General features: G+C 46.0%; 1 protein-coding gene and 1 long non-coding RNA gene across 3 annotated transcripts; one reads left to right on the top strand and one right to left on the bottom strand.

Annotated features, from left to right (window-relative positions):
* Positions 1 to 39,205: 39,205 nt before the first annotated feature.
* On the top strand, positions 39,206 to 40,790 carry LOC309329020. Its single transcript, XR_014151023.1, has 2 exons — positions 39,206 to 40,292; positions 40,453 to 40,790. It is a non-coding gene; the product is annotated as an uncharacterized lncRNA (long non-coding RNA).
* PTPN9 (protein tyrosine phosphatase non-receptor type 9) lies at positions 40,737 to 127,854 on the bottom strand. 2 transcript variants are annotated; one of them, XM_081838987.1, is made up of 13 exons: positions 127,716 to 127,854; positions 107,310 to 107,453; positions 97,347 to 97,436; positions 94,774 to 94,898; positions 93,413 to 93,518; positions 84,333 to 84,443; positions 82,847 to 83,175; positions 81,949 to 82,042; positions 77,836 to 77,905; positions 74,987 to 75,065; positions 73,790 to 73,940; positions 71,928 to 72,135; positions 40,737 to 42,564 (listed from the first exon to the last, which is right to left on the bottom strand). In XM_081838987.1, the coding sequence occupies exons 1-13, from the start codon at positions 127,746 to 127,748 to the stop codon at positions 42,350 to 42,352; spliced, it is 1,755 nt and encodes a 584-aa protein (XP_081695113.1). In that variant the 5' UTR covers positions 127,749 to 127,854; the 3' UTR covers positions 40,737 to 42,349. The 2 variants fall into 2 exon arrangements, with proteins under 2 accessions (XP_081695113.1, XP_081695114.1); XM_081838988.1 differs by lacking the exon at positions 127,716 to 127,854 and adding an exon at positions 127,520 to 127,662.
* Between the last annotated feature and the right edge of the window lie 2,519 nt (positions 127,855 to 130,373).

Raw genomic sequence — 130,373 nt, 5'->3', positions numbered from 1 at the left:
GGGCTCCCCGAGAACAGGAGCGGAGCGGCTGCCGGATCCTCTTCCCACCGCGGCCAAGCAGATGCCCCCGGGGGAAACCCGCCGGCAGGATGCCGCCCAAGAGCCCCCTTCCGCCCCGCCAACAGCCTCTCCCGCCAGTTCGTCGGTGGGGAAAGTGCTGCACTTTCTCTGTCCTGAATCTTTCACCGTTCAGCCACGTTGGGTGTCCCTGAGTCTGAGTATTGTGAGAGACGGAGAGCAACGTCGATCCACTTTCTCTGTACCATGCATAACTTTATAAACTCTAGGACTGCAATATCTGATTTTCAACATGATGATATATCACCAATCAAACACCATGATATACTGATATATCATGATGTCTGAAATAAGAATGCAGCTATGTAGAGGCATTGGCTGGTTTCACGGTTTCCCCCACATCATGATTTTTGCATAGCACACCATGATTCACAATATTGCCAACTCAAAAATTATAAAACTAATATCACAATATAGACTTTGAACCAGTTCTGGACAATAGATTGCCCAGTCCTAACACACATTAGGAGGGACGCGGGTGGTGCTGTGGGTAAAACCTCAGCGCCTAGGACCTGCCAATCGCATGGTCGGCGGTTCAAATTCCCGCGGCGGGGTGAGCTCCCGTCGTTCGGTCCCAGGTCCTGCCCACCTAGCAGTTCGAAAGCACCCTTAAAGTGCAAGTAGATAAATAGGTACTGCTTTATAGCGGGAAGGTAAACGGCGTTCCGTGTGCTGCTCTGGTGCCGGTTCGCCGGAGCAGCTTCGTCACGCTGGCCACGTGACCCGGAAGTGTCTGCGAACAGCGCTGGCTCCTGGCCTCTAGAGTAAGATGAGCGCACAACCCTAGAGTCTGTCAAGACTGGCCCATACGGGCAGGGGTACCTTTACCTTTAACACACATTATTATTTTATCACTATTAAATTTGTATGTTGCCCTATACCTACAGGACTCAAGGTGGATCACACTCATTTGTTGTTGTTTAATCGTGTCCGACTCTTCGTGACCCCATGGACCAGAGCACGCCAGGCTCCTGTTTTCCACTGCCTCCCACAGTTAGGTCAAACTCATGCTGCTGGCTTCGAGAACACTATCCAACCATCTCGTCCTCTGTCGTCCCCTTCTCCTTGTGCCCTCCATCTGTCCCAACATCAGGGTCTTTTCCAGGGAGTCTTCTCTTCTCATGAGGTGGCCAAAGTATTGGAGCCTCAGCTTCAGGATCTGTCCTTCCAGTGAGCACTCAGGGCTGATTTCCTTCAGAATGGAGAGGTTTGATCTTCTTGCATTCCATGGGACTCTCAAGAGTCTCCTCCAGCACCAGAATTCAAAAGCATCAATTCTTTGGATATCAGCCGCCTTTATGGTCCAGCTCTCACTTCCATACAGGGAAAACCATAGCTTTAACTATACAGACCTTTGTCGGCAAGGCAATATCTCTACTTTTTAAGATGCTGTCTAGGTTTGTCATTGCTTTCCTCCCAAGAAGCAGGTGTCTTTTAATATCGTGGCTGCTGTCACCATCTGCAGTGATCATGGAGCCCAAGAAAGTAAAATCTCTCACTGCCTCCAATTCTTCCCCTTCTATTTGCCAGGAGGTGATGGGACCAATGGCCATGATCTTCATTTTTTTTTATGTTGAGCTTCAAACCATATTTTGCGCTCTCCTCTTTCACCCTCATTAAAAGGTTCTTTAATTCCTCCTCACTTTCTGCCATCAAGGTTGTGTCATCTGCATATCTGAGGTTGTTGATATTTCTTCTGGCAATCTTAATTCCGGCTAGGGATTCATCCAGCCCAGCCTTTCGCATGATGACTTCTGCATATAAGTTAAATAAGCAGGGAGACAATATACAGCCATGTCGTACTCCTTTCCCAATTTTGAACCAATCCGTTGTTCCATATCCAGTTCTAACTGTAGCTTCTTGTCCCACATAGAGATTTCTCAGGAGACAGATTAGGTGATCAGGCACTCCCATTTCTTTAAGAACTTGCCACAGTTTGCTGTGGTTGACACAGTCAAAGGCTTTTGCATAGTCAATGAAGCAGAAGTACCGTAGATGGACTTCTAGAACTCTCTAGCTTTCTCCGTAATCCAGTGCATGTTTGCAATTTGGTCTCTGGTTCCTCTGCCTCTTCTAAATCCAGCTTGCACTTCTGGGAGTTCTTGGTCCACATACAGCTTGAGCCTACCTTATAGAATTTTAAGCATAACCTTGCTGGTGTGTGAAATGAGTGCAATTGTGTGGTAGCTGGAGCATTCTTTGGCACTGCCCTTCTTTGGGATTGGGATGTAGACTGATCTCCAATCCTCTGGCCACTGCTGAGTTTTCCAAACTTGCTGGCATATTGATATATAGCACCTTAACAGCATCATCTTTTAAAATTTTAAATAGTTCAGCTGGAATATCATCACTTCCACTGGCCTTGTTATTTGCAGTGATTTCTAAGGCCCATTTGACTTCACTCTCCAGGATGTCTGGCTCAAGGTCAGCAACCACACTACCTGGGGTGTACGAGACATCCATATCTTTATGGTATAATTCCTCTGTATATTCTTGCCACCTCTTCTTGATGTCTTCTGCTTCTGTTAGGTCCTTACCACTTTTGTCCTTTATTATGGTAATCTTTGTACGAAATGTTCCTTTCATATCTCCAATTTTCTTGAACAGATCTCTGGTTCTTCCCATTCTGTTGTTTTCCTCTATTTCTTTGCATTGCTCGTTTAAGAAGGCCTTCTTGTCTCTCCTTGCTGTTTTTTTGGAAATCTGCTTTCAATTTCCTGTATCTTTCACTATCTCCCTCGCATTTTGCTTGCCTTCTCTCCCCCGCTATTTGTAAGGCCTCGTTGGACAGCCACTTTGCTTTCTTGCATTTCCTTTTCATTGGGATGGTTTTCGTTGCTGCCTCCTGTATAGTGTTGCGAGCCTCCATCCATAGTTCTTCAGGCACTCTGTCCACCAAATCTAAATCCTTAAACCTGTTCCTCACTTCCACTGTGTATTAATAAGGGATTTGATTTAGATTGTATCTTACCGGCCCAGTGATTTTTCCTACTTTCTTCAGTTTAAGCTTGAATTTTGCTATAAGAAGCTGATGATATGAGCCACAGACAGCTCCAGGTCTTGTTTTTGCTGACTGTATAGAGCTTCTCCATCTTTGGCTGCAGAGAATATAATCAATCTGATTTTGATGCTGCCCATCTGGTGATGTCCATGTGTAGAGTCGTCTGAAGGAATATTTGTTTCTGCACATGTTTTTGCACAAACCGCTCCAAGCTAAATATTCCTAGGATGTTCAGTTCACAGTTAGTTCACATAAACATGGCATTCTGACCTGTTCTTAATGCATAGTTGATCACATCTATGGAACGTGATAGATATGTCCTTTTAAGTCTTACATTATCAATCATTAAGTAATTGTTTTAGGTCTTGTTCTATTAATCACTAATTATAATTTAATTAGGAGGTTTTCATGCCTGTCTAGTTCTGTGCTCCTTTTCTCAGCCTTTAATCTATCAGTGATTAATACCTACCGTATTTTTCGCTCTATAACACGCACCTGACCATAACACACACATCGTTTTTAGAGGAGGAAAACAAGGGAAAAAACATTCTGAATGAAACAGTGGATGTATCATTTTTGTGCTTCATGCTGTGGCCACAGACATGTGATCTGATGGTGAATTTGGGGTGACCCAATGCAAAAATCCTGAGAATCCCTGTGGATCCATGCTTTGTAACCACGTTTTTGCACCATTGCAGCCCCAGGCAACAGTGGGTGTGTGATTTTTGGGGGGCAGGCTGTAGCCATGGGCATGCTATGTGCTCTAATGGTGAATTTGGGCTGACCCAATGCAAAGATCCTGAGGATCCATGTGGATCCATGCTTTGTAACCACATTTTTGCACCATTGCAGCCCCAGGCAACAGTGGGTGCGTGATTTTGGGGGGGCAGGCTGTAGCCATGGACATGCTATGTGATCTGATGGTGAATTTGAGGTGACCCAATGCAAAGATCCTGAGGATCCATGTGGATCTGTGCTTTGTAACCACGTTTTAAGTGGGGAGGGAAGGAAAAATATAGAAGGGACAAGGAGCACGAGAGGGGTGTGCGGAGAAGCAGCTGGCTAAGAATGCAGGAGAGGGGTTTAAAGGGGGGGGGAAGGAAGGCAAAAGTCCACCCACCCACTCAAGCCAGCCCTCTCTCTCTCTCTCTCTCTCTCTCTCTCATCTGCATGTTTTCCGCTGCCTGCCAAGTCCCCAGACGCAGCAGCAGCAGCAGCACCGGAGCGGACGCTCTGCTTTCCTCTCTACTTGCCTGGAGGGGAGGGGTTGCCTGGAGGGGAGGGGATTTCACTGCTCTTTGTTCCGTCTGAGCAAACAGCAACTGAAACAGAACAGGGTGGGCAGTAAGACCCTGAGGCAAAATGCAGGAAAGCAGCAGCCTTCTCTCCTCCGTGACGGCACAATATGATTTTTGCCTGATTTTTGCCATGCACTTGGGACAAACGGCTCCAGGGACCACACATTCGCTCTATAACACGCACAGACATTTCCCCTTACTTTTTAGGAGAAAAAATCTGCGTGTTATAGAGGGAAAAATACGGTATATGTGGTGGGTGCTCATATCTCTAAGCTGTTCAGCTTGAAATGAGAGTGATTTTATTTGGCCCCACGTCACTGGTCCATTATTCCACCCATACAGGGGTGGTGGATTTCCAGTTGAGGGGGAGTGCAAGCTTACTCATTAAATTGAATGGTAGCTTGTAATTATTGTAGTAGGTCTCTGCCCCACAGATTGAGGTGGATTTTCAACACACAGGGCTGGATGTATGCAATGGTTTCAGAGCTATCAGGTAAGGAAACAGGCAGCCACTGTACGCTTTTGGAAGAGCTTTGAGGTCCACCTACACCCCAAACTGCAGAGGCAGACTCAAGGGGCCACGTGGGGTCCCAGCAATTACTGGATATTACAGAAACATCTGCGCCCGTGTCAATAAGCCTTCCAAAACTTTACCATTGATTTTATACTTACGAAGAAGTTTCTGTTCACCGATCCTCTGGATTACAGCTAAAAGCTGTGGAGAAAGCGGAGAGAACTGGTGCAAATTACTATCCATAATAGAAGCAGTAGGATGAGAAGGGAACACTACCAAATGCGCCCAAGACTCACCCTTTTTTAACTGCATGGGCAAATGGCTCCAAAATTGAACCATGATTGTGCCTACATAGTCAGAATCCAGGACTCCCGGAATAACCAGGATTCCTTCTTTGGCCGCAGAAAATTTAGGTAAAATTAAACCTGCGACCTTAGGTGGTAGTGGGCCTGCCAATTGGGTGGGCATGAGCACAATTTCACCAGGTAAAACAGCGTCTTTGGTTTCCTGATTAATTAAATCAATGGTGAAATCAGAGGGTGTATCCTTTGAAGAATTAGCGATGGTGGAGACTGGCAGCGGAGGACTCTCTATTTGTCCTGGCCCGAGAGTTTCCCGAACTCCTGCACTGATTTGCCCAATGATAGCCTTTCCCACATTTTGGGCATTTTTTGGAAGGTTTAGCCTTATTGGTATCACCATTCCTGTTTGCTCCCCCGCCAGGGGCTCTGCATTCTTTAGCAAAATGACCTGGGCGCTTGCAGTTAAAGCAGTTGCCAGTTGGCTTATTGCCAGCCTGGATGCCGCCGGCAAGCAAGGACATCGCATGGCTCTGGCTTCCAATTTCAGCACAGGTTTGAATCATATCGGCCAGGTTGTATTTAGGGCGGTTTATGATTGACTGCAAAGCCTTCTTACAATCGGTGTTTGCATTTTCAAAAGCTAATTTTTTTATCAATTCATTCTGGGCTGTAGTGTTATCAACCTGCCTAGTGACTGATTCTTTCAATCTATCTATAAATTGATGGTAGGGCTCTGAATGCTGTTGCTTAATATTAACAAAGGAGCTCAGCGGTTGCCCTGAGACAGGGACTTTCCGAAAGGCGCGCTGTACACAGGTCGCGGTGCGACTGAAATGTAAAGGTGTCAACGTCGCCTGGGCTGGTATATTATCATACGGACCAGCGCCAAAGAGTTGGTTGGCTGAATGCTGTGGATCAGCCAGGGCTACTGCACTGTGCTTAAATTCACTTTCAAAAACTACATATTGTGCCGGGGATAAAAGCATGCGCATCAAATCTTTCCAATCTTGGGGTAGCATCGTATAACCGCTTGCTATCCCCTGCAGCATCCCTATCACATAGGAGGATTTTAGGCCAGAATCAGTAATGGCTTTCCTTAGTTCCCTCATAACAGAATAAGGAAGTGTCTCGTACAACACCTGTTGTTGAGCAGTTCCTGGGTTTGCATAGGTGATAGGGAAAGCAGATGGCATTTCACCAGCCCATTCAGACTCTTCCTCTAAGGACAGGAGCCCTTTCTGCCTAGAAAGTGCGGTGCGCACAGCTCCTGTAGGAGAGCACGCAGGGGCTGGGACAGACGAAAGAGAAATGGGAGGGGTGGATTTGGGCTGAGGTAGATGAGACATAGGGAGGGATTGGCAGGGTTGTGAAGGAGGCAAAAGCTTTGGGTATGGAGGGGGGAGGTGGGGGATCGTCTGCAACGGCTAGAAGAGCAGGGGCCGTCGGGGATGCCTGAGGTCCTAATTTAGCAACGGCGTCTGCACATTTCTGCCAAGTGAGCAGACAATGAATCGGTGCCCTCGGTTCTGCAAAGAGGGTCTTTCCGATCTTTTGCCAAGCCTCTATCCCCAAGGAACCAGCCTCAGGATACCAGGGGCAACTGCAAGCAATCTCACATAACAATCATTCAATTTCTTTCAAAGAGATATGAGCACCCACCACCCGCTGTCTAACGAGATGGAGCAATTCCCTAGCATGCTCCTTCTGAAACTTAGTCAGTTCTCCCCCCATACTCACTGTGATGGCCTGGGATTCCGAGTCTGAGAGTGATCCGGAGGAATCCCAGCCGGCGCAGGAGTCCCCGCCTCCAGGGCCGGCTGAACTGGGGCAAGGCCTAGTTGCTGAGGAAACTCAAGAGCAGGCACCAGGTGAAATCATTCAGGCCCCAGAGGTGCTGGAAGACTCAGTGGCTACAGGTGAGCCTCCCCCGGGGCCCAGTAACCCTTCGGCCTCTCCTGATCTGCAGAGGCTTAGGGCAGAGAGGCGAAGGGAACTGGTGTCTCCCAGGAGGAGTGCTCGCCTTAAGGCCAAGAGAGGCGGGGCTTCTGGGGGCCGGGACCGCCCCCGGCCTTAGAAGAGGATAAAAGCCCAGTCAGCCCGGTCCCAGGTTGCGGGAGCAACGTCGTTGTTGGCTTTGGACCTTCCTGTGTTCCTGATCCCTGCTTGGCCTCCTGTTCCTGACCATCCGGTGCTCCTGTTCCCTGCTCGGCCTCCTGTTCCTGACCATCCGGTGTTCCTGTTCCCTGCTCGGCCTCTTGTTCCAGCGTTCCTGTTCCCCGCCCGGCTCTCCGCCTCGGACCTCGCCCCTCTTCGTGTGGACTCAGACTACGCTCACGGTACCTTTCCCCCGGGTCCAGCACAGTTTGCTCCCGCCTCACCCGCACTCCCCCTTAGTAGGGGTGCGTTCGGGAAGAGCCAGAGGCCATGGCTGACCAGGCGGCTGCACTGGTGGATTTGGCCCAGAGGAACCAGACCTTGACTCACACCGTGCAGCAGCTCAGTGACGCGGTTGTGGCACTTCAGCAACGCTTGGAAGCCCTACCGGCTCCTGGGGCCGACGCCCCGGCTCCTGGCAAGTACCCAGTGGCTTTGCCTGAGAAATTTGATGGAGCCCCGGCCAGCTTTCCCATGTTCCTGGCCCAGGCCAAGCTGTATATTCAGGGGCGGGCCCGGAACTTTCCTGACGACCGCACCAAGGTGCACTTTTTGATTAGTTTGTTAAAGGACCAGGCGGCCAAGTGGGCGTTGCCGCTACTCAGGCAAGACTCCCCCTTGCTGGCAGACTATACGGGGTTTTGCAATCTTTTGGAGGCCGCGTTCGGCAATCCCCAGAAAGGGAGTCAAGCCAACCGGGCGATTAGGCGTTTGAAACAGGGCAAGTCCACGGTGGCCGCATATACCACGGAGTTTCGGCTGCTGGCACAGGACTTGACCTGGAATGATTCGGCACTGCGGGACCAGTATCTCGAGGGGCTTTCAGACGAGGTACTGGACCAGTTGGCCACAATGGAACGCCCCACCACGCTAGACACTCTCATTCAACGGTGTCTACAAATAGACAATAGGTTGGAGGATCGTCGTCAGGCCCGGGGTCGCCGACACTTCCAGTTCACGGCACCAGCTTTTTCCAGCAGCCCCACGGGCACAACTGATTTAACGGAGGAGCCTATGCAGCTCGGGGCAGTGCGGCCACGCCTTTCCCCTGCAGAGAAGGCGCGGCGTCGGGAGGGAAATCTCTGTCTTTACTGTGGCGGAAGTGGACACTTCGCTCGGTCTTGTCCAGAGAAACGCCAGCCGCAGGGAAACCGCCAACCCCAGTAGCTGATGGCCCTAGCTACCGGGGGTCCCAAACAGCACAGAATGGGGCCGCACCAATTGAATTACAACACCTTATGGTTCCGGTACATCTATACCCTCCAGGAGGGCCATGGATTCTTACCCATGCTCTGGTGGATTCAGGGGCAACCCGCTCTTATATGGACGCTGCTTTTGCTGCCCAGCATCGGGTGCCACTTCGGAACAAGCCAGAACCGGTACAGGTGGAGGCAATCGACGGACGGCCACTACGTTCGGGCGCCGTCACTCAAGAGACCCAGCCCCTGGTCCTGTGCCTCCAGCAGCACCGTGAGATGCGAACTCTGGATATTGCCTCCATGCCCCGGTTCCCCCTGGTGCTTGGGATGGACTGGCTAGAGGCTCACAATGTGCAGATTGACTGGGTCAAACGGACTGTACACTTCCCAGTCCCCAATTCTCCTGCTGAGACTGAGATGCTAGCAGCTGCGCCCACTGAGGAGGCGGCTGCGACGCTCCCCGCTGAGTACCGGGACTATCACGACGTGTTCGAGGAACGGGGGGCAGACCAGCTGCCGCCGCATCGGTCCTTTGACTGCGGCATAGACCTCCAGCCCGGAGCGCCTCTACCGGTGAGTCGCTTATACTCGTTAACAGAGCCAGAGCGCGAGGCTTTGCAGGACTTCTTGCGCAAGAACCTGGAGCGTGGGTTCATTAGGCCCTCTACCTCGCCCACTGCTGCGCCAGTGCTCTTTGTTAAAAAGAAATGTGGGGAGCTCCGCCTTTGCCATGATTACCGGGCCCTGAACAAAATTACCATCCCGGACCGGTACCCCTTGCCCCTTATTTCGGAGTTACTGGAGCGGGTGCAAGGGGCGCAGGTGTTCACCAAGCTAGACCTCCGGGGAGCCTACAATTTGATTCGGATCCGCGCCGGGGATGAGTGGAAGACAGCATTCGGGACCCGGTACGGACAGTTTGAATACCTGGTTATGCCCTTTGGTTTGTGCAACGCGCCTGCTGTGTTCCAACGGTACATCAACCACGTGTTCCAGGACTTGCTAGACAAGTACGTGGTGGTGTACTTGGATGACATTCTGGTTTACTCCCGTGACCCGGCGTGCCACGAGGGCCATGTCCGGACCGTGCTGCAGCACTTGCGCGAGCATCGTCTGTATGCAAAGCTCAGCAAGTGCGAGTTCCATCAGCAGTCAGTGGACTTCCTGGGTCATCGACTCTCACCAGGTGGGGTGCAAATGGATCCTGGGAAGGTGGCAGCGGTTCGAGAATGGGCGGCACCTCGGAACCGCAAGGACCTACAGCGTTTTCTAGGGTTCGCCAACTATTACCGGACCTTCATTGCGGATTATGCTCACCGCACCATCCCGTTGACCCGGCTTCTGCACCCCAAGACGCCGTTTTCCTGGGACAAGGAGGCGGAGGAGGCATTTCAAGGGTTGAAGGCCTGTTTCCAGAGAGCGCCAATCTTGCAACATCCGGATCCTTCTCAACCCTTTGTGGTAGAGACTGACGCCTCCAGTACGGCTCTCGGTGCCGTCTTGTCTCAGCAGCACGGACCGGAAGCGCCACTCTTACCCTGCGCCTTCTATTCCCGCCAGCTCCTTCCAGCGGAGCGTAACTATACCGTGTGGGAGCGGGAACTGCTGGCCATCAAGGTGGCCTTTGAGGTTTGGCGCCACCATCTTGAAGGAGCAAGACACCCGGTGGAGGTGAGAACCGACCACCGGAACCTAGAATACCTCCAGACCACCCGCAAGCTGAACCAAAGGCAGATCCGGTGGGCGTTGTTCTTTTCCCGGTTCCAGTTCCGGATCCGCTACATCCCTAGCTCCCAAAACCAGAAGGCGGATGCCCTGTCCCGGAAACCTGAAGACAACGCAGACACGGTTCAGCAAGCAGCACCCACCACGATCCTACCACCAGCTGCGTTCCTGGCCACCCAGGAGGTCGAGCCACTGCAGGCTCGGGTGCGGGAACAGCAGCGGGTCGACGCTTGGGCCCAGGAACAACTCCGGGAACTGGCCGAAGGACCATGCCCTCAGTATCCAGGGCTGGTCTCGCATCAGGGTCTTCTGCTGCACTACGGGCGCCTGTACATCCCACCAGGGCCGCTGCGGGCTGAGGTTCTCCGGATGACCCATGACGCTCCAGCGGCGGGGCACTTTGGGCGGTATCGGACCACCCATCTGGTAAGCCGTGAGTTTTGGTGGCCCCGTTTGAAGGCTGACGTGGCTCGCTACGTCGCTGGTTGTGACGTCTGCAGGCGGGCCAAGGGGCCTACCGGGCGACCCCCCGGCCTCCTTCAGCCGTTGCCGGTTCCACCACGTCCTTGGCACACAGTTTCTCTAGACTTTGTAGTGGAGTTACCCCCGTCTCGTGGCTGCACCTGCCTTCTAGTTTTCTCCGACCACTTCACGAAGATGGTGCACTGTGCCCCCTGCCCATCCATACCCTCAGCTAAGGAAACCGCGCAGCTGTACCTTCAGCATGTCTTCCGCCTGCATGGCCTACCTGAGCGTGTAGTATCCGACCGCGGCGTTCAGTTCACGTCCCGGTTTTGGCGTGCTTTGCACCAGGCCCTCGGAACAGAGGTCTGTCTCTCATCTGCTTACCACCCACAGACTGATGGCCAGACGGAACGGGCGAACGCGGTACTGGAACAGTACCTCCGGTGTTACTGCAGCTACCAGCAGGACGACTGGGTCGACCACCTAGCATTGGCGGAGTTCGCTTATAACAACGCGGTGAATGCGTCCACCCAGCAGACCCCGTTCCAAGCCAGTTATGGCCTTCATCCACGGTTGTTTCCGGATGTGCTGCCGGCATCTACGGTCCCTGCGGTGACAGAGTGGCTTCAGGAGCTCCAGTCCCAGCAACAGCTGTTGATGGAGCAGCTGCACCAGGCCAAGGAGGCGTACAAGGTCCAGGCCGACCGCCACCGCCAGGTGGGGCCGGAACTTCACGTCGGTGACTTGGTATGGCTTTCCACTCGCCACCTCCACCCTTCTCGACCTTCGCGGAAGCTGGACGCCTGGTTCACCGGCCCGTTCCCTATCGTGGACCAGGTCTCGCCTGTGGCATTCCGTCTCCGGTTGCCAGCAAACCTGAAGGTTCACCCGGTATTCCACAGGTCCCTTCTGAGTCCGGTGGCCCCACCCGACGAGTTCCACCCGGACCGTCCCCGACCGCAGCCAGTCTTGGTGCAGGGAGAGCCTGAGTACGAGGTGGAACGCATTCTGGACTCCCGATACCGCAGGGGAAGGCTGCAGTATCTCATTGACTGGAAGGGGTATGGGCCAGAGGACCGTTCCTGGGAACCAGCGGTCAACGTCCACGCACCTGCCTGCATCCGGGAGTTTCATGCAGCGTACCCCAGCAAGCCGGGTCCGGGCCCTCAAGTGAGGGGGGGGCCTGGGAGGTGGGATGGTGTGATGGCCTGGGATTCCGAGTCTGAGAGTGATCCGGAGGAATCCCAGCCGGCGCAGGAGTCCCCGCCTCCAGGGCCGGCTGAACTGGGGCAAGGCCTAGTTGCTGAGGAAACTCAAGAGCAGGCACCAGGTGAAATCATTCAGGCCCCAGAGGTGCTGGAAGACTCAGTGGCTACAGGTGAGCCTCCCCCGGGGCCCAGTAACCCTTCGGCCTCTCCTGATCTGCAGAGGCTTAGGGCAGAGAGGCGAAGGGAACTGGTGTCTCCCAGGAGGAGTGCTCGCCTTAAGGCCAAGAGAGGCGGGGCTTCTGGGGGCCGGGACCGCCCCCGGCCTTAGAAGAGGATAAAAGCCCAGTCAGCCCGGTCCCAGGTTGTGGGAGCAACGTCGTTGTTGGCTTTGGACCTTCCTGTGTTCCTGATCCCTGCTTGGCCTCCTGTTCCTGACCATCCGGTGCTCCTGTTCCCTGCTCGGCCTCCTGTTCCTGACCATCCGGTGTTCCTGTTCCCTGCTCGGCCTCTTGTTCCAGCGTTCCTGTTCCCCGCCCGGCTCTCCGCCTCGGACCTCGCCCCTCTTCGTGTGGACTCAGACTACGCTCACGGTACCTTTCCCCCGGGTCCAGCACACTCACGAAGTAGCGCGCTGAGACTTTTCCAGTCGAGTGAAGTATGAGGACGGCTGCGAAGGGATCTGGCTATCATGTCGGGGTCACCAGATGTTGGGTTGGAATAAACGACAGACGAGTAGCAGGTGTCATCTGGGAGGCATCCTCTCGAGCATGTCTCGGGGAGTCCCTTTTATTGAATAATACAGCATTGCCACATATGTGCTTGTTGCTGATTGGTTAACACAAGTACAAAGCAAAGGTTACATATAGGTATTAATCACTGATAGATTAAAGGCTGAGAAAGGGAGCACAGAATTAGACAGGCATGAAAACCTCCTAATTAAATTATAATTAGTGATTAATAGAACAAGACCTAAAACAATTAATTATTGATTGATAATGTAAGACTTAAAAGGACATATCAATCACGTTCCATAGATGTGATCAACTATGCATTAAGAACAGGTCAGAATGCCATGTTTATGTGAACTAACTGTGAACTGAACATCCTAGGAATATTTCAGCTTGGAGCAGTTTGTGCAAAAACATGTGCAGAAACAAATACTTTCCTTCAGTCGTTTCTTGTGTTGTTGGAAAAGCGTGTTTGTGATGACCATCTTGTTCTCTTGACAGAACTCTATTAGCCTTTGCCCTGCTTCGTTTTGATCTCCAAGGCCAAACTTGCCAATTGTTCCTTTTATCTCTTTATTCCCTACTTTAGCATTCCAATCCCCTATGAGAAGAACATCCTTCTTTGGTGTCACTTCTATAAGATGTTGTAAGTCTTCATAGAATTGGTCAATTTCAGTTTCTTCAGCACCAGTAGTTGGTGCATAAACTTGGATTACTGTGATGTTAAAAGGTCTGCCTTGGATTCGTATCGAGATCATTCTATCTAACTTGGATTACTGTGATGTTAAAAGGTCTGCCTTGGATTCGTATCGAGATCATTCTATCATTTTTGAGATTGCATCCCAGCACAGCTTTCGCCACTCTTTTGTTGACTATGAGGGCCACTCCATTTCTTTTACGGGTTTCTTGCCCACAGTAGTAGATATGATGGTCATCGGAACTGAATTCGCCCATTCCTGTCCATTTTAGTTCACTGATGCCCAGGATGTCAATATTTATTCTTGCCATCTCATTTTTGACCACATCCAACTTACTCAGGTTCATGGTTCTAACATTCCATGTTCCTATGCAATATTTTTCTTTACAGAATTGGACTTTCCTTTCGCTTCCAGGCATATCCGCAACTGAGCGTCCTTTTGGCTTTGGCCCAGCCGCTTCATCAGTTCTGAATCTACTTGTGCTTGTCCTCCGCTCTTCCTCAGTAGCATGTTGGACGCCTTCTGACCTGAGGGGCTCATCTTCCAGCGTCATAATTTTTATATGTATGCCTGTTGTCTTTGTCCATTGAATTTTCTTGGCAGGGATACTGGAGTGGCTTGCCGGTTCCTGCTCCAGGTGGATCACATTTGGTCAAAACTCTCCACTATGACCTGTCCATCTTGGGTGGCCCTGCACGGCATAGCTCATAGCTTCTCTGAGTTATTCAAGCCCCTTCGCCACGGCAAGGCAGTGATCCATGAAGGGGCTCACACTCATAACAAATAGCAAAGGTCCCCAAAATACTGACAGACTCTAGAAATGTTTCAGCACAGATATTAGCATCTTTCCCAAAACCCATATCTGAAAATGAACAATAAAATTAGTTCAAACAATTGTTTTACTAACTAAGCAAATAAAGGCATATATTTTCATTGAAAAAACGGATCAATGCAGCTCAAAGCATTGCAGGGTTGGGGAGGAGCACAGCTAGAAGTGTGCACAGTTTTAATTTAACGTTTGTGTCTATGTCCAAAAACAATTCTTCCAAATTAACCTGCTGGGTTGGTTTTTATGCAAGCATCTATACCTGAACACTACAATCTAAAACCTCTTTAATTACTTATTAATTGTTGTGCCTAAAAGACTTCAATATAGAGCAACCATACTCAAATTGTCAAAATATAACAGTGAAAACTCTAATCAATGTTTTAGATATTAGGCAACTTCCAGAGGGAAAAGCCATTGCAGTTGCAACATGAAATAAGAGTCTTGTGACATCTTAAAGACTAACAGATTTATTGTGGCACAGGTTTGCAGATAAATGAAGTGTTATCCTCAGCTGGCAAACAGATTAGAGTAGATAAGAGAGAGAAAGTATAAAGAATAATGTCAGAGTCACCCGTGGTCCCAGCTCACAAGAGACCAAAGTCCAGTTGGGCTTATGTACAAAAGCTTTTATTGAAGAACATTCTTAGCTCCACAGCCGAGCTCCGTGACTCTACGTCTGTTACGCTTAGACCGCTGAAGTCCCCTCTGAGTCAGTCCCGCCTCTACACCAGTTTAAGAGGCTTGTACTGGTCCACCTCTTCCTCTCTTTCCTTTTCCGCAGGGTCTTTCTGCCCCCCTGTGTTCTCTCCCTTCGGGACTCCCCAGAGGCTGAATCCTCTGGCGCCTTCTCCCCCCTCCTTCGGGCTTTGGGACCAGGCTCCTCCCCAGGACTCTCTTCACTTCCGCGCGCCTCCCATTTTGAACTTGGCGCGCGTACGTTGCTCCTGACCTTCCCTTCAACAGTTACACTGCCCTCGATACTACTTTCCTCCCCTTCCGGCAGGACGTCTTGCCCTGATCTCCTTCCCCTCTCTGCTTCCTGTTCTGCTCCTTCTGACACACTGGTCACTCCACCCCCTTCACTCCGTTCCGGCGGAGCAGCCGGTCCCGATCTCCAACTTCCACTGGGGGTTCCCCCTTCGTTTCCCTGCTCCTGACTGCTTCCCCCTCTAGCTCCCCTTGGCTTGACCAGAGGGGCTCCCTTTTGGGAGTCCTCCGATTCACTGGACGGACTCATGGACAATCTTGGGTCATTGTCGTCCTCTTCCTCGTCACCCTGGAATCCTTCCCCCTCGCTCTCTGTCTCCTCCCTCATCTGCGCCTCTCTCCCTGAACCCCTGACATCCATCCCCCCCTCGAAGCCCCCCCTTCCCCCCTCCCGGCCATCGGAGGCAGGTCGTGGGAGCCGCAGCTCCTCAGAGGTAGATGCAGGATACACTTCGTTTGCTTCAATGTCCTCTGCTAGCAGCTCGGTGTATGTGTGTTCGAATGCGGGTTCTTCACCCAAGGTATTCTCGGCTCCCTCTTCCATTGCTACTTCGTCTGGTGCTGCCTGCCAAGGCCCCGTCAGCCATTTCTTGCGCCAGTCGTCCTCTGGTTGCTCGTCCCACCAGTAAGAGGGTTCTGTGTCTACCCCCGAACACGATCCCCTGGGCGGGCTTGAGTCTGGCGTTCTCTCCTCGGCGGAAGAAAAGCCCCTGAAAGTACTGTCTGAAAGTGTGGGCGTAAAGAGCCAGTCATCAAAGTACTCGGCTGGCATGGGTCTATGCGGGAAAAGTGCATGGAACTCGTCTTTCAGAAGAGGTTCGTCTAAAGCGTAGTCCGGCACCCAAATATTGGCACTGGCCGGGGTACCCTCTCTGGCTAGAAAGTATTCTACTCCCTCTACCCCCCATCTCGAGTCCAGGATCTCAGTGACCTCGTTGAGTGGTTCGGTCCTGGGCGCCCCCTCCCTCTCGGGTGACTGTGTGCGTGGGTGCGGTACTGTTTCAGACTCCTGAAACCTGTGCGGGGTCTTGTAGGGAGTGAGCACCGACCTATGAAAGACCGGGTGCACTCTGGAACCTTCGGGGAGGGCTAGTCGAAAAGCTACAGGGTTGATCCTAGCCTCCACCTGGTATGGCCCTAGCTGCCTGTGTCCCAGCTTCTTCTTAGCCAACGACCTGGCTGGCATCGCTTGGGCCGCTAACCATACCCAGTCCCCCACCTGGATGTCCTCTCCCACTCTCCTGTTTTTGTCTGCCTGCACCTTATATGCTTGTTTGGCTAGCTCCAAATGTCTCCGCAGCTCCTCGTGCACCTCTTGCAGTTCTGCTGCGAACTGGTCGGCCTCTTGCGTCACCCCCTCTCCCGGTGTTACGAACCCCGGGAAGGTTCTGGGATGACGACCATTGTTCGCGAAGAACGGCGTCACCCCCGTCGACGCGTGCTTCGTGTTGTTGTAGGCAAACTCCGCTATCGGCAGGTAGTCCACCCACGCCGCCGGGCGCTGATTGGCGTAACACCTCAGGTACTGCTGCATGATCGCGTTGACCCTCTCTGCTTGGCCGTTGGTCTGTGGATGCCTTGCCGACGTTAGGTTGATCTTGACGTGCAGGATACCCAGCAGCTTCCGCCAAAAAGTAGAAACAAATTGGCGCCCCCTGTCGGACAGGATGGATTGCGGCAGCCCGTGGTCGACGAAGAGTTTGGTGGTCTGTTCCGCCGTTGCCACCTTCGCGCAAGGAATGAAGTGCGCCATCTTGGTGAATAGGTCCACCACCACCAGCACCGCTGTCTTGCCTCTGGAGCTGGGCAGGTCAGTGACGAAGTCCAGCGCCACCCTCTCCCACGGTTGCTGTGGTGTCTCCAGCGGTTCCAGTAACCCCGCTGGCTTCTGGTGCACTGGCTTGGACCTCTGACAAGTGTCACACCTGGCGACGTAATCCGCTATCTCTCCCCGCATCTGGGGCCACCAAAAGTCCCTGGCCACCAGTTCTATTGTCTTCTCCTTGCCGAAGTGGCCCGCACTGGGGGCGTCGTGCAACTGCTGCAGAACCCTTGCGCGGAGCTCTTCGCCCGGTACGTAGAGGGCACCTTTGTGAGTTAACAGCCCGTCGCGTAATTGGAACTCATCGGCTCTCTGCGAACCCCTGCGCAGCGCCTCCATCTTGGATTGTGCAAATTGATCCACTTGCAACGCACGTCGCACCGCGTCCAGGTCGACTGCGATGGTAGCGCACGTCCACGCCTGCGGTGCAAAAATGTGCTTGGCTGCCACTGGCGCTGCTTCCTCGAGATATTGCGGTTTCCTGGAGAGCGCGTTGGCTATAACGTTGGAATCTCCCGGGATGTATTCTATCCTGAAGTCGAAATCCGCGAAGAATTCCGCCCAGCGCATGTGTCTTTGGCTCTGGAGCTTCGCCGTGCGCCAATACTCTAAGTTCTTGTGATCCGTACGGACCTGCACCGTGTGCTTGGCTCCTATGAGGAAGTGTCGCCACGCTTTGAAGGCAGCGTGAATGGCCAACAGCTCCCTGTCCCATATGGTGTAGTTTTGCTCCGCCTTGCTGAGCTTTCGGGAGTAAAAGGCACCGGGTCTCCAATTTCCTTGCGAATCTTCTTGCAGGAGCACGGCTCCCACCGCTCTGTCTGAGGCGTCGGTCTCTACTCGCATGGGTCTGCCCGGATTCACGTGCAGCAGCTGCTCCTCGGAAGCGAAGAGGCTTTTAAGCTTCCTAAAAGAGCGCTCCGCCTGTTCCGTCCAAGCGAACTTCTTCTTCTTGGAACTGAGAGTGTCCGTGATTGCTGCCGTCTCCTTTGCAAAACCCCTGATGAATTTGCGGTAGAAATTGGCGAACCCGACAAATCTCTGGACCTCCTTCCGATTGTGTGGGCTCTTCCAGTCCAACACCGCGCGGACCTTGACGCTGTCCATGGGCAGCCCCTTGTCAGACAGCCTGTAGCCGAGGAAATCCACCTCCGTCACATCAAACTGGCATTTCTCTAACTTGGCGTAGAGCCTGTGTTCTCGTAGTCTCTGCAAGACCTCCTTCACGTCTCTTTCATGAGCTTCCTGCGATTCCGAAAAGATCAGGATGTCGTCGAGGAAACACACACATTTCTTGTAGAGGAGCCCCGCCAGCACGTGATACATAAAGGCTTGGAAGACGTGAGATCCATTTTGGAGACCAAACGGCATAACTCTGTATTCATACGTGCCCAGAGGCGTGAACATGGCCGTCTTCCACTCATCGCCCTCCCGGATACGGATGAGGTTATACGCTCCACGCAGATCCAACTTGGTGAATATCTTCCCCTTCCGCACGGTCGCTAGGAGGTCATCAATCTTGGGCATGGGGAAGGCCTTGGGCTTGGTCATGGAATTGACGGCCCTGTAATCCACAATGAGTCTCTTCTGGGGCGTGTCCTTCTTCTTTACAAAAAACACAGGACTGCCCCCCACTGCTTTGGACTCCCGGATGAATCCACGCTTCAAATTATGCTCTATGAACTCCCTGAGTTCTTGCATCTCGTCTTCATACATGGAATACAGCTTCGCAGTCGGCAGCTGCGCCCCCGGCAACAGGTCGATCGCGCAATCGTAAGGTCTGTGGGGCGGCAACTGGTCAGCTTCCTTCTCGCAGAAAACCTCCAGGAAACTCTCGTACTTGCGAGGAACTGCCTGCACCATGCCAAGTTGCAGCTGCTGCTCCGCCCCCTCCTCCTGGCTGGACTGGATGCAATGTTGAGCACAGTACGATGAGCAAAAGGTGATCTGCCGTTGGTACCACGCTATCGCAGGACTGTGCCTCTCCAGCCAACTCATGCCTAGTACTATAGGCGTGTCCGACAGGCGGGTGACATTGAAGCTAATGACTTCTCTATGATGTCCAATCCGCATCTCCATGGGAGGCGTCTGTTGCACAACTTGTCCTCCCAGCAATTTCCTGCCATCAACCGTGACTACGTTTAGAGGCGTTGTCGCGGGCAGAAGTGCTATGTGATGCTGCTTGACGAAATGCACCCCCACAAAGTCCGCGTTGCTCCCAGAATCGATCGTGATGGGGACTTCCAGGGTGGTTCCGTTCGGCAACTGGAGTGTTGCAGTGAGCTGCACCGTTGGCTTGGGTGGTAAAGGGTCTGTACGTTGCAAAGGCACTGGGTACTGCTCTACAGATTCGCCTGGCTGAGCCCCAGCAGCTCTGCTTCCAGCCAGGCACTGTCGTTTCCCTGAGGTTGCTCTTCTTGCATCACTTCTGCTGCCACTGTTGCTAAGGCTGCAGTGTGCTTCTGGGGCCTCTGGGGGCACTCTTTTGCCATGTGCTGTGCACTGTCACAGATGTAACATTTCCTGTTCCCTCTAGGAGGCTTCGCCTTTACTGCCCCGGATGCTGGGACTCTGGCTGTTGCTTGAGCCTTAGCACCACCAATTTCCATCGGTTCCTCCCCCTGCCGCGCCAGAGGCGAGGGATGTGCCTGGCTGAAGTCTCTGGGGAGAAAAGGAGGCGTCCTTGCCGGTGCACGCGCCTGGTGTCCCTCCTCATTGTGCCAAGGACGTTCTTCGTGCCGTACCCCTATCGCAAGAGCCCTCTGCACGACGTCCTCCAGGGTCTGAGGTCTGTCTCCTCTGGCAAGTTCATCTTTTATGGGGCCGCTGAGACCCTCCCAGAACAAATCTCTCACTGGTTTGCAGTCCTTCTCCCAGCCTAATACAGTCAGTAATGCGAAAAATCGTGAATGATACTGACGCACAGTGGCTCTGCCTTGCCGCAGCCCGTGCATTTCCCTGCGCGCAAGATCAAGATCCACGGTTGACTGGAAACAAGCATCCATCGCTTTAATAAATTCATCAGAATCGCGGCGGGCAGGGCCGTCTTCGCACCACAAATTGCGCAACCAAGCTCTTGCCTCCCCATGCAAATGAGACACAATAAACCCCACTTTCTCCTCTTCATCTTTAAAGTCATTACGAAGCAAATGCAGTGCATACAAGACGTCTGCTCTGAAACTTGGGTAGTGCTTCAGGTTCCCATCGAAGTGGGTGACTAGACTGCCCCCCCCCGCCTTCCAAGTCCAATTCCCTCCGATCTGGACCCTGGGAACCCTTCCTTGCTTGCACGCTCCCACCTTGTTTGCAGGTCCTGGCAGCGCTTCTCCGCTTCATCACTCTTCTTCTGAGATGCAATGACTGCAGCGGTGAGGTCTGTAACTGCGTTTCGCAGCGTCGTCAGCTGCTCCTCCGCACTCATGGCCGCTACCGTTCGTGAGCTTTGCAAAAAAAAATTTTGCGTTCTTTGAGAGGGGACTTACTGTCAGAGTCACCCGTGGTCCCAGCTCACAAGAGACCAAAGTCCAGTTGGGCTTATGTACAAAAGCTTTTATTGAAGAACATTCTTAGCTCCACAGCCGAGCTCCGTGACTCTACGTCTGTTACGCTTAGACCGCTGAAGTCCCCTCTGAGTCAGTCCCGCCTCTACACCAGTTTAAGAGGCTTGTACTGGTCCACCTCTTCCTCTCTTTCCTTTTCCGCAGGGTCTTTCTGCCCCCCTGTGTTCTCTCCCTTCGGGACTCCCCAGAGGCTGAATCCTCTGGCGCCTCCTCCCCCCTCCTTCGGGCTTTGGGACCAGGCTCCTCCCCAGGACTCTCTTCACTTCCGCGCGCCTCCCATTTTGAACTTGGCGCGCGTACGTTGCTCCTGACCTTCCCTTCGACAGTTACACTGCCCTCGATACTACTTTCCTCCCCTTCCGGCAGGACGTCTTGCCCTGATCTCCTTCCCCTCTCTGCTTCCTGTTCTGCTCCTTCTGACACACTGGTCACTCCACCCCCTTCACTCCGTTCCGGCGGAGCAGCCGGTCCCGATCTCCAACTCCCACTGGGGGTTCCCCCTTCGTTTCCCTGCTCCTGACTGCTTCCCCCTCTAGCTCCCCTTGGCTTGACCAGAGGGGCTCCCTTTTGGGAGTCCTCCGATTCACTGGACGGACTCATGGACAATCTTGGGTCATTGTCGTCCTCTTCCTCGTCACCCTGGAATCCTTCCCCCTCGCTCTCTGTCTCCTCCCTCATCTGCGCCTCTCTCCCTGAACCCCTGACAAATAATATCATGATTTGCGATATATTGCCAGGTCAAAAATTATGAAATTATTTTTTAAAAAAATTATTTAATCATTTTTTCGATACAAGCAACAACCGCAAAAGACACTTCTACAAAAACCATAATATCAATAATAACACAATTTGACAATTCAGATTTAAATATTTTTTAAAAAATATTTATTAAGAGTTTAAAGATTACAAAAAGAAAGAAAAAGAATTAAACAAATCAACATAATAAAATACAAAAACAGAAACAGAAACACTACATAAAACATTAAATTAACAAAACGAAACAAAAACAATTAAAAACACTTCCAATATTTTCAATCTTAACTTTCATTCACTTGTTTCATTGACTTCCTCACGCCTCCCTTTTTGTATTCCACTTCAATTAACTGTTTCAGCAATTCCTTTTCATCTTCATCTATTTTCTGTCCTATAATTAATCTTAACATATTCTAACCTTGTTTTTTCCCTTTAATACATTAACAATCTATCTGTACCTAATTCCTTATAACATTTCTGCCAAAGCCATATAACTTAATTCCACCATTTTTCTATAACTCATTAATTTTACAATATTTCTGTAAATAATCTTTAAATTTTTTCCAATCTTCTTCCACCGACTCTTCTCCCTGGTCTCGGATTCTGCCAGTCATTTCTGCCAAGACAATTCAGATTTAAATACACTGATATATCTATGACTGTACCTTTTAAACAATATTTCCCCACCTCTCTCTCCTCCCCCACTTTCCCCACTATCCGCTTTATCGCTTAAATATTCATTCCAGATTTCTTCATATTTATCCATTCTTAATTTGCATCGACATGCAATTCGTTCATATGTAGCTAATCTGTCCATATTATCAATCCATGTGCTCAATGGAATCGTTTTGCAGCTCTTCCAATTCATCAAAAAAGTTTTTTGTTTTTTTTTTTGCTTCTAATATAGCACGGTACACCCATTTTTTTTGACCCCTTGAAATCTCCCACGTTTCCAGAATATAATTTAAAATTAAATTCAATTCCCCTAAATAACAATTTCTTTTTATTACTCTTACTATAAGTATCCTCACGTCGCACCAAAATGATCTTATCATCGAGCGGTTAATCATCTTATGTACTAAGTTCGCATTTTTACTCCCACATCTCCAGCAGTTGTCTGCACTTGTTATTTTCTTCTGCTATAGTTTTGCTGGAGTCTAGTGGACTCTGAATATTATTTTCTGCTGAATAAGTCTTAGTCTTAGATCCATAGAGTCTAGTTCTGTTGATTTTATACTTGACTCCAATATATCATTTGTTATATGTACCCCTAACTCTTCACTCCATTTTTGTCTATCATATTCTAAATCATATTTCTTCCTATTGAGTAGGGTTTTATTTAGTGCAAGTGTAGAGTTTTTTGTTTTTGTTGCAGGGATTAAATCTTGTAGCAGCATGGGTGTTTCTGATGCTGCTGTAGCCAAACTGCCTTTCCAACATATGTTTCAATTGGATGTATTGCCATTGTGTTTCACTGGTTAATCCATACTTTACTTGCAAAGTCTTATATTCCACAAATTTGTAATTTTCATCAATTAATTGATTCAATGTCAAAATACGTTTTTTCATCCAATTTTGCCAAATTATTACTTTATTTCCAATTTTTAATTTTGGGCTGGCCCATATTGTTAATTTCTCATGCTGATAGGGGTCATCTTTATTATTTTTATTTATATTCATCCAAATTTTTATAGGTGCTTTAATAGTCTCTAGGATAATAGGATATTTCATAAAATTGGAGCCAAGTTTAGTCCACCCTATAAGAGCTTCAAAGAAACTATATTCAAGAGTAGCCCAAATGGGATTCCTGCTAGCTCTCCAGTCATTAGTCTTACTCAGCAGGTAGGCCTGGTGATATAGTTCCCGATTTGGGAGACCAAAGCCACCTTCCTTAGTTGGCAGTTGCATTTTATGTAGTGATATTTTTGGTGGCTTTGTACCCCACAGGCACAATCTAAATAGTTGATTTATTTTTTGGAAATAAAATTTGGGAATATGTATTGGTAATCCTCTAAGAATGTATAAAAGCTTTGGAACAACATTCATTCTGAGGACATTACCCTTTCCCCAAAGGGAGAGGTTTAGAGGTCCCCACCTTTCTATATCAAAAGAAATCTCATTTATAATTTGATTCAAATTTAATTTTACAATTTGGTCTATATCTGATGAAATAATTATACCCAAGTATTTGATAAAGTCTTTGCACATCAGAAATTGATGGTTTCTATACAATGTAGCCCTTGGCCCAATTGGTAAAATCTCTGATTTTGTCCAGTTTATAGAATATCCCAATATTCTGCCAAAGGTTTTTATTTTCTCCATAATTTTTGGAATTGTATCTTCTGGTTTTGTAATAAATAAAAGGTTATCATCCGCAAATAATACAATTTTGTAATTATGTTTGTTGTGTTTTACACCCTTGATATGCTCATCCTGAATTATTGCTCTTGTTAATGGTTCCAGGCAGAGATTAAATAGTAATGGGGAAAGAGGACATCCTTGTCTCATTCCTCGATTTAAACTAATTAAATTTGAAATTCTTCCATTTGTCCAGAACATTGGGTTTTTATAAATCATTTTAATCCAATTACAGTATTCTATAGGGAAACCAAATTTATGTAACACAAACCCTATGAATTTATATGAATTTTTGTGAATCAAAAGAAGTGCCATGGTCAGATCACTTCCTCGTGCAACTGGACTTCTCCGCGACCCTTCCCCTCTGCAGGGAGGTGGGACTAATTCGGATGGTCCGCCCCCGCCACTTAATGGATCCAAATGGCTTCCAGAGAGTGGCAGGGGATTCTTTATCCCATGTTGATGGCCTTTCAGCTGATTCCCTGGTGGCCCGCTGGAATGCGGAGTTAACCAGGGCTATTGACTGTCTGGCTCTGAAGTGCCCTCTCCAATTGCATGGAGCCTGGACAGCCCCATGGTTTTCTTCAGAGCTGAGGGTGATGAAACAATCGCTGAGACGGCTAGAGCGTCGGTGGCAGAAAACTCATTCTGAATCAGACCGGACACAGGTTAGAGCTCAACGTCGAGCCTACCAAGTGGCACTAGCGACGGCGAAGAAGACTTTCTTCACCACCTCTTCACTTGCATCTGCAGAAAATAGTAGCAGGAGACTCTTTCAGGTGGTCCACAATTTAACTGAACCACCTTTACCACCGAGGCCTTGTAAAGACCCCAAGATCTCCTGCAATGATTTTGCAAAGTTTTTTGCAGATAAAATCACTCATATTCGGAAGGAGCTAGACACCACCGTGGGAGCAGGGCCGGGGCGGGAGAGTGCTAGAGCCCTGTCTGGTCAAGTTGCATGGAATCAATTTCAATCCGTTACCCCTGAGGATGTGGACAGGCTGCTTGGACGCGTGAAACCAACCACCTGTCTCCTTGATCCTTGCCCATCCTGGCTAATAAAAGCAAGCCGGGAAGGGCTGGGTGATGGGCTCTGCGGGGTGGTGAATGCCTCCCTCTGTGAGGGAACATTCCCAGATCTGCTGAAAGAGGCGGTCATTAAACTGCTTCTTAAAAAAAATCTTTAGACCCGGCCAGTATGGCCAACTATCACCCAGTCTCAAATCTTCCATTCTAGGGCAAGGTGATTGAGTGGGTGGTTGCTGAACAACTCCAGGCACGCCTGGAGGATGCGGACCATTTGGATCCCTTCCAATCGGGATTCAGGCCTCATCGTGGGACTGAAACTGCCTTGGTCGCGCTGGTTGATGATCTCCAGCGAGCTAGGGACAAAGGTGAGAGCTGTTTCCTAGTTCTGCTGGATCTCTCAGCAGCCTTTGATACAATCGACCATAACATCCTTCTGGACCGTCTAGAGGGGCTGGGAGCTGGGGGCACTGTTATACAGTGGTTCCGCTCCTTCCTCCTGGGCCGCATTCAGAAAGTGGTGTTGGGGGGATGAGTGTTCAGACCCCTGGGCCCTCACTTGTGGGGTGCCTCAGGGTTCTGTCTTCTCCCCCATGTTTTTTAACATCTATATGAAGCCGCTGGGAGATATCATCAGGGGATTTGGACTGGGTGTCCATCAATATGCAGATGATACCCAGCTCTACCTCTCTTTCAAATCAGAACCAGTGAAGGCAGTGAAGGTCCTGTGTGAGTGCCTGGAGGTGGTTGGAAGATGGATGGCGGCTAATGGATTGAGGTTGAATCCTGACAAGACAGAAGTACTGTTTTGGGGGGACAGGGGGCGGGCAGGTGTGGAGGACTCCCTGGTCCTGAATGGGGTAACTGTGCCCCTGAAGGACCAGGTGCGCAGTCTGGGAGTCATTTTGGACTCACAGCTGTCCATGGAGGCGCAGGTCAATTCTGTGTCCAGGGCAGCTGTTTACCAACTCCACCTGGTACGCAGACTGAGACCCTACCTGCCCGCGGACTGTCTCGACAGAGTGGTGCATGCTCTAGTTATCTCCCGCTTGGACTACTGCAATGCGCTCTACGTGGGGCTACATTTGAAGGTGACCCAGAAACTGCAATTAATCCAGAATGCGGCAGCTAGACTGGTGACTGGGGGTGGCCACCAAGACCACATAACACCGGTTTTGAAAGACCTACATTGGCTCCCAGTACGTTTCCAAGCACAATTCACAGTGTTGGTGTTGACCTTTAAAGCCCTAAACGGCCTCGGCCCAGTATACCTGAAGGAGCGTCTCCACCCCCATCGTTCTGCCTGGACGCTGAGGTCCAGCGCCAAGGGCCTTCTGGTGGTTCCCTCATTGCGAGAAGTGAGGTTACAGGGAACCAGACAGAGGGCCTTCTCGGTAGTGGCACCCGCCCTGTGGAATGTCCTCCCATCAGATGTCAAAGCGATAAACAACTACCTGACATTCAGGGAAGTTTTTAATGTGTGACATTTTAGTGTATTTTTGGTCTCTGTGGAAGCCGCCCAGAGCTCATATCATAAACTCCTCTTCATCAAATCTTTGTTAATCTGATATTATCTGTAGCTTGTCTTGTTTTTATAAAACCTGATTGATTATTAGGTATCAAGTCTTGAATAACGTTTTGTAATTTTGCTGCCAATATTGCATTCAAAATCTTTGCATCAACATTCATTAGTGATATTGGTCTATAATTTGCACATTTAGTAGGGTCTTTGTTAGGTTTTGGAATAATTATTATTAAAGCTTCATGGAATGTTGTAGCAGATATACCTTTCTGAGCTATTTCCTCATAGAAGTCTGGGAACTAGTAGATTTTTGAATATTTTATACCATTCTATAGGAAAACCATCTGGTCCAGGTGATTTCCCATTCCCCATTGTTTCTATTACATTCTCAATATCTGATATATTTAGGGGTGCTGATAGCATATCTTTTTGATATTCTTCAATAGTTGGTATTTTAATATCTTGAAAGAAGTTCTCCACCTCATCCTCTGATATATTTTCTGGCCCTAAATATAATTTTTTTGTAGAATTAAAAAAATTCATTATTGATATCTATTGATGAGGTCGCTGCGATATTATTTCATTTCTTATTAAGGGTATTATTTGGTTCGCTTTCTTTTATTTTAGACAATTAGCTAGAATTTTTGTCAGTCTTTCTCCCTGTTCCCAATATATTTGTCTTAGACTTAGTAGGCTGAACTCAATCTTTTGAGCTAGTATATTATTCAATTCTAATGTTAGTTGTTGTATTATTTCATATGTACCCGTAGATGGGTCATTTGCCATGGGGTGCCATAGTGTTTTTAAAGAAATTTTAATATTATTTTCTTTTAATCTTTGCAGCTTGGCATTGTTGGCAGAGAAGGATATTATCTTCCCTCTGATGTAAGCTTCTGATGTACCTCAGGTTACATACACTTCAGGTTATATACGCTTCAGGTTACACACTCCGCTAACCGAGAAATAGTGTTTCAGGTTAAGAACTTTGCTTCAGGATGAGAACAGAAATTGGGCTCTGGCGGTGTGGCAGCAGCGGGAGGCCCCATTAGCTAAAGTGGTGCTTCAGGTTAAGAACAGTTTCAGGTTAAGAACGGACCTCCGGAACAAATTAAGTTCTTAACCTGAGGTACCACTGTATATCCTTCCCATTCCATCAGTCTTGACGTTGAAGATTTGGAGTTATTTTTAAAATATATTTGTGTTTCTTGGGTTATATTTTGAATGAAGTTCTTTTTCATTTAGTAATGATATATTATATATTTTATAGATCCCAAAGGCAATCTAAGATATACGCTGCTTTTGTAGATTTTCGTGGTGCATTCGACTCAATTGACCGCCCAAAGTTGTGGAGGAAACTCGCAGAATTAAAAATTGATCAGCGCTTATTGATTCTAATGCAAAATCTACACTCTTCTAATACCTGTCAAGTCAAACTTAACACCAAAGGTCACCTTTCATCAGATATCCCAAACTCGAAAGGGGTAAAACAAGGGTGTATTCTTGTCCCCTTTCTATTTAATTTATTCCTATCAGACTTGCCAGATTACCTTCAAAAAATAGAATCACATGCCCCTAAACTTAACCAGAAGCCAGTTCCTCTCTTATTATACGCAGACGATGCTGTCCTACTATCATTAACGAGCCTGGGTCTGAAACGTCTTATATCCTCACTGATCTCTTACTGCGAATGTAACAAACTCTCTATAAATTATGAGAAGACAAAAATTTTGGTCTTCTCGAATGGTTGGAAATTAGAGAAATGGAAAATAAGAGGGCAAGAAATCCAACAAGTGAAAATCCATAGGTATCTGGGAATCTTATTCCAGAGCAATTTAGGGTGGGTAACCCATCGCACAAATGCCATAAAACAGGCAAAGTGCACCTCATCAGCAGTTGCCCGTTTTTATTATCAGATAGGTAATCAATTTATTCCTGCGGCCATTCAGATATTTCAAACAAAAGTGCAATCCCAGTTACTTTATGGAATCCCGCTATGGGTCCAAGCATATAACAGTGATTTAAAAAAAATTCATTCCAGCTTTTTGAGACGTATTCTTGGACTCCCAGCTGTGATCAAATATGAAACAATGTGTGCAGAAATAGGCATACACACACTGGAATATTGGGCATGGTCCACCTCAATAAAGTACTGGTTACGCTGCCACTTTCGCTGCCCTCCATCAAGTCTGCTCGCTGATTTGCTCAAAGACTCCTATAAATCAAGATGGTATCAGCACCTCGAAAAAAAGATTGAATCTTTAGGCATCGAGCTGGAGCCCCTGTACAACTCTAATGAGCAGTACATTTTTCATAATATCCTAACTAGACTAAAGGATGTCGAGAGACAAAATATTATGGCAGCTGTAAACAAAATTTGCTCCCCCACATTCTATGATTTAAATATCTTAGATAGTAGAGCCAATTACGTCACTAAATTAATAATCCCAGCCCAACGTAGGGCTTTTATGCTGGCCCGTTTAAATGTTTTTCCCTCAGCATTTGTCAGGGGAAGATATCAAAACGTTCCTAGAAACAAGAGATTCTGCAGATGCTCTATGAATGTCCCGGACACTGTAGAGCATATTCTCTTTCATTGCCCATTGCACAGTACGCTCCGTCAACGCGTGCTGTCCCCTCTTTCGGGTGGTCTGGAACCCCAGCAAGGTAAATGTGTGGGACTTTACCTATCCGACGCTGACCAAAGGGTAACGGCGGGGGTAGCTGAGTTTTTGGCAGCAGTCCTCCAAGGAGCAGGTTAACAAGGAAAACCACTGATTTTATATGTATATATATATATATATGTATGTAACCATCTGCTGCCTTTTTATATACATTTCAAGGTTTTTATATGTTATTTTCTCTTTTATGGTTTTATTTGCATAATGCCTAATAAAGGTTTGATAATAATAATAAAAAAATGATATATTAAGATACCATATCCTCATACCTTCCTGGGTTTTAGATAAATTATATTCCAGTATTACCGCTGAGTGATCAGCTATCATGGGAATATCAGTGGCACATTGGCTACTAAAGGGATGTAATGATGCTGATGTTAGAAAAAAAAAATCAATTCTATGCTGGGTATTATGAATTCTTGCAAAATATGTATGGTATATGATTTTTCCTTAGGATGATGCAGTCTCCATGAATCCACTAAATTCCACTGTATCATATATTTATTAATTGTCACTCTAACCTTTGTCCTTTTTTTCCTGGCTACTGAGGTGATATCCATCTGTGGATCTAAAATTTCATTAAAGTCTCCACCCATTATCAAGTGCTGATAGGATAGAAGGCTTAATCTCTTAAAGCAGTTGTGAATAAACTTATGGTCATCAGTGTTAAAAATTATGAAATTATTATTACCACAATATGGACTTCAAACTGGTTTTGGACATTAGATTGATATATTGCCCAGCCCTAGTTGTGTCTCCTCTTCCTTGCCTTTTCTCCAAACTAAAAAGGCCTCAAACTTCAAACTTTCTTCACTGGGGGGGGGGTTCATCATCCCCTTGGTCATTTTGGTGGCCCTTTTCTTAACCTTTTCCAACTCTATAGTATCCTTTTTGAGGTGAGGTGACCAGAACTGTGTACAGTACTCCAAATGCAGTCATACCATAATTGATATAATGACATTATGATATTATTGGCAGTTGTATTTTCAATTCATTTTCTAATGATTCCTAGCAGGCAATGTGCCTTTTTCACAGCTGCTGCACACTGGATCAGCATCTTCATTGTGATATCCACTGCAACCTCAAGGTCTTGTTCCGGGTCTGTCTCCTCCAGTATAGACCCCATGAGCCCCTCAAAATTAAGATTTTTTTGCTCCAACATGCATCACTTTACACTTGTTTACATTGATTTGCATTTGCCATTTTGCAGCCTCTTCACTCAGTTTGGAGAGGTCCTTTTGGAGCTCTTTGCAATCTCTGTTTTAATGACTCTAAACAATTCAGTGTCGTCAGCAAGCCTGGCCACTTTACTGCTCCCTCCTAATGCGAGATCATTTATGAACAAGTTAAAAAGCACAGGTGCCAATACTGATCCTTGGGTAACTCCACTTTCTACTTCTCTCCATTCAGAGAACTATTGATTTCTTCCTCATCTTTGCAATTTAACCGGTTCCTGTTCCATAATAAGACCTCTCCTCTTAAGGCGCTGCTGAGAGGGGGAACGCTCTGTGAGGAGAACCTGAGCTTACAGGGTTAAACAGCTCAGAGTGCACGCACTGCCTCCTGTTGGGAGGGGGGAGATTTCGTCATTTCCCAGTGTCTCCAGCCTTTGTTCTTTCTCTCTACTTTCGCTTTTTAGGAGAGAGGACGTGTTTTCACGATGCTGTTCGCTGTGATAGATAATGGATAGTCTGCTGTAAATAAAACTGCTTTTAGCTGCTAAGATCCTGTCTGGACAATTGTTTGGGCACACTGAAGAAAGCATTTGAGCTTGCAGCTTTCTCTACCCGCTGCTGCTGAAACTCTGCTGTTGCTCAGAGCCTTTGGAATGTGGCCTTTGGCTGCGCAGCCGAAGCGGGCTGGACGCCAGGATTTATCTGAGTAATAAATCTAATCTATTTGACAGGTTATGGACGGTTACTGCAATTAGAGGAAGCTGCTTTAAAGCCTGTTTGAAATGCTGTGTGCTTAAAAGGCTGAAAAAGCTGAGAAGCTGCTGTGTTTTTTGCTGCCGGAAGAAAAAAGACCCACTTTGAGGCTTTGCCTGGGAGAAAAGCAGAGAGACTGGCTGCAATGCTGTGTGCTGCAAAGAGTCACTGGAGGCCTCTCCTCTGAAGCTGGCTGGTACGCGTGAGTACTCCAAAAATCCCCATGGGAGCACTGGGGGAGGAGATGGCTGAGCTCCAGAACTTTTATGATGTCCCGTTTGAAAAGCTCACAACCCAGTCCTGGGATATCTGGGTTAGAAGAGTAAGGGGGTGGTTTTTGGCCACAGGGCTCTGGAGTATAGCCCAGAAGGAGCCGGCCCCACCCATGCCAGTTGCTGCTGAAGATCGCGCAGCAGACTTGGAGGCTGCTTTGCTGGAAGATAGAGAGCAGAGAATGCAAAGGGAGCTCTGCATGTTGAAAGCAAGCGTGGACGCTTTGCTGTTGCCCCACCTGGAGGGCGTTGAGTCGGCTCAGGCCCCCTGGCAGGTGCTGAGGAGTCTGTGTGAAAGCTCAGCAGGAGCCCAGGGCCAGGAGAAAGCCGAGAGCAGGGAGGAAGCCGAGAGCCCAGAGGGGGCTGCTGGCCATGTTCCTGAGGTTACAGCTGGGAGTAGCTGCTTTGTCTCCGAGGGGCCATGTGATGTTGAGGCCCACAACCAGAGTGCTGGGGAGCGTGCAGGCCCAGGCTGTGTACCCAAAGGTGGGGGTGCTGGGAACAAAGGAATGGCTGAAGAGGGAGCTGTGAGAGCTGTTGCTATGCGTCGCCGCTGTTATCGCTGTGGCTCCCCCTCCCATCTGGTGAGAGACTGTCCAGTCGAGGCACAGGAACAGCCGAAGGCCGTCTCCCGTAGCAACCAGATAAAGAGCTCTTCTTCAAAGCGTGGGAAAGGCAAGCCAAGGCAGCTGGCAGAGACACTGAACATAAACATTTGGCAGCCTCTATGGCTGCAGTCAAGAGTTGTCAACAGGATGCTGTGCTGGCTTTTATCATCAACAGTGGAGCCTCGCATAACTTGATTCCTTCAGCAGAATTCCTGGAGAACTGCACCTCTGTAACTTCTGGAAAGACTGTGTTTAGCAGATGGGACTAAACATGCTCTCACGCAGACTGGCTCACTGTTTTGTTCTTTCTTACAGGATTCAATCCAGGCTTTTGTTGTTCCAGGACTGTCCTGCGCGTTGCTGTCTGTCAGCGCCCTTCTTGCTGAGAACTACAGAGTGTGTTTTGAAAACAATAAGTGTTCTATTTCTAAGAATGGACAGCAACTAGTCAGTATTGAATGTAAAGACAGGTTGTTTGTGATAAATGCTTCTTTTGCAGGTACAGGTGACACGGAGGTGGCTCAAGCACAGTGTGCCAACGTTCCAGTTCACGATGCGTGTGCTCACTTATGGCACTGACGCATGGCTCACGTGTCCTGGGGGTCAGTGAAGAAGATCCCAGAGTGTACACAAGGGTGCAAAATGAAACCTTGTGCTAAGTTTCTAGATTGCAGAGCGTGCAAGTCTGCAAAGGTAAAAACGTGCACATACCCAAGGTCTGAGAGGGTGACCACTAGGGCTTTTCAATTAATTCATACAGATTTGTCAGGTCCGATGTCTGTGACCAGTATGGGCGGAGCCAAATATGCGCTGGTTCTGATTGATGACCATACACGGAACTCTTGGACCTTCACGATCCGACACAAAAGTGAGGCTGCACCGCTAATCAAAGACTGGATTGCGGCTGTGGAACTGCAGTTTTCCACACGGGTGCAAAGCTTTCAGAGCGATCGCAGTGGGGAGTTCACCGGGTGAACTGCACTGCAAAGTTTCTTCCGCAAAAAGGGGATTCAACACAGATTGTCCTCTCCACACAGTCCCCAGCAGAACAGGATTGCGGAAAGACGGAACAGGACTCTAGGGGAGATGTCCGCAGCTCTTTTGTTTGATGCCGGACTCCCACAGTGTTTTTTGGGGGAGGCTTGGTGAACGGCCAACTTTATTCTGAACAGGTCGTTAAATTCAGTGGTAGGTGACACACCGTACTTCTTGTTGCACGGAAAGAAACTGAAAGTGCACTACTTCCGCGTTTTTGGCTGTGAGGCTTGGGTCCTCATACCAAAGGCCAAATGCAAGAAAGGTGAACCCAAGTCCCAAAAGATGATTTTCTGTGGGTATGAGCCAGGGACCAAGGGGTGGAGGTTTGCTTATCCATCAGGGAATCAGTCCAGGATTCTGCTCAGCAACAGTGCTGAATTCTGTGAGCAGAGTGGTTGGGCTAGGATACATGGGAACCCTGACATCCTGTCAGAGAGTCTGTTTGACTCTGCCGATGAAGGAGAGGAAGAGGTTGAAACTGCTACTGAGGCTCAGAGTTCAGACCCAGTGCAGGCAGAGGGGAGAACTTCTCCCAAGGCTGTGAAGATTGAGCAACACAGTGCTCCATCTTCCCCCACAGGTTCAGCTGAGAAGTCCAGAAGGCGCAATAAGTCAGAGGGGGAGCTCTCTGATGCCAAGGACGTTCTGGCTGGCCCCAGTGGGTCAGAGGGGGTTCCAGAAGTGGTCCTGCGCCGTTCAGCTCGGACGACCAAGGGGAAACCTCCTGAAAGGTTTGCTGTCACTAGTGTGTGGGTCGGAATGGCATAGTGTGAACCCGAGAGTTTTGAAGATGTTCAGAAACTGCCTCAGGAAGAAGCCAGGAAATGGCATGAGGCGATGCAGAAGGAGATGAACTCAATGGAGTCTCTAGGTGTGTTCTCTCTCACGAAGTTGCCGGTGGGCGAACAATAATAATAATAATAAATTTTATTTATATCCTGCCCTCCCCAGCCGAAGCTGGGCTCAGGGCGGCTAACAACAAACAAACCATGGGTAGCCGCTGGGTTTACCGTCTGAAGCCCACAGCGACAGGAGAACCGCAGTATAAGGCCAGATTAGTGGCGAGAGGATTCACGCAGCGCAGGGGGTTGCATTATATGGAAACTTATGCTCCCACCTGTAGGAGTGAATCTCTACATTTGCTTTTGGCCATAGCTGCACAAAGAGGGTTGCTGGTGCATCATTTTGATGTGGATGTTGCTTACTTGAACTCAGACCTCCAGGAGGATTTGTACATGCTTCCTCCTCCAGGGTTTGAGGACAATGAGCAAGGTACTGTGTGGAAACTTCACAAGTCAATTTACGGCCTGAAGCAGTCGGCCAGGAATTGGAACTTGTGCCTGAATGAAGCTTTGGAGAAGCTAGGTTTCAGGAAGAGTCTTGCTGACAGTTGCCTGTTCCTTAGAGGATCAGGAGACTCACAGGAACTGGTGTTATTTTTTGTTGATGACATCATCCATATTGGAAAGGCAGACAAACAGGTGCAGAAGTTTGCCAAAGAGCTTGGGAAGCGGTTTCTGCTCAAGAACCTGGGTGCAGTAAAGATCTACCTAGGCGTGCAGATAGCAAGAACTGAGGATGGTAGCTTCTTGCTCAGTCAGAAAGGCAAGATTGAACAGTTGCTTGAGAAGTTCAGAATGTCTGATTGTACAGGAGTTCGGACACCCATGGAGACGAACTTCGTGAAAGATAGCCAGCAAGCAGAAAGTGCCGAGTTTGAGAATGCTGATGTGCTGGACCCGGGGGAGAGGTACCGTGAGCGTAGTCTGAGTCCACACGAAGAGGGGCGAGGTCCGAGGCGGAGAGCCGGGCGGGGAACAGGAACGCTGGAACAGGAGGCCGAGCAGGGTACAGGAACACCGGATGGTCAGGAACAGGAGGCCGAGCAGGGAACAGGAGCACCGGATGGTCAGGAACAGGAGGCCGAGCAGGGATCTGGAACACAGGAAGGTCCAAAGCCAACAACGACGTTGCTCCCCGCAACCTGGGGCCGGGCTGACTGGGCTTTTATCCTCTTCTAAGGCCAGGGGCGGTCCCGGCCCCCAGGAGCCCCGCCTCCTCTGGCCTTAAGGCGAGCACTCCTCCTGGGAGCAACCAGTTCCCTTCGCCTCTCTGCCCTAAGCCTCTGCAGATCAGGAGAGGCCGAAGGGTTACTGGGCCCTGGAGGAGGCTCACCTGTAGCCACTGAGTCCTCAAGCCCCTCTGGGGCCAGAAGGGTTTCACCTGGGGCCAGCTCCCGGTGCTCTGCCACAGGTGCAGGCTCTTCAGCATCTAGGCCTTGCCCCAGTTCAGCCGGCCCTGGAGGCGGGGACTCCTGTGCAGGCTGGGATTCCTCTGGTTCATCCTCTGAATCGGAATCCCAGGCCATCACAGCTGAGCTCTTTCAGTCAGCTCTAGGTAGTCTGTTGTATCTGTCCCAATGGAGCAGACCAGACATTGCCTTTGCTACCAATCTGCTAAGTAGGGAAGCGTCAAAGCCCAGTGAGAGTGCTTGGCACGGTATCAAGCGGGTACTGCGCTACCTGCAGCATACCAAAGACTTCTGTCTTAAGCTGCCAGCTGAAGGTGAGGCGAAGCTCACATGCTATGCGGACGGTGACTGGGCGAATTCGCAGGACCACAAGTCTGTGTCTGGGTTGGTGGTAAAGTTTGGGAAGTCACTAGTTGGGTGGAAGTCCCGGAAGCAAAGTCTCATTGCGCTGTCTTCTACTGAAGCTGAATTCAGTGCACTGTCAGATTTGTGTCGGGAACTAGAATTCTATAGATGCTTGGTGCAAGAGATCTATGGGGATTGTAGCTTGCCCATCACGGTTTGGGAAGACAATCAACCTTGTTTGAAATTGGCTGAATCTGCGCAATTTAAGGCCAGAACCAAGCATCTGGACATATGTTTCCAAAATGTGTGTCAGTGTTCAGTCAGGTTTGATTCGGCTGAAGTATTGTGCCAGTCACAGTAACCTGGCCGATGGATTTACCAAACCTTTAAGCTTCCAGTGTCATGGGGAGTTTTGTGGTGGTTTGGAGTTGGGGGTAAGTTCTGTACATGCTTTCCCCACAGTAGTGCAGCGCGAGAGGGGGTGTGAGGAGAACCTGAGCTTACAGGGTTAAACAGCTCAGAGTGCACGCACTGCCTACTGTTGGGAGGGGGGAGATTTCGTCATTTCCCAGTGTCTCCAACCTTTGTTCTTTCTCTCTACTTTCGCTTTTGAGGAGAGAGGACGTGTTTTCACGATGCTGTTCGCTGTGATAGATAATGGATAGTCTGCTGTAAATAAAACTGCTTTTAGCTGCTAAGATCCTGTCTGGACAATTGTTTGGGCACACTGAAGAAAGCATTTGAGCTTGCAGCTTTCTCTACCCGCTGCTGCTGAAACTCTGCTGTTGCTCAGAGCCTTTGGAATGTGGCCTTTGGCTGAGCAGCCGAAGTGGGCTGGACGCCAGGATTTATCTGAGCAATAAATCTAATCTATTTGACACGCTCATCCTCAAATCAAGAAGCTCCCCCCCCCCCGCATTTCTGAACTGCTGTCAGTACATGCTCTTACTTTTTTATTTCTTGCTCACCCAAAAATATATCCCCACCATTTTTTCCCTCTCTGGTGCAAATGCTTCACCTATTTGTTCCTAAACCTGCTTTGCTAGGGATTAAAACCCATTGAGTTTAAAGAGTCCTGCTTCTGAGTAAACACATTAACGATTACACATTTTTTTAACATAAACTTATATATGTAAGGGGTGTGTGCAGTGATTATAGTGTTGAACCGTGACCTGGGAGACCAGGGTTCAAATTCCCACTCAGCAGTGAAGTTCACTGGGTGCCCTTGGGCCAGTCACTGTATCTCAGCCAACCTATGTGGAAAGCAACCTTATGATAAAACATGACATTGGTCCATTTCCCACTGGGGTGGAGAGCATCCTTCCCATAGGCCAGAGCTGGCCAGCCAGGGGTCCAATTTGGCAAAGGAGGCCATTTCCCCAAACCATGGCCACCTGCCTCTCACCTGAGTACATGGGTCAGGTTGAGCCATGACTGGATCAGCTGTGCAAAGCGAGTTCCCTGTGGGGAGGGTGCAGCCAATCCTTGCAGAAAGTGAAGCCACCTGCCATCAATGGCGAGGCTGAGGTGGGCCACCCTGGCCACCTGCCACAAGGGGTAGGGAAGATGGGTGTCTGGCCTGATGCTTAGATGAGTTCTCTTAACCTTAGTTTACAATTAATGGCAGCAGTTCTCTAGGATTTAATAGACTCATAGACCTGTAGAGTTGGGAGAGACCCAGTAGGTCCCCTAGTCCCTCCCCCACCTGGAGGTGCAGGCTGTACTTCTGCCTGCACCCAGATGCGTGTGTTGCAGCTCTTTGCAGAGACGGAGACAAACCAACAAAAGACATTGGGATTGCACATGGCACCCCAAGGGCACGTGGAGGTGCGGAGGGGGGCAGAGATGAGCCAGCACAACCAGAAATGGTGCTCCTCGATTGCTTCCCTGCCTTACTTCAGGAGGTTGCGGGTCTGGAGAAGGGCTTTGGGCAAACATCTCCATGCAAGCAGGAGGAAATGATTGGACAAAGAGGAACACAAAAAAGGGAGGTGTGAGGAAGTCAAGAAAGAAAGCTATGTAAACATGAACTTAAAAATTGGAGTTTTTATTCTTAATTTTCTTTCTTTCTTTTGATTCATGTCTGTGATTGTTTTTGCTGTTTTGTATTTTTCTGATGTTTTTTCCTTTTTTCTTTCTGTTAAAATAAATAAATATTTTTTTAAAAAAGAGAAAAAAGAAAAAGAAAAAAAAATGTATGCAGAAGGTCCCAGGCTCATCCCCCTGCATCTCCATGGAAGGCAGAGACCGTCCATGCCTGAAGCCCTGGAGAGCTTCTGCCAGTCCATGTAAACAGTAGTTAAGCTCAATGGAGCAATAGCTTGATTCTGTGTGTGGCACCTTCCAATCATTATATTTAAACCATCCCTCTATTTAGAACCACAAGAACCAGGATCTTGATTTATTTTTATGGCAGGAGTCAAAGTTCCCAACGCAGAGGAGGATCCCAGGTTCAGGCCCCTGCCAACTGCAGGTCCAGGGGGGACAACGGCTCCCACTGGAAACCTTGGAGAGTTGCTGTTGGTCATTGTAAGCCAGGAGGGGGAACCTTCGTTGATCTCCATAACAGTTGCTGGAACCTTCAGGAGGGGAGGGTGGTCTTGTGCTTGAATCCTGCTTGCAGGTTTCCCACTGAATGCTGGACCAGAAGGGCCATTGACCTGATCCAGCAGGCGCTTTTATATCCATCTCCTCTGACCTTGACTACGCTGTCTGGGGCTGATGTGGAAGGATGTCCAGCAACATCTGGGAGGGCCATAGGTTCCCTATCCCTGGTTCACATTGACTAACAGGTGGAGCAGAGGTCTGATTTAGTAAATTATTATTACATTCATACAGCACCTTTATCTTCCAAGGATCTCAAGGTGGTGTACATAGTTCCCCTCCTTCCCATTTCATCCTCACAACAACCCAGTGAGAAGGTTAGGCTTCTAGCCTAAGGTCACCCAGTGAGCTCCATGGCTGAGTGGGGATTTCCCTCCCAGGTCCTTGTCCAACACTCTAGCCATTATGCCACATAGTTTCTCACGTCCATCCATATTCCTGGGTTCTAAGGCATATAGGATTGTAAAGCTAAACACTTGAATTGTGGTTGGAAACGGAAGTGTTTAATTCATTTTTTAGGAAGGTGGAGGGGGAAATCACAGGTACTGAGACCTGGGATTCCATGCCGAGTTATTGATTTCACTTCACAGGCTGGTAAGATGTGGAGGCAACTGGGAAACCCTCTGTGCTGTCAAGAGACAGACGTATTTCATCTTTTGCCATTGCTATTTCACTGCCCCCGACTTGTAGTCATGGGCCAAAGAACTCGGTGGGTGTTTTGGTTTCAGTAATTATGACTGTGATGTAGAGAAAAAAAGGGGCTGCCTCTTTCCTTGCAACAAAGGCAGCAACTAAATATTGGACAAATATAACAATCCTTAATGGAGTTCAGTCAAAGGTGCTGCCAAAGACAGGTAGGTCACAGGATTTGCACGAAGCAGAAGAGTGAGTCATTTTATTGCCAACAAAATGCCTGCAATTTTGAGCTGAGCTTTAACCACCCAATTACCTTGATTTCTTTCTTTTTCTTAAAAGAAAGAAAATATAATCAAGTAAAGAATAGGAGAAACCAGAATCAATGGTTTCCACTCTTTCCACTCCAGGTGGAGGCCAACACAGCAGCAAAGGTGGTGTCTAGTAGGTCTCAATAAATGAGATAAATTGCTTATGTTTAAAGGGCTTTTTGTTGTGATGCGACGGGTGGGGTGAAATGCCAGTTTGTGAAGGACTTAAAGAAAAGAAACTGGACTGATACTAGCTACTGCCAAGTAACTCTTGCATGAGAGGAATTTATCTGTTATAAATTTTGGAAAGTTGTTTCTGTATTTGCTATGCATTTGGACTCCTCTTAGCTTTTGTAACCCAATTTTACCTGCTCCCAAGGAGCAGGTTTTTGTATTTTGCTTGGGTACAATTGGATGCCATTTTTAATCAATATGGCAGACTGAACTTTCCAAAAGCACGGATTTCAAAAGTGCAATGATTTTGTTTGGCTTCTTAGAAAGCCCAAGCACTGCTGGCAGAGCATTTCCTTTGCATGTAACAGGTTCCAGGTTCAGTCTCCAGCAACCGCAGAAAGGGCTGGGAGAGATCCCTTCGGACATCCTAGAGAACTTCTGCAATGGTTTGACTCCTATAAACAGCTTCCCACTTTCCCATCTTCTGTGAGCTGCTTGGAGCACAGTGGGTTTGTAGGAAATGAGGTATGTAAATGATCTGACTGCTTCTTGGCCTTTCAGCTAGGATCATGCAAAAACATTATCTATGCTAATTCATCGGTTCTTACCAGATCCAATACAAATCCAATACAGCCTGGATTTGAGGACTATATATTAACTGGATTTTTGGAACTCGGAGATGGAATAGGGGCTTCCTCCATCTGCTCCACGCATCAATCCAGTACAGTAGTACCTTGGGTTAAGAACTTAATTCGTTCTGGAGATCCGTTCTTAACCTGAAACTGTTCTCAACCTGAAGCATCACTTTAGCTAATGTGGCCTCCCGCTGCCGCTGCACCGCCGGAGCACGATTTCTGTTCTCATCCTGAAGCAAAGTTCTTAACCCGAGGTACTATTTCTGGGTTACTGGAGTCTGTAACCTGAAGCGTCTGTAACCTGAAGTGTCTGTAACCCGAGGTACCACTGTATTGCAGTACACCTCCAAGAATGGCTCACCAAAAATAAACAAATCAACTATTTTTGAGAGATGTTCAGTGCAAAACTGAAATTGGGAAAGAAACCACAACAGTTTAAGCTGGTACCAGAAACTGACCCACACCAGGAATCTCCCAGTCATTCACATGCTTTAACTGAGGGCCAAGTAATGTTTTTCCAGCTTGAGGAGCACACACTCTCATCAGTTTTTGGAAAGCTGTATGCCAGGCTGGGTGGGGCCAGAGGCAGTGGCGTAGCGTGGGTTGTCAGCACCCGGGGCAAGGCACGTAATTTGCGCCCCCTAACCCTGGATTTGCGCCCCCTAACCCTAACCCTAACCCCCAGATGTTGCGCCCGGTGCGGCCGGCACCCCCTGCACTCCCCACGCTACGCCACTGGCCAGAGGCAAAGGGGGTGGAGCAAACAGATGCAACTCGGAACTTCCTGTGGGAGCCAGGCCAAAGCACTAGAGGCGTCTCCAACTCTCCGCACCCTGCTTCATACAGGAAAGCAGGAAGCATTATCACAGCTCAAGGGCCTGTTCCTGTCAGGCAAAACCAGCGCCGGAAGTATGAGAATGGAGGGGGCCTGGGGAAGAATCCTAACAGGCAGGCTGACTGGCCCCTGGGGCTTGACTTTCATCACCTCTGCTTTAAACCAATGCAACAAATGAGACGGCAGTGAAGGTGTGGGTTGTAGGTATATTTATTTGCAAATACAAGAGAGAGAGAGAGAGAGGGAGAGAAAGAAATCGCCATACAATAGCAAATAGGAACATTTACAATTATCTCCAATTCAGACTTGATCAAGTTAATGTTAAATACAAAACTGAGAAAGAGAGGGAGAGAAAGAAAGAAAAAGGGATTGTAAAAAATAAAAAATATGCGCATTCAAAAGAGCTTATTCCAGTATAAAGTTACTGAGGGCAGCTCAGATGCCACCCTCCTCCTCTCTAAGCAGAAATTGGGGTGGAGGGTGGCTGTCAGCCTGCTTTAAGAAAACAGGAGCTCCCAGTCTTGTCTCTGGCAGGCTGCACAAGGAGAAAGAACTGGATGTAGAGAACAAGAATTGCCCCACTTAAATAAAACTGGCTTTCAAGGTTTTGTCGGAGAGGAGGGGCTGTGGAAGAGAACAGATCTGAGGCCCGATATCAAGTCTCCTTCCTCTACCTCCCTTCTCCCAGATGTTTGGGGGTTAAGCCCCATTTATTTGGCCACTCACATCCACACTGTCCCCTGCTGAGTCCTTCATACCAACAACTGCCTAGCATTCCTGGCTAGCAGCAAAACTGCAAGTGGGTTCCACATGCCCCGCCCCACATCGCAGGAAAAGAGACCCACAGATCTGCACCCCAGCTAATAATCTTTTCTGCAGGCTTAAGATACAATCACAGGCAAGAAAGGTGAAGGCAGGGGAGAAGAATCCCACTGGGATGTGGCACGGAGGATCCTTGCAGGTTAAGGGTGCATCCTGCTGTGGCAACATCACATGGACACACACACACCAGGCACTGCGGCATTTGTGTGATACGACATCACAACTTGAACGCAACCTGTACGCCTCTGCACAACAGGTGTGCCCTTGCAAGTGTGTGTATGTTGAAGCTACATCAGTGGGTGAACTGGGATGGCACAGTGGGCAAGACCAACCTTGGGCAGGCTGGGCAGACAAGAACCATTAAAATAATTCATAACACTGACGCTGCCACTCAATACAAAAGGTCCCTGTAAGATATTAGGACTCTGCATCGTATTTATGCAAAGAGAATACTGGCTACATCTTTGAACGAGGAGTGTATATTAAGTACATACAGACAAGGAAACACCTAGATTCAGTGGTGGGCAAGACGGAAATCTTCTTCTATCCTGGCCTTGGATATAACTGGAAAGGGTCCCCTTCTGCATCAGAACCAGGAAAGCAGCACCCCCTCTGTTTCCAGAAGGTGGAGGACACTGACATGGCAAGGAGTTCCATCTTCTCCCTGTTTGCCTCCAGTGGCAAGTCAGGGCCGGAAGTTTGGTTTGTTCTTTTTTTAATAAGGCACAGTTCAATCAAGGGTGCTAGTCTTGGAGAATGCAAGCCTTCATAGCCCATGGCTACTAGTTGCGACTTGAGCTAGCCAGCTAGTCAAACAGAAAGTTTCTGATAACCTCAGCAGCAGAAAAATTGGCTCAAATCAGTGTTCTGGGCAAAGTTGCATCTGAAGATGCTGACGAATCTGGTTTGGTCAAGAGGGAGGAAGGGAGGAAACAGGGTTTGGCCTGGTCCCTGCTGCTCTGTGGCCACTGGGCCAGGATTCCTATTAGCTCTTCTCCTTCCCTGCCCAGGTGTAGGAGGAAGGGAGCAGGTTCTCTCTCTGCGCATGCTCAATGATGGCCAAGTAGCAGAAGTAGTACTGCTCGGGGGTCTGGATGCTGAAAGCTCGCTGCGTCCTCATCCGCACCACTGTCTGCTGCACATTCAGTGTGCCCACGTCCTGCAGTTGAGACAGGCAGATGTCCAGAGCACAGAAGGTACCTGGGGGAAGAAGATCACCGTAAGCCATACCCAAGCCAGGACCCCTTGGACACTCCACATCCACCTTCCCCCACATCCTGGGGCCCTTGAGGTGTTGTTGGACTCCAGCTTCCCCCAGCCTCAGTCAGCATGGACCAAGAGTCAGGGAGGGTGGTCCTGCAACACATAATGGCCTTGCTCTGCATCCACAGCTGGTGGCTCTGAATACCAGTTGCTGGAAACTGCAGGAGGAGAAAGGGCTCCTTTGCTTGGGTCCTGCTTGCCAGTTTCCCTCGGGCATCTCATTACAGTCGACCAGGTATATGAAGACAAGCAGCAAAGTCAGTCCTCAGGGAATGTGCAGGCCACCTTGGAACGGACAGCTCACGGAAGAACCCTGACCAAACCTAAGAGGAGGCGTGTAGTGGTGATAGGGGATTCCCTACTGAGGGGAACAGAAGCAGTGATCTGTGGGCCTGACAAGATGTCTCGGGAAGTGTGCTGTCTCCCCGGGGCTAAGATCCAAGATGTAACTGAACGACTGCAAGGAATCATAGAACCCACTGACAAATACCCCTTCCTCTTGGTTCATGTGGGAACCAATGACACTGCAAGCAATAGCCTCCAGAAGATCAAAAGAGACTATGAGGCTCTGGGCAGGAAACTGAAGCAATTAAATGCACAAATTGTCATCTCATCTGTCCTCCCAGTTGAACGACTTGGCCCAGGGAGAGAGGGAAAAATAGTGGAAGTGAACAGCTGGCTTCGCAAATGGTGTAAACAGGAACGGTTTGGATTCTTAGATCATGGACTGCAGTTTCTTGAAGATGGACTTCTGGCAAGCGATGGGCTGCACCTCACAACGGTTGGGAGGAATGTTTTTGCCAAAAATCTCAGAAACCTCATCAGGAGGGCTTTAAACTGACTAATGTGGGGGAGGGAGACAGTGCTCCTGAAGGTAGGAGTCTATCAATTGATGAAGATGATCATCCAAATGTCATAGACCAAATGGAGCAAACAGCACGCAGACCTAGTGGAGGGAGGAAAAAATCCTTAAATAAGAGACATGGGGGAATGATTAATGGACTTCAATGTCTGTACACTAATGCGCAAAGCATGGGAAATAAACAAGATGAGCTTGAGCTCTTGGTACAGCAAACTAAATATGACATAATAGGCATCACTGAAACCTGGTGGGATAAGTCCCACGACTGGAATGTAATAATGGAGGGATACAATCTATTTCAGAGAAACAGACCAGACAAGAAAGGAGGAGGAGTGGCGTTATATGTCAGGGATGTGTATACCTGTGAAGAGATCCAAGATTTAGAACCTCAAAGCCAAAGTGAGAGCATTTGGATCAAAATTAAGGGAGAGAAGAATAACAGTGACCTCATTGTGGGAGTTTACTATAGATCCCCAAGCCAAACGGAGGACATAGATGATGCCTTCCTGGAACAGATGGCCAAGCATGCAAAAGGAAGGGAGATAGTAGTAATGGGGGACTTCAATTACCCGGATATTTGCTGGATGTCAAACTCAGCCAAGAGCATAAGGTCAAACAGATTCCTCACTGGCCTTGCAGACAACTTCGTTGTCCAGAAAGTGGGAGAAGCAACAAGAGGAACAGCCATTTTAGATCTGGTCCTAACCAATGTGGATGACCTGGTTGGTGGGGTAGAAGTGGAAGGATCATTAGGCGCGAGTGATCATGCTCTTCTGAAGTTTACTATACAGCGGAAAGGAGCAGCCAAGCATACTAGGACTCAATTTCTTGACTTTAAGAAAGCCGACTTCATAAAACTTAGGGAAGTGCTGGGTGAGATCCCATGGACAGTAATACTAAAAGGAAAGGGAGTTCATGATGGCTGGGAGTTTGTTAAGAGGGAGATAGTAAAAGCACAACTTCAGGCAATACCAATGAGATGGAAACATGGAAGGTGCCTAAAGAAGCCAGGGTGGCTATCTAAAGAACTTTTAACTGAGTTAAGATTCAAAAAGGATGTGTACAAAAAATGGAAAAGGGGGGAAACCACCAAAGAGGAATTCAAACAAATAGCCAGCACGTGTAGACACAAAGTCAGAAAAGCTAAAGCACAGAATGAACTCAGGCTTGCTAGAGAGGTTAAAAGCAACAAAAAAGGCTTTTATGGGTATGTTCGTAGCAAAAGGAAGAACAAAGAAACAGTGGGGTCACTCAGAGGAGAAGATGGTGAAATGCAAACAGGGGACACAGAAAGGGCTGAACTCCTCAATGCCTTCTTTGCCTCAGTCTTCTCCGATAAAGAAAACAATGCCCGACCTGAAGAATTTGGAGCAAATGATTCAGCAGAGGAAACACAGCCCAGAATAACTAAGGAGATAGTACAAGAATACTTGGCTAGTTTAGATGTATTCAAGTCTCCAGGGCCAGATGAACTGCATCCAAGAGTATTAAAAGAACTGGCAGATGTGATCTCAGAACCACTGGCAGTCATCTTTGAGAATTCCTGGAGAACAGGCGAAGTCCCGGCAGACTGGAGGAGGGCAAATGTTGTCCCTATTTTCAAGAAGGGGAAAAGAGAGGACCCAAATAATTACCGCCCAGTCAGTCTGACATCAATACCAGGGAAGATTCTGGAGCAGATCATTAAGCCAACAGTCTGTGAGCACCTAGAAAGGAATACTGTGATCACCAATAGTCAGCATGGATTTCTGAAAAGTAAGTCATGTCAGACTAACCTGATCTCGTTTTTTGACAGAATTACAAGCCTGGTAGATGAAGGGAACGCAGTGGATGTAGCCTACCTTGATTTCAGCAAGGCATTTGACAAGGTGCCCCATGATATTCTTGTAAAGAAGCTGGTAAAATGTGGACTTGGCTATGCTACCACTCAGTGGATTTGTAACTGGCTGACTGACCGAACCCAAAGGGTGCTCATCAATGGTTCCTCTTCATCCTGGAGAAGAGTGACTAGTGGGGTGCCACAGGGTTCTGTCTTGGGCCCGGTCTTATTCAACATCTTTATCAACGACTTGGATGATGGACTCAAGGGCATCCTGATCAAATTTGCAGATGACACCAAACTGGGAGGGGTGGCTAACACCCCAGAGGACAGGATCACACTTCAAAACGACCTTGACAGATTAGAGAACTTGACAGATTAGAAAACAAACAAGATGAATTTTATCAGGGAGAAATGTAAAGTATTGCACTTGGGTAAAAAAAATGAGAGGCACAAATACAAGATGGGTGACACCTGGCTTGAGAGCAGTACATGTGAAAAGGATCTAGGAGTCTTGGTTGACCACAAACTTGACATGAGCCAACAGTGTGATGCGGCAGCTAAAAAAGCCAATGCAATTCTGGGCTGCATCAATAGGAGTATAGCATCTAGATCAAGGGAAGTAATAGTGCCACTGTATTCTGCTCTGGTCAGACCTCACCTGGAGTACTGTGTCCAGTTCTGGGCACCACAGTTCAAGAAGGACACTGACAAACTGGAACGTGTCCAGAGGAGGGCAACCAAAATGGTCAAAGGCCTGGAAACGATGCCTTATGAGGAATGGCTAAGGGAGCTGGGCATGTTTAGCCTGGAGAAGAGGAGGTTAAGGGGTGATATGATAGCCATGTTCAAATACATAAATGGATGTCACATAGAGGAGGGAGAAAGGTTGTTTTCTGCTGCTCCAGAGAAGCGGACACGGAGCAATGGCTCCAAACTACAAGAAAGAAGATTCCACCTAAACATTAGGAAGAACTTCCTGACAGTAAGAGCTGTTCGACAGTGCTGCCAAGGAGTGTGGTGGAGTCTCCTTCTTTGGAGGTCTTTAAGCAGAGGCTTGACAACCATATGTCAGGAGTGCTCTAATGGTGTTTCCTGCTTGGCAGGGGGTTGGACTCGATGGCCCTTGTGGTCTCTTCCAACTCTATGATTCTATGATCTGGTTGGCCACTGTGAGACCAGGATGCTGGACTGGACGGGCCAGTAGCCAGGGACCACATCCAGCAAGCTCTTCTTTTTATGTTCTTAACACCGGGAGGGCCACAGGTTCCCCACGTTTTGGTTCCCCACCCATGTTCTTCAAACCCTATGACTGATTCCAGCCAAATGTTCATTCATTCATTGTGGGTTTTATCCAATGAAGTGCTAATTTAAAGTAACAAAGGTATACTTGTTTTGCACCAGCAGAACACTGTGATGCAAGAGAAAGATCAAGCAGTTTGCTGCCACGTTTGCCCTGCAACAGAAGGAACAGTCTACTGTCCAATGAGCTTCTGCGAATGCAGCTGCTGAACTGGATTCCTCCACTGCGCTAAACTGAAACTCGCCCATCCACTAGTGCAAGAGCCCTTGCACTCATGGACAGAAAACTCTGGATATAGTCCACTGTCCTGAAAAGTATCACACATATACACAAATAGGAATAAGGAAGCCCTGGCTGCCTCACAAATTTCTTTTTGTCTGATTATTATTATTATTATTATTATTATTATTATTATTATTATTATTATTTATTGAATTTCTATACCCAGAGGTCTCAGGGCGGTTCACATCTTTTTTAGGTGGGAATTTCCAGAGGGGCTTTCTTTCAAATTTGAAGGAAGACAGCAGAAGATAAAGACTCTTGAGGAGGACAGATTTATGCAAAAGCACTTGGTGGAACTTGGATTACAAACCTCACAGCCGCTGGGAGCAGAGGCAGCATCCACATAAGTAGACAATATGGCATTGAGAATCTATTCATGGAACGTAAATGGCTTGAACTTACCCCAAAAAAGGGAGAAAAATTACCATATTTTGGAAAAACAAAATTTGGATATAATTTGCTTACAGGAAACCCATATTACAAGACTACATAGAAAAACTCTAATAAATAAAAGATTGGGCCAAGAATTTATTTCTTCTGACAAAGTTAACAAAAGAGGAGTGGTTTTCTACATTAAGGAAAAATGGAATCCAAAATTTGCTTTTAAAGATGAGGAAGGAAGACACATAGCAGTTGAAATTACAGCACAAGGTGAGAAATATTTGTTATTAGGAATCTATGCACCCAGTGATGGCAAAGTGGAATTTTTTAAGAACTTGGAAACAAGTCTGTTGGAATACATAGATTATAAAATTATATTGATGGGGGACTTGAATGGAGTTGCATCTACTTTGATGGATAGAACTCAGAGATCAAAGGCTACGAATTCTGGCAGACTACCTAGGACTTTTTTTGACCTAACTGAAAAAATTGATTTGTCAGATATATGGAGAATAAAATCCAATGGAAAGAGACTTTACTTTTTTCTCAGATGCAAACCAAGTATTTTTGAGAATGGACTATTTATGGATATCCAGAGACTTGGCTCCTAAAGTAATAAAAACAGAAATTTGCCCTAAAACTTGCTCGGATCATAATGCAGTTTTTATGGATTTGAAAATGTTTGTTCAGGGTTCCTTCAGATGGCGAATGAATGATGATTTGTTGAGAAGTACATCAATTGTTAATAAGGCCAAAAACCCCTAAAGGATTATTTTGAGCTTAGTATGAATCAAGGAATGGAAACAAGGGTTATTTGAGGGGCCAGCAAAGCTGTAATGAAAGGGTTTCTGATACAACAAAACTCAATTGGGGGGCCACTAGGGGGCGCATCAGAAGATGGCTGACAATAACATCTCTCCAACCCACACGAGGTAATTTGGAGGCTGTGATGGGAGTAAATAGCCTCCCTCCCCCTCCCCCAGGATTGTGGGGTGGGACTGCCCTTGCCTGCTGTGCCCTATACCACCCCCAAATTTGTGGGGATGGGGGCACTGGCACAATGCCCTCCTGTGGGATTTCGGCACTCCTGGACGCCGTCTCTGATCCGCGCCACTAGCTGCAAGAACTTCAAAAGAAGTTTGGATGAACAAACTTCAAAACAATTTGGATGAAGCGAATGCACATATTTCAAGGAAGAAGGGGGAGTAAAGACTGCTAACAGAAGAGATCTCTGATAAAACAAGAAGAGTCGAAGGAGCAAGTATAAATCACGAGAAGATACGCCAAGACTCGGTATGGCAAAGGGACTGATGGGGGAGGGGGAAAAAACCTTTCTTTCTTTCTTATATGTGATTAAACAAGAACTCCCCCTCAAGTCAGAAATGTCATTTTAAGGACTTAAGCTGTGGATTTAAGGCTGTGTGGAGATAAACTTTCGAACCAAAGCATGTTTTGAGAAGAGCGTGGAATGTATAAGGGCTTTGGAATGACGCAGTTAAAAGTGCTGTCGCCATATTGGGAAGTTCTGTCGGAGGACTTAAGTCTGAGAGGAGAAATAGAGCTGTTTTTATATTGTGGGTGAAACTCCTCAGTGGGACTTAAGAACGACAGTTCTGTAATTAATGATGGAAAGAGCGCTGTTATCTATGAAGGCGATGATATATGGAAACCATCTCGATTTGAGGATTGGAAGAATGGAAAAATTCACACAGGATTATTATTGGTGTTTATCGGCTTAAGGAGACTATCAGAAGAGATCATAAAGAAAAAAGAGGCAATATATGAACAAGAGGTGATGTGGAAACAGCAAGATAAGGCTGGATAGAATTATGAACTTTGTTTGGACTGATTTGGACATTAACGCAGTAGCAAGAAGATGATCAGAATCCCCCTTCGGATCTTGAAATATGGGTCCCCTCAACAAAATTTAAAATTCGGCTTTGTAATTCGGAATTTATGTGATGTGATGTGATGTGATGTGATGTGATGTGATGTGATGTGATGTGATGTGATGTGATGTGATGGGCCGGTTAATAAAAATTATTTTTTTTAAAAAAAACCTCAATTAGGAAAAAGTCACAGAATGAGAGAAAAGATAAAATTATGGAACAACTAAAAGACAAAGAGAAGAAGCTTAGAGGAAACCCAAAGAATTTGCAGATCCAAAAAGAAATTAAAGCTTTACAGGTTCAATATTCACAGTAAATCAAGAAACTGAATGGAAGATAAGGATGAGACAAAGAAATTTTGAATCTGCAAATAAATGTGGGAAATTATTAGCCTGGCAATTAAAGAAGAGACAAAAGCAAAGTACTATTACAAACATTGTAACAGAAGGAAAATCTATAGAGAACCCTGCAGACATTAGAAAATGCTTTTATAAATATTATAAACAACTGTATAAAAAGGATAAAGAGGAGGACTTCTGGAGGCGGCGCCACCGACAATGGCGGATTCCCTCTAACTTAGAGGGAGAAAGCCCCGCAGAAATCGGGTCCTACCACTGCAGCGAAGCGGGGACCCTTACGAAAACCGCAGGCGGGTGAAGCCTGTGACCGTGGGACTCGGCGGGCACCTTTTGCGCCCCCCCCAATCAGCAAAGGAACCCTGTAAAGGGCTCCGGAGCGAGACGGGGTGCTGTGAGTCAATCGCTACTTCTGCGGAGCAAAGCTGCACAGCTGATGTCAGAGAGCGCTGTCCTCTTTCCTGGGACAATTCGGCTTTTAAACAACCCGTGAGTAGGACATCTGAAAAGATCGGGAGATCAAAGGAATCGCTCCTTTGATCTAAGAAACAACCCTGAATTTGGCACCTAAGCGGGAAGGTGTAAACAGGAAGTCCGCCTTCCGCTTTTTGTAAATAACCTGAAGCAAAGATTTTACAAGCTAAAAAGCCTGGAAAATTGTTTTTAAGATTGAAATTTCCTGCATTTACAACTAGCAAAAAAACCCTCGACGGCAGGAGAAAAGGGGGGAAGAAATTTTGATTTATTAACCCTGCAGAGAGAGTGAAAGAACACAAGCTTCCATCGTCCCAAACCTGGGGACGGAATGTCAGGACAGAAATTGTCGGGGATGCCTACTAACTGTAATGGAAAAACTATTGACAGTTAGAACAAAAAGAGAAATAAAATAACTCTAATGCTGCTTTCTGCTTGCTTGTATCATATTGAAAGGAAACAAAGTATTTGAAAATCGAAAGTAAATTTTCCTTTGTTGGATACACTTTTAAAGATGGACGTTAAATTGTAATTGTATCCCCCAGAGGGAGCTAGCCAGCGTGTCTGTTCCAACTAGGGAAGATATAACAGCTGTGAACTAGATCGCGGGACCAGCTATTTGACCTTGACAGAAATGATTAGGGAGGAAGATTTACTCACTGCCCTTGGCAAAATAAATGCTGTTTTGCAGCAGCTGGATGAGAAAGTGACTTTGATGAACCAAAAGTTGGATTGTATTTCTGCTGCAATTAGTAAAGATGAACCAACAAGAAACGAAGCTAAAGAAACCTTACAACAGTTAACTCAGGAAATTGGTGTAACCAGGCAAGTTCAAGGGCAGAGGAAAATGGAAGAGGTTGCGATTGCACCTCAAAAGACACAAAAACTCAAAATCCCGCATGACCAAAAGCTGCAACATTGGAAGACTGAACTTGGAGAACACCTGCAAAACTCTGGAGTTAAGGAAGCCTTTAGCTCTGGTGGGATTGTTAAACAAGTGGATGATTATTTCTGGAATAACTACCTTTTGGATTATAAATCAAATACTGGGGAGTGGATCACTGGGGAATGGGACAACCTGATAAAAGAAAATGGAGAATATTACTATATGGAACTCCCCGGAGATTCACTCCCCAAGGAGAAAAGGAAGAAAATATACAAGAATCCAACAAGGGACAAGGATGTGTGCAAGTATAAACAGGAGCAAGAAAACTTGCAGAGGGGGCATAGAAGGGACCTGAGAGCCTCAGATATTAGAACACCCGACTGATCGACAGGATATAATGGTGTAAGGACTGTCATTATCCGAAACCAGGAAGAAGGGATGTTGGATAAAATCAGAATGAGAATTTTTCTTTTACAAACTATTTTATTTCTGGAATTAGTGTAATACTAATGAAACACTAAAATGTGCTGGAAAGAAATTAATTGGCTTTAGCAGAAAGGTTTCAAAGAGTTAAGTTTAAATATGGTCAAAATTTTGAAATTTTAATGTTTTGAAGGTAAGATAAGGTCAAAGAAATTAAGGGTAAAATGAACTGTAAAATTTTTAAATGTTAATGATGTTGAATTGAAATGAAATGAAGCGGTTTTAATAATAAGGTAAAATAAGAATTTGCAAGAATGGATTGCTATTAGATGAAAATCTGAAGTTATAATATATGAGGATAAATAACCAAGGGTAAATTAAGAGGCTAAGAATTTGCTGAACTAAATTTTTAAATGGAATACAAAAAAGGAAGGTGAGAGGAAGTCAGGAAAATAAGTAAATGAATGGCAAGAAATGGAAAAAAGGGATTTTTATTTTTTATTTTTACTTTTTATTTTTTATGTTAAACTTTGGTTTTTGTATTTTTCTGGTGTCTTTTTTTTCCTTTCTGTTTTTTCTTGATTGTTCTGTAATTTTTTTCTTGTTAAAATCTAATAAAATATCATATAAAAAAAAATATAAAAAGGATAAAGAGGATATGGGAAAAATCGAGCAATTTATAAAGATTAATGGTTTGCAGCAGATTCCGGAGGATAAAAAGAACCTACTAAAAGGTTTAATTACAAATCAGGAAATGGAACAGGCAATAAATTCAATGCAACTTGGCAAGACACCAGGACCTGATGGTCTATCAGCGAAATATTATAAGACACTGAAAGGCTGGCTCATCCAAACTCTGGTAGAAGTATCTAATTCGATTCTGCAAGGGGGCAAACCTGGAAGGAAGCTTATATTACTCTGATTCCTAAACAGGGTCAAGATAGATCCAATGTTAAAAACTACAGACCAATCTCCTTACTCAATGTGGATTACAATTTTTTTTGCAAATATATTGGCCAACAGGCTAAAGAACGTTTTATCTAAGTACATTCACAAAGACCAGGCAAGATTTCTGCCTGGAAGACATATGAAAGATAACATTAGAAATTATGTGGATATTTTGGAAAAGTTAGAAGCAAGAAAGAGTTGTAAAGCAATGTTAATGTTTATTGATGCAGAGAAAGCCTTTGACAATGTATCTTGGAGTTTTATGTTACATTATTTAGAGAGTATGGGGATAGGCCATGATTTTTTAAAATGGTATTAAAGCGATCTATCTAGAACAAAGAGCCAAAATTGGACTTCCGGGTTAGCGCCTCCGGCAATGGCGGAGCTCCTCCGAATGGGAGGAACTTGCTCCGTGAAAAGTAGGGTCTGAACCACCACAGCGAAGGCGGAGACCCACTGAAATCACAGGCGGAAGAAGCCTGTGAACTTGGGATTCGGCTGGCACCCTTTGCGCCTCCCCTACTCGCGGGGAAACCCTGTTCTGGGGATCCGGAGCGACGTGGGGTGAGCGGCGCGGTGCTTTGAATCAACTGCTTCTTTCACGGAGTGAAGCTGCATTGCTGCTGCTGAAGAGCGCTGACTTTTTCCTGTGGACAATTGGACTTTAAACAACAACCCGTGAGTAGTACAGAAAATTGGATTTTTAAATACCTTAATTTGACACCGAACAGGGAAGGTTCAAAACAGGAAGTCTGCCTTCCCCTTTTGTAAATAGACTGAAGCAAAGAGCTTACAAGTTAAGGTCTTGGAAAACGTTATGTAAAGGATTAAACTTCCATCGATTGAAATTATTAGACCCCCCTTGGAAGCAGGAGAAGAGGGGGGAAATTTTGGACCGTGTATCATGCAGGAGAGAGTGATTAGAATTAAATTCCCACTGCTCTGAACCTGGGAACGGACTGACAGTGATTGACGTTTTGGGAGAGTTCATTGACAGCGAAGAGAACGGATGTTGACAGTCGGTTGAATAAGAGAAATATATTGTTTCCATTGTCCGCTTCTGCATTTAAAAGGGAGGAAAAGTAACTGAAAATTGAAACCAACTTTACTTTTTGAACTTTCTTTGAAAGGATTGATACAAGTGGAGACTGTTTCCCTCTAGAGGGAGCTTTTGAAACTGTTACAAGAGTGGAGCTGGGAAATCTCCAGCTGCTTGATAAGAAGTGTGGGAACTAAAGACTGACCTTGGACATTCGAGAATGTCGACAGGAGAAGCCTTAGTAACTGCATTTTGCAAGACAAATTATCTGCTGGAACAGCTTCATAAAAAATTGGATGTTATGATTACTAAAACTGACATTTTGGGACCAAAAGTGAGCACCAATACAGAAATTACTCAGGATTTGACACAAGAATCTATTTTAGCAGGACAAATTGCTGAAAAGGAGAAGGAGAAAGTTGCTGTTGTCGAACCTAAAGCAATACAAGGGGGAGCTTTAGTCTTACAGAGGCAAATCGAAGACTATAAGTTGAGGCCCTTTATGATTGAAACTAGAAAAAGTCAGACTTTGAAGATCGGAGCCTGGCCTGGACTGGAAAAGGAAAGTTGGAAAGATCCCTCTATGCAGGGATTAACTGACTTTTGGAATACGGACTTGGGTCAGGAGGAGATTGGAGCTCGGGGGGCCTTTGGAGTTGGAGGAATTTTGAAATATGCCCTGAAATACTTTATGGATCCTAGCTTAAATTGTGGAAATTTGGCTGACCTGTCAAGAGGGAGTGGAGGTGTTGTTGGATTGGAGTTTCCTCGAGATCTGCTCTTTAGCATCAAAGAATATGAAGAACTGCAGAAGGGATGTGGAAAAGAGTTAAGAGCCTCGGACATAAGATCTCCAGGTTGATGGACTATATGGAGTGGACGGAAGTGTCTGTCAGAGCCCGAGACCAGGGGGAGGAGATGGTGGAAGAAGATTGGAAGATTTAAAGTCTGTATATAGAAATATTGTAAAATTAATGAGTGACAGGAAAATGTTGGAATGAATTTTTATGGCCTTAGTAGAAATGCTATGAGTTAAGTTTAAATAAGTATACCAATTTTAATGGAAATAAGATTAAAAATATGTTAAGACATTTATATGATAGAAAATCGAGAAAGATGGAAAGGAATTGCTAAAAGAATTAATGGAAGTGGAATACAAAGAGGGAGGTGAGAGGAGGTTGATGATATAAGGGAATGAAAGTTAGAATATGGAAAAGGAATGATGTATGTTTTAAAATTGTTTTTGTTTTGTTTTGTTTAGTTTATTATGTTGGGTGAGGTGTTGAGGTTGTGTTTTGTATATTGTATTGTATTGTATTATTTTTTCTTGTTCTTGTTCTTTTTTTTGTTTCTCTCTTTTCTTCCTTTTTCCTTTTTAAAAAGCAATAAATATTATTATTTTTTTAAAAAAAGAACAAAGAGCCAAAATTACTGTAAATAATGTGGTTTCAGAGGAAATTAGAATTGAGAAGGGAACCAGGCAAGGGTGCCCACTTTCCCCTCTGCTGTTTATTTCAGTCCTGGAGGTCTTGCTAAGTATGATTAGAAAGGATGAACAAGTCAAAGGTATCACAGTAGGTTCGAAACAATACAAATTAAAAGCCTTTGTTGATGATCTAGTATTGACATTATAAGATCCAGACTCCAGTGCAGTTAAAGCACTGGAGCTGATACAAGAGTTTGATCTCGTAGCAGGATTTAAATTAAACAAGAGCAAAACCAAAGTAAGAGAGAAAAATCTGGATAATGAGGAAAGAAAATTATTACAAGAAAAAACGGGCCTAGATTTTGTGAAAAAAGTTAAATATTTGGGGGTGAACCTGTCCGGGGGAAATCTGAATTTATACAAAGATAATTATGAGAAATTATGGTATGAAATTAAAAGAGATTTGGCGATATGATCAAATTTAAAACTGTCATTAATGGGCCGGATTTCTGTGATTAAGATGAATGTGCTGCCAAAGATGCTTTTTTAGTTTCAAGCCCTCCCAATTATAGATAATGTGAAATGTTTTAAAGAATGGCAGAAAGCATTATCTAGATTTATCTGGCAGGGGAAGAAACCCAGAATTAAATATAAATTACTTATGGGCTCTAAAGAAAGAGTGGGATTTTCCCTGCCAGATTTAAAAATTTATTTTGAAGCTGCTGGACTTTGCTGGACTAAAAAATGGATGCAATTAGAAGATACAGATCTATTAGATTTGGAGGGATTCGACAATGTGTTTGGTAGGTATGCATATTTATGGAATGACAAGGTAAAGGCCCATAATGCATTTAAAAACCATGTAATTAGGTGCAAATTGTGTTTCAAGGTGAAAAGTTGATACTTGTTGGGATTTACGCGCCAAATGAAAAGAAAGCAGAATTTTATGGCAAACTAAATGAAATAATCAAAACAAAACAAATTCCTTCCAGTAGCACCTTAAAGACCAACTAAGTCAGTTCTTGGTATGAGCTTTCGTGTGCATGCACACTTCTTCAGATACACTGAAACAGAAGTTTCCAGACCCTTCTATATAGTGAGAAGGTGGGGAGGGGTATTACTCAGAAGGGTGGTGGGAATGGGTGATTGGCAGATAGCTGTGATGAGCCTGTTGACGACTCTTAACGACTGCAATAGGTCTTACAGGAAAAAGCAAGGGGTGAAAAGGTGAAAAATGGCTTTGTCATGTATAATGAGATAAGAATCCAAGGTCTTTGTTCAGACCAGGTTTCTCCATGGTTTTAAGTTTGGTGATAAGTTGTAATTCAGCAGCTTCTCTTTCCAGTCTATTTCTGAAATTCCTTTGTAGTAAAACAGCTACTTTGAGATCTTGTATAGAATGTCCTGGGAGATTGAAGTGTTCTCCTACTGGTTTCTCTGTCTTGTGATTCCTGATGTCCGATTTATGTCCGTTTATTCTTTGGCGTAAGGTCTGGCCTGTTTGCAGTCGTTAAGAGTCGTCAACAGGCTCATCACAGCTATCTGCCAATCACCCATTCCCACCACCCTTCTGAGTAATACCCCTCCCCACCTTCTCACTATATAGAAGGGTCTGGAAACTTCTGTTTCAGTGTATCTGAAGAAGTGTGCATGCACACGAAAGCTCATACCAAGAACTGACTTAGTTGGTCTTTAAGGTGCTACTGGAAGGAATTTGTTTTGTTTTGACTATGGCAGACCAACACGGCTACCTATCTGTAAATGAAATAATGTTAGAATACTTAGATCAGAAAGTGTTATTAATAGGAGATTAACACAATACACTTGAATCAAAAAGTAAAACTCATTATTAACAACAACTTATCAGATAATTTTGAGATATCCAAAGGTACCAGACAGGGGTGCCCTCTGTCTCCATTATTATTTATTACTGTCCTGGAGGTATTAAATAAGGATCTGAGAGAATCCCCAGAAATCAAAGGGGTGAAAGTGGGGGTAAAGGGGTTTAAAATAAGAGCCTTTGCAGACAACTTAGCTTTAAGCCTGGAAAACCCAAAACATAGTGTAAAAGAAGCCCTCAAAAAAATAGAGGATTTTGGAAAGATGTCCAGACTTATGTTAAATAAAGATAAAACAAAAATGTTAGTAAAAAATATGAGTAAAGAAGATATAGAAGAATTACAAGCCACACCAGGAATTATGGTAGCTAAAAAGGTGAAATACCTGGGAATTTGGCTGACATCGAAGAATATAAACCTGTTTAAAGACAATTATGAGAATGTATGGAAAGAAATCAAGAAGGACTTAGACACATGGTCTAGCCTGAAATTGTCATTTCTGGGTAGAATATCTGTGATAAAAATGAATATTTTACCAAGAATGTTATTTTTATTTCAAACTATACCGGTAATCAAAGGGACAGCACAATTGAGAGAATGGCAGAAAATCTTATCAAAATTGTCTGGCAGGGGAAGAAACCAAGAATAAAGATGAAGATATTAGTAGACAAAAAAGAAAGAGGGGGTTTTGCCCTGCCTGACTTGAATTTATATTATGAGGCTGCTTGCTTAGTCTGGTTGAAGGAATGGTTAACATTGGAAAACATGGATCTGGGCATGATAATAGGGCATGATAATAGGTATGGGTGGCACTCATACCTATGGTACGATAAAGGGAACGTACACAAGGGATTCACAAATCATGTGTTTAGGAGATCATTATATGAAGTGTGGGAGAGAAATAAAAATCTCTTAGAGAGAAAGACACCTTGGTGGATATCACCAGTAGACGTACTAACAATTAAAAAAAGCAATATGGAAGGGAAACGAGTAACATACGAGGATATTACCAGGAAAACAGAGAGAGGGGTAAAACTGAAACCATATGACCAAATTGAAACTGAGTTAATGGGATGGCTACAATATCATCAGATTAATAATCTACTAAATGAGGATAAAAGGAGAAATGGGTTAGCTAAAATGTATAGGAAAAGAGACAGAAAATGTTGGAAATGTAGGGAAATAGACAGAGATTACTTTCATATGTGGTGGACTTGTGGCAAGGAGTTCTGGGAGTTAATCTATAATGAACTTAAAAAGATATTTAAGTATACTTTTCCTAAAAGACCAGAGGCATTTTTGCTAGGTCTGGTGGGAAAAGAAATTAAAAGAAAAGATCAGAACTTGTTCATGTATGCCATAGCCGCCGCAAGAACTTTACTGGCCCAAAGATGGAAAACACAAGATTTACCAACCATCCAGGAGTGGCAGGTGAAGATGATAGATTTTGCGGAACTTGCCAAATTGACAGGGACCAAGAGGACCAGAGATACAATAACAATTGGAATAAATTTACTGAATATATAAAGGAGAACAACAAAAATATTAAGACACTAGCAGGACTGGAATAACACCTCCAATGTAAAACAGTAGAGTTATGACAATATTATAAGCAAAAAGTATGTGATGTATATACCAGCGGTCGGGAGGGAGGGAAGTCAGGACTCGGCAGAGTCAAAGGGATTATAATGTGACAATAAGGATTGTTGGAAAAAGAATTACATGTTGAAAAAAATAAAAATTTATTTGGAAAAAAACAAACCATGTAATTAGGAAATCGCTGTATAATGTTGGGAAAAAAATATAAAGATCTCTTAGAAATAAAGACTCCCAGATGGCTTTCACCAATGGAGGCAAAGGCCCAGAAAAAACTAAATATGGATACCAAATGGTTGAGATATTATGATTTATTATTGGAAGAAGGAGGTTACAAATTAAAACCATTTGATCAAGTTAAAGATAAGTTAAACTGGTTACATTACACCGGTCTACAACAAATTTGTTGTCTGCGTTTTTTCAGTTGATTTAGGACGAATCTGATGCGCTGAATCCAAAAATCACATTGGTTTTGCTCAATCAGGTCAAGTTTTTGAGCTATGGCCACATGTCTTTTTTTACGTTTTTGTTCACATGTACGCTTGTGTGGAGCATTTTAGAAGAAGTTGGTGGGGGTAAAATGCCATGTCGAAGAATTGTTTTGATTGGAAATGATTATTTTAATGACAAGAAGTCATTCAGGTCCGATAGTTCTGGGTGATTATGTCAAAAAGGGATCAGTTTGAAGTCATAAAACCTCGAAAACTTCCGTAAATTGGTGCGGCAAAGCATAAAGTTGGGGGATCAAAACTAAGTTAATGGGGCAGCCGCCCCACGAAGTATCCTGATCTTCAATCAGCACGTCGTCCTGTAGCTCATTGTGATGAAATTCCAGTGCCTATTTTTGGAGAACTTCCTGACATTAGTGACGAAGATGCCTCCAGTGTTGAAGGACATGAAGAAGTGGTTCTTGAAGATGATGTTCCACATCCATTTCCCCAAAAGGAGTTGAATGATCTAGTTCGTGACCTCAGCTTGTCAAAGGACTCTGCCAAACTGTTGGCATCCAGATTGAAGGAAAAAAACCTCCTCTCTGACAGTGCTCACATCAGCTTCTTCCGCAACAGGCATTAAGAGTACCTCCGTTTTTTCTCGGAAGAGAAGGACTTGGTGTACTGTGCAGATATTGCGCAGCTTCTGCTCAAGCTTGGAGTGCCACAGTACGAACCCAAAGATTGGAGACTGTTCATTGACAGCAGCAAGCGATCACTGAAATGTGTTCTGCTACACAACGGCAACCAGTTTGCCTCTATACCCCTGGCTCACTCGATGACACTGAAGGAGAACTATGAAGCAGTGAAGTATGTGCTGGAGAAAATTGGTTATGATCAGCATAAGTGGTTTATTTGTGTTGACCTGAAGATGGTGAACTTTTTGTTGGGACAACAAAGTGTTGGTGCTGACCTTTAATTTTTTTTTTTAAATGATATTTATTAGAAGTTTCAAAAATTACAGAGAAAGAAAAAAGAAGAAAGCAACAACAACAAAAGAAAATTTTCAAAGCATATATAACAATACTTAAAAGAGGGGGAAAAGAAAAAAAAACCATAAAAATCAATACAACAATAACAATAAAAACACAATATTCCATATCTTTATCTTTCATTAACTTGTTTCATCGACCTCCTCACACCTCCCTTTTTGTATTCTAGTTTAGTTATTTATTTGAGCAAATTCTTTCCATCCTTCTCAATTTTTTTAAAATAGTTTAACAGTCTAACGTATTAATTAACTCAGCAAAACCTTTCCATCCTTCACTATATTCTGTCATTCAGTTTACCTTAGTTTATTTTAACCTTATCTTCCCAAAAATACCTTAAGACTTAAAACTTAATATTTATTTATACATAATTCCTTATAACATTTCTGCTAAAGCCAAATATTTTCATTCCAACATTTTCCCTAATACTCATTAATTTTACACTAATTCCCAAAATAAATTTTTAAAAGTTTTCTTCCAATCTTCCTACAGCGTCTCTTCTTCCTGGTCTCAGTTTATGTCAGTCCTTACTGTCCATTCCATCTAGTCCATCAACCTGGTAATCTTATATCCGAGGCTCTTAAGTCTTTTCCATGTCCCTTCTGCAGGTCTTCTTCTTGTTTGTACTTGCACTTTACCTTGTCTTTTGTAGATCTCTTTCTTAATTTCTTTCCGTTCTCATTGAGGAGTAGGTCTCGGGGATGTTCCAACTCAAAAATATCTCTCCTCAGCAGATCGGCCCATTCCCCACAGTCAACAGTGTAGTCCAGAAAATATTTAAAAGCATGTTTCAAAGTCCCTCCAAACTTAAGGGGACCCACAACTCCAGACCCCCCCCCCTGGCCCACTTCAAATTCAGCCTTCAACAACAATAGCTTATGCTCCTGTAGGGCCTTGGGCCTCTCCATTTGTGTTACTTGAGGTTCAACAGCAGCCTCCTCCATTATCTTCTGCGTTTGCACTTGCTCTATCAAAACAGATTCCTGAGTTGGCTCCTGGATGGTTTCTGTATACATATTCACTGTTTGTCCAAAGTTTCTGACTGCAACAGTCATCAAATCCATCTTCTCATGCATCTGCTCCAACAAAGTGCTTGTCTTGCAAAAAGCAAGCACCAAAGCTTCTTCCAAACACATTTTTGTTCAAGGTCACAGTCTGGTCCCACGATCCTAATCTCCACAGCTGTAAAATCCCCAGAACGACTCCAGCAACAATTTAACAAGCTCCCTCTAGAGGAGGCAATTTCTATTTGTATCCATCTTTTAAAAGCAGATCCAACAACAAAAAATTACTTTCATTTTTCGGATTTTTTGTTTCTTTTAAATGCAAAAGGCAACATTGGAATCAATTTGTTTCTCTTCTTCAACTAACTGTCAAAAGATGTTCCATTCACAGTCAATGAACTTCACCAAAAATCTCAGTCTCTGACACCCTGTTCCCAGATTTGAGACGGTGGAAATTTATCTTTCTTTACTCTCTCTCATTTTTTTTTTTAATATATAAATTTTTATTAAAATTTTTCCATAAAGAACTCCAATCATATCAATTTACACATCACATATATTAGCTTATTGGACCTCCCTCAACTTTTCTGACAATCATTCGTAGTTAAAATCCTATCTTCACATTCCTTAATTTTAATATTGCCATTAAATACTATATTTCTGTCCTTATTTGCCTTCTTACAATATTCCTTATATTTTCACAAAGCTTCTTTAAAGCACACTAGTGTTGTACATTCCTCACATACAGTTTTCAAATACTCTGTAAATTTTCCCCAGTCCTCAAAAAACCTGTGATCCTTTTGGAATCTAATTTTCCCAGTTAATTTGTCCAGTTCTGCATAGTCTGTTAATTTTGTTCTCCATTCATCCAGAATTGGTACTTCTTCTTGTTACCATTTTTGGGCCAACAATGTTCTTGCTGCTGTTATTGCATACTGAAAAAGTTTACAGTCTCTCCTATTTATGTCCATTCTTGTTATTCCCAGCAGGAAGGTTTCTGGTTTCTTAACAAAGCTATATTTTAGCATTTTCTTTAGTTCATTGTATATCATCTCCCAAAACCCCCTTACTTTCTTACAATCCCACCACATATGCATAAATGTACCTTCTTTCTCCTTACATTTCCAACATTTATTACAAGTTTTGTACATTTTTGCTAATTTTACTGGTGTCATATACCACCTATATACCATCTTCATAACATTTTCTTTTAATGTGATACATGCTGTAAACTTCAGGTTTTCATTCCATATTCTTTGCCAGTCATCCATTTCTATGTTATATCCTAAATCTTTGGCCCATTGAATCATAACCACTTTTACTTCCTCATCCATTGTATGCCATTCCAACAAAATTTTATACATTTTGGAAATTATCTTACAATCATTATTGACAATTTCTGTTTGAAATTTTGAATCTTTTTCTTTGTACCCTTTTTCTTTCACATCCTTTTTAAACATTTCATTTATTTGATAGTAGTGCAACCAGTCATAAACATGTTCTTTTACTTGTTCATATGGTTTCAATCTCCACTTCCCCCCTTCCTTCACCACCAAATCTCCATAGGTGATCCAATCACTTCTCATATTGATTTTTTTGACACCTATAACCTCTAATGGGGATAACCAATGTGGGACCCCCATTTCTAATATATTTTTGTATCTGTCCCAAACTTCCAATAACGATCTCCTGAAGATATGGTTTTCAAATGATTTATAATCCTTTTTCTTTTCTTTCCAAAGGTGCGCATGCCATCCAAATCTGTTATCAAATCCTTCCAAATCCAGGAGCTTTGTATTTTTAAGTTTAATCCATTCTTTTAGCCAGCAAAGGCATGATGCTTCATAGTATAACTTCAAATCTGGCAAATCTTTACTCTCTCTCCTGCAGGCTTGAACAGTCAAATTTCCCCTCTTTACTCCTGCTTCCAAAAAGGGTTTAGATGATCAGAACAGGAGGAATTTAAGACCTTTATGTACAACTTTCCAGACTTTGGCTTGCACGATTTTTGCTTCAGACTATTTACAAAAGCGGAAGGCGGACTTCCTGTTTAGGACCTTCCCGCTGAGTGCCAAATTAAAGTGTTTCTTAGCCCAATTTTCCGTTCTACTCACGGGTACTTGTTTAGAGTCCAATTGTCCCCAGGAAAAAGTCAGCGCTCTCCGGCAACGGCTGTGCGGCTTCACTCCGTAAAAATAGCGGTCGATTCAAAACACCGCGCCGCTCACCCCACGTCGCTTCAGGTCCCCGAAAAGGGGGTTTCCTTGCGTGTAGGGGGGCACTCCTGGTGTCAGCCGAATCCCACATTCCCAGGCTTCCTCCGCCTGGGATTTTTAAAGGGTCTCCGCCTTCGCCGCGGCGGCAAGACCCAATTTTCGCGGAGCGGGTTCCTCTGGATCAGAGGAATTCCGCCATTGCCAATGGCGCTAACCCGGAAGTCCTGGTGCTGACCTTTAAAGCCCTAAACGGCCTCGGTCCAGTATATCTGAAGGAGCGTCTCCTCCCCCATCGTTCTGCCCGGACACTGAGGTCCAGCACCGAGGGCCTTCTGGCGGTTCCCTCACTGCGAGAGGCCAAGTTACAGGGAACCAGGCATAGGGCCTTCTCGGTAGTGGCGCCCGCCCTGTGGAACGCCCTCCCATCAGATGTCAAAGCGATAAACAACTACCTGACATTCAGAAGACATCTGAAGGCAGCCCTGTTCAGGGTTTTTAATATGTGACATTTTAGTGTATTTTTCATCTTTGTTGGAAGCCGCCCAGAGTGGCTGGGGAAACCCAGCCAGATGGGCGGGGTACAAATAAATAATAATAATAATAATAATAATTATTATTATTATTATTATTATTCACCAAGTATCCATGTTTTCTGTGCATGTGGGATAGTAGGGACCGTGCTCAGCCTTACACGAAGAAGGACTGGCCTGTGCGGGAGGAATTGGTGCCTTGCAAAGAAAGGAACGTCATCAACGACCCTCTGGTGAGCAGAGACAGAATACTCATCCCACCGCTGCACATCAAGCTCGGCTTAATCAAGCAGTTCAGCAAGGCTCTGGACAAGGATGATGACTGCTTCACTTACTTGTGCCAGGCTTTTCCAGGATTGACCATGGAGAAGTTGAAAGCTGGCATCTTTGATGGTCCTCAGATCCGTCAGCTCATCAGAGATCCAGAGTTCGGAAACTCAACAAACGAAGTGGAACTGGAAGTGTGGAAGGCATTTGTTCTGGTAGTGAAGAACTTTCTTGGCAACAATAAGGCCAGAAACTACGCAGAACTTGTCAACAACATGCTGACTGCTTTCAGAAACCTGGGCTACAACATGAGAGTCAAGATGCACTACCTATTTTCACATATGGACCGGTTTCCTGAGAACCTGGGTTCAATGAGTGACGAGCAGGGGGAGAGATTCCATCAGGACATGAAAGAGATGGAGACCAGGTATCGGTGTCGCTGGGACGCAGTCATGATAGCTGACTACTGTTGAACTCTGAAGAGAGACCTCCCTGCCGCTGAGCATTCCAGGAGTTCCAAGAAATGGAAGTTCAAGCCCTGAAGTTTGAAAAATGGTGAAGCAACATGCAATTTACGTGTACTTACCTTTATCAATGCCCACCATTCAGTTTACAGTAAACCTGACCTGATGGAGAAAAACGGATGCCATTTCCTGATTCAGCAGTGCAAAAATACCCTAAATCAGTTGTAGAAATCTAGACAACATTCAAAAAGTAAAAAATTGTTGCCCAGTGATCACCAGATTAATGAATTGTATAAATGGGATAAGAAAAAAAGGTTTTGCTTTTGAAAAATCTAAGTTGGAGATGGAGTTGTTGGATACTAAGGATAAAAATTTATCTAAAATGTATAAGTTATTGTTGGAGTGGCATACAAAAGATGAACAAGTTAAATCTGTGATGATAGATTGGGCAAGAGATGTAGGACATAGCCCTTTTAAAAGGGCTAAGGAAATATTGAAAGAATTCTATGAAATAAATGAAAATCAGGATACGGATAAAAAAATAATTTGGGAAGCGAGTAAAGCCTATATGCAGGGTATGTAATACAACGAATGGGAAGGATAAAGAGAAATAAAGATACTAATATTATGGAAATAAATAAATAAGAGAGAAAGAAAAAGATTTAGTGAAAACCCCCAAAAATGAAGATATCCTCCAACAAATAAAGAACTTACAAGCCCACCTATCGAATTTAATAAATAGAGAAATTGAGAAAAAAATTACATGGACAAAACAAAGATATTTTGAACGAGCAAATAAACCGGGTAGGATGCTGGCATGGTTTATTAAGGAAAGACAGGTAGAAAGAGTAATAAATAGAATTATTGACGGAGAAAAAGAAATTATTGACCCAAAACAAATCAAAGAAAGATTTATAAAATATTTTAAAAATTATATAAAGTAGAATTGAAAGAGGAAAAGAAAATCCAAAAATACCTATTAGAAAACAGATTGCCAGATATAGAAGAAGAAGAATATGCAATTTTAAATTCAAATATTGAACTTGAAGAGATTAAAAAAGTGATTAAAAATATGAAGGATGGGAAATCCCCAGGACCAGACGGAATTTCAGTAACATATTATAAAAAATTAGAGGAAATAATAACACCCAAATTACAATTAAATTTTAGACAAAGGAGAAATACCCAGTTCGTGGCAAGAAGCATTGATAACCCTTATCCCAAAGCAAGGTACGGATTTGAGACTTATAAAAAACTACAGGCCAATATCTTTATTGAATATACACTATAAAATATTTACTAGAGTTCTTGCAAATAGAATGAAAACTCTGCTAAAAAGGATAGTTCCCCACTTAAAATTCCTTCTTGCTCCCTGTCAGTGGAGGCTTGTCCTTAAGGGTGACTGGGGCACTGCTCCACCAAGCTCAATTGCTTCTCGGCTGTCCTCCAACAGCCTGCTTCTTTCTTACATCCTCTCTAGGGTTGGCATGAGCAGTGAGCTCTTTTTTTAAAAAAAATAATATTTATTAAAGTTTCAAAAAAAGTTACAGAAATGAGAAAGAAAAAAAACAAAACAAAAAATACAAAATACAGAAAAATAAAAAACAATTGAAAACATTTCAATCTTTCCATGTCTTGTCTTTCATTTACTTATTTCCCTGACCTCCTCACACCTCCCTCTTTTGTATTCTAATTCAATAGTTGTTTCAGCAAGTTCTTACCCTTTTTGCATTTATCTTGATACTTTATCATAATAAATTATAATTTTACATTTTTACATGTTAACAATCCATTTTTACGTACCCCTTAACAACATTATTGCTAAAACCACTTAACTTCCTTCCAACCTCCCTCTAACATTCCTTAATTTTACCATGTTTCTGTAAATAGACTTTAAATTTCTTCCAATCTTCTTCTACCAACTCTTCTCCCTGGTCTCGGATTCTGCCAGTCATTTCCGCCAGTTCCATATACTCCATCACCTTCATCTGCCATTCTTCCCGGGTGGGTAGATCTTGTGTCTTCCAATACTTCGCGATAAGTATTCTTGCTGCTGTTGTAGCATACATAAAGAAAGTTCTATCCTTCTTTGGCACCAATTGGCCGACCATGCCCAGGAGAAAGGCCTCTGGTTTTTTCAAGAAAGTATATTTAAATATCTTTTTCATTTCGTTATAAATCATCTCCCAGAAAGCCTTAATCCTTGGGCACGTCCACCAAAGGTGAAAGAATGTACCTTCATTTTCTTTACATTTCCAACATTTATTATCGGGCAAATGATATATTTTTGCAAGCTTGACTGGTGTCATGTACCACCTGTATATCATTTTCATAATATTCTCTCTTAAGGCATTACATGCCGTAAATTTCATACCTGTGGTCCATAACTGTTCCCAGTCAGCAAATATAATGTTATGTCCAACACCTTGTGCCCATTTTATCATAGCAGATTTCACCATTTCATCCTGAGTATTCCATTTCAACAGCAAGTTATACATTTTTGATAGTGTCTTAGTATTGGAATCTAACAATTCTGTTTCTAATTTTGATTTTTCCACCTGGAAGCCAATTTTCTTGTCCAAATTATAAGCCTCCCTTATTTGATAATAGTGAAGCCAATCTCGCACTTTATCTTTTAATTTCTCAAAGCTCTGCAATTTCAATTTATCTCCTTCTTGTTCCAAAATCTCCCAATATTTCGGCCATTTGGCCTCCATATTGAGCTTTTTCTGAGCCTTTGCTTCCATCGGTGACAACCACCTTGGGGTTTTACATTCAAGTAGATCTTTATATCTTATCCAAACATTAAACAATGCTTTCCTGACAATATGGTTTTTAAATGTTTTATGTGCTTTAACCTTATCATACCACAAATATGCATGCCACCGAAGTTTGGTCAGACTCATGCTGGTAGCTTCGAGAACACTATCCAATCATCTCGTCCTCTGTCGTCCCCTTCTCCTTGCGCCCTCCATCTTTCCCACCATCAGGGTCTTTTCCTCTTCTCATGAGGTGGCCAAAGTATTGGAGCCTCAGCTTCACAATGTGTCCTTCAAGTGAGCACTCAGGGCTGATTTCCTTAAGAATGGATAGGTGTGATCTTTTTCCAGTCCATGGGACTCTCAAGAGTCTTCTCCAGCACCAGAATTCAAAAGCATCAATTCTTCGGCAATCAGCCTTCTTTATGGTCCAGCTCTCACTTCCATACATCACTACTGGGAAAACCATAGCTTTAACTATAAGGACCTTTGTTGGCAAGGTGATGTCTCTTCTTTTTTAGATGCTCTCTAGGTTTGTCATTGCTTTTCTCCCAAGGAGCAGGCGTCTTTTAATTTCGTGGCTGCTGACACCATCTGCAGTGATCATGGAGCCCAAGAAAGTAAAATCTCTCACTCTCTCACTGCCTCCATTTCTTCCCCTTCTATTTGCCATTTCTTCCCCTTCTATTTGCGCTCTCCTCTTTCACACTAATTAAAAGGTTCTTTAATTCCTCCTCACTTTCTGCCATCAAGGCTGTGTCATCTGCATATCTGAGGTTGTTGATATTTTTTCCAGCAATCTTAATTCCAGCTTGGGATTCATCCAGTCCAGCCTTTCGCATGATGAATTCTGCATATAAGTTAAATAAGCAGGGAGACAATATACAGCCTTGCCGTACTCCTTTCCCAATTTTGAACCAATCAGTTATAGAATCATAGAATCATAGAATCATAGAGTTGGAAGAGACCACAAGGGCCATCGAGTCCAACCCCCTGCCAAGCAGGAAACACCATCAGAGCACTCCTGACATATGGTTGTCAAGCCTCTGCTTAAAGACCTCCAAAGAAGGAGACTCCACCACACTCCTTGGCAGCAAATTCCACTGTCGAACAGCTCTTACTATCAGGAAGTTCTTCCTAATGTTTAGGTGGAATCTTCTTTCTTGTAGTTTGGAACCATTGCTCCATGTCCGCTTCTCTGGAGCAGCAGAAAACAACCTTTCTCCCTCCTCCATGTGACATCCTTTTATATATTTGAACATGGCTATCATATCACCCCTTAACCTCCTCTTCTCCAGGCTAAACATGCCCAGCTCCCTTAGCCGTTCTTCATAAGGCATCGTTTCCAGGCCTTTGACCATTTTGGTTGCCCTCCTCTGGACATGTTCCAGTTTGTCAGTGTCCTTCTTGAACTGTGGTGCCCAGAACTGGACACAGTACTCCAGGTGAGGTCTGACCAGAGCAGAATACAGTGGCACTATTACTTCCCTTGATCTAGATGCAATACTCCTATTGATGCAGCCCAGAATTGCATTGGCTTTTTTAGCTGTCGCGTCACACTGTTGGCTAATGTCAAGTTTGTGGTCAACCAAGACTCCTAGATCCTTTTCACATGTACTGCTCTCAAGCCAGGTGTCACCCATCTTGTATTTGTGCCTCTCATTTTTTTTACCCAAGTGCAATACTTTACATTTCTCCCTGATAAAATTCATCTTGTTTGTTTTCTAATCTGTCAAGTTCTCTAATCTGTCAAGGTCGTTTTGAAGTGTGATCCTGTCCTCTGGGGTGTTAGCCACCCCTCCCAGTTTGGTGTCATCTGCAAATTTGATCAGGATGCCCTTGAGTCCATCATCCAAGTCGTTGATATGTTGTTCCATATCCAGTTCTAACTGTAGCTTCCTATCACATATAGAGATTTCTCAGGAGACAGATGAGGTGATCAGGCACTCCCATTTCTTTAAGAACTTGCCATAGTTTGCTATGGTTGACACAGTCATAGGCTTTTGCATAGTCAATGAAGCAGAAGTAAATGTCTTTCTGGAACTCTCTAGCTTTCTGCATAATCCAGTGCATGTTTGCAATTTGGTCTCTGGTTCCTCTGCCTCTTCTAAATCCAGCTTGCACTTCTGGGAGTTCTCTGTCCACATACTGCTTGAGCCTTCCTTGTAGAATTTTAAGCATAACCTTGCTAGCGTGTGATAAAACTAACTTATTTCTATACGTGACAACAGCGGCAAGAATTTTGATTGCTAGCTATTGGAAAGAAGACAGCATCCCAAGAAAAAGAGAATGGTTGGGGAAACTTTGCGAGTACCTGGAACTAGAAAAACTGACGGATGTAATAAGGAGAAAATCCAAAACTATGGTTATGAAGCAATGGGAGTTCTTAAATGATTATTTACAAAACCAGGGCTCGACTACAAAAGTCTGGTTGTGTTTAGAATAATCTTGTGCGTAATATAAAAAATACAAAGTGAGACATTAAGGAAATCCAAAGGGAAAATATGAGGAACAGAGGATCTGACGAATGGATTATTAAAAACGCGTGAGGCAAACGGTGGGTCTTTTTAAAAAAACACTTTATTTAAGGTAGATAAGGACAAGATGAAATTATACAATTGAATATAAATATAGATGGGAAATGGCTATGTATAGTGAATACTTATCTACTTTTAAAAATTTTCACTTATGATTTTTTTCTTTGTTCTTTTTTTCTTTTTTCTGATATCTTATCTTCCATTTCACTCTTTTATAATGAATAGCATTTTATAGAGGTATAAATAACTGTAAATATGAAAAGAGACAAAGTATTCTCTATTTTTTTCCCTTGGTTATATGTATTTTCTTTTTCTTTTGTATTTTCTTTTGTTGTAAATATGTATGTTTTCTAATTTGTACTTAATAAATAAATATATATATAAAAGAAGAGATGCAGGACATAATACAATGTTTGAGGATTGGGAAAGATTGTGGAAGAAAGGGGTCAAGTTCACTGCATGTACTGTGTTAAAGGAAAATATTATGAAAATGATGTACAGATAGAAGAAGAGTAGAAGAGTTTGGATTTGATATCCCGCTTTATCACTACCCTAAGGAGTCTCAAAGCGGCTAACATTCTCCTTTCCCTTCCTCCCCCACAAGAAACACTCTGTGAGGTGAGTGGGGCTGAGAGACTTCAGAGAAGTGTGACTGGCCCAAGGTCACCCAGCAGCTGCATGTGGAGGAGCGGAGACGCGATAGTATTTGACTCCTGTAAAATTAGCAAAGATATATCATAACTGTGATAATCTATGCTGGAAATGTAAAGAAAAGGAAGAAACCTTTTATCATATGTGGTGGACCTGTCCCTTCTGGGAAAAGTTTTGTAATGAATTGAAAAAAATGTTGAAATATACATTTATAAAGAAACCAGAGGCCTTTCTTCTTGGAATAACAGGTTTGGAATTGCCCAAGAAAGATGTTAAATTATTTTTGTATGCTACAACTGCTGCTCGAATTTTACTAGCCAAAAAGTGGAAAATGCAAGATTTACCAACGGTGGAAGAATGGCAGATGAAGATGATGGATTTTTCGGAGCTAGCTGACCTGAGCCTTGAACGACAGCAAAGGATCCAGGAGGACCCCCAGGCTATGAATCTGCTCCTTCAGAGGAAACGTAACCCCATCAAGAGCAGGCGACCTCCCACCCATCTGGTCTAGGGAACCCCCCACCAACAGAGCCTCAGTCTTATCTGGATTGGGCTTCTGTTTCTTGGCTCTCATCCAGTCCACTACCAAGACTGGTCCAGCACTTCCACTGCCTCACCTGCAGATGTCAAGGAGAAATAGAGCTGAGTGTCATCAGCGTACTGCTGACAACGTACTCCAAACCTCCGGATAACCCCACCCAGCGGTTTCATGGAGATGTTAAACAACATTGGGGATAGGATTGAGCCCTGCAGAACCCCACCTTGAAGGTTCAACAGGGCTGAAAAGCACTCCCCAAGTAACACCCTCTGGGAACGACCATCCAAGTAGGACAGGAACCACTGCAAAGCGGTGCCCCCCCCCCCAGTTCAGAGAGTCGCTCCAGATACCATGGTCGATGGTACTGAAAGCTGCTGAGAGGTCAAGAAGAATTAACACGGACATGTTTCCCTTGTCTGTCTCTCGATAGAGGTCATCATACAGGGTGACCAAAGCAGTTTCTGTGACAAAACCAGGCCAAACCCCAATTGAAATGGATCCAGAAAATCAATTTCTTCCCAAAGTGCCTGAATCTGGTCTGCGACCACTCACTCCAGAACCTTGCCCAGGAAAGGGAGATTAGCAACTGGCCAGTGTTATGGTGTTATGTTCCATTTGGAACAGTTTTATGCAAGTGTTATGGCCTTAATTGATTAAAAACAATTAAGAACATCTAAAAACAGGCACACAGCCTTAAGATTAATTTCCAGGTTGCTGGAGGAACAGTACCCGCTGCCGTCAAATGCCTGGGTGAACAGGAATGCTTTGAAATCCTGGCTGAATGTTAATAAGGAAAAAGCTGGGACACACCGTGCCTGGGAAAGCCTCATTCCACAAATGAGGAGCCACCACTGAAAAGGCCCCATCACTGGTCGACGCCAACCAGTCACTAAGGCTGCAGGCAGATGTCTTTCTCCACCTTTCCATTAAAAAAAGATAAAGATAAAGGACCCCTGACAAGTCAAGTCTAGTCGCAGATGACTCTGGAGTTGTGGCGCTCATCTCACTTTATAGGCCAAGGGAGCTGCGTTTGTCCGCAGACAGTTTTTCCAGGTCATGTGGCCAGCATGACTAAGCCACTTCTGGCAAACCTGAGCAGCTCATGGAAATGCCGTTTACCTTCCCGCCGGAGTGGTACCTATTTATCTACTTGCACTTTGATGTGCTTTCGAACAGCTAGATGGGCAGGAACTGGGACTGGGCAACGGGAGCTCACCCTGTCGCAGGGATTCAAATCATCGACCTTCTGATCGGCAAGCCCGAGAGGCTCAGTGGTTTAAACCACAGCGCCACCCGCGTCCACTGAAAGCTTCTTTGTCTTGGCATCCTTACCTGTCCTGCCAATGCCAGCACTGCAATGCACCACAATAGGTGGCCCACCAGGATGGCCTTTGTAGCGTGGCCCCAAGGCACTGACAGCCACCCTCTGCTGATGTTTGACAGCCCCCAGGAAGTCGATGAGAGTTGCTGCTGAGGTCGGGACACCATAGTCAGGCCAGCTCACATACTGGAAGTGGGTCACCAGTCGCCTCTCGCGGCTCTGCGGAGGGAAGAATGGCGGAAAGGGGAGAAAGGAATGGACCCCGCTCTTGCCTGTCCCTTCTCTTATGTCACCCCCTTTACCTGGACATGCCCCCCCCCCCGATTTCTCACCCCTCTTCTCCTTAGATCAGCAGTGATTGCTTCCTGGAAGGGTCACAATTACTTCACAGGTTGACATAAGCAACAGGCCCCAACTGTATACCCATAATGGGAACCCCAAGTAAATATATTTGAAAGTGTTTGTTTGTTTGTTTGTTTATTATTTATTTTAATGCATTCCTATCCCACCTTTTCTTCCAAGGAGTTCAAGGTGGCATACATGGTTCTCCCTCTCCTCATTTAACCCCCACAACAACCCTGTGAGGCAGGTTAGGCTGAAAGTGAGTGACTGGCCCTAGGTCACCCAGTGAGATTAATTGCAGAGCGGGGATTTGAACCCGCGTCTTCCAGCAGCACTCTAACTGCTAAGTCACACTGACTCTCTATGGAGACAATGGTTGCTGAGCAATGAGGGCTCTATTAAATGTTCTCTGTGCACTCAGGCAAAGGCTCTTGTGCTGGCTGACTAAGGAGTTGCAATGTTGCACAACGGATTAATCAAATGCAAGAGCTGCACTGGGGAAAACTATTTTGTGCAACAGATTGCACAATCTGTTGTGCCGCAAAGTTGCCACATTGTCTTGTGAAACAACGTTCCACTGGCAAGTATGCACTATTGCCACATGAATTTAACTCAACACTCAAGAGGGGATGAGTGCCGCACCCCATAGTCAAATTCGACTGGACTTAACTGTCCAGGGGTCCTTTACCTTACCTTTACATTGGCTACAGCCCAAAGAAACACAAAATGTAACTATCAAGATTTCCAGACACTGGAGACTCAGTTCTGCATAGCTTCTGGTCACCACAGAAAAGGCAGAATCAAAGGTGCAAAATAAGTGAAAGCACCCAACTTTTCAGTATTTATTCAGAATGCAGAACCTGGCCTTCCTTGCTGCTAAATTCAGGCTAATTTGGCCCAGAATTCTGAGAGGCCTTGCATAAAGTGCGTATGCTGTGCCCTCGGCCTCCCAGTGACACTTGCGAGTAGGCCCAACACTTGACTGTCCACAAGGCGTTTTACTCTGCTTTATCAGTAGGAATATTCTCCAGCTGGATAGACTGCAGATTCACTGATCAACATATCTAATGTTCACATATCCTACATGAATCAGACATTACACACATTGTCCATTTATAGAGTTCCCTGTGTCTGTATTAGGAACACAAACATTCTCAGGATAGTCTGTCCAGGATTCCAGGCAGGGAGGAGTCTCTCCCAACCCTGCCTGGAGTGGTTGAACTGGGAGCTTTTGTTTGCAAAACAGATGCTCTGCCACTCAGCTATGGCCCTTCTCACCAGGAGCAAGTTGCTCCCTAGCAGCCCACCTTGGTGCTAGGACAACCGACCTGCCTTGTCTTGTGGGGCTCTTCCTCAGGACCAGAACACAATACTGCCTTAGGCAGTGTTTCTCAAACTTGGGTCTCCAGCTGTTGTTGTACTACCATCATCCCTGACCACTGGTGCTGCTAGCTAGGGATCATGGGAGTTGTAGTGTAACAATACCTGAAGACTCAAGTTTGAGAAATACTTATGAGAAATTTGTGGTTACCTCAAAGTTGTAGATCTCCAGAATGGTTTTCTTGTAATGGTTGAGGTTCTCTATTCCCAGATTGGTGACCGTCAGGTTTCCATAGCAAGTCTGGAAGTCTTTCTCCAATGGCCAGTATTGGCCACACTTCCGTCTGCCTCCTTCTTCCAGCCTTGAACACAAGAAAGGGAAGTTGAAGGGCTAACCCATTTAATCAGAAGCCCACACTGAAGAAAGACTCCATGTTTCCTGTGAATGACATCTGCATATCTACCAGGCCAAGTTCAAGCAGTTTGCAGAGGGTCCCTTCCAACTTTACAGTTCAAGGATTTGATGGTTCTATGAAATTTGTGTGTGTGCTTTTGAGTAATCCTGGTGTATATTTTGCTCTAGGAGGCTTAGTTTGGTCATAATCGAGTGTACACTTCTAGAGTTAATGCTAAATACATTGCTTCTGGTCAAGGAGCCACCATGAACATTTCTGTCCTGGGCTTTTTAGCTTTGTCTACCCATGTCCTATGGGACGCGGGTGGCGCTGTGGGTTAAACCACAGAGCCTAGGACTTGCCGATCAGAAGGTCAGCGGTTCGAATCCCCACAACGGGGTGAGCTCCTGTTGCTCAGTCCCTGCTCCTGCCCACCTAGCAGTTCAAAAGCACGTCAAAGTGCAAGTAGATAAATAGGTACCGCTCCGGCGTTTCTGTGTGCTGCTCTGGTTCGCCAGAAGTGGCTTAGTCATGCTGGCCACATGACCCGGAAGCTGTACGCTGGCTCCCTTGGCCAGTAAAGCGAGATGAGCGCCAAAACTCCAGAGTCGGTCACGACTGGACCTAATGGTCAGGGGTCCCCTTTACCTTTACCTACCCATGTCCTATCTGAAGCCAAAGGGACACATTGGTTGCCAGATGTGAATTTTTTTCAGCTCTCCCACCCATTACTTAGTTTATTGTAGATTTTGATTCCTGAATGTTTTAAAGCATCCTTTTTTACTGATGACTTTATTGGTTTTTCTCTTTGTAAACCGCTCTGAGGATTTTCTTTCTTTTCTTTTTAACAATCAAGCCATGTATAAACTTCATGAAATAAATAAGTAAGTGGGCACCTGAACCTCTGAGCCCACAAATGGCAGGTGGTCAGTTAGTGGGGCACCTGTGCCTCTCCCAGTTCCAAGGCAGAGTGCAGGTGCAGAAAGAAGGTGTGGCTCTGCCTGAACACTCACCTCGTAGTCATGACTATCACCAGCACATTTTGCTCCCACACCATGCGCCAGAAGTCACCATATGTGTTCTCTAACGGCCCTGAAGAGAAGCAGCAGCACACACAGACAGACACAAATTAAGAAGGGAAAGGAACTGAAGGCCTCCTATTTCTCCTCCGAGGAGTTCCAGGTGATGCAGATGTTCTCCCTCCCCTCATTCATCTTCCCAGCAGCCCTGTGAGGTAGACAAGGCTGAGAGAAGATGTCTGGCCCAAGGTCTTCTGCCAGGCTCCATGGTTGTGTGGGGATGCAAACCATGGTTTCCCAGGTCCCATCTAAAGCCACTAGACCTCATTTAAAGGTTTAACGTAAGGATTCATTCTCCCTGGCATTTCCCCTTCAAAGGACTCTCAGCTCATGAAGCTTTGCTGCCAGCCAGAGAGCCCTGGACTGGGCGGAACAACAGCCTGGCTTGCTAAAACCCAGCTTCAGACAACTCCTCAACCCATGGTTAACTTGCTAAATGCATTCCCACCAAATAAGTACCGTAAGATGTGATGAGAAAACTGCGGCAACAGTCATCGTCTTAGAGGGCTTTTCCAAAGTATTGCAAGAAGCCCATGGGCAAAAGGGTGCCCTGCTGGAATCCTTGAACTCCAGCTCCCATCACCCCAAGCCCACACGACCTATGATGGGATGATGGGCGTTGTAGTCCAGCAACATCTGGAGGCCCGCAGCTTCCCCAACCTCTGGTTCAAGCCTATTGGCCAAGAGAGCTAAAACTGAAGCTCTCACCTTGGGAGGTCCTGGATGGTGTTGGGAAAGGGGGGACCTGTGGCCCTCCAAATGTCACTGGACTACAGCTCTCATCATCCCTGACCGCTGGCCATGTTGGTTTGGTGCTAATGGGAGTTGGAAGTGTTGAATGGTTTATTTAAATATTAAGGTTCATTATTGTTTCACAAGATGTGTATCTCTTTAAAGGCCAGAGTAAATATCATGACCTAGTTTTATAGCTGTGAAGCAGTATAGCAGTGCTGTTAAGTTGTGTTTATTAAGCTGTGTCAGCAATTGGGTATAGTATATAAAGAGGAGCATGTACCTCTCTCACTACCCTGGTGAGTGGGTCATACTTATAGATTTAATGTAAGAGGAGTTTTTGTTTTTGTAATTAAAGCCAAGCAAAATATATTTTTGCGTTTCTTCATTGTTTCCTGAACGTGTGGTCTCCCCAGCACACTTTCTGCAGTGCAATTAATCTGCCAAATATGCAACTGGAAGTTCAACCACATCTGGAGGGCCACATGTTCCCTATCTCTGCATTGAGATGCTGGGGGCACAGCTAGCTCCATTAAGGAGCTGGACAGGGGAGTGGTGGGCTGGGTAGTGCTGCCTGTCCTGGAATACCAGTTACTGGGGATCCCAAGCACATGAGGAAGTGCTGGATCAGCTCCAGGGCCCATCTAACCCAGCACCCTGTTCTTCCAGAATCCTCTGGGAAACCTGCAAGCAGGATTGGAGCACAAGAGCCCTCTCCCCCTCCTGAGGTTTCCAGCAACTGGATCCAAAAACATTATTCCCTCTGGCCAGGGCAGCAGAGCAGAGCACCTCTTCCATGAATTTGTCCAACCCCCTTTTGAAGCCAGCTGGCAAGGGGGTCATCACTGCCTTCTGCAGCAGTAAGTTCCCACAGGTTACCTATGCACTGTATGAAGAAGGACTTTCTTTTAACCTGTTCTTAATTTTCTAACATTCAGATTCCTTGGTTGTCTATGAGTGTTACAAGAGAGGAGAGGGGGAAAATTCTCTATTCACTTTCTCTATGCCATGCCTCATTTTATAAGCTTCTCTCGCAACACCTCTTACTGGCCTTTCTTCTAAACTAAGAAGTCCCAAATGCTGCCAGCTTTCCTCATGGTGGAGTCACTCCATCTCATGATCCTTTCACTTGCCCTCTTCTGCATGTCTCCAAACTCCACAATATCCATTTTTAGGTGGCGTGACCAGAACTGTACACAGCAAAGCTCTGAACACCTTGGAGTGGGGGGCAGAACTCACTGGAAAGGCACCCTAGGAAGGTGCAGAGAGGCCTCACCTCAGAAGGGATATTGTAGGGATGGAAAAGGTTCAGCAAAGGGCCGCCAAAAAGATCAAGGAGAATGGAGAAATCCCTTTGAGAAGAAAGATTACATCTGGGACATTTTAGTTCAGGAAAAATTCTGAGCAAGGTATACAATGGCAGGTGCATAAGGTTATGCATGGGGAAAGCAGAAAAATAGTTTATTTATCCTAATGTTAGAACTTGGAGGCAGCCAATGAAGCTGAACGATGGAAGCACAGTGCCAAACCATGGAATTCCATGAAATGATGTTGGATTATTGTTTATCTCTTCAAAAATTCTATAAATAAAATTAATAATAAAAAGGAATTCGCTCTCACAAGAGGCCGTGATGGCCCCCAACTTGGGTGGTTTTAAAAGGCGATCAGACAGATTCATGGAAGAGAACAGCAATCAGCGGCTCCTGTCTGCAAAGCCTTCTGCTGCCTCCATGGTCAAAAGGAGCAGGCCTCTGCGTGCCGGTTCCTGGGACTCACCAGCCAGGAGAGTGATGTCGCACTCCAGTCCTGCTCCTGAGCTTCCAAGGGGCATCTGGTCGGCCACCATGAGAAGCAGGACACTGGATTAGGCGGGACTTTCATCTGATCCAGCCAGGCTCTTCTAATTTGAATCTCAGCTTGTGATGGAAAGTGCCACCACTGCTTCCTCTGCAACACGGTCTCTGCAGGAATGCAGTGGCTGCCCGCCCACCCACCCTGCTCCCCTGGCCAGATCACCACCCCAAACACCGATGTGCCCAGGGCTTGCCTACCTTGGGTGCCAATGTATGCATTCCTCTGCTTGTAGCCATCCATGAAACTGGCGTTGATGTAATCTGTCAGCTGGAGAGACGCAACAGGAAAGGTCACCCTGACAGACAGGCCAAAGCAGTGACACCCAAGCAGAGGCACACCATAACACCCTTGGGGGGCGCATGAGTATGTGCAGGGGAGAAAAAGGGGGGGCAACAGCCCATGGCTTTCCTCCTGCACCACTGCATGACAAAGGCTAAATTGGGTCCCAATTCTACACAGGAAGGAGAAATGCTCCAGAGGGAGGGTTGGAGGGAAACCCGCAGCGATTTAGGGGGTACCCAGGGAAAGGAGAGGGAGGACGAGTATTGTTGCACCATCTAAAATGATTTTGCTGGTGGAGATGCTTGGTTCGAGACAGTCTGTTGTCTATGAATACATGAACTGGATTAAAAAGCTGCCTTCTTTCAGGCAGAACCTGGTTGACCCTGTAACCAAGGGCACTTTACTCAGACTGGCAGCGGCTGTTGAGGAAGAGAACATCTTTCGTCTCACCTGATGGTTCTTCTATCTGGAGATGCTGGGGATTGAAACTGGGACCTTTTGCATGCAAAGCAGCTGCTCTACCACTAAGCTCTGAGCCCTTGCCCTAAGCTGTTGTTGGTGTAGCACAATATCATCTCTCTGAATGACAGCCCTTCCTCATTAGCTACTTCCTGACTCTGCATACTGCTTCTGGAGGGTTGCCTGGAAATGGAGAACTCATGTAAATGAACATAAGAGCAGTGAGACCTGGCTGAATTCCCCACTCAGTCACAAAGCTCACAAGGCAATCTTGGGCTCATTGCTGTTCATTTGCTTCACCATCCTGACAGAGTTTAATGGCGGTGGAACCAAACACTAAGTAAGCTGTCCAGAATTCCTTGGACAACACAAACGTGGAAGAGAAATGTCTTTAAAAAACAGGGGTGCCATTTCCACAAATGTCATCTGCTCACATTGATTGCAAGCACAGAATTTGTGGGAGGCTTTTCTGGCGGTGGGAAGCATGGCACAAGAACCCCAATTTCTGGCTTGCATTTACTTTGAATAATCATATGCATTTTTCAAACTTTCTGCATGAAGAAACTGACCTCTCTGCTCTGAGTCAGTGCAGACAATAGCACTCTCCCAAACTTGGTGCCCCCCAGATGATCTTTGGTTCCAGCTCCCATCAGCCCTAGCCAGCAGGACCACTTAGGAAGCATGATGGGAGTTGTAGCCCAAACCAAGGTGTTGGGGAAAAATTTGACAGATACAGAGTCAGAACGGTTTCAGAGAGAAACAGAACTAACTGTGGTTAAAAAAGTAAAATACCTAGGGGTAAATATAACAGCAAAAAATCTGAGTCTATTTAAGGATAACTATGAAAAATGTTGGTCTGAAATTAAGAGAGACTTGGACAGTTGGACAAAATTGAAGCTTTCTTTGTTAGGCCGAATTGCTGCTATTAAGATGAATGTATTGCCAAAAATGTTGTTTTTGTTTCAAACATTACAGATTGTGGACAAGACGGAGTGCTTCCGGAAGTGGCAGAAAGATATCTCTAAATTTGTCTGGCAGGGCAAAAAGCCCAGAATTAAGTTTAAGATATTAACTGATGCGAAAGAAAGAGGGGGCTTTGCCCTGCCAGACTTAAAGTTGTACTATGAAGCCACAGCTTTCTGCTGGCTAAAAGACTGGCTACTTCTCGAAGACACTGATGTACTAGATTTGGAAGGTTTTAACAATGCTTTTGGTTGGCATGCATACTTATGGTATGACAAGGTTAAGATCAATAAGGCCTTTAAGAACCATATTGTCAGGAAAGCAGTATTTAATGTCTGGACAAAATACAAAGACTTATTGGAAAACAAAACTCCAAGGTGGCTTTCACCTCTGGAAGCTAAGGCCCGAAAAAGACCCAATATGGAGGCCAAATGGCCAAAATATTGGGAAATATTAGAAAAAGATGGAGACAATTGGAAATTGCAGAGTTTGGATAAAATGAAGGACAAAGTGCGAGATTGGTTACATTATGCTCAGATTAAAGAAGTCTTTAAAAATGACAAAAAGCTAGGGTTTCAGGTGGAGAAATCGAAATTGGAAACAGAATTGTTGGAACCAAAAACTAAGGTACTTTCAAGAACGTATAACTTGCTGTTAAAATGGAATACACAAGATGAAATGGTTAAATCAGCTATGATAAGGTGGGCACAGGACATTGGGTATAATATTATGTTTGAGGACTGGGAAAGGTTGTGGACCACTGGGCTGAACTTCACTGCATGTAATGCTTTGAAGGAAAATGTAATGAAGATGATATATAGATGGTACATGACCCCAGTTAAACTTGCCAAGATATACCATTTGTCTGATAATAAATGTTGGAAATGTAAAGAAAATGAAGGAACATTCTTTCACCTCTGGTGGACCTGCCCTAAGGTGAAGGCCTTCTGGGAAATGATATATAATGAGCTGAAAAAGGTATTTAAGTATACCTTTACCAAGAAACCAGAGGACTTCCTTCTGGGCATTGTCGGCCAGAAGGTGTTAAAGAAGGACAGAACATTTTTTATGTATGCAACAACGGCAGCAAGGATACTCATCGCTAAGAATTGGAAAACCCAAGAACTACCCACACTGGAAGAGTGGCAGATGCAACTGATGGACTATATGGAACTAGCTGAGATGACTGGCAGAATCCGAGACCTGGGAGAGGAGAGGGTTGAAGAAGATTGGAAGAAATTCAAGATTTATTTTAAAAAATACTGTAATTTGGTTGAATGTTAAGAAAGGATGCTAGATCATAAATAATTGTGCACCACTAAAATAGAAGGAATTAAGATGATAAGTAAATTTGAGGAAAAATTATAAACCTATTGGAGAATTTATAGATTATATTTAAATGAATTTGACACAAGAGTGTAAACAAGATGATAAATTGCTGGCAAGAATTGAAAATGATGCAAATGAGAGTGTGAGGTGTGAGGGAGTCCATAGATGTCAAGAAAAGATGTTATGATATATGTTATGCTGTTTTTATTTTTGCATTTATGTTTAAAACCCAAATAAAATATATTTTTTAAAAAAAGAAAAGATGGGAGTTGTAGCCCAGCATCCTGTCTTATTGGAATGTGTTCTATGTGGGGCTACCTTTGAAGGTGGCTTGGAAACTGCAGTTGGTGCAAAAATTGGGGGCCAGGCTGCTCACTGGAGCACAAAATACCATAATAATAATAATAATAATAATAATAATAATAATAATAATAATAATAATAATTTTATTTATACCACACACATCTGGCTGGGTTTCTTCAGCCACTCTGGGCAGCTTCCAACAAAATATCAAACTTTTATTAGTAGTCCATCAAACATTAAAAGCTTCCCTAAACAGCGCTACCTTCAGATGTGTTCTAAAAATCTGGTAGTTGTTTATATCTTTGACATCTGATGGGAGGGTGTTCCACAGGGCAGGTGCCACTACTGAGAAGGCCCCCTGCAACTTGGTTTCTCCCAGTGAGGGAACCGCCAGAAGGCCCTCGGCGCTGGACCTCAGTGTCCGGGCAGAATGATGGGGGTGGAGATGCTCCTTCAACCCAAGCCTGACTGCACTGGCTACCAATTCAGAGTGCTGTTATTGACCTATGGAGCCTTCTGCTGCTCATGAACCCAATACCTCCAAGACTGATTCTCCCCCTATGAACTGTCCCAGACCTTGGGATCATTATGCAAGGCCCTTCTTCACCTGCCCCCTTGGCGGGAGGCTGGCACCCCAAGAATAGGCCTTTTCAGTGGTGGCTCCCTGCTTGTGGAATGCTCTCCCTGGGTCAGCTTTTTCTCCAGGTCTTTGGCTCTTTAATAATCTCTGGCCTCCTTTACTTTGTAGGCCATTTGAATTCTATGTTTTAAAATCAGGATTGACCTTTGCTATTGTGCGTTTTATTCATTTAGATTTTGTAAGTTAGTTTGAGTTACCCTTGGGGGGAAAAGAGTGATCAATAAATATAGCCAATAAATACCAGAGGGAACCAGATTGTGGAAGGCTGAGCTAGACCGACAGTCCGATTCAATACAAGGCAGCTTTGCAGAGCCAAAACTCTCAGCCAGCTTACCTCTGGATAGCTGAATTGCTTGGACAGTTTCACCCTCGTTTGGTCAAGGCACGGCACATCCCCATATCTGTTCTTCTCCTGGTTGAAGGGAGACCTGTGGCAAGCAAGAGCAGGCACAGTGAGTGCAACACAAGGAGATGGGGAACCTGGCCTTGTGGGGCCTCTGGATTAAAGAAGACACACACACACAAACTCAGGGGCATACAAGGAAGTTGAGTGTTGGAAGATTTAGGATGGATAAAAGGGAAGTCCTTCCTCAGGCAAGAGGCAGTGGAGGCCGTCTGTCTAGGCAGCTTTAAAAGAGGATTTGACAAATCCTTGGAGGAGAGGCTATTGGGGGCCACAGTGGCTCTGCCCCGCCTCCGCAAGGCTTCTCAATGGCAGTTGCTGAAGACCACAGGAGGGGAGGGCTGCTCTTGGGCTCAAATCCTGCTTGTGGGTTTCCCCCAGAGAGGCATCTGGCTGGACACTGTGAGAACAGGAGGCTGGACGTGATGGGCCGTGGAGCTGAACCGACAGGCTCCTCTTATGTTCTTCAATATGGATCTCTTGGAGAGCTTAATTCCTGTGCACATTGCCGCATGGGATAAATTTCCCCAGTGTACCTGAAAAATGACAGGATACACCCTGACACTGACCACAGTCAAGAGCTGGTTTGATTGTTCTCTGAGCTAACCACCTGGTGCTCTGCAGGCCACAAAAAAGGCTACAAGTGAAGACCTAAGAAATGTTGCAGAAATTGGATGAAACTGGACATTGGGTGGGGCGAGGAAAGGGGAGTTTCTCTTCCCAAGACTGCGGAATCCTATGGGTGCTCCCCTGGTAAGGGGCGCCAGGAGCAATCACCCTCCCCCTTCTGCCACACCTCTTGCCCCCAGTGCCACACTTGAACCCTTACAAGGAGCAGGCAAATGTTCCTGCCGGGCTCCTGCGCCGGATGCCTTCGTACTCCTCATAGATGCCCCGCTTCTGCTTCTGGGTGACGTGCTCCAGCACCTCCTGCACCGTCATGGCCTTTGGCCCCGGCGTGTGCACCGAGCCGTTGTCCCGGGGGGATGCCAGTGGCACCAGAATCAGCTCATCAAGGGGGTCCGGGTGGCCGTTCTGCTGTGGGAGGAACCTGCAGTTCCAGCTGAGGGGATCTAGTTTGAGGGATCCGCCCAGGTACTCGGGGAGACACTCTTGGGGCAGGTGCTCCTTCAGCTCAGACATCTTCACCATCTGGACCTACAAGAGAGGGGGCAGGTGGAAAGGGAGGCACAGCAAAACATGAACCCTCTGATGCACTCTGCGTGGGGCTGCCCTGGAAGGCGAGTTGGACACAACTAAACAACAGGCCCAATTCAAGGTGCTCAGGTGGGTGTTTAAAGCCATAAATTACTCAGCCCCCCGGTCCCCCCCGCATACCTGAAAACTGCCTCCTCCCCCACAAAACCTCCTACAAGGTCTGAGATTGACAGAGGGGGCCCTTCTAGTTGTTTCCTCATCCTCACAGGCATGGTGGGGAGGGGAGACTGGGAGAGAGCCTTCTCTGAGGTGGCCCCTAAGTTGTGGGAGACCCTGGCACCTTCATTACATACCGCATTTTTCGCTCCATAAGACAAACTTTTTCCCTCCTAAAAAGTAAGGGGAAATGTGTGTGCGTCTTATGGAGTGAATGCAGGCAGGAGGCTCTGCTCAGCGCTCCCTTTAAAGAGCCGCGTGGAGTGTTTGTTTAAAAGCCCCCAAGATCCACACACACGCTCCGCGTGGCTCTTTAAAGGGAGTGCGGCTCTTGGGGGCTTTTCCCTGAGGAGGGAGAAGGGACTGACAGGCTGTCCTCTGTCCCTTCCCACACCTCCCAGAAAAGCCAGCAAGAGCCAGGCTCTGCTCAGCGCTCCCTTGTAAGGGCTCCCTTTCGTCCCTCATCCCGCTTTGCTGGGAAGCCAGCAGAAGAGGCGCTGCACAGCTATTGCTCTTGCTCTGCTGGCTTCTCAGCGAAGCGGGAGGAGGGACGGAAGGGTTTAAAGCAAGAAAAGCGAGAGCTGCTTACATGCTCTGCGCAGAATATATTTTTTTCTTGCTTTCCCCCTCTAAAAACTAGGTGCGTCTTATGGAGCGAAAAATACGGTAGCTTCCGGCGAACACTGAAGATGCACCTCTTTATCTTGGCTTGTGACACTTGAGGTGCATATTTTTGGATCCCACCTTATTTCAGCTATTGCAAGTTGTTTTAAACTGTTTTTAATACTGTGTTTTGATTGTTGCAACTTGCCCTAGGAACTTAGGGGAAAGGGCGGACAATAACTAATAACAACAGTAATTGTAACAACAGTAGCAGTAGGAAGGAGGAGGAGGAGGAGGAGGAGGACGATGGAGATGGTGAACAGTGGAGGCCCACTCACCCTTTCCCGGAGTTTCTCTTTAAGCAGCAGGCTGATGATGGAGTATGGAACTCGGAACCACATAGGAGCACCCACAATGAATACCTTCTTGAGACGGGCTGGGAAGGCTCCCTGAGAAGAGGCAGGGAAGAACAGTTTGGAGGAGGAAATTTATGTTTCTGAATCGCTGTCAGCATTATCCATGACAGGGAGCCACTTGACGCACACACAAGGTTTCTGGAGAAGCCTATTGATGGCTATGGCCCTACAGCTCTGCCCTGCCTGACCTATAGACAGAGAAAGCGATGCCTGTGAGGACCAGCTGCTGAGCATCGCAAGGGGACTGAACTGTGATCTTGCGCTCCAGCCCTGCTTGCGGACTTCCCCCAGAGAGGCATCTGGCTGGCCACTGGATGGGCCACAGGGACCTGATCCAGCAGGTGCTTCTTATGAGGCAGAGGCCAATTGTTTGTTTTTTTCCAGAGTCAGCCCAAGACATCTGGCTGCCTCAGGCAAAGGACCAAATCAAATCTGCCTGCCATGTGCAGAATCTGAAACTTACCTCAGGTGTATCCTCTAGCACACCTGAGGGAAGCAGGCCGCTTTACCGAGGGGAGGGGGCCAACAAGCCGCACCACCATACGACTCTGTTTTCCCAAGGAGATGGATTGCCGGGGGCTCAGCTGCTCCCCTCCAGCAGCTGCTGCCTGAAGTGTCGAAGGCTCACTCAGCCTTATTGCAGGACTATAACTCACTCTAGTCTGACTTGAGAGTAAGCCCACTGAAATTAATGGGCACAACTTAGTCTCCTTAACTGCAATCCATCTACCCTGAGAAGAATTTAGTTGGAAACAGCCATATAACATTTCAGCCAACACCTCAAAGTGCTGGTCCAATAGGAAGGATTTCCACAGGTGTCTCGGAAAGTCGGGCAACTGGCTTGAGCGCCAGCAGCCAAACGAGAATCAATCTGGATTGTGAGCAAGACAGCAACACCCTCTTGCCAACCTTTTTGCTTTCTCCTCCTGTGGCCAACAGAGGGAGACCCAAGTATATGCAAAGATGGCAAAGTGAGGTTTCAGGGCTCCACAGAAGATGAAGAGAAATCTGGAAGGCAATTTTGCAGTCCCTTTGCAACTCCTCCCTCCCTGGCAAACCAACAAGAGAATTTTGTTGGGGGGGAGGTTGTGGTTATTGTCACTGCTTTACATGCAGAGAAAAGTTCCCTCCCCAACAGCATTTCCAGGTGTGGCCGGGAGAGAGTCCAGTCTGAAACCCTGGAAAGCTGCTGTCGGTCAGTGTAGGCAATACTGAGCTAGATGGAACAATGGTTTGACTCAGTAAAAGGCCGTTGCTCTTTGTATTTTTGTTGTGAAACAATGAACTAAATAAAAAAGGAGTCCTAACAGGGGGTGGGGAGAGAACCGATTTCCACTGCACGGTCTTCCTATTCGGGCTTAAGGGACAGAGAGAGTTTCCATGACATAGGCTCCGATTTCGAACAAGCACTCCACTGCTCCAGGGTAATTAACTGACTCACTCTTAATTGGATGAACGTATTTATGGAACCTCAAATGCTCTTTTTTATTTATATTAGTTTAATTTTGTTTTTTTGTTTTTTAAAAAAGGTCAATTAAATAGAGGAAATGGTTGCTTCTGACTTTTCTGGGAAATGGCTTCAAATGCCTTGACTGAACCACAGGGACTGCTGTCATCCTGTCCAAGGCGATGACCTCTTTGGTTCTGCATTTGTGTTCCATATCTGTGACTTGCCAATTCACCAGCATCTCATCAGCCAGTTGGTGGATTGTGTTCCATGTTAGCCCCACTCAGACTAGACCCATTTAAAAATGACAGGCATGATTGTTCAATAGGCCTAGTCTGGGTACAGCCTTTATTGGATACATCCCCAGTGCTTTAGGCCTTAGTGGATAAACTTGCTTAAATTAAGTACAGTGGCACTTTGGTTCTCGAACTTAATCCATTCCGAAGTCCATTCGACTCCCAAAATGGTTTGAAAACCAAGATGAGGCTTCCGATTGACTGCAGGAGCTTCCTGCACTCAATCGGAAGCCACGGAAGCCACATTGGACGCTCGGCTTCTGAAAAACATTCACAAACCGGAGCACTCACTTCCGGGTTTGCGGTGTTCGGGAGCCAATTTGTTTAGGAGCCTAGCTGTTCGACTACCAAGGTACCATTGTATGTCCCTTTCTCCAGTTTATGAGGGACCATCCAAAAGGCATGACTGCATACCTTGGTATTCCAGTGCAGGTGAAAACATCCTCTGCACCATACTGACGTCACTGGGCAAGAGAGGAGAGCTCTCCCACTTCAAAAGTGAAATACCAACAGATTTTTTTTTTTAAAAAAGTAGACACCTTCTAAGAGTAACATGCTTAAGAGTGTAAAGGGGGGGGGGGGGAATCAACAAGGAAACGTTGCACCATTTGGGACTTTTTAGTCCCAAGGAGGTAAGGGAGGCAACATGAGAGAAGTCTATAAAAAGATCAATGACAGGGAGAAAGAGCAGAGAGAAAAGTTTTTCTCCCTCTCCCATAACATTAAAACATGTGGACAGCCAATACATCTTAAGGTTGGAAGATTCAGGGGGCATTAAAAAAGAACTTGGGGCAGCTTTAAAAAAGTATTAGACCCATTCATGGAGGAGCAGGCTCTCAATGGCTACTAGCCAGGAGGGTTCTGCTCCTTCTCCTGGCCAGAGGGAATAATGCTTCTGAATGCTGGTTGCTGGAGACCACAGGCGGGGAGGGGGCTCTTGGGCCTGGGTCCTGCTTGTGCGTTTCCTGCAGCCATCTGATGGCTGCTGTGGGAACAAGATGCTAGACGGGATGGGCCATGGGCCTCATCCAGAAGGCTCTCCTTATGTTCTTAATCATACAGAATCTTTGATACCTTACCTCTTGGCATAGCTGTCAACCGTCCCTTATTTGGCGGGAAACTCCCTTATCCCAGTGCCGTGTCCTGCTGCTGTCCCTTATTTATGATGTCCCTTAAATTTCCCGGGTTTCAAAGGAAGCAGCTCCTCTCCCTCTCTCCCGGCCAGGGAGGAGGGAGGCTCCAACTGTGTTGCTTGGCTGCTCGGCTCGCCGCCCTCCAGCCTCCTCTCACCAGCCTCGGCCCCTGGGAGCCCCTCCCCACCGGGACTGGCGAGAGCCTCGGGCCCTTCCGCCGCCATCCTCCTCGCGGCTGCCAAACTGAGCGTCTCTGCCTCGGGCCTCCCCTCTGCCTGTCGCCGCCACAACTCCCGCTAGGCCGTACTGCGGCTGCGCCGCCGAAGGACCCAGATGAGATGGGCAGCCTGGTGCGCCCTATGAATTGCTGAGGAGCCTTGAAAGGAGAGCGAGTGCAACCATAGAGAAAGCAGTTCAGAGAGAGGAGGAGGAGGCAGAGGCGGAGGCGCGGGCAGGTGTTCCAAGGGCTAACCATAGAGGGGGAAAGCGGAGGAAGGACCGCAAGCACTTCTCCCATAGATTTGTAGTGGTAGACTAGCATAGATGGTCTGATCTGCGGGTTTACTTCGGGCGCTATTTCCCCCCCCCTTCCTCCTGCCCCGCCTGATGGAACTGAGAGCTGCAGATGGAGCACGAGAGAAAAGATACAGAACTGCAGCAGCATCTTCGTAGCTTGGACTTTGTTTTGTGCAAAAAGTGGTTGCTGCTTGTAGTTCTGGGTTGGCGCCTCCAGGCAATGGCGGAGTTCCTCCGATCGGGAGGAATTTGCTCCGTGGAAATTAGGGTCTGACTGCCACGGCGAAGGCGGAGACCCGTTGAAATCACAGGCGGGAGAAGCTTGTGAACTTGGGATTCGGCTGGCACCTTTTGCGTCTCCCCTACTCGCGGGGAAACCCTGATTTGGGGATTCGGAGCGAAGTGGGATGAGCGGCACGGTGCTTTGAATCGACTGCTTCTTTCACGGAGTGAAGCTGCATCGCTGTTGCCGGAGAGCGCTGACTTTTTCCTGTGGACAATTTGACTTTCAACAACTACCCGTGAGTAGAATGGAAAATTGGATCTTTAAATTCATTAATTTGGCATCAAAGCAGGAAGGTTTTAAACAGGAAGTCCGCCTTCCTCTTTTGTAAATAGATTGAAGCAAAGACGTTGCAAGTTAAAGCCTGTTAAAAACCCCCCTTGGAAGCAGGAGAAGAGGGGGGAAATTTTGGACTTAGTGAGCCTGCAGGAGAGAGTGAAAAATTAAATTACCACTGCTCTGAACCTGGAAAAGGGCTGCCAGCAGAATTAACGTTTTGGGAGAGTTCATTGACTGTGAACGGATAGCATGTTGACAGATGGCTAAATAAGAGAAATATATTGTTTCCATTGTCCTCTTCTGCATTCAAAAAGGAGGAAAAGTAATTGAAAATTGAAACTAACTTTATATTTTAAAATGCGCATGAAAGGATCGATACAAGTGGAGACTGTTTCCCTCTAGAGGGAGCTTTTGAAACTGTTACAAGAGTGGGTTTTTTCCAGCTGCAAGATAAGAGCTGTGAGAATCAGAGATTGACCTTGGACTTTAAGAATGTTGACAGAAGGAGCTTTAGTGACTGTTTTATGTAAGATAAGCTACTCGCTGGAACAGCTTCACAAAAAGACGGATGTTATGAATTCCAAACTTGAGAACTTGGAACAAAAAGTGATAAATTTGGGACAAAAGGTGACCATTAATACAGAAATTGCTCAGGATTTGATACAGGAAACTACTTTGACAGGACAAACTGGGGAGAAGAAGGAGAAAGTTGTGGTTGTTGAACCTAATGTAATACAAGTGGAAGCCCCAGCCTTTCAGAGGCAAATCGAGGACTATAAGTGGAGGCCTCTTATGAATGAATATAGAAAAAGTCAGAATTTGAAGATTGGAGCCCTGCCTGCACTGGAGAAGGAAGGTTGGATAGACCCTTTCATGCAGGGATTTATTGACCTTTGGGTTCTGAATCTGGGTCAGGAGGTGATTGGAGTTGTGGGGGTCTTTGGAGCTGGAGGAGTCTTGAAACATGATTTGAGATATTGTATGGACCTTGGTTCTAGCTGTGGAGAGTTGGCTGGCCTGTCGAGAGGGAATGGGGGCATGGCTGGGTTGGGGCCTCCCCGAGACTTGCTCTTCAGCATTTTCAGCATCAAAGAATATGAAGAATTGCAGAAGGGACTTGGAAAAGATTTAAGAGCCTCGGACAGATCTCCAGGTTGATGAACTATATGGAATGGACAGAAATGATTGGCAGAATCCGAGACCAGGGAGAAGAGATGGTGGTAGAAGATTGGGAAAGTCTAAAGTTTGTACATAGAAATATTGTAAAATTAATGAGTGTTTGAAAATTGTTGGAATGGATCTTCCGGGTTAGCGCGAACGGCTAATGGCGGATTCCCTCCGAGCTCCGGAGGGAATCGGCTCTGCTGAGGACGGGTCTTGCCGTGCCGGCGACACGGGGACCCTCAGAAACCGCAGGCGCGGAAGCCTGCGGACTTGGTGACTCGGTGGGCACCTTAAGCGCCCTCCCCGACCCACGAAGAGCCTTTTTAAAGGCTGCGGAGAGGGTACGGAGAGTGGCGTGGTGCTGAGAGTAGACCGCTACCTCAGTAGAGCGAAGCCGCAAGCCATGGCCGGAGAGCGCTGACTTTCTTCCCAAAATTTGGACTGGATAACAAAGGACCCGTGAGTAGTGGAATTTGGACTTTAAAAATTTTATCCTGTGAATTTGGCACGATCGGGGGATGTGTTAAAGGGAAGTCCGCACCCCCTCTACTTATAGACGTTTTAAAGCAAGGAACGGAGAATTAAGGCGGAATGAATACTGTTTTGAGGATTTAAAAGTTTCTCACAAATTTGATAGAACAAGATTTTTGTGCTGGAGAGAAAGGGAATTTGGAACTTTGTGTGTATCCCCCCCAAAAAACCCGGGAGTGTCCTATTTGGGTCCCGGAGGAAGAAGTGAAAGGAGTTTGACAGCTGTCAAAGAAGCTGTCAAACGGGCGGACAAAGTAAAGAATTTTGCTATTTAATAACTCTTGGAATTAAAGCTGATACATTTGGACTGAGGCGATTGGAAACAAAGTATTGATAATAACAAAGTAACAGAATATTGGAAAAGGACTACTAATAACTGAAAGCCCCCTAGGGGGAATTAGTGACATTACAATGGCTGCAGAGGGAAAATTACTGGCGGAGATAGAAAAAATGTTTTTTCTCGTGGGAATCCTGCAGGAGCAGAGTATGGCTCTGAGTAAAGTTTTTATGACCTTGAATCCTGAAACAAACAACTCTGCTGAATGCACAAAGGAGATGTACGATAAAAATTCTGCAGCTGAGCAGGAAGAGATGCCTTTGGAATTGACAGAGAAAAAAGAAGGAGTTCAGACATTACAAGTGGAAAATATCAACCAGAAATCTGCAGCGTTAGAGTATGAGCAAGAAGACCTCTGGATTACAGACCTGCGAAAGATGAGAAAGAAGAAGAGAGAAGCCCCTGGAGTACTTGGAATATTAAAACTAGAAAGAACAAAGCAATATGATTGGGACTTTTCTCTTGAGTATGGAAAACTAGATGGTCTTTCGCAGCAAACACTCTTCAACATTCTGAATGAAAGAAAATATGATCTGACTCTGACTGAACTCCTTCGGGGTCTTAGGACCATCAAAGAGGACTACCAATATAGCTGGCAGAGAGGGACTGACAGAGAATCAGACGCCTCGGACGTGAGGAATCCGGGCTAGAAATATTTTTTGTTTGTTTTCTGGACATTTGTCTAGGAAGGGACAGAAACCGGGGCAGGGGGGGGAGAGAATAGAATTATAAAATGTTATGTTTTGTTTTACTTGGTCAATGTGACCTATAATTAATATAATAAAGGGAAAATTTGTGAAGGGGAAGTTAGATCGACCTTAAAAAAAAAGAAATTAATGATTATAAGAGAATTGGATAGTTGAATACAGATAAACAAAAGATTTTAATTTTTAAAAGCAATGTGAATATTTTTAAGAGGTTAGGTAAGAACTTGCTGAATTAATTTTGGAATTGGGATGTAAGAGGAGGGGGTGGGGGGAAGTCAATGAAAGTGGGTAAAGAAACTTAGGGTATGTAATTGTATTTGTGTGTTTGTTTGTCTTTGTCTTTGTGTGTGTGTTTGTTGTTATAAAATGTAAAAACCCAATAAAAATTATTTAAAAAAAAAAAAAAGAAAATTGTTGGAATGAAACTTTATGGCTTTAGCAGAAATGCTATAAGGAGTTAAGTATAAATAAGTATTTTAGTATTAATGGAAAATAAGGTTAAAAATATGTTAAGATATTCATATTGATAAAGATAGAGAAAGATGGAAAGGATTTGCTGAAACAAGTAACAGAAGTGGAATACAAAAAGGGAGGTGAGAGGAAGTCGATGAAATAAGGGAATGAAAGATAGATTAATGAAATGGTATGCTATATGTTTTTAAAATTGTTGTTGTTATGTTTTGTTTAATTTAGTGTTAAGGTTGTGTTTTGTATTGTTTATTGTATTGTTTCTTCTTTTGTTCTTTTTTCTTGTCTGTCGTAAGTTTGAAAAGTAATAAAGATTTTTTTTTTTAAAAGAGAAAGCTGTTCAGAGAGAGGAGGAGGAGGCAGAGGCGGAGGCGCGGACAGGTGTTCCAAGGGCTAACCATAGAGGGGGAAAGCGGAGGAAGGACCGCAAGCGCTTCTCCCATATATTTGTAGTGGTAGACTAGCATAGATGGTCTGATCTGCGGGTTTACTTCGGGCGCTATTCCCCCCCCTTCCTCCTGCCCTGCCTGATGGAACTGAGACCTGCAGATGGAGCACGAGAGAAAAGATACAGAACTGCAGCAGCTTCTTCGTAGCTTGGACTTTGTTTTGTGCAAAAAGTGGTTGCTGCTTGTAGTTATTTAATTGCAGTGTTTCATCAGCTGGTGTCTTGAGCAGCAACCTCTGGAAACGATGGGCTAAAAACCGGCGCTGCTCTCCAAAATTATCTTGCCCCTTTTAACTTTGTATTTCAGCTGGTTGACTAAAATCCCTTATTTTGGCTGCTGATCCCTTATTTTTGAAGCTGCTGGTCCCTTATTTTCAAATCTGAAAGTTGACACCTATGCCTCTTGGCTGCTACTATTATGGCTCTTCCTGCCACCATTATCCACATTTATAGTCCACCTTTACTCTAAAGAACTGATGTGGCACACCAGGTTCCCTGCCCCTCCCAACAACCCTGTGAGGTAGGTTAGGCTGTGAGGCTGTGACTGCCCCAAGGTCACCCAGGGAGCTCTCTGATCAAGCAGGTATTTGAACCCTGGTCTCCCAGGTCTTTATCCAATGGTCTAACCACTAGACATGCTGGCTACTAACAGAAGGACCATCCGACTCCCAGGCCCATCACCCTTTAAGCCTTTAAGAGCAGCATCACAGCCTTCCTCCAGCTGCTTCCCCCTCCCAAGATAGGCAAGGGGGAGGCCAGAGACAAGGTCAGTCCAGCCCATCCGGGTGGCCTCCAGTTGCTGTTGGACCACAGCTCCCATCAGCCACATCCAGCATGACCACTGCAAAGGCTGATGGGACTTATAGTGCAACAACGTCTGGAGGAACATCACAGGCTGAGGAAGACACAATCCTCGTGGCTACTTTGCCATCTTTCCGAGCCAAGAGCCACCATGACGGCTACCCCATTTATTTACTCCGTAAAATGTCCCATTCCTGATGCCTCCCCTCATGCCATAATGTTAGCCAAACCAAGGGGAACCTCCGCAATGAGAGGGAGGACAGAACTCCAAGCGACTCCAGGATCCATCCAGGTCTCTGTAGCCGACAGGCCTTGGCCTCCTTCCCACAGCCCTTGACAAGCAATTGCTTAAGGCTTCTGGGCAGGGAGCCAGCGAGAATGAGAGAGGGGAAAGGGGGGTGACAGAAAGGGAAGGGGGGGCAGGACAGAGAGAGAGAGAAAAGGGGGTCCTGCCTACTGGGGTGGGTGACCCAGTCCACCACTGGTTTCATCCCTGCCCATAGCCGCTGGTAGGGATCAACCCCACAGGAGTGCAGCCCTTGGCAGAAACAGAGGCTGCCCCCCCCCCGACACCAATGGCCCTTCCTTTTACCTTCAGAAGGTTCAGGATTTTCTTGCTGAGATCCAGCTCAAAGTTGGTATAGTGGGAGCCTGCCATGTCATATATAAATACCAGGCCATTTCGCTGAGTTTCGAAGCTGGCAGGGGGTAGAAAAGAGAAAGTGTGCACAAATTAGGATTTTGGTAACAGCCCAACAGCATATCCATTGTATAGGAATGAGGACAGAAATGGAAAAATCAGCAGAACCTGAGATGTTTAGGATGCTGCTTATAGGTTTCTAAAATGACACCTGGTGAATAGGGAGATGTTCTCCCACTCTCATTCCATGAGAGCTCAGGGTCCTCCCATGTTTGGCAGAGAGAAAAAAAAGTATTTCTGCAAACAGCCCAGGATTAATTGATAGGAATCTTCATTGCCAGAGGTTAAGGTGAGGGCAACCAACTCAGAAGGCTTTAAAAGGAGGTAAGACCAATCCATGAAGGAGGAGAGGTCTGTCATTGGCCATTAAGTCATGATTACTACATTGAACCTCCAGGATCAGAGGCAGCAGATGACTGAATACCCTTTGGAGGAAAGTAACAAGGAGAGATCACTGATGAATCATGTCCTGCTTGTGGCCTTTGCAAGAAGCATCTTGTTGGCCACCATGAGAGACAGGACAAGATGGGCTTTTGGTCCTTGTGATCCTTGAGATCATAAACCAGTCAATGTTAAGTATTTTAATTTAACAGGATAAAGTATGTGCTTAACTATTTGACTGAAGTTATCCAGAATTAACATGCACTCTTCTTCATGACAGAAGTTTATAAAATTATGCATTGCAAGGAGAAAGGGATGGAGGAAAGTTTTTTTCTCTCTCTCTCTTATAACACTGAAATTTGTGGGCTTCCAGCTGAATGTTGGGAGATTCAGGGCAGATAGAAGAAAGTACTTCTTCACACAGCACAGAGCTGAACTATGGAACTTCCTCCTGCAGGGGGCAGTGATGGCCACCAAGGATTAGACAGCTTCATGGAGGAGAGGACTCTCTGTGGTTACGAGCCCTGAGGGCTCTGCTCTGCCTCCACAACTGAAGGCAGTAAGCTCTTCTGAAGACCCGTTGCTGGAAGCCGAAGGAAGGGAGAGGACTCTTGCACTCAGGTCCTCTTTACAGGTTTCCCAGGGGTATCTGTTTGGCCCCTGTGAGAACAGGCCGCTGGACTAGATGGGCCACTGGCCAGATCCACAAGGCTTTGCTTGTATTCTTATATGGATCTCATTCTGGGTCAGATGAGAAGGCAACGCTGCAAAAAAGCTGCACACAGGATGCCAAAGGGGAAAACACACACATTATTGAAGTGCGGTCATCTGAAAGAAGCAAACCCCACAGGGATGGAAAGTCTTCTACTCACCTCTCCACAGCTCTGTCCAGCAAGTAGAAGAGCGCTTGGAGGACCACATGTTGGATGCTTTTGTTGGGATGGTGCAACTTGGCAGTGAAGAGGGCAATCGATGCTCCAGTGGGATCTCGTACGCTCTGCAAAAATGCCAGAGATAAAAGATCAGCAATGAAGCAGAAGAGGGGCAGATCAGTCTCTGCAGAGGCATAAAAAGTCAAAATCCGTTCAAAGCCACTTTGGAATTCTGGCTGTTGCATGACCAAATCCTAGAATCCTAGAACTATCGAGTGGGAAGGAACCATGAGGGTCATCTAGTCCACCCCCTGCAATGCCCAACATGGGGCTGGAACCCGTGGCTGAGATTAAAGAGTCTCATGCTCTACCAACTGAGCTATCCCAGCAGAAGCCCGTGGCACCTGGTGTTCCCAGGGGGGTCCCATCCAGGTACTAAACAGGCCTGACCTTGCTTAGCTTTCGGATCAGATGAGATTGCGCATGTTTTCTACCTGATGGCATGGAACGTTGAGGCAAAGCAGGGGTTGCCAGCCTACCTCACAGGGTTGCTGCAAGGATAAAAAATGTCGACAGGCAGAAGTGATCTACAGGGCCTGAACCTCCTTGGAGGAAAACAAAGGAGATAAACCTAATAAAACAAACAAGCAGCTCTGAGGGCCAAAGTAATTATGACGCTGTTGATTCACGAATAGGATGCGATGCGGGGAAAGCAGAGTGAAACTCCAGACAGATAAAAGGAAGTCCTTCTTCACACAATGCAGAGTTCAAGGATGGAACTCCCTCCCTCCAGAAGCAGGGATAGCCATCAGCTAAGATTGGACCAATTCATGGAGGAGGAGGAGGAGGCGGCTATCAAGGGCTACCAGCCAGGATGGCTCTGCTCTGCCTCCACAGTTGGAGACAGCAGCACTTCTGAAGAGCAGTTGTTGGAAACTACAAGAAGGGAGAGGGCTCCTGTGCTTGGATCCTGCTTGCGGGCTTCTCATAACTGGCACCCAGTTGGCCACCGTGGGAACAGGATGCTGGACTAGATGGGCCACTGGGTGACTCAGCAGGCTCCCAGTGTTTCTCAAACTTGGATCCTCAGCTAGCTAGGAATGATGGGAGTTGTAGTCCAACAACAGCTAAGGACCCAAGTTTAATAAGAAGCACTGTTATAAACAATCTGCCCTCCCACATTTGTGGATGCTGTGATTACTAAAACACAACATGGGTTCCTCAGAAGCAAGTCATGCTAAACAAATCTCATTTCTTTTTTTGATGGAGTTACAAGCTTGGTGGATCAGGGGAATTTGGTGGACATAGTGTAACTTGACTTCAGTAACGTTTTTGACAAAGTCCCCATGATATTCTTGCAAGGGAGCTGGTAAAATGTGGGTTGAACAAGATAACAGTTAGGTAGATTTGTGACTTGTTGACTGACCAAACCCAAAGAGTAAGAGTACTCATTAATGGTTCTTCATCATCCTGGAAAAAAGTGACAAGTGGGGCACCACAGTGTTGTGTCCCAGGCTCATTGTTGTTCAATGTGTTTATAAATGACTTGGACGAAGGAATTGAAGGGATGCTCATCAAATTTGCAGAAGACACCAATCTGGGAAGGGTAGCTGATGCCACAAAAGACAGAATCAGGAATCAAGATGACCTTAACAGATTGGAGAACTGAGCACAAGCTAACAAAATGAATTTCAGCAGGGAGAAATGTAAGGTTCTGCACTTAGGCAGGAAGAACCAGATGCACAAGTATAAGATGGGGGGACACCTGGTTTACTAGTAGTACATGTGAAATGCATCTAGGGGTCTTGGTGGACCACAAGCGTAATATAAGTCAACAGTGTGATGCAGCAGCAAACAAGTTAATGCCATTCTGAATCAAGAGAAGGAAGTCTAGTGTTCAGATCAAGGGAAGTCATAGTCTTGCTCTATTCTGCCTTAGTCAGACCACACTTGGAATACATACTATGTCCAGTTCTGGGCACCACAATTTAAGAAGGGTGTTGAGAAGCTGGAAGGTGTGCAAAGGAGGGCAACCAAGATGATGAAGGGTCTGGAGGCGAAGCCTTATGAGGAGCAGTTGAAGGAGCTGGGTATGTTTAGCCTGGAAAAGAGGAGACTAAGAGGAGATATGATAACCATCTTCAAATATCTTAAGGGCTGTCATGCGGAAGATGGAACAAGCTTGTTTTCTCCTGCTCTGGAGGGTAGGACTCGAACCCATGACTTCAAGTTACAAGAAAGGAGATTCTGACTCAACATCAGGAAGAACTTTCTGATGGTAAGAGCTGTTCAACAGTAGGATGGACACTCTTGGGAGGTGGTGGACTCTCCTTCCTTGGAGTTTTTCAAGCAGAGGTTGGATGGCCATCTGTCATGGATGCTTCAGCTGTAATTCCTGCATTGCAGGGGGTTGGACTAGATGACCCTTGGGGTCCCTTCCAACTCTACAATTTTATGATTCTATGATCTAAAACCACACTATGGAGACATGTGTCCCCTGCCTCCGCAAACAGGAAGCCCAACTTCCACAGTTATCCACAGCTCTGTCTGCCCAAGCAAAGCACCTTACTCACCAGGATGGTGAACTTTCCACTAAGCAGCTCTGAGCGGAGAGGTTCCTCATGAGGCTTCAGCTTCACAATCCCTTCCTTCAGCCTGGTTTCCTAGGAGGAAAGAAAACACTCTGTTATTGTCTGCAACCAAGGTGGGGATCCTTCGTCCGCTCAGACCAGTAGCCCTCTGGGTGGGGCTGAGTGGAGCTGGAGTCCAACAGCACCTGCTGAAAACATTTTTGTTTATACTGGCCTCCCCAGATGCTTTGAAATACTGACAGAAATTTTAATTTTTTTTGTACAGGCAACTCCCCACATGTTCTGGCACATAAGTGAAAATCACGTAAGTGGAAGCACCCTCTAGATACCCTTTAAATCAGGGGTCAGCAACCTTTTTCAGCAGGTGGCCGGTCCACCATCCCTCAGACCATGTGGGTGTTGGTTTCTGCTCTCTTCACTGTGCAGCGAAGTGCTTGTCACAAGACAGGTGTTTACATTCCACAGTCAGCGTACTGTTGGGTTTTCCCACAGGAAAGGGAGACTGGATGTGACGTACACTGGTTTCCTGTTTTTCACTGTTCTTTGCAGTTCAGTGTGTGTGTGTTTTTTTTTTCTCTCCGTGCTTTAGAGGAGAGAGGATGCTTTTCTCTGCTCCGGCAGAGGCAAGATGTTTTTCTGTAATCTACCAGCTTTGAAATGTAAATAAAGCAATATAGAGTATGTGGCACGTACTCCTCATCCTTCCGCTGTGTACGGGACACTGCTTATCATCAACATTTGGTTCCGGGCCCAGAAAAACGCAGTCATCTTAAGAATGGGCTCCAGAAGTCGAATCGGAGTGCCGGCAAAGGATCGGAATGCGGAGGGACAGATCGGACGATATCTCTACGCGTCAAGATGATTGATGAGGTATGTGCTACTGCTCCGGGCAGCTTGCCAGCTTCTAATTAATGGCTTTATGGCTGGACTTTGAACTTTTAAGGCAGTTTTGCCGGGCTGGGGAAATCGAAAGTAACTTTTAAAAGTGCTCTTGGAGTAAAGCAGCTGCAATAGTGACGCAGCATGGATTTAAGGCAGCATAGAGAAAGCACTTTAGAACTTTCCTTTTGAACTTGCCTTTGGAATAAGGTTTGAAGCAGCTGCAGATAAGCAGAGTGGCACAGGCTCACAGGCAGAGGCTGTTTTGAACTTGCCTTTGGAATGAAGCAGCACAGACGCAGCTTGTATAAAGCAGCATGATTTAAAGCAGCAGAGATGACGCAGAAGGCTAATGCCAGAGTCATGATGGCTAGCTGCAGAAGGCTGGATGAGGTAAGTGGGGAATTTGATACCACTGATCAGCCAAATGCTCAACTCACAGTAGCCTGTGATACTGCCATGATTCAGAATCAAGCAGATCGCCGGGGTGCTAGCTGCATGGGCAAATGGGAGACTTCACAGACGTCATCCCATAGTGCAGTGGAACCACCAGATGGCGCCAAAGCTTTGAAGGCAGTGAAATGCTACTCGTGTGGACGTCTAGGCCATATGAAGAGGGAATGCAAATATCCCAGGGCCAAGACAGAGCAGCGCAGTGGAAGCTCATCGCGTGGAAGAGGCCAGAGCAAAGGCAAAGGTCCAGTGTCCAGGACAACGCAGCCCAAGGCAATGGTCTCACGCTTCACTCCAAAAGTTGCAGAGGTCCAGAAGACGTCTAGATCTTTCTTCGTTGTTGATTCGGCGGCGACCCACCACATGTGCAACGATAAGCGACTGTTCGTGTCTTTTACACCGCAGGAAGGTGCGATTCACCAGGCGGATGACCACACAATCCCCAGTAAAGGCTACGGAACTGTTGTTCTTCACAGTTTGGACTTATCGATACAGAATGTGCTTTATGTGCCGGATGCCAAACATAATCTGCTCAGCGTTGGACAGCTGAATGAGCGGAATATTGACGTTTCCTTTAAGAACAAAAGGTGCATCATCACAAAGAAAAATGATTATGTATTGTATGCTGAATATGTTGATCGTTTGTATGTTTTGTATTATGATGATGTTGTGCAGGATGACACTTGTTGCATTGCAGGTTCTAACAAAAGTTTGCATGCAGAATGTATTCATGATTTTCATAGAAAATTTGGTCATTTGCATTTTGAGGCAGTATCTAAAATGCCTGCCTTGGTTGAAGGTATGACTATTAAACCCTGCAGGTACCACATGAAGTGCAAGGCATGCGCAGCAAACAAGGTAAAAATGGCTGCGAAAGGTAAGGTGTCTAGTAGGCAAGCTACAGAACCATACCAAATTGTTCATGCTGATTTGGTTGGACCACTAGCGCCCTCTTTGGGAGGAAACAGGTACTTCATGGTTCTCATTGATGCATTTTCCAGGTATATTTATGTGTACAATCTCAAGCAGAAATCAGAGGCTTTTCCTAGGTTTAAGGAATTCTGTGCTTGGTTGGAAGATGTGCATGGTAAGAAGGTAAAGACTCTTTTCAGTGATCGCGGGGGAGAATTCACTTCTCAGCAGTTTGAAGCTTTTCTGACTGAGAAAGGAATTCAACACGATTTGTCTAGTCCTCGCTCGCCATGGCAGAATGGACTTGCGGAACGAGCGAATCAGACATTGCTTCAAGGGTTAAAAACCTTGCTGCATGATGCAAATCTTCCAGAGAGTTATTGGGCCGAAGCTCTCTCATGTTTCACTTACAGTTATAATCGCAGGTTATCTTCAGCGATTGGTTGTACCCCCTATGAGAAGATGTTTGGCAAAAAGCCATACATCAAACACATGAAAATTTTTGGTTCTGACATGTGGGTTCACTCACCACAAAACTCCAAGTTAGATAAGCGTGGATTGCATGGTATCTTTCTAGGTTATCAGAAAGGGTCTTACAGAATAATGATGACTGACTCAAAGGCAATTAAGCTCACAAGAAGTGTTGAGTACAATGCCAAGTGGGGGGAGAATGTGGGAATTTTCCAATGTTATCCTGATGACAGTGATGAGACTGAGGATAGTCAAAAGCAACCGCAACAACCCACACCCACTTATGAAGGTTCTGATTCTGAGTCTGAAACTGAATCGGGTGATTCAGAGGATTTCGAGAGTGCGAAAGCCTCTATGCGACCCTCTGAAAGCTCTGATCAGGAATTGGAGGAACCATTGTTCACAATAGGTCACTTTTCTCCCAAGAAGGAAGAGGAAAGTGTTGAAGACCTACGGCTAATTCGCAGGTCACAAAGAGCCACAAAAGGCAGACCTCCAAAGAGATTTGCTGATGAGTTTGCTAAGATAGCAGTAACAGCTGTTAAAAGCTCCAAGAAGGTATTTGAACCTTCAAGTTTCCAAGAAATCCAGGATTTGGATTCAAAGGAAGCTGAGCCATGGTTAAATGCAATAAAGGCTGAGCTTGATTCCTTGGAAAGGAACAAAACATGGGACCTAGTTCCAGTAGTTCCAGGAAATGAAATGAAAATGAAATTAATTTATTACGGTCATAGACCAGAAAAAAAACAAAAACAACGGTAGTTTACAAGGGGAGTAATGGTGTCAATTAAAAAATTATACATAAAAGCAATACACATATGCACACACACACACACACACACACACACGCACACACGCGCTACAATATATGTATAGACTTAAAAAAAGAGTGGGCTTGTCCAGGGGTCAAGTCTTTTACTTTTTTACAGCTAATGCCCTCCGCTTGATCGCAGCCGCAGAAAATTTGGCCACTTTCAGTGTTACTTCTGGGTTTTTATCTCCTAGTAGGATTTTCAGCCGCTGAGATTCAGATCGACCTGGAAATTTCTGAACGATAGGGGAAATAAACAGTGACCTGATATCCCCATAGAGGTCGCAGTGTAGCAACACGTGTGAAGCCGTTTCCACCTCTTTCAGACCACATGGGCAGACTCGTTCAGCATAGGGTTTGCCCACGTATCTGCCCTTTAGTAAGGCAGATGGCAGTACATCAAATCTGGTAAGGGTAAACGCCCGCCTGTATTTTGCGATTTGTAAATCCAGCAAATATGGTGTTAGATTGAACCCTTTTCCATAATCTTGGATAGCTGGATATTTATCTATCTTGCTCATATGGTCCTGAAGCTCTACATCTCCTATTCGCTGGCTCACCATCCTTTTAGCCTTTTCAAAACCTGAGGCTATAAGTTCTTGTGGGGAAAGCCCCAGGCCCTTCAATTTTTCATAGAGCAACAATCTCCATTTAGACTGGAACGGGTCTAATAGAGTCAAAGGAGCCACTCCCACTGGGAAAAATATGAGTTTTAGCCAGAAGTGAATCTTCAGGATCCATATCCTGGCATTGATAGGGAGTTGACCTACCTCCAGCCTAATGGCTGTGTTGGAAACACAGGTAGGTAACCCTAGTAGGGAGCGGTAAAATTTAGTTTGTACAGATTCCAGGGACTTGAGTTTTTGACAATTAAATATCTGGGTGCCATACATCAGTTGTGGAAGTATTTTTGCGACAAAGACCTGGGAGGCAGCAGGAACATATTGACCTCCTTTTCTATAAAAGAAACTTATGATAGCTCTGGAAGATCTTTGCGCATTTGCAATGGAATTCTTAATCTGATGGCACCAGGATCCCTTCTCATCAAAGATTATTCCAAGATATCTAAAGGATGTTACTTGCTCAATAGGTTGGTTATTAATTTTCCATTTATGTCGGAGTTTTCTCTTGGAGAACACCATAATTTTTGATTTAGTGTAATTTATTATTAGGTGTTCAGCTTCGCAATATTCTGTAAGAGCTCGTAAAAGTTTTCTTAGTCCCACACAAGAGAAGGAAATAAGTGCCGCATCATCTGCGTACAAAAGGACTGGGATTGGTATATTATTTAGGTTTGGGGGATGAGTACTTGCATCCTCCATCTTTCTAACTAAGGAGTTTATGTAGAAATTAAATAGAATAGGGGCAAGAACACAGCCTTGCTTGACACCATGGAAACTTTGGATTTCCTTTGATAGGTTCCCATAACGGTCACATCTAACACAGATCCGAGTATTTTCATGTAGTCTACGGATGAGAAGCAAAAGACGTCTATCGATGTTTGTGGCACTTAATTTTTCCCAAAGTCTGTGCCGGGGTATCAAATCGAAAGCTGATTTGAAATCTATAAAGGCTACATAGAGGGAGCCTCCTTTCTTTGAGGTGTATTTCTCCACTAGATGTTGCAATACCAGTCCTTGGTCTAAAGTTGATCTATGTGCCCTGAAACCAGCCTGGGCTTCCTTAAGGATGTGCTCCCATTCCAGCCAGTCCGCAAACTTTTCACGTAAGTGAGTTGCGTAAAGTTTGCTAATAATGCTTAAGAGACTGATTGGTCTGTAATTGGCTGGATCAAGTTTACAGCCTTTCTTGAAAATGGGAACGATGATTGCCAATCCCCAGTCCTCTGGTATTATTGCTGTTTGATCTATGCTGGTGAATAGGGTGGCAAGGACTGGGGCCCACCAGTCAATATTGGCTTTGAGAAGCTCAGGGGAGATATTATCTGCTCCCGGGGCTTTTCTGTATTTGAGTGCCTGAATAAGCCTCCTGACCTCCGCAACCGACACCGGAGGCCACTCATCACCTGCCGCACACTGTGTTAGTGGCTGTGTCAAAGGCAGAGCTGAATATAATGATTGGAAGAATGCCTCCCAAGTCCCTGCAGGTATAGTATACTCCACTTCTGAGGAGGTAGATCGCACTCCATTCGCTACCATTCTCCAGAAGGTGGCCGAGTCTCTCTCTCTGGATGCATCTATTAGGCATTTCCATTCTCTTTTCTGTGCCAGGAGTTTTTTGTTTTTAATCAGGATTTTATAATTTCGTTTATCTTCAAACCAGACCGTGGGGAGTTGGGGTAAATTGGCAGATCTATAATTCTTGTATTTTTTCAGTAAGTTTAGCTTCATGTCCTGGCATTCTTGATCAAACCAGGGTTTGGAGTTTTTATATACTGAGGATTGCCTATTTGACCTGTTCCTTTTTTCCTTCAGGGAATCTTGAAGGAGTGAAATTAACTCCTGAAATAAATTTATTTTTAATTCATGGCTTGAGGAAGTTATAAGGTTATCTCTCTTAGTGAGGAATTCCTTTGAGCATAGCCTACTTGAAATTTCCTTATGCAGTTCATCTGTCCATCTAATACGAGAATATCTGAGCTCCAAAGCTGTAGGGCTCGAATATTCGATTTTCTCAGCGCAGGATAAATCCTTTCCCGCAACTACAAGTGCGCTTAATGGCAGATGGTCACTATCTAAGCGCTCCTCCACTTTGCATTCCAGAACTTTGTTTTGAAGATCATACGACACGATTATATAATCAATTGTGGAGGCGCCATTGTTAGATATAAATGTGAATTCTCCGACCTTCTCCCCCTCAGTACGGCCATTCAGTATAACCAAGTCCAACTTATTGACCAGGTGTAATAGGCATAAGCCAGCATAATTACAGCCTTTATCCTTTGAGATTCTAGCTGGTATTGAGTGGGCTTCCTCTATAATGGGGGCTGTTTCATGGAAATGGGCATACAAAGCCTCATCAGATTGTCCAGTTCTGGCATTTAAGTCGCCAGCCACCACTACAGAGGCATCAGGGAATTGATTTAATAGTTTGTCAAGATACTGTTCTAACTGAGCCCAGATATTTCTTATCAGTCTTTTCTCTCTTTGTGGGGGTAGGTATACGTTAATCAGCAGCAAGCTGTGGGTTCTCCACTGTACTTGCACAGCTGTGGCCAGATGGTCTAGTGGGTCTAGTTTTTTAAATATGGCCCTTAGCCTTGTTGAGATTAAAGTAACTAACCCACCTTTAACTCGCCCCCCTCTAGTACTCAAAAGACCTGGGAGGGAGAACGCAGAAAAGCCATTTAACTCCACTTCGCTTGTGCTCCAGGTCTCCTGGAGAAACACAATGTCATGTCTCTGGATATATTTAGTAAAGGATTGGTCAGAAGCCCTCTTTTGCCAACCTGCAATATTCCAAGTTAGCAAGGTAAGGTTGCACGTTGTCTTGCCAAAAGTTGATCTTAGTCAATTTGCCTTTAAAAGGTTTTTAGGGCCTATCTTTTTGTCTATTGATTGAGTTTCGTTCATTTTGGCAATGTCCATAGATGTATTATCGCCCAAGTACTCAATGGAATCGAATGAAGGGTGCAACGTGCTAACATTAGTGATCAGTACTCCTTTTTTTGGCGAATCTACCTTGAGGTGTTCTATTTGTCTAGTACCAAGTTCGTCCTCATCTAGGTATCTCATGCTGGTCCAAGAGCACGTTGTGGTTGTCATAGGGATGGTTTCCTTCTTAGATGGTAATTTGTTACTGTCCCTTACGCACTGTGTTAGATCTGTTGCTATCAGGTTTATCTCTGCAACTGCAGAGGTATTATAAAAGTAGTCTTTCATGGTTGCCATAGGGATGGTTTCCTTCTTGGATGGTAGTTTATTACTGTCCCTTGCGCACTGTGTTAGATCTGTTGTTAATAGGTTTATCTCTGCAGTTGCAGAGGTATTATAGGAGTAGTCCTTCATGGGGTCTATCTTGGCTTTTTCAGAGAGGTACTCTTTCTTTAATTGGTCCGTTGCCGGATCTTTCTCTCTTGCTTTTTCCTGAACATTCATCTCTGTTAGCTTATTTCTAAGGGTCTCCAATCTTCCCAAGATCTCAGATTGGGCAAGGAAAGGCAACAATCCAAACTGATTTATTAATGCCTTTTCTTCTGGATAGAAGTTCCAGGAATGAAATTGCTTGGAAGCAAATGGGTCTTCAAAGCGAAGACTGATCAAAATGGCAAGATAGTCAGACACAAAGCCAGATTGGTAGCCAGAGGTTTTGCACAGGTACCAGGTGAAGACTATCACGAGACCTACTCACCCACAGTGAGGTATGAGAGCATTAGGCTTATGCTCAAGCTAGCTGCAGAGGAAAATCTACACATTAGTCACCATGATGTAAATACAGCTTTTCTGTACGGATCTCTAGATGAATCACTTTATATGCTTCCACCTGATGGCGTACAGGTAAAACAGGGATTTGTTTGTGCTCTGAAGAAGTCCCTTTATGGTCTCAAACAAAGTGCAAGGTGTTGGCACACAAAACTCACTGAAGTATTGTTTTCTCCAGGTTTTAAGCAAGGGAAAGCTGATCCATGTGTATTTGTCAAAGAGGAGGGGCAAAAGAAACTGTATTGTTTGTTTTATGTTGATGATCTTTTATTCTTTTGGAAGGATGTCACAATGTACAATAACGCCCTAGCTCAACTGAAAGAGCACTTTGACATGAAAGATCTTGGTGAGGTAAACAACTACCTATCTCTAGAAATAGAGAGAGATCAAGATGGTAACATTCTAGTACACCAGTCACGGAAAATTGCTGATGTGTTAAGCAAACTGAACCTGATGGATTCTAACCCTGTGGACACACCGATGACAACAGGTTATCAGGTAGATGACACTGAAGAAGCATTTTCTGACACTACACTGTACAGAAGTGTGCTAGGCAAGCTAAACTTCGTTGCCAGATGTTCAAGACCAGACATTGCTGTTAGCTGTAATTTGCTAAGCAGACAAGTCAACAATCCTACTGTTAAGGATTGGAAAGCTCTGAAACGCATTGCGCGGTATTTGAAAGGCACTATGCATTACAGACTGAGATTTAACAATCAGAAGTCTGGTGGTCTTGAGATATTTGCAGATGCAAGTTTTGGAAGTGACACTACAGACAGGAAAAGTACGTCTGGAGTTTGCTATATGTACAATCAGGGTCTATTTGATTGGTCATGCAAGAAGCAAACAACAGTTAGCTTAAGTACTTGTGAAGCTGAACTGAATGCACTGTCTTATTCACTTAAAGATTGTGAATGGTTGTTACAATTGTGCAAAGACATGAAAATTCCTGTCAAATGTCCAATCCAGGTTTACCAGGACAACAAAGCATGTTTGGCTTTGCTGAATTCTGAAGGTTGTAAGCAAAGCACGAAGCACTTGCAATTGAAGTTGCAACATGCTAGGGAACGTATTCAGAAGGGACTCGTAACTGTGTCCTATATGCCAGGTAATGAAATTCCTGCTGATGTATTGTCCAAGATTGTATCAAGGGATCAACACTGTACCTATGTGCAGAAGTTGGGTTTGTACTGATATTGTACGAACACGCTGCCCAGTGATGTTCACAGAAAGGGGGAGGATGTTGGTTTCTGCTCTCTTCACTGTGCAGCGAAGTGCTTGTCACAAGACAGGTGTTTACATTCCACAGTCAGCGTACTGTTGGGTTTTCCCACGGGAAAGGGAGACTGGATGTGACGTACACTGGTTTCCTGTTTTTCACTGTTCTTTGCAGTTCAGTGTGTGTGTGTTTTTTTTTCTCTCCGTGCTTTAGAGGAGAGAGGATGCTTTTCTCTGCTCTGGCAGAGGCAAGATGTTTTTCTGTAATCTACCAGCTTTGAAATGTAAATAAAGCAATATAGAGTATGTGGCACATACTCCTCATCCTTCCGCTGTGTACGGGACACTGCTTATCATCAACAGTGGGGGCCGGACTATATTTTTTTGGGGGGTGGATATGAACGAATTCCTATGCCCCACAAATAACCCAGAGATGCATTTTAAATAAAAGGACACATTCTACTCATGTAAAAACACGCTGATTCCTGGACTGTTCGCAGGCCGGATTGAGAAGGCGATTGGGCCACATCTGGCCCACGGGCCTCAGGTTGCCTACCCCTGCTTTAAATGCACTCTCTCTGCAAGCCAGATTAAAAATATTGTACCCAAAATAACAGCAATTGGAACTGAAGCTCTGGGACGTGAAAAGTGGCAGCTGCCAGGCAACCCTTCACATCAGCTGTTAGGCAGGGAGGCTGAGCAGCCTCCACAAACCCCTCTGCTCCGCCCTCCCTGAAGTCCCTTTGGGCTCCTGGAAGGGTCTCCTCGTGAGCCATGAGGTCTCTCCCTCCATTTCTGGGGAGGAATTGATCCCCTTACCCTGTAGGAATGGAAGAGCTCGATCGCTCGCAGGACGTCAAATTTCCTGGCCATGAGGAATTTGACTGCCACATTCCAAGAGAGGGGAGACACATTGTATTGGACTGTCCACTTGTTAATCTCTTCAAGGAATTGCTTGGTTGCCTGTTCCGGAGAGAAGAGAAAAGAAAAAGACACCGTTAATTAAAATCATCATCACTGTCCTTCATGCTAAGGTCCCAGGGCAAGCTACAACAATTTTTTAAAAAAATGTGTTGTTAGTTTTAAAAATAAAACAAAACAAGTACAAAACAAAACAAAACAAAACGCAATGATCAACAAAAGGCAATCCAAAATCAACACTCATTACAAAAAAAGAAAAGATTGAATTCACACATCACAAATTCCGACATGACTTCCAGTCCCCCCATTGTGGTTCCTAAATTACATTACAACTGCACACTTAACTTTATCTCTCATAGGTTGTTCAGTTCTGTTAATTTTGTAAAATTCTCTTATTTCATGCAGAAGTCAATTCAGGCCTGCGAAATAATTTAGATTATTACACTTATTATTACAGATTTCTTGTAGATATTCTCTGTAAATATTCTACTCTTTATTAAATATTGGATCGGTATGGTCTCGGAATCTTGCTAGCTCTGCATATTCTAACATTTTATTATGCCAGTCTAATTCTGAGGGAGTAGAATCTCCTTTCCATACCTTAGCAACCAGAATTCTTGCTGTTGCTACTGCAAAAATAAATTTTTTCCTTACCCTTTTTGGAATTTCATTGCTCATTATAGCTAACAGGAAGGCTTCAGGCTTCTTAGGAAAGGAACATTTAAACATTTTTAAAAGTTAGTTATATATATGTCAGAGAACTACCATCGGAGCCAGAGGTGGAGGGAAGGCTCCAGAGGGATGCCGGAGAGGGTCCCAGTAGGGAGAGAGGCAGCCCATCCGCTGGGGAAGGAAATCAGCGTAGAACCAGTGGAGGAGGGGGGCAGATGGGGGAATCGGAGAGAAGGCTCCAGGACTCCTCGCCGGAGACCAGCGGGGAGAGCATGGGTCCTCCGCTGCCCACACCCTCCCAGCGCAGAAGACTTCCGCACAGGGAGAGTAGGAGGAGACTGGGCGTCAAAGAACTTCTTTGCTGGAAGAGGTTCAAGAAACGCCCACTAACGGATTCTGCCAGCGACTGAGACAGCCACGGATGAGTGGCTGTCCGGACAGAAAGGGTTCACCCAGGTGACTCAGCCAGGTGTGGCGACGACTTACGCACGAGCAACCCCCTAGAACCTATACAGCAATCCATCAGTCACCGACGTTGCTTGTGTGGAGTGGCAGAAAGACAGCACGATGAGCCGAACAGGGACAGCCAGAGGGCCAGAGCAACCAGCTGCAATGCAGAGTCTGGCAGAGAGGAATCGAGACTTGGAGCAGCATGTAGCTATCCTGACAGCACAGCTGGACGAAAGACGGGCTCAAGATGCACAGGTCAGACCCACCACCATCGCAAGGAAGGTACCGGGGCTGGTACACAAGTTTGGTGGGAAGCCCCAGGACTACAATGCCTTCCGAACGGAAATAGAGTACGCTTTGGAACTGCAGCATGATGACTTTGCTGATGACGGGGAGAGGGTGGCATACATTGTGGGGCATCTGCAGGATGGGGCGCACGAATGGATCAGGCCTCTAATGGCGACGCAAAATGATGCCTTGAAGGACCTTAAGAAATTCTTCCAGGCAATGAATGCGATGTACTCCAGTGAAGTGCAGCAAAGTGTGACTCGGTGGGAACTGATGGGGTGCAGGCAGGGGAGCCAGTCCGTCAGAGACTACTGGTCGCGATTTGCGATGTTGATCCACCGGCTCGGGTGGGATCTGGACTCTGAACCGATTCAAATGTTGTTTGAGAAGGGGCTGTCCCCAACAGTAAAGGATGAGTTGTCCCGTGCACCCCGCCCATGGTCTATGGATGAACTGACCAAGGCTGTGCTTGCTATTGGCGTACACCAGGAAGCGCGGGCTCAGGAGAAGCGCAAAGGGAGAGCGGAACGTTGCCATGACTACTGCATTCCTAAGATACCGAGACAGCCTTCCCAAGCGGCGGAGCCAATGGAAATTGATGGCGCGCGCAAGGTTTCAAACTCCAGTGAAGGTCGCAAAAGGGAGGGGAAGGATTGGAAAACTACCAAGAAGTGTTTCCTCTGCCAACGACCAGGACATGTTGCTAAGGTCTGCCCTCAAAGAAAGGCCTGGCAAGGCATGGTGGGGGCTGCGCACCAAATGAGGGGAAGGCTGAATTCTTCAAGAAGTTGCATGAGACTCTAATGGACTTTTTGGACCTTAAAATTATAATGATGGGCGATATGAATGGAGTTGTCTCCACAAACATGGACAAGGCCCAAAGACAAGTAATATCCAATGATGGAAGACTACCAAAGACTTTTTTTGAACTGACTGACACTATGGACTTGATTGACATTTGGAGAACTAGGAACCCTCTGGAAAGGGAGGGGACTTTTTTCTCTGAAGCAAAAATGACATGGACTAGAATCGACCAAATATGGATTTCTAGTAATCTGGCATCAAGGGTTAAAAAAACAGAAATTTGCCCCAAAACCTGTTCCGACCATAATGCTGTGAAGATGGAAATGAGACTGACAACAGCTGGAACCTTTAGATGGAGAATGAATGACACCCTTTTTGGAGATAAAGAAATTTGTAAAAAGGCCCAAAAGACACTTAAAGACTACTTCGAGATAAACCTGAGATCAGATGTCGAAAAAAGAGTAATTTGGGACGCAAGCAAAGCCGTGATGCGTGGCTTCCTAATACAACAGAATTCAATAAAGAGGAAAAAACAGAATGAGAGGAAAGAGAAAATTTGGAACCTAATAAAAGAAGGGGAGAAGAAACTGAGATCTAAGCCTAAGTCTCATGAGATTTTAAGAGAAATAAAGTTTCATCAAACACAATATATGGAACTGATGAATCAGGAAATAGAATGGAAAATAAAACAAATGAGGCAAAAGACCTTCGAGTCAGCAGATAAATGTGGGAAGCTACTGTCATGGCAATTGAAAAAGAGACAAAAGCTGAATACGGTGACATCACTCGAAGTAGATGGGAAGTTTATTAATAAACCAAATGAGATAAGTAATTGTTTTCAAAGTTTTTTCAAGAAACTGTATAAACAAGGGCCAAAGAATGAACAAGAGATAGAAGAATTTATTGAAAAATACGGCCTGCCAAAAATTTCGGAAAAAAACAGAAGGAGTTTGAATGAGAAAATTACAGATCAAGAAATAGAGAGTGCCATTCAAGATATGCAACTAGGGAAATCACCAGGACCAGATGGACTAACTGCGAGATACTATAAAGCATTGAAGGAATGGTTAGTACAACCATTGAAAGAAGTTTGCAACCAAATCTTGGAGGGGAAAAAGGCTCCCGAATCGTGGAAGGAAGCATTCATCTCACTTATACCGAAGACAGAAACTGAGAAACATCAAGTCAAGAACTACCGCCCTATATCACTTCTGAATGTGGATTATAAAATTTTTGCAGACATTTTAGCAAAAAGATTTAAAAAAGTTTTGTTAGAGGAGATTCACAGGGACCAAACAGGCTTTCTACCAGGTAGACAATTGTCAGACAATGTGAGGAACATTATAGACATTTTGGAACTTCTGGAAACTGACATAAATAGAAAAGCTGTGTTGATTTTTGTGGATGCAGAGAAAGCCTTTGACAATATTTGCTGGAGTTTTATGAAGAGGAATCTCCAAGGGATGGGGGTAGGCAAAAACTTTGAAAACGGTATAGGTGCAATATATTCTGAGCAAAAGGCTAAACTAATTGTAAATGGTATGGTCATGGACGAGATTCCAATAGAGAAAGGGACACGACAGGGATGCCCAATATCCCCCCTATTGTTTATATCGGTACTGGAGGTTTTCCTGAATATGATTAGAAGGGACCAGCTGGTTAAAGGAATACAGGTCGGAACTAAACATTATAAGTTAAGAGCATTTGCAGATGATCTAGTTTTGACATTGCAACAGCCAGAAGCCAGTACAAAAAGAGTTTTGGAATTAATTGAAATATTTGGTCAAGTAGCAGGTTTCAAATTAAATAAGCATAAGACAAAGGTGCTGGAAAAAAATCTAACGATGGGGGATAAAGAGAGTTTCCAAAGAGAAACCGGTTTGGAAATTGCAAAAAGAGTAAAATATCTGGGGGTGAATTTAACATCTAAGAATGTGAACTTATTCAAAGATAATTATGAGAAATGTTGGTTGGAAGTGAAGAAAGATTTCGATATATGGTCTAGGCTGAGACTTTCCTTGTTAGGCCGAATTGCTGTTATCAAGATGAATGTATTGCCGAGATTGTTATTTTTGTTCCAGACATTGCAAATTTTAGACAAGATGGACTGTTTCAAGAAGTGGCCAAAATATTGTGAAATTATAGAATATGATGGTGAAAAGTTGAAATTACAGAGCTTTGAGAAATTGAAACCTAAAGTCCGAGACTGGTTACATTATTACCAGATTAATGAGACCTTTAAGCAGGACAGGAAACTAGGATTCCAGAAGGAGAGGTCAAAGTTAGAAACAGAATTGTTAGAACCCAATACTAAGAATTTGTCTAGAATGTATAATTTGCTGCTAAAATGGAACACACAGGATGAAACGGTTAAATCAGCCATGATTAAGTGGGCACAAGATATTGGTCATGATATTATGTTTGCTGACTGGGAGCAGTTATGGACCACAGGTATTAAATTTACGGCATGTAGTGCCTTAAAAGAGAATATAATGAAAATGATCTATAGGTGGTACATGACCCCAGTCAAGCTTGCAAAGATATATCATCTGCCCAATAACAACTGTTGGAAGTGTAATGAATGCGAAGGAACTTTTTATCATCTTTGGTGGACCTGCCCGAAGATTAAGGCCTACTGGGAAATGATCTATAATGAAATTAAGAAAATCCTTAAGTGGACATTTGTAAAGAAACCGGAGGCTTTTCTCTTGGGCATGGTAGGCCAAATGGTTCCAAAGAAAGATAGAACATTTTTTATGTACGCAACAACAGCAGCAAGAATTCTTTTGGCAAAGTATTGGAAGACTAAAGAATTACCTACTCTGGAAGAATGGCAGACCAAGGTGACTGAATTTATGGGACTGGCAGAGATGACCGGCAGAATCCGTGACCAGAGGAGAGAGACAGTGGAAGAAGACTGGGAAAAATTTAAAATCTATCTTAAAAATTGTTGTAAAATCTCGGAATGTTAAGATGTCAAGGGATTGGATATAAAGAATTACAGCAGTAAAAACTTAAGCTTAAAATTTTTTAAAGAGAATTAAATATAAAAATGGATGAAGGATTGCTAAAAAATTTTAAAACAAGAATGCAGTGAAGGGGAGGTTTGGGGAAGTCGTGTTATGTTTGTTTGTTTTTTGTTTATGTTGTAAAATTAATAAAAATTATTTTAAAAAAAATAAAATCCCACTTCTGGCACAAGCTTGCCTTAGGCAAACCTTGGTCTCAGCCCCCATCTTCAACACAGAGGTGCTGATGTCAGCCTACCTTTAAGGTTGCTGTAAGGATTAAAATAATGCACACAAAGCACTCTGAACACTTAAAAGTGATATACAAATACTAACAAATATCATCAATAAGTTTACTGTACTAACCAAAAGCTATGAAACATTATCCAGAGAAGTGGGATCGGTAGCAAAATAGTGGTGGTGAGTGTCATGCCCTTTTGCAAAAAATCCCTCAGCATTCCATGGTCACCAAGCAAGTTCAGTCCTCACTGAACCACTGGGGATGGCGGGGGTGGGTGAGTGGGAGAGACAATGACTTGGCTTCCTTCTTCTAGACTTCTTTCCCCATCTTTCCACAAACTTCGCACATTTTCCCCAGACCTGCTGCTCCCTCCCTCCTGTGCGTGAGTGAGGCCATTTTGGTTCCATAAGGAACAGCACTCATGGCCTGAACATTGCAAATAGATGGAATCCTGACTGGAAAGGCATGTGGGAACCAGGGCAAGTGAGGACAGAAGAAGAGGGAAAAGGCAACAGAAAAATGGAATGAAAAACAACATGGATAAATTTGCTATGCATGCTAAGCAATGCTGAACATGGGGAGGTGTCTTTAACACTTGAAATCATGCAATGAGGCTAGGCGTTTTTGCTCAGCTCTCATTCTACTAAATGATGAAAGACATCTAGAAGGTGGAGAAGAAGGTGCCTCTTGCTGCATCAACCAGAAGGTTTCTTCCTAGGAAGAGCCCTTCAACTCCTCTAAAAAGTGTTTGGGACTTTTTAGTTAGAGAAAAGGTGAGCAAAAGGAGTCATGACAGAAGCAGAAACTCACGATATATAAGCGAGGCACCAAATGGCTCCTTAAACCAGGGTTAGTCACCAAAATGGAATGTCCAGTTGCCATTTGGAGGCCAGATCGCTCGAAAGCCGTATTTTTCAATACAAACTTTTGGTTCCTGAAATTCATTCAGGTTGTGCAGATAAAATATCACAGATACAATTCTACAGGATGTGCTGCTAGTGTGTGAAAGCAGTCCAGATCCAAGGATCCCCAGGGATGCACCTTCAGATGGAGAAGACGCCAGACACCATCCTAGTGCCTAGGCATCTTCACTTGGTTGCAAGTGGCCAACAGCCAGGTGCAAAATGTGCCTGGAAATTTTTGAACACTGGACAGGAGATTATAAAATTTTGCATGGCATGGAGAAAATGAGTAAAGAAAAGTTTTTCTCCCTCTCTCATAATGCTAGAACTTATGAACATCTAATGAGGCTGAAGGCTGGAAGCTTCAAGCAAGTCCTTCTTTGTGCAGCACATAGTCCAACTACGGAGCCAGTGATGCTCCCAAAGCTAGATGGCTTTAAAAGAGGGGTGGACAAATTTATGGAGGAGAGGGAGTGGGAAGGCTCCTACTCAGGAGTTGCCGGCAATAATGCTTCTGGATATCACAGAAGGGCAGGCATGAGCATAAGAGTCTCACACTGATCAGAGGCTACAAAACCATTTCAGATTTGTTTTGTGGGGAGGGAAATGCAGGGAAGACAAAACAAACACACAACTAAAACATGGCCTTGATCCTGACAGCAATGATTGACTGTGGATTTCACTCCCTACACTGACCTTGCCACCAAGCAGACGGAGAAGCATATTGAGAAAACATGCTTTCGGAAAGAGGGAGCCATTTTGCAGCCTGGCATGGCTAGTTTCTCTTGTCAGGGTCAATATAGTCTAGATTCACATCTCCTCCCTCTTAAGCCCCCAAAACACACACTGTAAGAAAAGTGGAAATCAGTGAAAAGAAGAAGGGTATGATGTCACTGATTCATGGCAGGAAAAAGCCCCCCCCCCCAAAAAAGCTCAACAACTTTGACCTGCCCCCCGAATGGGTAGATCACTATCTTTTTTTTCTCGGAGTCTCTTGTGAGTTGGACACCCCTGGAATAGAACAAGGCATCCTTCCATCTTTACTGGGTGCCTCATTAGTATTAGTAATAATAATGATTAATAACAATTAATATTAATGATATATGTAACATTTACAGCACTCTGATCATTCAATATGTATCACATAATACAAATATGAAATCACTCCGCCGAGGGCTCTCATCTCAACTATCATACCTGCCTAGTGTCACTTTCCTCCTGCTTCCTTCCTTGTGTCTTCCACTGGGTCCTCTAAACCCCTCCCCTCTCTCCTCCTCCCCAATTATCTCATCTGGTCTCTTTGATTAAACTGCAGGGGGGGAGGGGCGCCTCCAAAACAGGTGCCAAGTGTCACAGTCAAATGCTCTTAACAATGCAGGCACATCCGGTTCCTTGCAGTTGGTGTGTGGTCCGGGGAGTCCAGGGCCCCAGCTGTGTGGCAAAGAGAAGGGAGGAAAGGGGGGGCTGCTTTGACACAATTGCACATCATAAATCTTGATTGAGAAAAGGCATCACAACCAAGACCTGTGGAAGTGAGCCCCAGTGCTTCAATGGGGGGGGGCACTTTGTGAGTGTACAGGCCTCAGTGGGAGTCCTTTCATTCATTAATAAGCCTTTGCAATTCTGTTTAACTAAAGACAGAGCACCGTTTTGCCTACAGCAGTTTACTTATGAGGTGGGCTGGCCCACTCATAAGGCAAGGTGAGGTGACCGCCTCAGGCAGCAGGATCCACAGGGCAGCAAATCTCCTCATTTTTCAGCAGGAGAATGAAGGGAACTGTCAGCAGAAGTAGTCTTGGCCCCCATGGCCAGATCACTGGGTTTCTTTTCCATGAATTGGGAAAGGAGACCTCTCCACACAGAAACCAATTTGAGAAAGGAGAGCTAGCACATGTGTGAGAGAGACAGCGCACACATGTGGGAATCTGTGCATGTGTGAAAGTGTGCATGACAGCATGCATGTGAGTTTGCACATGTGAGTGAGTGTGAGAGCGTATGTGTGCATTTGTGTGTGGCTGGGTGTGTGTGTGTGTGTGTGTGTGTGTGTGTGAGAGAGAGAGAGAGAGAGAGAGAGAGAGAGAGAGAGAGAGAGAGAGAATGAATAAATGTGTGTGTTGGGTCAACTCACTTTGCATGTGCAGCCCTAGACCACTTTCCTCCACAAAAATTCAGCTTGGGGTTGGGGGTGAATGATTGTCCATCCCTCTTCTAAGCTGCTTGGTGCCAACTCTCACATGAACCTGCCCAATTATTAAGACCCCCCCCCCAACTTGAGGGGAAGTGGATAGAAACCAAAGGAATCTCCTTTCCAAAGGTAGCTCAGTTGTGCAGTTCTCCCCCCACTCCCAAATCTTCACTCCATATCCTTCTAAATGACTTTTAGGTACCAGTTCAAAATGTTGTGTTCACGCAAGTTTTTAATGGAGTTGAGTATTGTTTCAGCATTCTTCTTACTGAGTCCGGATACATTTTAACACTTTCTGCAGTATATATTTTGTTTGCACCTTTGCTGTTCTGTTCTTACCATTGATCTGTTTTGGGGGGAGGAGGGGGGGTTTAGGAGGCATGCACTTTAAAATTTGTTGCAAGCTACCTTGAAAACTAAGATGAAGCAGCAGGATATAAATAAATGCTGGGGAAAAATAATTAAAAATATAAAAACCACATCCCAATGGAATGCTTTCCTAGAAATGGAATGCATTTGGGGGCAAGCTGATATCTTTCTCCCACTCCACTTTCCTTTCATATCCTCTCAAGAATGGCAACTTGTGGCACCCAAAGCCAACTGCCAGTCCCTTGGGAATGCACAAAGGGAAGGTCACAGGGAGGGGGAGGCAGAGAGAAGGAGCAACAGAGTTTTCAGGAGTAGAAGAGGACAACAGAAGAAGACAGCAGGGCATGGGAAAGGGGCAGAGTCCAGGAAGCACAGCTAGGATCTCAAAAGGTCTGAAGAATTCAGAGAAATATAAATTGCTGGGAGAATTTTGACTAAGGGACCCGGAAGTTATTGATTGATTGATTGATTGATTGTGATGCAGGTGGTGGAATTTTTCCCGAGTGATTCATTTTCCATTGGAATTTTTTCCCAGTTTCATGAGTTCTTTAGTAACTATGAATGGATGTTGTCAGGGAACTGACATCAAAGCGAGAGGCGGAGGCAGGGCTCCAGAGCGATGCCGGAGAGGGAACCAGCAGGGGGGAAGGAATTCAGCGTGACACCAATAGAGAGGAGAGGGAGATGGAGGAATCGGTGTCAGGGCTCCAAGACCCTTCAACCGAAACTAGCGGAGAGAGTGCTGGCACGCCCCTGCCTTCCCCTTACTTGCGCAGACACGTTCCACGCAGGGAACATAGGAGGAGACTTGGGGTCAAACAGCTTTTATGCTGGAAGAGATTCAAGGAACGCCCACTGACGGATTCTGCAAGTGACTAACAGGTCACAGAGGGCGAGCTCTACCCCTAAACATGGTTGAGCAAACAAGCTGACTAAACTGAAGGCAATTTACGCACAAGTAACCCCCTCACAACCATTACAGCAACCCGTCAGTCCCTGCTGTTACTTGTGCGCAAGCAGTGGAAACATGAGCCAGACTGGAGGCGCCGGGGCAGCGGAGCAAGCTGCGGGGGCGCAGGACCTAGTGAAGAGGAACCAGGAGCTGGAACGGCATGCAGCACTGCTGATGGCGCGGCTGGATGAGAGGCGCACCCAGGACACGCAGGTTAGACCCACCCCTGTAGCAAAAAAGGTGCCCGGACTGGTACACAAATTTGGGGGGAAGCCCCAGGAATATAATGGATTCCGAACAGAAATAGAGTACGCCTTGCAGCTGCAGCATGATGACTTTGCTGACGAGGCAGCGCAGGTGGCGGCACCTTGAGGGCAGTGCGAGGGAATGGGTTAGACCCCTAATGGCCGCACAGAACCCCGCCATGAAGGACGTCCGGAAGTTTTTCTTTTTCTTTTTTTTAAAAAAATAATTTTTATTGGGTTTTTACATTTTATAACAACAAACACACACACAAAGACAAAAACACACAAAGACACAAATACAATTACATACCCTAATTTTCTTTACCCACTTTCATTGACTTCCCCCCACCTCCTCCTCTTACATCCCAGTTCCAAAATTAATTCAGCAAGTTCTTACCTAACCTCTTAAACATATTCATATTGTTTTTAAAAATTAAATTCTTTTTGTTTATCTATATTCAACTTATCCAATTCTCTTATAATCATTAATTTCTTTTTTTTAAGGTCGATCTAACTTCCCCTCCACAAATTTTCCCTTTATTATATTAATTATAGGTCGCATTGACCAAGTAAAACAAATCATAACATTTTATAGTTCTATTCTCTCTCCCCCCCCCCTGCCCCGGTTTCTGTCCCTTCCCAGACAAATGTCCAAAAAACAAACAAAAAATAGTTCTTAGCCCGGATTCCTCACGTCCGAGGCGTCTGATTCTCTGTCAGTCCCTCTCTGCCAACTATATTGGTAATCCTCTTTGTTGGTCCTAAGACCCCAAAGGAGTTCAGTCAGAGTCACATCATATTTTCTTTCATCCAGAATGTTGAAGAGTGTTTGCTGCGAAGGACCATCTAGTTTTCCATACTCAAGAGGAAAGTCCCAATCATGTTGCTTTATTCTTTTTAGTTTTAATATTCCAAGTACTCCAGGGACTTCTCTCTTCTTCTTTCTCATCTTTCGCAGGTTTGTAATCCAAAGGTCTTCTTGCTCATACTCTAACAATGCAGATTCCTGGTTGATATTTTCCACTTGTAGTGTCTGAACTCCTTCTTTCTTCTCTGTCAATTCCAAAGGCATCTCTTCCTGCTCAGCTGCAGAGTTTTTGTCATGCGTCTCCTTTGTGCATTCAGCAGAGTTGTTTGTTACAGAATTCAAGGTCATAAAAACTTTACTCAAAGCCATACTCTGCTCCTGCAGGATTCCCACGAGAAAGAACATTTTTTCTATCTCCGCCAGTAATTTTCCCTCTGCAGCCATTGTAATGTCACTAATTCCCCCTAGGGGGCTTTCAGTTATTTAGTAGTCCTTTTCCAATAATCTGTTGCTTTGTTATTATCAATACTTTGTTTCCAATCGCCTCAGTTCAAATGTATCAGCTTTAATTCCAAGAGTTGTTAAATAACAAAATTCTTTACTTTGTCCGCCCGTTTGACAGCTTCTTTGACAGCTGTCAAACTCCTTTCATTTCTTCCTCCGGCACCCAAATAGGACACTCCCGGGTTTTTGGGGGGGATTACACACAAAGTTCCAAAATTCCCTTTCTCTCCAGCACAAAATCTTCTTCTATCAAATTTGTGAAAAACTTTTAAATCATCAAAACAGTATTCATTCCGCCTTAATTCTCCGTTCCTTGCTTTAAATCGTCTAGAAGTAGAGGGGGTGCGGACTTCCCTTTAACACATCCCCCGATCGTGCCGAATTCACAGGATAAAATTTTTAAAGTCCAAATTCCACTACTCACGGGTCCTTTGTTATCCAGTCCAAATTTTAGGAAGAAAGTCAGCGCTCTCCGGCCATGGCTTGCGGCTTCGCTCCACTGAAGTAGCGGTCTACTCTCAGCACCACGCCACTCTCCGTACCCTCTCCGTAGCCTTTAAAAAGGCTCTTCGTGGGTCGGGGAGGGCGCTTAAGGTGCCCACCGAGTCACCAAGTCCGGAAGTTTTTCAGGCGATGGACGCTATGTATTCAAGCCAATTGGGGGAGAGTGTGACCCAGAGGGAGCTGATGAGATGCAAGCAGGGGGGATCTTTCCGTTAGAGACTACTGGTCCCGCTTTGCGATGTTAATACACCGGCTCAAATGGGATCTAGATAGCCCCCCCCATACGGATGCTGTTTGAGGAGGGCTTGTCCCCAACCGTTAAAGATGAACTCTCTTGCACGCCCCGCCCGGAGACTATGGATCAACTGACAAAAGCTGCGATGGCGATAGGCGCTCGCCAGGAAGCGCGCGCTTTGGAAAGGCAGGAAGGGAGAGGAGAGCGTTGCCCTGACTACCGCATTCCTGAGATGCCAAAGCACCCTTCCGATGATGTGGTGCCAATGGAAATTGATGGGGTGCGCGCACGCGAGGTTCCGAGCGCCCACCAAGGAGGCAAAAGGGAAGGAAAGGCTGGGAAAAGCACCAAGAAATGTTTCCTCTGCCAACGGCCAGGACACTTTGCCAGGGTCTGTCCACAAAGAAAGGCTTGGCAAGGGATGGTGGGAGCCGCTGGAAACGAGGAGGAGGGGGCAGAGGAAAAGGTGCAGGGAAACGCCAGCGCTTGACTGCCCACAGGGGGGCGCAGCAGCCAAGCGAACAACTAACAGAAGTGCCCCAACCGGACCCACCCAAGGTTTCTATAGCGATAGAGGTGGTGCTAGAACTCCCAAATGGACACCCAGTCAAGGTGAAGGCAATGCTGGACTCAGGCAGCTCCTGTAATTTTTTTAGTAAGGAGTTTGCACTGGAGCACCAGATCCACCTGCTGCCCCTTGATTTCCCACTCCAAGTGACCACGATAGATGGCAGGGAGCTGCTGGGAGGGGAGGTGACACATCAAACCCCGCCAATGAGAATGAGTGTGTCCAGGCACACAGAAACCATTGCCTTTCACGTGGCCACACTGGCGGGACCCCCTATAATACTGGGCATGAGCTGGCTAGTGCTACATGATCCAGTGGTGGCTTGGCATCAACAGACAGTCACCTTCGGGTCAGCGCACTGTTTGGAACACTGTCTAGGGGGAATGAAGCCCAGGGTGAGGTTGGCCAGAGTGGCAGCAACTACACTGAAGCAGAGAGCGGAAGTGCCGCCACAGTACGCGGACTTACAAGAGGTCTTCAGCGAGAGGGAAGCGGACAGGCTGCCGCCACATAGGCCCTTCGACTGCCAAATCAACCTACTTCCTGGGGCACAGCTGCCGGTGGGTAAGCTGTATGCCATGTCGGACCGAGAGATGCAGGAGTTGCGAGACTTTATAGACAAGAACCTGAAAAGGGGGTTTATAAGAGAACCTAAGGCAGTGGGGGGCAGCCCTGTGTTTTTTGTGGATAAGAAAAACACGGATCAGCCGAGGTTAGTCGTAGACTATCGAAGATTGAACCTCGTATCGGAACCCGTGACCTTCCCAATGCCCAGAATTGATGATATTCTGACCAGGGTAAGGAAGGGTAAGATTTTTACCAAGCTGGACCTTCGGGGAGCATACAACTTGATTAGAATGAGAGAGGGGGACGAATGGAAGACCACCATGTTCACCCCCCTAGGGGCCTTTGAGTACCTAGTCATGTCATTTGGATTACAGTCGGGCTCAGCCTCTTTTCAAAGCTTCATGCACCATGTGCTGGGTCCCCTGCTGTACAAGAACTGCGTAGCATTTCTGGACGACGTCCTGATCTATTCGGACAATGAAAAACAGCATGTCCAGGACGTCAGGGAAGTGCTGAAAAGGCTACAAGAGCACCAGCTGTGGGTCAAGCTGGAAAAGTGCCAGTTTCACGCCAAAGAAGTGGAATTTCTGGGATACAGGTTGTCAGACAGAGGCCTAGCCATGGACCCCGGCAAGGTGCAGGCGGTGCTGGAATGGAAGGCCCCCCAAACCCGGAAGGATGTGCAGAGGTTCCTCGGGTTCAGCAACTTCTACCGGAAGTTCATCAAGAACTTTGCCCACTTGACCGCGCCCATCACGGATTGCCTCAGTAGCAAAAAGAAGTTCGTCTGGACGGAAAGTGCCCAACGATCCTTCGAAAGGCTAAAGAAGGCGTTCGCCTCGGAGGAACAGCTCCTGCACGTGGATCTGCAGAAGCCGATGAGGCTAGAGACCGACGCATCGGACAGAGCGATAGGAGCGGTGCTACTCCAGCCAGGACGGGGCCAACACACCTGGAGACCGTGCACCTTCTTCTCAAGGAAGCTGAATAAATCGGAACAGAACTACACGGTGTATGATCGTGAACTGTTAGCTATTTATGCAGCATTTCGCCAGTGGAGACATCTCCTAATAGGAGCTCAGCACAAGATTCAGGTTTGCACTGATCACAAGAACTTGGAATACTGGAGAACAGCGCGAGTTCTCAACCAGAGACAGATTCGGGGGGCACAGGAGTTCTCCAAGTTCTTCTTTGAGATCAAGTACGTGCCAGGAGAAGAGAACGTGAGAGCAGACACGCTTTCCCGGAAACCGGAGTACACGGAAGGAGAAGGACCACCGGAAGCTCGACATGTGTTCCCTGAGGAACGATGGGTTTGTGGGGGGGCGTTGGTTGGGAAATGAGAACTAACCGAACTGATTCGCCAGGACGAATTTGCCCAAACCAGAATCAGGGAACTCGGGGAAAATGGGAGAGACCGGGGAGACTTCGAGGAAAGGGAAGGGTTACTGTATTACAAGGGAGCAATGTATGTGCCCGGGGGGACCCTACGGGAAAGGGTGCTCAAACAGCTTCACGACAACCCCACAGCGGGGCACTTTGGGCAACACAAAACTATGTTGCTGGTCACTAGGGAGTTTTGGTGGCCAAAGGTGAGGGAAGATGTACGAGAGTATGTACGGGGGTGTGACCGCTGCCAAAGAGCCAAGGGAGAGCGGGTAGCCCCGGCAGGGCTACTAGAACTCTTACCCACGCCGGGAAGACCCTGGGAGGTGGTGTTGATAGATTTCATGACAGATTTACCCAAATCCAAAGGTAAGACAGCAGTCATGGTAGTCGTGGATCTGCTAACCAAAATGTGCCATTTTATAGCATGCTCTCATGCAGTGACAGCAGAGGAAACCGCACAGCTGTTTGTAAATCACATCTTCAGGTTGCATAGGGCTCCTTCGAGGGTTATCTCTGATCGAGGGAAACAATTTACCTCGAGGTTCTGGAGGAGACTTATGAACTTATTGCAGGTGGAGGTGGGATTCTCGATGGCAAGGCACCCGGAGACTAACGGACAAGCAGAGAGGGCAAACAGCATATTACAGCAATATCTCCGCTGTTACGTCAACGAGAGACAGAACGATTGGGTAGATAAGCTAGCTCTGGCCGAGTTTGCGTATAACAATGCGGAGCATGTGTCCACGGGGATGAGCCGGTTCTTGGCTAATTATGGGTGTCATCCCCGAGCCTTTCCCGGGAGAGGGGAGGAAGGGTGGAGCGTGCCCGCCGCAGAGCAGTTCGTGGAAGAAATGGAAGCCCTGCACCAGCAGCTTAAGATGAATCTGGAAAGGGCCAAGGAGGAGTACAAGAGGCAAGCAGATAAACGTCGCCGGGAAGGGGAGACCATTAGGGTGGGGGACCGGGTGTGGTTATCCACTCAAGGATTACCCTTCAAGGGTGGGTGTAAGAAACTCAGGCCGAAGCGGCTGGGACCATTTGAGGTGGCACACCAAGTTAACCCGGTGGCATTCAGGCTCAAGTTGCCAGACAGCATGAAAATCCACCCGGTATTTCATAGGTCACAGCTCTCACCGTACAGAGCGGAGCGGAGGGTCCGGGAGGTAGGAGGAGAAGGGCTTACACACCCACCACTGGAAGAGAGGGAACACCACCACCAGGTAATGGAGATCCTGGATTCGCGATGGCAGGGGCGGCAGGTGGAGTACCTAGTAGCTTGGGAGGGGGAACCCGAGTCAGAAAACACGTGGGTTCCAGAAGGGGAAATAGATTATGGGTATCTGGTGGAAGAGTTCCACAACAGGTATCCGAGGAAGCCCAAACCCCTGGAGAGATTCTGGGAGGAACAATTTGCCACCACCGATGAGGAGGAAGAGGATTTTGTGGGTTTTCCAGCGTACCAAGAGGAAGGAAGAGAATCGTCAGGAGAGGAGGAATCAGATTGGGAAGCCCCTCCCGCCAGAAATCGGAGCGGGTGGGAAGCGGGGTTTGAGTCCTCGGACGATGACGGCAGCTCCTTTCGGGGGTTCCCTGCATCGTCGGCTGAAGATGGGGACAAGGTCACGTCACCGGGTCAGGCCGGGGGGGGAGGGGGTCCTGGGGGGGAGGTGGATGTCAGGGAACTGACATCAAAGCGAGAGGCGGAGGCAGGGCTCCAGAGCGATGCCGGAGAGGGAACCAGCAGGGGGGAAGGAATTCAGCGTGACACCAATAGAGAGGAGAGGGAGATGGAGGAATCGGTGTCAGGGCTCCAAGACCCTTCAACTGAAACTAGCAGAGAGAGTGCTGGCACGCCCCTGCCTTCCCCTTACTTGCGCAGACACGTTCCGCGCAGGGAACATAGGAGGAGACCTGGGGTCAAACAGCTTTTATGCTGGAAGAGATTCAAGGAACGCCCACTGACGGATTCTGCAAGTGACTAACAGGTCACGGAGGGCGAGCTCTACCCCTAAACATGGTTGAGCAAACAAGCTGACTAAACTGAAGGCAATTTACGCACAAGTAAATTACCCCTCACAACCATTACAGATGTCAATTGCAAATACACGTTGCTTGGCTTCAAAAATTTTAGCTTCATTAACAATAATACAAGTAAATATATGCACACAAAATTAGATCTCTCTTTAGGGTGTCAGAAAAATGTCCTGATGCACCCCCCCCCACTCCAATACAAACCACCCTAATTTGCATAGTGTAATTGCACTGGAACTTATCCTAATTTGCATAGAAAAGTTTTTGGGAAAAACGTCTGGGAATTTTCCAGTGCAATTTTTTTGGGGGGGAAAACCCCAAAACACAATTAACAACATAACACAACACTCTTTCCCAGGTGGTTCTCTGCCTCATGTTGGTTGGTTGGGGCATCTGTAGCCAGCCCTCCAAAGAGGATCTCAAGGTTTGGGGAATTCAGTGTTTTAGGTAGGCTGATGCCAAGCCATTTAGGGCCTTAAAGGTTAAAAGCAGCACTTGAAGCTGAGCCTGGGAACCGAAGGAAGCCACTTCATTCAACAAAGCCCAGGCCTCGTGAGGCCCAACTACCCTCTGCTAGTCACTTGCCTTGAATCCCTGCTCTGGAGCAATATGGAATTAGTTTACAAGGCAAAAAAGCAACACATGATTTAATTTGCTAGAAGCAGCCAAGATGCTAACAAGAAAATCCAGGAAACATATTACTGCATTTCTGTATTTGACTAGTTAGTGTTTGGGCTTTGGAGGATATACTGAAATTGACATAAGTAATAACAACTTTCAGAAGCTAAGAAATATGTGGCGGTTTAAATCTAGGGCATGTACCTGTTCACTTTTCCAGGATGGAGTAATAATATATGTACATATGTAATATATGTACAATGCAAGTGAAACGAAGCACATTGGTCAGGGTCTGGTCAATGCTTAGATAGCGGACACTAGCAAAGTTCACTAGTCCAGGGGTCTGCAAACTAAGGGCTGCGGGCTGGATCAGGCCCAATTGCCTTCAGGATCCGGCCCACAGACTGTCTGTGGATCATCAGCGTGGGGATTCTGTTCATTCAGGCTGCACCATTTTTTCCCTGCACCATTCCATTCCCCCCCCCCCCACACCGTGGCGGTGCCTCCTCCCTCCCTCCTCCTGGTTTCTCTGCACCCTGCCTAGAGGAGGAAGGGGGCTGAGTGCCATTTTAAGCAGCCCCTCTCTGGAGCCAGCCCTTTCACGCCGCTCATCTTCCCTCTGCCACTGCCGCCCTGGTGCTCCTGTGGGCCAGGGGGCAGAGCGGACGAGCTTCCTCTGCCTACCCACAAGAAGCAGCGGTGGTGGCGGCAGCCCCTGGGAAGGTAAGCACAGCAGCTGGGGCTGGGGAGGAGGACTACTTGCCCCCCTCACCTCTTCTTCCAGCCCCCCCCCCCGGTGCCGCTTCTCCAGCCCGCCACAAGGTCTGAGGGACAGTGGACTGGCCCACAGCTAAAAAAAATTGCCGACCCCTGTCCTAGTCCATGCCACCAAGACTAGATGGTGGTCTCCTCGGGGCGGGGACCTGCCCTCTTCTACTCTGCAAAGTACTGTCTGAGCCTTACGATCAGAAGCAGGGACCTTCCTATCTGGTGCATCCTTAGTCAAGAACTTATCAATGGGGACAGGGTGCCAACGTGAATGAAAATTTGGGAGGCCCAGGTAGGCCCCCCACACCACCACTTGAATGGCAAAGCCCACCAACTTTGGGGGTGCCTGGCCCCCTCAAAAATTTTATGGGGGGGTTGAAGAGACCTTGGCCCCTAGGAGAAAATCTGCTCTTTTTCTGGATAACATCTGAAAGACATTATCCATTTGGAAAGCGTTTTCTGACTGCTGCTTTTATTGTTTTTTGTGTGGGGGGTGGGCAGTTATTGCTGCTCTATGCTTTTTAAAAATATTACATGATTTTACACTGCTGTTGTACATTGCTGGTTTTTAAGATGCTTTGGGAAATTTGCTTGAAAAGCATGGAAGACATTCTTTAAGAAACCTAAACAAAGCCACCTGCAATCCGATGGAGTAATAGCAACAATGTATGCTGCCTTCAGTTCTATCCAAGACAGGCAATAGAAACGCAAGATTAAAAAAACTCCCACAGACCATTTTATTTAAATAAAAGGGTTACATTTATTAGTATAGTATCTTTTTCTCTGCCAGGACGGACAACGTTCACTTTTTCTGCTACAAGTTAGGAGTGTGAAAACTTTAACGGAGAAGAGACGCTCCCGAGCGGGGTTTGTGTCTCCCCGCCTTCGCGGGGGTCGCGGACCCCTTTCTGGGGCGCCTCCCGAAGGGATGAGCAACATCCACCTGGCTTGACTCAAGCGCAGCCGCAGCCGGCGGGATGGGCGGGCGCGACAAAGGAGGGCCGGATCCTTCCCGGGGGAGAAAGTGAAAAGGGCCAGAAGCAGAACACGGCGAAGGGCAGAGGGTGAGGCGGAAGCGCGCAGTCCTTGCGAGCGGGGCGGCGGGGAGAGAAGCCCCGAGGGAGCCGCGCGGAGCCCCGGGCAGAGGCGCAGGCGCGCTCTCGGGAAGAAGGGCGAGCCCAGCCAGGCTCCCGGCAGAAGCCCAGCTTCCCGGCTGCCCCGCCCGCGGCCGCGGATCCTGCGCGCTTGCCGGCCTTTCCCCTCCGCGGCACTTCCGCTCCAGGTCGCGCTGCTCTTTCTGGCCTCACAGCTTTTATAAAAGGGGTGAGGAATCTAGTCCCCCCCCCCGGAAAAAGAAAACACCACACACACAAACACGGGCGGGGGGCGGAAGGATTAGAAGAGAAAACCAGTTAATGAATGAGGCGTCAATTAATGGGGGAGAAGCCCCTGAGGCGGCTGGATCCACCCCCCCCAAGACAACTGCGGGGGAGAATGAGCCTTCCCGCTCCTCAAAAGGCACCCCGAGACCAAGAGCGAGTGTGTCCTTGCAGCCCCCACCCAAAGAAGCGAATTTCCTGGCTTGTTATCAACTCCTCCTCTTTTATCGGCGGATCCTAGCGGGAGGGGAGGGGGCGCCCCATGGCCCAGCCAGGCTCCTTCTCCGACTAGGCCGCATCGCAGCCCCCCCCCCGCAGCGGTTCTGATCTCCACGGAAACCTCCCCAGGGGGCCCCACTTCTGCCCCTCCCCTTGAGGTGGGGGGTGGCGGGACTTGGAGGGACGCAGCTCCCCCCGCCCACCAAGAACGGATTTCACCCCCGGGAAGAAGAGGGGAGGGGAAGGAGGGGCAAAAGGGAGCACAGTCCTTGGCCCTGGGTCCCCCTCAGTCGGGAGACGGGGGGGGGGCGCTGCTTCGCTTCCAGGAATGAGACGACCCCAAAACAGATGGGTACCCAGCGTTACTCTAGGCAAATAAATACTATTTATGCATCTCCTTACTCTTTCCCCTCGCGATCCGCGTTGTTGCGAAGCTGTTTAAAAGAGCGCAGCCAAGAGGCCCGAGAGGCTCCCATCGCAGCCCAAGACCTGGGAAGGAGCCGAGAGGAGCCTCTCCGGAGAAACCCCGCCATCCCGGCCGCCCCGCCCTCCTCCCTGGCCGCGGTCCCCCAAGCTCTGGGGCCCGGTGAGCTCCTACCTGCTCCTCCTCGGGGCTCAGCTCCGCCGCCATCCGGCCCTCGGGGCGCTCCCAGGACTCGACGCCGGCCAGGGAGCAGGAGATCGTGCGAGTTTTCCACAGCTACCACCCCACAAACATTTCCCAAAGCAGCTCGTCTCCTTTTTCCTCCTCCTCCCACGTTTTTCGGGGGATCGCTCAGCTCGGGTCGCTCCCAAAGTTGGAGGATCGCATTCTTCGTCGTCGTTGTTCTCTTCCCTCCCTTTTATGATGCGCTTTTGTAGATATATAGATATATGCAAGTATTTTTTGAAAAGGGCGGTGGGAGCACGGAGGGGAGCGCCCGATTATTAGTATTCGGTGGGTGGGTTTTTTTTGCGCCCCTCTCTCCTTTTCACTGTAACAGGGACGGCGACAACGACAACTTCGACAAAAAAAGTTCCGTTAAAAAGAAAGGTCCTGGAAAACAAAAAACCTCTCCCTTGATAAAATAAGAATGCCAAGTCTGATTCAGCCGCGGTGAATGTCTTCGGGCATTAAACACGCCTACATATGGATCGGAAGGCAAAGGGGCTTAACGAGAAGGGAAGAAGGGGCAGAAAATGGCAAAACTTCGCAGCCCCCAAAGCTTGCAATCCTCTCCAGATTGTGCCGAGATATTCACCCTGCAAAGATCCCTCCTCCTGCTGCTTTCTGGGAGAAAAAGGAGGGAGGGAGGGAGGGAGGGAGGGAGGAGGAAGAGGAAGAGAGAATCAGTAGGAAGCAACTTCCTTTATATACCGTATACTGTATCAGAGGAGGAAGCTTTCACCCCCCGCACCCGTCCTGTGGCCTGGAGGGGGGGTCGTGGGGCCTCCTCCCTCCCTCTCCTTTCTGCCGTGCTTGTTCCTCAAAAGCAGCAGGCAGAGCAGAGGGAGGGAGGAAGTAAGCCCAGCTGACCCGCCCCCCCCCCCGTCGCAGACCAATCCTGCTTCCTTTGCTGCTTCCTTTCGCTGCCAAGCCTCCCTCCCCCTCTCTGCTTGCTCCATTCAGAAATTGAATCTCATTCACAAACTGCAGCAGCGGCAACAGCAAGCCGAGGACGAGCCGGGATGGAGGGCTCCCAAGGGGGCGGGGGGGGGGGGAGAGAGCCCTAAAAGGCATCGGCAGCAGACAGACAAGAAACGAATACCCACGCAGCAACCTGCCCTGGCAATTTCTAAAAATCAAGGTGGCAACTCCATGCACAAAGGAGAAAATCCCATTGAAGCCAATAGAAACCTGCTTTTGAGTCAATGTGCTGTAAGAGACACCTTCGCGGTGTGAATCCTACACTGGCTTTGCCTCTTTAGATAAGCTTTTCCTATGAGGTCCTGATCTAAACTTCCCAGCGCCCATGAGAATGCTCTGGCATTGGGAAGGTATCTCCCGGTGGCCCCTTTGTAACTAGACCCAGCTACAAATCCAAGACGGGTTCAAGGTGTTGCTATTAGTAAACGAAGCTCTACCAGATCGCCTTAGCCAACAGATGCCCTCTGGACCACTTCAGTCTGTGGAACTGACCCACATTACAGGTGCCACATAATACCCCTTCCACATTTGTAAACAACCTACGTTTCAGTGTGGCTGCACCTACACTTGGGGACTCCCTGCCTATCAGGTGAGCATCTTCACTGCATTTTTTCCAGCACCTGCTAAAAACATATTTGTTTAAGTAGCCCTACCTAGACATGTAGAATGTCAATGTTTTTAGTTTGTTGCTGATTTTCTTTTCTTTTTGAATGTTTCCAAGAGTAATTTTAACTGATTTTACTGATAATTTTATTGTTTTATTCTTTGTAAACCACTTTGAGGGTTTTTTGGCTTTTCTTTTACAATCAAGTGGTGCAAAAAATCACTTGAAATAAATAATGTGAGCATCACATGAATAGCATAAGCGGGACCAGATCCTGAGCTCCCTCTGCATCCTGGGCCATTTTGACACATGGGTGGTAGCACCAAACAACATGACAGGGCTTGAGCTGTGTCTGCAGAGGAAGACCTGCTTGAAATCATTACCTGCTTGAAATCATTCTAACTATGCCTTGAAGGCTCCCTGTATCTGGCATCAAACATGGCAAAAGAGGGTGGCGTTTGCCCTAAACAGCCTGGCAAGCAAGCAGGGGGGACAGTGTTGTATAGTGGTTTGAGTGTTGGACTAGGACCTGGGAGAGATGAACCTCACCGGGTGACCTTTGGCCAGTCACCGCCTCTGAGCTTAAGCTATCTCACATGGTTGCTAAGGGGGTTAAATGAGGAAGGAGAGAACCATGTACTCCTTGGAGGAAAAGGTGCTATGTGTTATAAAATGAATGAAAAGATCGCCTCTGAGGCCTGGCACGCCTAATTAGCCGTGAGGGCTGAAGGTTCCCCACCTCCGTAGTACAAGAGACAGAAGCTGCCATAGACCATGTCAGACTGTTTGTCCATCAAGCCCAGCACTGCCCGCTCTGACAGGCAGCAGCTCTCTCTGGTCTCAGGGGTCTTTCCCAGCAGGCAGCACACAGTTGAACCATGGAACTCCCTGCCACAGCACAACCTAGATGGCTTTAAAAGAGGATTAGACAAATTCATGGAGGAGGAGAGGGCTGTTGATGGCTCGTAGCCACAATGACTATGTTCTGCTTCTGCCATTGGGGCAGCAATGCCAGTTGCTGGAAA

Source organism: Podarcis erhardii (assembly GCF_964252035.2).
Source record: "Podarcis erhardii genome assembly, chromosome: 14".
NCBI lineage: Eukaryota > Metazoa > Chordata > Lepidosauria > Squamata > Lacertidae > Podarcis > Podarcis erhardii.
The sequence above is the reverse complement of the archived record's forward strand: the minus strand, read 5'-3'. Positions and strand labels throughout refer to the sequence as shown.

Coding starts and splice junctions, on each gene's coding strand:
- PTPN9 (XM_081838987.1), bottom strand. CDS start 127,748: ATGGCGGCGGAGCTGAGCCCCGAGGAGGAGCAG. Junction 107,454..127,715: donor TGAGCCCCGAGGAGGAGCAG/GTAGGAGCTCAC, acceptor TCTCCGGAACAG/GCAACCAAGCAATTCCTTGA. Junction 83,176..84,332: donor AAGAGAAACTCCGGGAAAGG/GTGAGTGGGCCT, acceptor CCTCTCTTGTAG/GTCCAGATGGTGAAGATGTC.